Source organism: Scyliorhinus torazame, chromosome 18 (assembly GCF_047496885.1).
Source record: "Scyliorhinus torazame isolate Kashiwa2021f chromosome 18, sScyTor2.1, whole genome shotgun sequence".
NCBI lineage: Eukaryota > Metazoa > Chordata > Chondrichthyes > Carcharhiniformes > Scyliorhinidae > Scyliorhinus > Scyliorhinus torazame.
Window position 1 is genome coordinate 139,477,652 of NC_092724.1, and position 144,179 is coordinate 139,621,830.

Here is a 144,179-nt window from a genome sequence, read left to right on the forward strand (position 1 = left end):
GTGTTCATGTTCAGATGTGCTCCAGTCACAGCACGGTAGGATATAGGTTATACATGTCACCCAATGCCTAGAGCTTCAGGATGTCCCCCACAAAGGTGAAGGGAAGTCCCAAGATGGAGTACCATGGCCAATTAAAAAGAGCAGCGGTCTTTAGCAAAGGCACGGGGACAAGTAATTTAATTGCCCTCACAGGAAGGGAATGGTGTATGGCACGATAAAATCAAAGGAAAGGAAAAGGACTTCCCTTTGTAAGATCGTTTTTGTTCATTAAATAGATGGTTGCTAGAGTTTTGAGTATTATGCTGTATGGCACTTTCAAGTGAATTGTAACATTGTGGACGAGTCCAGTCATCCAGCCACACTTGGGTGATAGGAAAAAAGCAATGAGTAGAACAACAAAATCTACTCCTTTGACCTGGATCCTTGAACTAATACTATATTTAAAAATAAAGTGCAGTACAACTGCATCCCGACTCTCTCAACCCCCAACTTCTTTAATTAGACTGGTAGCATTACCGCCTAGCCATCAGTCAACCACACATGCACAATGATGCTTTACTGTCTGCATTTCACCAATCCAGGCCTCACTCTGTAACAGTTTTCAGTCCTCTGGGATTCATGCCTTGTTAAGTCTGTTTACAGGCCTCAACTGAATTTGTTTGCTCGTGATGTACCAACATAGCTTTGCACAAGGACATAGAAAATAAGAGCAGCAGGAGGCCTTCGAGCCTGCCCTGCCATTCATTATGATCATGGCTGATCATCCAACTCAATAGCCTGATCCTCCTTCCCCCCATACCCTTTGACCCCCTTCGCCCCACCATATCTAACTGCTTCTTGAAAATCCTCAACTGCTTTCTGTGGTAGTGAATTCCACAGGCATACCACTCTGAGTGAAGAAATTTCTCCTCATCCCAGTCCTAAATGGCCTATCCCATATCATCAGACTGTGACCCCTGGTCCTGGACACGCCCACCATCGGGGACATTCTTCTTGCACCTTTCGACCCTGTCTGGTCCTGTTAGAATTTTTACAGAGGTGAACACAAAATGAAAAACTGATGTTTAATAGTTGACCACAAGGATTTTGTACACAGACATAACTTCCCAGAATATTAATTTTTCACACTTCATTTTGACGTTCGATACTTGCTCACATGTTCTTCAGTTTGTTGACTTTCCTAGCTCCCCTTGTGCACTATATCTGTTTGATACCTCCTTTAGGCTCCATCTGCTCTCTTTTCTGTTATCTGTTACTTTACACTCCTGTTCCTTTATATAGTTCTCGCTTTCTATTATTACTTTCTTCCTATCCTGCCTCGATAGCTTGCTTTCAGTCATTACCTTCAGATCCTATCACCTGGCTTACTGTTTCATTATTAATATAATACACAGTTAAAGAGACGAGAACCAATCTTGTGTCAGCAAACTACCTACTGGTACAATATAAATATTAGCATTTCCCATGGCCAAGTGGGTAAAGATAGTATTACAATCAGCACTAAGTCACAGAAGGCCCATGCTTAATTCCAGGTTTGAGCTAATTTTGCACGGTTATGATTGCTGCCCGGCAGCCCATTGAGCTTTACTTTTATGTTACCCGTAATCAGATAGTTTGCCAACATTTTTACCTTCAGTGTAACTGAGTTACCAGACAGCGACCAGAACCTGGGCCACTATAATCCAGAAGAGACTGTCTTCAGAAGAAGAACAAGGGTGGTGGGCAGAAAAGAAAAATGTAAAAATATCACAATATAATTTAAAAATAAATTGTCTCATTCTATAGAAGGTCGGCTAGCGCTGCTTTTACACCGCATTCTGTGGTCTTTTTTCAGATGATGTTGAGATGAGGTCCAAAGTGCTTGCACGCCCATGGCGATTACACCACTTCTCCGTGGAACTATTAATCCAGCTAATAAAGTTGCTGTGCCATTTGGTTGTGCTAAGTGTCACCACAGTAGCATCCCGATTATTTTGAAAGTGAAAGATCAAAAGTTCACCCTTGCGTCATCCTAGTCCATTTGTTCGCGTGGCTTCATGTTACAACTTTATAACAGCTATATTACAGGATTCAGCTTGGCCAGAATAGGGTCAATAAGGGTCAATAACAAAACCCCGATCGATAAAATAAGAAATCACTTCTCTGCGATTCATAGTGTTGGATTTTATTTTAACATTTATTGTTTATTATACAGGGCACAATCTAACTGAATGAGATCAGAGTCCCGTAATGAGCGTGTTTACCCGGTGCTCACAGCGCTGAGCAACACAATGCTCTCTACCGGAACTCTCGTTATATTCGGGTCCTCAGCAGAGAACTTCCCGATGAGGCCGCACTTAGTCCCGTTTCCTGCACTCAGGAGCTCCGCTCGCCAAAACTCTTCAGTGCAGGAGAAGATCGGGCCGCCATTTTAAAATGGCAACCCGATCTCTCGACCACCCCCGCCCCCACGTGACCCCCAGCTCACCTATAAGGGAGTCCACGGGCCCTCACCTACCCCCCCCCCCCCATCTACGCATGGCACCCTCAGGCCAGATCCCTGCACGGGGAAAATGCCAGCCTCGCACCCTGACATGCCCCTGTCAGTGCCACCTGGGCACCTTGGCAGTGCCAGGGTGCCATCCAGCCCAGAAGGCAGGCACCTGGGGGCCTTCAAACCCCTGGAGACTCCCATGAATTCCATCCGTCTGGTCCCCATTTGTGGAGACCAACACTGAACTGCATTTGCCCGAGATCTCCAATGCGAGGGACTTCGATCGTACGCCTCGGGTAGATCATGGACGAGATTCAGATCCTGATGTCTTGCAAGATCGTGTTAGATCTCGGAAGGACTGGCAGGCCGGGTAGATCTCGGAAAAGGGACCTCCCGGCATCTACCGGCCGTGCTGCCTTTCGGGTGCAATGCAGCCGACAGATCGTGCCCATAGTATTTTTAACGTTTCATAATTATATGAAACAAGACAAAAGTACATCCTGACTTCTCTTGCTTCTTCTCCATACTTTGAACACCTCACAACCTTTACCCTCACCCCACAACCTCACAGAGCATCCACCTTACTGTCTTGCCACTGAATTCACCATCCTGCTGTGAATCCTCAAATCCTGAAATGAAACAGTCTTTTGTTTTGGTGATTTCAACTTCCATCAACTCAGCAACTTTCACCACAACTGCTTTCCTCGCTGTCACTATCCAAACTGATTCTGCCACCCTCCCATTCATGGACGACCCTGTTTGACCATGTTATTCCATGTGGCTTTGAGATCCTTAATGTCTGAATCCCAAACAAGGCTCTCTCCAATTGCCTCTTCTTTATTTTCCTGTGATTGCCTCCGAACCCCCAGCCTGTGTTTCTCGATGGCGTGCCATTCGCTGGCAGCGGGATTCCGTACTCGCTCCGCTTGTCATGAGATTTCCCATTGAAGCCACCCCATTCCACCGGGAAACCCGTGGGCGGGGTGCGCTGCCAGCAGGGACAGAGAATTCCAACGGCCGGAGAATTCCAGCCTACATTTCCTGGACTAATGACGTCAGTGGGAATAGAATCTCCATGTATGTAATACAAGCTCACATTACAGTCCAATATCTGAACTCAGAAATTAATATCTGAAAGGGAACCCTTTGCAGATTGAAACATGTTGCCAATCAGGAGATCGTCCTACGAGGGTAAGTAATGACTTACTTCAATATGGGTTTGCCATTGGAATTTTGTAAGTAGGGCTGAAATTAAAAGACATCACTTAATATTGCAGTTTCTGGCACAGTGGCCCTGAAAATTAATTGAAATGAACATATCAGCATAAGTGCCCACCCAGAACTCCTTGCTGAACATGGCAGACTTTCCAGGATTTAAGGGGGTGGTCTTTTTTTGTATGAATATGGAAGGTGACCATCCCACTGAGGATGTATCAACAGTGACCACCCAGTCTCAACTTAAAAGGTTCCTTTTAAAAAATTATGCCCTTCTAGGGGCTGCAGGTCTTACGCCCAGTCTATTCCTTGGACAATCCTCCACCCACATCTGTTCCTGTTGATGAGCTTTATCTGGTCTGTCGGACTTAACTTCTGCTGACCATACTCTGTGTTCCACTGAGAGCTTGGGATGTGGGAGCTCCGGCGTTCAGAGAGAACTGCGTTCTCCCCCACTCTGAACCTCACCCCCCCAATCCTGATTACTGTCTTTGTAAGGCAAATGCCCTCAGCAGGCTTTTGCTGAGATTTTGGGACAAGGCTGTGATCCAAGGTTATCAGCTTCCGGGCGAAGTTCCACTTGAAAGTGTGCTGGAACAGCCAGAGATTCTCAGGGCCAGAATCTTGCAGAGGTTTAGATACAATCTCAGCCACGTGTCAGCAGACAAACAAAAAGGATAAATCACTACTGTCAACACACAGAAGCAATCTGTTCTTCACACTTAGGTGCAGCTATTGGCAGTTATAAACTAGAGGATAGCATGCGGGCTGTACTTTAAAGCTGCCTCGAGTAAATCCACACATTTGCAACATCTTCCAACTCGGGATAAGCAAATGTAGGTTGCAATTTTAGGAAAATGCCAGAGGCATGCTGGAGCCCATGGACTATTGCCAGACTCAGCTACTCGAGGCGATGAAGAAAGTTTAAAAAAAAATTCTGCATTCCTTTTTCAGGAGCGTCTTTAGACCGAGAATGCCAGATTATGCCCATATTTGTGCCTAAAGAACCATAAAACATGTCCCAGAGTAGCCCGCAAGATAACTTCCTTTGCTCAGTTCCCAGTCTTCCGTTCTTGCTAACATTTGTGGCCACCAACAATTGCTTCATTGTGAATTGCAAAACTTTGGTTTCATTTAATTTCTCACTCGACCAACACTTGATTTCCAGGAATCGGGGCCAATATATTCATCTTCTTTGACCTTTCTGCATAGTTTAAATTCCTGATACCTTTAATGATCTCCATTGCTTGCCTCTGTACCTGCAGAATCATAACATGGTTACAGCCATTCTGCCCGACATGCCTGTAATAGGTCTCTGAAGGAATCATTCACCTAGCACTACCCCCGCCCCGCACCATGTCTTCTCAATTTCTACCTAATATTTCGACAAGATTTCTTGGAATTTCAATTGGGGCGTAAAATATTCAGTTGAGAGGCTGAATCTACTATTGCTGGATCTAAAAGCGTTATTTATATTATTTTATATGAATGTACCTCAGGTTTGATAATTATAAATATGGCATGAAAAGCAGAACTTACTGATGAAATTGAAACAAAACGTATCAGGAGGACTGGCTGAACTTCACACTTAAACAGTGGAAAACTATTTACCTTCTTGTGAAAATAGCCCTCCTTCCACTCAGCTGTGATGTACCATCAATATATAGTATAAAATCTCTTACGATATAAATCTCACAGGCACGGCGGAGGGGGGCGCGGTGGGATCTGAAATTAAACTACTGGAAACTCTCAGCAGGCCAGACAGCACCTGTGAAGAGTGAAGAAGAGTGAGCGGCTCAGGTTAAAGACCTTTCATCAGATCTGACTGGTTGTGTGTTTCCAGCATTTTCTGTTTTCACTTCATGCTTATCCAGGACAGCAAAAGAAAAATAACACCAATCTTGGAAAGCAGGGAAGCACCATTGCACATTGGTGGGGTCCACCACGGAGAGTTGCTGGCCAGGTCAGCCTGAGATCTAATGTCAATTTCCATCAGAAGGCCATATTGTCGCATACATTAATGTTTCTTTCCTCACCTGAATTTTTTGCAGGTGTATGCACATATGGATACCTGCAGCTCCCCGGTATATTATCAGAGTGACTATTCAGTGAGTTATAGTAGGGGATTGGATCATGAGATGAACATTATCCTGTCCTCACCCAGAAGCACCTTTATGCATAGTTCAACAGTTAGCAATTAGTAACTAAGACATGGTCTAATTTTCTCTCTGCTCTAGTCCAAGAGCATTAAAGGCAATCGTAATGCATTCTACGGTTTAAAATTTGTGTTTAGTATTTTACCTTTACTGCCTGTAGGGGAACATTAATAAATTCTTAATGCACATGGACGTGAAAGATACTCCAGGATGGTATGTTGCCTCCCTGGTGCCAGGGTCCAGGATGTCTCTGAATGGGCAGAAAGCATTATGAAGGGAGAGGGTGAACAGCCAGAGATCGTGGTACATATTGGTACTAACAACATAGGTGGGAAGAGTGTTGAGGTCCTGCAGCAGCAGTTTGGGGAGTTAGGTAGAAAGTTAAAAAGCAGGACCTCTAGGGTTGTAACCTCAGGAGGCCAGTGAGGCTATAAATAGGAAGATAGTACAGCTCAACACGTGGCTAAACAGCTGGTGTAGGAGGAAGTGTTTCAGGTATCTGGACCATTGGGATCTATTCCGGGGCAGGTGGGACCTGTACAAGAAGGACGGGTTGCATCTAAAGTGAAGGGACATAAATATTCTGGCCGGGAGGTTTGCCAGTGTCACCTGGGAGGATTTAAACTAGTTTGGCAGAGGGATGGGAACCAAAGCAAAGGTAATTAACTGAAGGGGAACTAGAGAGTCGGACCAGTAAGACTCAGAGGGAGAGCAGGCAGGGTGTGGTTGCTGATCAAAGAGGGTCTGGTGGACTGAAGTGCATTTATTTCAATGCGCAAAGTGTAACAGGGAAGGCAGGTGAACTTAAAGCTCGGATTAGGACTTGGAACTATGATGTTGCTGCCATTACAGAGACCTGGTTAAGGGAAGGACAGGATTGGCAGCTTAACGTTCCAGGATACAGATGTTTCAGGCGGGATTGAGGGAGATGTAAAAGGGGTGGGGGAGTTGCACTACTTGGTTAAGGAGAATATCACAGCTACACTGGAAGGACACCTCGGAGGGCTCATACAGTGAAACAATATGGGTAGAGCTCAGGAATAGAAAGAGTGTCGTCACAAAGTTGGGGGTTTACAACAGCCAGCAGGAGAGAGAGGAACAGATATGTAGGCAGATTTTGGCATGGTATAAAAGTAACATGGTTGTTGTGGTGGGTGATTTTAACTTCCCCTATATTGAATAGGACTCACTTAGCGCTAGCGGCGAGGTTGGGGCAGAGTTTGTACGGAGCATCCAGGAAGGCTTCTTGAAACAGTATGTAGGTAGTCTAACTAGGGAAGGAGGCGTACTTGACCTGGTTTTGGGGAATGAGCCTGGGCAGGTGGTCAACGTTTCAGTAGGGGAGAAGGTCGGGGACAGTAACTAAAATTCAGTAACCTTTAAGGCACTGATGATAAAGATAAGTGTAGTCCCCGGGTGAAGATGCTAAATTGGGGGAAGGCTAATTACAACAATATTAGGCAGGAACTGAAAAATGTAGATTCAGGGCAGATGTTTGAGGGCAAATCAACATCTGGCATGTGGGAGGCTTTCAAGTGTAAATTGATAGGAATTCAGGCCCGTCACGTTCCTGCAAGGATGAAGGATAAGTATGGCAAATTTCGGGAATCTTGGAGAACGAGAGATATTGTGAGCCGAGTCAAAAAGAAAAAGGAAGCATTTGTCAAGGCTGGGAACACAAAGCAAATGTGAATACAAGGAAATTAGAAAGAAATGTAAGCAAGGAGTCAGGAGGGCTAAAAGGGGTCACGAAAAGCCATTGGCCGGCAGAATTATGGAAAGTCCCAAAGCTTTTTATACATATATAAAGAGCAAGAGGGGAAAGGTGTGTAGATAGCTTGGGTCATGTTGAGATCAAAAAGGAGGAGGTATTGGGGATCTTGAAAAACATTAAGGTAGACAAGTCCCCAGAGCCTGATGGGATATACCCATGAATACTGAGAGAGGAAAGGGAGGAAATTTCTGGGGCCTTGAGAGAAATCTTTGTGTCTCACTGGCTACAGAGGAGGTCTCAGAGGATTTGAGAATAGCCAATGCTGTTCCTTTGTTGAAGAAGGGTAGCAAGGATAATCTGGTAATTACAGGCCGGCGAGCCTTCCGTCAGTGGTAGGGAAATTACTGGAGGCAGGATTTACTCCCACTTGGAAATAAGTGGACTTATTAGAGAGAGGCAACATGGTTTTGTGAAGGGGAGGTCGTGTCTCATTAACTTGATCACGTTTTTTGAGGAAGAGACAAAGATGATTGATGAGTGTAGTGTAGTGGACGTCAGTAAGCCTTCGACAAGGTCCCTCAAAGAATTTACAGTGCAGAAGGAGGACATTTGGCCCATCGAGTCTGCACCAGCCCTTAGAAAGAGCACAGCATTTAAGCCCACACTTCCAACCTATCCCCGTAACCCAGTAACCCACCTAACCTTTTTGGACACCAAGGGCAATTTAAGTCTATATGGATGTTGTTTGGTTGGAACAGCATTTCCCACATCTACATCATGTATAGCCACTTTAGTACTTCCCAATTTATCTCCACAAACTTGCCCATGTGATATCAATAACTCTTTCAGGCCAGTTCGTTTTTCCTCTGGAAGATAACTCAACAATTTATCCCAATTTTTAAGAACATCCTCATTTTCCAATTTAATTTGAGGTATGTCAAATTCACAGTCATCTGGATTTGGTTTGTCACTCTGAGTTAGAATCATTAAAACCTCCTTTTTCTCTCCTTCCCTTTCAAAGTACCTTTTAAGCATAGTCACATGACACACTCGGTGAGTCTTCCTTCAACCTGGTGTTTTTACCACATAATTCACCTCACTTAATTTCCGTTCAATCTGATATGGTCCACAAAACCTAGCTTTTAAAGGCTCACCTACCACTGGTAACAACACTAAAACTTTATCTCCACTGGCAAAACTACGAACTTTGGGTTTCTTGTCCGCGACCCGTTTCATCACATTTTGTGCAACTTTCAAATGTTGTCTGGCCAATTCACCTGCTCTATTTAATCATTCCCTAAAATTTGATACGTAATCCAATAATGTAATTTCCCATTTCTGACCCACCAATTTTTCCTTAATCAATTTAAGTGGTCCTCTTACCTCATGACCAAAAATTAGTTCAAAAGGACTAAATTTGGTTGACTCATTAGGTGCATCCCTAATTGCAAACAGTACGAATGGAATTCCTTTATCCCAATCCTCTGGATAATCTTGACAATAAGCCCTCAACATTGTCTTTAATGTCTGATGCCACCTTTCTAATGCCCCCTGCGATTTTGGATGGTACGCAGTTGATTTAAATTGTTTTATTCCGAATCTATCCATAACTTCTTTGAATAACTTTGAGGTTAAATTTGATCCTTGATCCGATTGTAATCTGTGGGTAGTCCATATCTAGTAAAGCATTTAAGTAACTCCTCCACAATCTTTTTAGCTGTAATATTACGTACTGGAATGGCCTCCGGAAACCTAGTAGACACATCCATTATAGTCAAAAGATATTGATTCCCAATTTTTGTTTTAGGAAGCGGTCCTACGCAATCAATTAGGACCCTTGTAAAAGGTTCCTCAAATGCTGGAATGGGTATTAAGGGTGCTGGTTTTATCACTGCTTGAGGTTTCCCTACCACTTGACATGTGCGACATGATTGACAAAATTTAACTACATCTTTATGTAGTCCAGGCCAATAAAAATGTTTCTGGATTTTAGCTTGAGTTCTCCTTATCCCCAAATGACCTCCCACTGGTACCTCATGTGCAACTCGCAACACCTCCTTTCTATACCCTACCAGCAATACTACTTGATGAACTTCTGCCCACTTTTCATCCGCCTGCATATGTAAAGGTCTCCATTTTCTCATCAAGACATCACTTTTACGGTAATAACATGAAATGAAATGAAATGAAAATCGCTTATTGTCGCAAGTAGGCTTCAATGAAGTTACTGTGAAAAGCCCCTAGTCGCCACATCCGGCGCCTGTTCGGGGAGGCTGGTACAGGAATTGAACCGTGCTGCTGGCCTGCCTTGGTCTGCTTTAAAAGCCAGCGATTTAGCCCAGTGAGCTAAACTCAGATTCCTCTTCTGTGTATGCTTTCTGATACATCCGTTTTATTTTTATATCTTTCTGTTGTAACTCTGCCTCTTCTTGAACTAAAAATATCCACCTCATCCTCCACCTGTTCTTGTTCTTGTTCAAGCTTCTGATCAAAAATCATTTCTGATAATTGCACTTCAACTTCATCTTCACTCTTTGATTTCTCCTCTTGTCTTAACCTGTGACTTTGCGACCTTGTTACTACACAATCTGGAAAAATCCCAGGATATTCGTCCTTCAACACTTCAGTTGTCTGATTTTCCACTGGCTTATCAACCACAGTAAGCATCACTCCCACTTGCGATCCAGCTATATCATTACCCAAGATAAACTGTATTCCTGGACAAGATAGTTTCTCTATTACTCCTACTACCCTTCACCGCTCTTTACTGGACTTTTCAACCTTACCTTATATAATGGAATGCTACTCTCTCACCCTCTATTCCACATATCACCACCTTTTCTGGCAACATTATTCCCAACCTACATAACTCCTCATCTCTTACCTTTAAAGATTGACTAACTCGCGTATCTTTTAAAATTGTGACTTCTTTACCTGCTCCTCCTGATACACATGAGTAAACTTTACCCACACAAGTAAATTCTTTAAAGACAGCTGACACTTTCTTATCAATCACCTCTTGAACAGTCTGTACAATCTTTTGCACCTCCTTCACTTCCCTTGGGCTTTCCTTTACCACACTAACAAACTCCACTGCCTTATCCTGTTTTACCACATCAACCTTCCCAGTGCTTTTCTTCAACCACCAACACTGTGACTTTACATGGCCTAGTTTATTACAGTGAAAACATTTGAAACTTTTTCATTTCTTTTCCACCCTCCTGGATTTCTTTTTTAATCTGAGGTACACTCATTATTATCTCCCATCAGATCACCTTTACTTTTACCACTTGAGTATTTCTCATGTCCCCAGTTTCTATCCCTCACAGGCTGAAACTGATGTCGGAAACCAAGATTTGAGTTATGAACTAATTCATAATCATCTGCCATTTTGGCTGCTAATCTCACAGTTTTAACCCTCTGCCCTTCCACATAAGTTCTCACTACATCAGGAATTGTATTTTTAAACTCCTCCAAAAGTATAATTTCTCTGAGAGCTTCATACGTTTGGTCTATTTTCAAAGCCTTAATCCACCTATCAAAATTACTCTGAGCCTTTCAAACTCCATGTATGTTTGACCAAATTCTTTCCTTACATTTCTAAACCTTTGTCTGTAAGCTTCAGGCACGAGTTAATATGCACCTAAGATGGATTTTTTTCACCTCATACATCCCAGAGGGAAAGAGAGGAGTTGAACGCGTGGCTACAGGGATGGTGCAGGAGGAAGGGTTTCAGATTTCTGGATAATTGGGGCTCATTCTGGGGTCGGTGGGACCTCTACAAACGGGATGGTCTACACCTGGACCAGAGGGGTACCAATATCCTGGGGGGGAAATTTGCTAATGCTCTTCGGGAGGGTTTAAACTAGTTCAGCAGAGGCTTGGGAACCTGAATTGTAGCTCCAGTATACAGGAGGTTGAGAGTAGTGAGGTCATGAGTAAGGTTTTAAAGTTGCAGGAGTGTACCGGCAGGCAGGAAGGTGGTTTAAAGTGTGTCTTCTTCAATGCCAGGAGCATCCGGAATAAGGTGGGTGAACTTGCGGCATGGGTTGGTACCTGGGACTTCCATGTTGTGGCCATTTCGGAGACATGGATAGAGCAGGGACAGGAATGTTTGTTGCAGGTGCCGGGGTTTAGATATTTAAGTAAGCTCAGGGAAGGTGGTTAAAAGAGGGGGAGTGGTGGCATTGTTAGTCAAGGACAGTATTACGGTGGCAGAAAGGACGTTTGATGAGGACTCGTCGATTGAGGTAGTATGGGCTGAGGGTAGAAACAGGAAAGTAGACGTCACCCTGTAGGGGTTTTCTATAGGCCTGCGAAAAGTTCTAGAGATGTCGAGGAAAGGATTGCAAAGATGATTCTGGATAGGAGCGAAAGCAACCAGGGTAGTTGTTATGGGGGACTTTAACTTTCATAATATTGACTGGAAACGCGATAGTTCGAGTACTTTAGGTGGGTCCGTTTTTGTCCAATGTGTGCAGGAGGGTTTCCTGACACAGTATGTAGATAGGCCAATGAGAGGCGAGGCCGTATTGGATTTGGTACTGGGTAATGAACCAGGACAGGTGTTACATTTGGAGGTAGGTGAGCACTTTGGTGATAGTGACCACAATTCGATTACGTTTACTTTAGTGATGGAAAGAGATAGGTATATACCGCAGGGCAAGAGTTATATCTGGGGGAAAGGCAATTATGATGAGATGAGGCAAGACTTAGGATGCATCAGATGGAGAGGAAAACTGCAGGGGATGGGCACAATGGAAATGTGGAGCTTGTTCAAGGAACAGCTAATGCGTATCCTTGATAAGTATGTACCTGTCAGGCAGGAAGGAAGTGGTCGAGCAAGGGAACCGTGGTTTACTAAGGCAGTCGAAACACTTGTCAAGAGGAAGAAGGAGGCTTATGTAAAGATGAGACATGACGGTTCAGTAAGGGCGCTCGAGAGTTACTAGTTAGCTAGGAAGGACCTGAAGAGAGAGCGAAGAAGAGCCAGGAGGGAACATGAGAAGTCTTTGGCAGGTAGGATCAAGGATAACCCTAAAGCTTTCTATAGATATGTCAGGAATAAAAGAATGACTAGGGTAAGAGTAGGGCCAGTCAAGGACAGTCATGGGAAGTTGTGCTTTGAGTCCGGGGAGATAGGAGAGGTGCTAAATGAATATTTTTTGTCAGTATTCACACAGGAAAAAGACAATGTTGTCGAGGAGAATACTGAGATTCAAGCTACTAGACTAGAAGGGCTTGAGTTTCATAAGGAGGAGGTGTTAACAATTCTGGAAAGGGTGAAAACAGATAAGTCCCCTGGGCTGGATGGGATTTATCCCAGGATTCTCTGGGAAGCTAGGGAGGAGATTGCTGAGCCTCTGGCTTTGATCTTTAAATCATCTTTGTCAACAGGAATAGTGCCAGAAGACTGGAGGATAGCAAATGTTGTCCCCTTGTTCAAGAAGGGGAGTCGAGACAACCCTGGTAACTATAGACCAGTGAGCCTTACTTCTGTTGTGGGCAAAATCTTGGAAAGGTTTATAAGAGATAGGGTGTATAATCATCTGGAAAGGAATAATTTGATTAGACACAGTCAACACGGTTTCGTGAAGGGTAGGTCGTGCCTTACAAACCCATTTGAGTTCTTTGAGAAGGTGACCAAACAGGTCGATGAGGGTAAAGCAGTTGATGTGGTGTATATGGATTTCAGTAAAGCGTTTGATAAGGTTCCCCACGGTAGGCGACTGCAGAAAATACGGAAGCATGGGATTCAGGGAGATTTAGCAGTTTGGATCAGAAATTGGCTAGCTGGAAGAAGACAAAGGGTGGTGGTTGATGGGAAGTGTTCAGACTGGAGTCCAGTTACTAGTGGGGTACCACAAGGATCTGTTTTGGGGCCACTGCTGTTTGTCATTTTTATAAATGACCTGGAGGAGGGCGTAGAAGGATGGGTGAGTAAATTTGCAGATGACACTAAAGTCGGTGGAGTTGTGGACAGTGCGGAAGGATGTTACAACAGAGGGACATAGATAAGCTGCAGCGCTGGGCTGAGAGGTGGCAAATGGAGTTTAATGCAGAAAAGTGTGAGATGATTCATTTTGGAAGGAATAGAGACAACCCCGGTAACTATAGGCCAGTGAGCCTTAGCTCTGTTGTGGGCAAAGTCTTGGAAAGATTTACAAGAGATAGGATGTATAATCATCTGGAAAGGAATAATTTGATTAGAGATAATCAACACGGTTTTGTGAAGGGTCGGCCTCACGAACCTTTGAGGTCTTTGAGAAGGTGACCAAACAGATGGATGAGGGTAAAGCAGTTGATGCGGTGTATATGGATTTCAGTAAAGCGTTTGATAAGGTTCCCCATGGTAGGCTACTGCAGAAAATACGGAGGCATGGGATTCAGGGTGATTTAGCAGTTTGGATCAGAAATTGGCTAGCTGGAAGAAGACAAAGGGTGGTGGTTGATGGGAAATGTTCAGACTGGAGTCCAGTTACAAGTGGTATTCCACAAGGATCTGTTTTGGGGCCACTGCAGTTTGTCATTTTTATAAATGACCTGGAGGAGGGCGTAGAAGGATGAGTAAATTTGCAGATGACACTAAAGTCAGTGGAGTTGTGGACAGTGCGGAAGGATGTTACAAGTTACAGAGGAACATAGATAAGCTGCAGCGCTCGGCTGAGAGGTGGCAAATGGAGTTTAATGCAGAAAAGTGTGAGGTGATTCATTTTGGAAGGAATAACAGGAAGACAGAGTACTGGGCTAATGGTAAGATTCTTGGCAGTGTGGATGAGCAGAGAGATCTCGGTGTCCATGTACATAGATCCCTGAAAGTTGCCACTCAGGTTGAGAGGGTTGTTAAGAAGGCGTACGGTGTGTTAGCTTTTATTGGTAGAGGGATTGAGTTTCGGAGCCATGAGGTCATGTTGCAGCTGTACAAAACTCTGGTGCGGCTGCATTTGGAGTATTGCGTGCAATTCTGGTCGCCGCATTATAGGAAGCATGTGGAAGCATTGGAAAGGGTGCAGAGGAGATTTATCAGAATGTTGCCTGGTATGGAGGGAAGATCTTATGAAGAAAGGCTGAGGGACTTGAGGCTGTTTTCGTTAGAGAGAAGAAGGATAAGAGGTGACTTAATTGAGGCATACAAGATGATCAGAGAATTGGATAGGGTAGACAGTGAGAGCCTTTTTCCTCGGATGGTGATGTCTAGCACAAGGGGACATAGCTTTAAATTGAGGGGAGATAGATATAAGACAGATGTCAGAGGTAGGTTCTTTACTCAGAGAGTAGTAAGGGTGTGGAATGCTCTGCCTGCAACAGTAGTGGACTCGCCAACACTAAGGGTATTCAAATGGTCATTGGATAGACATATGGACGATATGGGAATAGTGTAGATGGGCTTTAGAGTGGTTTCACAGGTCGGCGCAACATCAAGGGCCAAAGGGCCTGTACTGCGCTGTAATGTTCTATGTTCTATGTTCCGGTAGTGATGCAAACACTTCACTAGCCCTACCTACCAGCTTTGTTTGAATCAGTGATACCCACATGTCCTGTGGCCATTTCATATGTTTCGCTACCTTCTCAAATGAAATGAAAAAGGCTTCTACCTCCTTCTCGTCTACCTTGGTAATGCTTGGACATATTTAAATAGATCCCCACCACGCCTTCAACTATGCTGCTCTTTCTCACTATCCTCCTCACTGTCATCCAACTGTACGTTTCCCTTTATGTCTGCCAATTTTAACTGACTGTCATGTTTCATGTCCATTTTCTGAAGTTCAAACTCTCTCTCTTTATCTTTTTCCCTGATCTGTATCTCCCTTTCTTTTTCTTGTTGTTCTGCTAGGGCTATTCTTTCTTTCCTCCTTTCTTCTCTCTCCTTTTCTTTGTCCTCTCTATCTCGCTCTCTTTCTTTTTCTTTTTCCTCTCTTTCATATTCAAGCTGCTTTAATTCTTTCTCATGTTCCATTTGTTTAATTTGTAACTGAATTTTTGCCATTTCCAATGAGTCAACTGTATCTCAGGCAACTTTAAATGCTTAGCCACTGCCACAATTACCTCATCTTTTCACATTTTGTCAGGTAATGTTAACTGCAATGTTTTTGCCAAACCTAACAGTATGCTTTTAGTCTCTGTCCGTAAGGTACTGCGTGTGACCGTCTCCACCCCCAAAAACGTCTGAGCCTCTGAAAGAGCCATTGTCCACAACACACTCCCCACTTAAACTAAAATACCACACCTGAAAAGCAACCACAATATGCTCACCCCCCACTGTCTTTAAGTTCACTAAGCCAATCCAATAGATCGACTTTTATTCCCCTCGAGCCCCCAATTGTTATGGGTCAGGGTTTAGAGAACCCCAAAGAGTATCATGGTGTTCACCTGACCCACAACTTTTAATAGATTGTGATATGGGGAGCACACGGCTCACTCTACAGGTGTGGTACAGCAGAAATGGACAAGTATTTTTTTAAAGCAAAACAATATTTATTCTATGAACTCAAGTTAACCTTTCTAAAACAAACAGTGAACATCTTAGCAACCAGTAAATCAAAATACACCCCCCAAAGAATACAACACTAAGTAATCTGTATGCTGTCCTTTTCACCCAGAAGACTTAACAAACTTTTAAACAGAAGCACATCAGGGTTTACATTCAATACTGAAAACATTTATAATTCTGAATTCACCAAATGATCACGAGATAGTCCTTCATGGCAGAGAGCTCAACAATCCAGCTGCTTTGGCTGACTTCAGCTGCAACACACTGAAAAACGAAACCAAAAAGACAGACACACCCAAGCTTTTCTCAAAGTGAAACTAAAAAGCAGAACCAGAGCTCAGCTCCACCCACACTCTGACATCACTGCAGTAACATGAGCAGCTAACCATTTCTTAAAGCGACATTCTCATGACACAATCCACCTAACTGCACATCTTTGGACTATGGGAGACTGGTACAGAAGGTGAAGTCGCACGGGGTCAGAGGTGAGCTGGCAAGATGGCTACAGAACTGGCTCGGTCATAGAAGACAGAGGGTAGCAGTGGAAGAGTGTGTTTTTGAATGGACGGCTGTGACTAGTGGCGTTCCTCAGGGATCAGTGCTGGGACCGTTCCTGTTTGTAATATATATAAATGATTTGGAGGAAAATTTAACTGGTTTGATTAGTAAGTTTGCGGATGACACAAAGGTTGGTGGAATTGCAATGAGGACCGTCAAGAGGATACGACAGGATATAGATTGTTTGGAGACTTGGGCGGAGAGATGGCAGATGGAGTTTAATCCGGACAAATGTTAGGTAATACATTTTGGAAGGTCTAATACAGATGGGAAATAAACAGTAAATGGCAGAACCCTTAAGAGTATTGATAGGCAGAGTGATCTAGGTATATAGGTACACAGGTCACTGAAAGTGGCAACGCAGAGCGAGAAGGTAGTCAAGAAGGCATACAGCATGGTTGCCTTCATCGGCTGGGGCATTGAGTTTAAAAATTGGCAAGTCATGTTGCAGCTTTATAGAACCTTAGTTAGGCTACACTTGGTATATAGTGATCGATTCTGGTTGCCACAGTACCAGAAGGCTTTGGAGAGGGTACAGAAAAGATTTACCAGGAAGTTGCCTAGTATGGAGGGCATTAACTATGTGGCGAGTTTGGGGAAACTTGGTTTGTTCTCACTGAAACGACAGAGGTTGAGGGCCAACCTGATAGAAGACTACAAGATTATGAAGGGCATGGACAGAGTGGATAGTCAGAAGCTTTTTCCCAGGGTGGAAAAGTTAATTACTAAGGGGCATAGGTTTAAGGTGCTAGGGGCAAGGTTTAAAGCAGATGTACGAGGCAGGTTTTTTACACAGAGGGTGGTGAACCTGGAACTCGCTGCTGGGGGAGGTAGTGGAAGCAGATACGATAATGACTTTTAAAGGGCATCTTGACAAATACATGACTAGAATGGGAATAGAAGGATATTGTCCCCGGAATGGTATGGGGTTTTAGTTCAGACGGGCAGCACAACCAGTACAGACTTGGAGGGCTGAAGGACCTGTTCCTGTGCTGTAACTTTCTTTGTTCAATCACTGACAGTGGATATATCAACCACTTAATATGGTGCTCAACCACACAGACCAGTAATGTCAACAAGCTTGTTCCTTTTCCTTTTAGCTCTCCCCAGCAGGAGTTCCAATGATAGGACGTGTAGCGGGCTTCAGTTTTTCTGAATTATCATTCTGCTGCTGAATGACATCGCTGGCGCTCTCTGTTTTTGATGTCGTATATACTGCTAATTCCAGAGATGCTGAAAAGAGGAAAGTGGGTAATAATGGATCAATGATTTGTATCTGTTAAGAAATATATGAAGAGCACTGAGACCTTGTCAAAATGTCTCTCAGTACTCTGCACCGTGAAGCGCATGGAGACTGTAATTTAGGGCTATGATAGTTTTACACAATTCCATTGCTCTGCCAAGATCATTATAGAATCATGGAATCCCTATAGTGCAGAAGGAGGCCATTCTGCCTATTGAGTCTGCACTGACCATTTGAAAGCACACTACACAGATCCAATCCCCGCCATATCCCTGCAACCTCACCTAACCTTTGGATATTTAGGGGAAATTTAGCATGGCCAATCCACCTAACCTGTGGGACTGTAGGAGGAAACTGGAGCGCCCGGAGGAAACCCACGCACACACGGGGAGCATGTGCAAACTCCACAAAGACAGACACCCGAGGTTGGAATTGAACCGGGGTCCCTGGCTCTGTGAGGCAGCAGTGCTGACCACTGTGCCATCATGCCGCCCATGATGTTCTGCCGTAATCGAGAATCCTTCAGGTTAATTCTACAATGTTTCAACGGTCCTTGTCAAACATTAGATGTTACCTCACCTATGAATTTAGAAACATGGCCCTTCAACATTATCATGTATCTTTTTTCCCCCAAATCAACAATAGACTGGCACAGAATGTAGAATCCCTGTGATGCACTGGAAGATTGTAAGCATGTAAAGCAAAAACTGAGAAGTCCCATGAGAGGCAAAACCTAATCTAAGTTCCCAAACTGGAAATCCCTCTTTATTATTTCTAATTACTAAAATGTGGGCTTTCCCTGGTGCTATTGCCAGGGAGGAAGAGGTTACACTGTGCACACTTTGTGTGTGCTCACTTCTGTTTCTTTTTATCAAAATGACAGTGTTGTGACTGACGCACAAAGGATTAGAAAAGTACTAATTTGGCATGAAACCTGATGGCCTGGAATTTTCTTTTGATGGAGTTTGTACCCATGGCAGATAACGGATTAGTGCTGGCGTAGGTGGACTATATACAAAGACATTCTGAAAGTTATACCCTACTACATGATGGGGGGGGACCACAACTCTGGACAGGTCCTAAAGGAAAAGTCTCTGTCATCAAGCAGTCGTAACATTTGAGGAGAACAGAGTTAGGTCCCGTGCAAGACCAGTGAGCATCCTTCAAAGCGCCTTCACCCACCACTTCAAAAGTGTGACAATTGCAATCAATTCAACAAATCAAGATTTTGCTTCAATGATGAACAATTGATCTTGCATCAAAGCAATGGGGGAACCCATCAAATCCATCAGGTGGACTAATGTAATCAGAGGCTGCCTGAAGGAATTAGAGTCCAGTTATGTCAACTCTTAATAAAATATGAATTACATTTTTACAAAATTGCATTCCGTTGTCATTTTAAACTGTTCAAAATATATTGAATCTTTCTGTTCCTTCAAGGAACATCGACCTAGAAAATGAATGCTGATGTTTGATCATTTCTAGGCTCATATTCTCTATGTGTTGCCGTTTTAGTAATTGTACTAAGATAAATGGTTACAGGGTAAAATTATTAGCCAAGATATATAAATCGAGGTGATGTGAAATGGAGGGGAAGATTGAGACTGCTACTATATCAAACGTGCCACCAAATTGACCTGGAAATGCAAACATGTTTGGATAGGATGGATCTGTTTCTCACGATGAACAGGTTAGTTTGAAGAGAGGATACTGCAGTTCCAATAAGCTACCACGAGACAGCACTGAGAAATTGGCTCTTTATCAGGACAATCTTTGAACATATTGGACACTATCTTCCTAAAAGGGACCAAAGTTCCCGAGCGAGTGCATTTAGTCGCGTGTTTCCCGGCACTCGCAGTGCCGAGAGACACGTAGCTATTTAACGCGACTTGCTTTGAATAAGGGGCCTAAACGGGGAACTTGCGGCCGAGGCCGTACATCGCCCTGTTTTTATAACGGGGAACTCCGCAACCGGAACTCCCTGCTATAGCAAGAGATCTGGACGCCATTTTAAAATGGCGTCCTGATCACCGAGGCCCACAGGAAAAATGCCCGATCCCACCCCCCCCCCCGCAACCTGAATGCAACATGGGAGGGTTCCCTGCTGCCCCGCGCCCCCAACAACCTGGCTGGCAATCCCAGTCGAATTGCGTGCGTGCATAAAATGCCAACTTGACACCGTGGCAGTGCCCCTACAAACTGGCAGTGCCATCTGGGCACTTTGGCAGTACCAGGCTGGCACCCAGGTGACACTGCCAGGGTGCCCAGGAGCCACTAGCAAGGTCACGGCACCATCCTGCTCAAAGGACATGCAGCTGGGGGCCTCCCATCCCCTTGGAGACCCCCACGAGTGCCATTCCATCTGGTCCCCCTTTGTGGGGACCAGTACCAAACAACTCTCGCCCGAGGTCCCCGAGGCTAAGGGATTGAACCCAAAGTCTTGGGTATCTCAGGAATTTGCACATTCGAGTAAGGCTTATTGCCTCTCTCTAATCTGCAGAATTGTCAAAAAACGATCCTGCCCATTGTGGGCAGGATTCCCTCTGCAACATCTCGCAAGATTGCATTGAATTTCGCGAGGCATTGCGAGCCGGGCAGATCCTGGGAGTGGGTCTCCTGGCTTTCATCGGCAACGCTGCGCTGCAGTGAGCTGCTTTTCCAGTGCAGCATGGGGTGGTGATAAGCATGTGCACATCAATGTATCTGGTTATGTATCAATGTATATAGCTACATGCATATCACTGCAATGTCGTCTTTGGTTCTTTTGTTAGTGCCATTTGGTTTTTGACCCTTCTTTCAATGGGAACAGTTACTCTGTTGAGGCTCCTCACAATTCTGAACACCTCTATCAAATTTCTCTTAAACATCCCTGTTCCACAGAGAAAAGCTTTACAAACCTATCCACATAATTAAAACCTCTCATCCCTGGAACCATTCTCATGAATCAAGATAATATCGCAAGCAGCTCAGGAGCTGGAGGCAGTGGAGAAGCAGGAGCGAGGGAGAAGGCAAAACACAACCCTTTTCCAGCCTAGTTGTCCGTAATAACATCATGTTTGGCGCTGGCCTGCGTGCAACTATTATTTAAATTAGCAGGCAGCATGAGCTGTATTTGGATACCGCAAAAAAAACCAAGGTCAAATTTAAATATTCAACTTAGCAAAGACCCAAAAATCAGAATCAAAATGCTGCAGATGCTGAAAACCTGAAATTAAAGCAGAGATGACTGAATTACTCAGAAAATCAGGCAGCATTTCTAACTTTTGCCAGTTGATTTGAAATATTAGGTCAATTCCTCAAAGACATGCAGGGATAATCCAGGGAACTACAGGCCGGTGAGCCTTACTTCAGTGGTAGGGAAATTACTGGAGAGAATTCTTCAAGACAGGATCTATTCCCATTTGGAAGCAAGTGGTCGTATTAGCGAAAGGCAGCACGGTTTTGTGAAGGGGAGGTCGTGTCTCACTAACTTGATAGAGTTTTTCGAGGAGGTCACAAAGATGATTGATGAACGTAGGGCAGTGGATGTTGTCTATATGGACTTCAGTAAGGCCTTTGACAAGGTCCCTCATGGCAGACTGGTACAAAAGGCGAAGTCACACGGGATCAGAGGTGAACTGGCAAGATGGATACAGAACTGGCTAGGTCATAGAAGGCAGAGAGTAGCAATGGAAGGGTGCTTTTCTGATTGGAGGGCTGTGACTAGTGGTGTTCTGCAGGGATCAGTGCTGAGACCTTTGCTGTTCATAGTATATATAAATGATTTGGAGGAAAATGTAACTGGTCTGATTAGTAAGTTTGCGAACGACACAAAGATTGGTGGAATTGCGGATAGCGATGAGGACTGTCAGAGGATACAGCAGGATTTAGATCATTTGGCGACTTGGGCGGAGAGATGGCAGATGGAGTTTAATCCGGACAAATGTAAGGTAATGCATTTTGGAAGGTCTAATACAGGTAGGGAATATACAGTGAATGGTAGAACCTTCAGGAGTATTGACAGTCAGAGAGATCTAGGTGTACAGGTCCACAGGTCACTAAAAGGGGCAACACAGGTGGAGAAGGTAGTCAAGAAGGCATACGGCATGCTTGCCTTCATTGGCCGGGGCATTGAGTATATAAATTGGCAAGTCATGTTGCAGTTGTAGAGAACCTTAGATAGGCCACACTTGGAGTATAGTGTTCAATTCGCCACACTACCAGAAGGATGTGGAGGCTTTAGAGAGCGTGCAGAAGAGATTTACCAGGATGTTGACTGGTATGGAGGACATTAGCTATGAGGAGACGTTGAATAAACTTGGTTTGTTTTCATTGGAACAAAGGAGATTGAGGGGCGACCTGATAGAGGTCTACAAAATTATGAGGGGCATAGACAGAGTGGATAGTCAGAGCCTTTTTCCCAGGGTAGAGAGGTCAATTACTAGGGGGCATAGGTTTAAGGTGTGAGGGGCAAGGTTTAGAGGAGATGTACGAGGCAAGTTTTTTACACAGAGGATAGTGGGTGCCTGGAATTCGCTGCCGGAGGAGGTGGTGGAAGCAGGGACGATAGTGACATTTAAGGGGCATCTTGACAAATACATGAATAGGATGGGAATAGAGGGATACGGACCCTGGAAGTGTAGAAGATTTTAGTTTAGACGGGCAGCATGGTCAGCGCAGGCTTGGAGGGCCGAAGGGCCTGTTACTGTGCTGTACTTTTCTTTGTTCTTCTTTGACACAAAGGCTTGTTTTAACAAATCTTTAAAAAAAGATGTGTTAATGGTCAGCTCTCTGTGTCCGACAGTAGACTAACTGGTTATTCATTGCATTGTTGTTAGTTGGATTCTGCTATGTGAAAAATGGATTCCATATTAGAACATCAGTGCCTGCATTTCAAGTTAATTCGTTTGTACATTTTGCGCTTTGCAGTGTTGAAGCAGGTTCTGTTATCTAGTACAACATTCTATTCTATTGAAAGGATTATTTGCATTGGAGTTATTCACATTGGTATGAATTGAATAGTGCAATAATCAAAACTCTTTCGTATGGTTGAATGAATTTGAATAACTTGTAAAATATTGTCTCAAGCATATATTTTATGAGGCAGCCTAGTACAGAACTGGTCATTGGTTTCAGAAAACTGAGTCATGTTTGCACACACAATCCCCCATTTTAGGGAGGGGGAAATAACGCAAATATGGGACGGGTGAAATGAATGAATGAAATGTTGGCAAAATGTCAAAATGTATCTTTTATGACAATTATTGCGATATGATTAATATGAGTGACTGATTAACACGCCATGTAAATATCAATTATTTACATGATATTTGTCAAGCATAACCTTTGCACACCAACATTTTAAAAATCATCAGAAAGTGGTCGTTCAACCAGTTTTTTGGGAGTGAGGTTTGCGCACGTTGTGAGGCTGTCAAACATCCTAAAAAATAGGGAAAGAAAACTCTACATGTTGTTAAAATGGGATTGTATTCCTCATACTATTAGGATGTCTTGACACAGGATCATATATGTTGGCAGCCTTTACCTCTTTGCAGTATGCATTTGCAATGAATGTACCTCATATATTGAGGTAAAACATACCTTACCCATGCTTTTTGTTATCTCCAACCTTACTATTCCAATGCTCTCCTAGATCATCTCTCATCTTCCCCCCCTCCATAAATCTGAACTAATCCAAAAAATCTCTGCCTGTCACCTAACTTGCATCAGGTTCTGTTCACCCTCCATTGACTCCCACTTTAAATTACACCTTCAAGTTTTCAAATTACTTGAGAGAGGCTGACGTTTCGGCCTTTGCCTCCCTGGTAGCCCGGAGACTGATCTTATTGGCATGGAGGGACACGGAACCCCTGAAATCGGGGTATGGGTTAGTGACATGGCCGGGTTTCTCGGGCTTGAGAAGATCGAGTTCGCCCTGAGAAGATCGAGTTCGCCCTGAGAGGATCGATGCTCGGGTTTGCCCGGAGGTGGCAGCCGTTTATCGACTTCTTTGAGGAAAATTAAGCTGTCAGCAGATATAAGGGGGGGGGGGGGGATAAAAGGAAAGAGGGGGGGGGTGAAGGAAAGAGGGAGGCATGGGGGGGTTGGTTGAGATGGGAAACATTTGGTGGGGAAGGGGAACTGTGTATGTGAGCCATGTTGGCTGGGTTTGGTTGCTGGTAGGGTGGGTGTTATTTGTTCTGTTATTTGTTCCTCTTGAAAACTGTTGTTAAAATTATATATGCCTGAATAAAATATTAAAAAAACAAAACATTTCAAATCACTTCATAGCTTTGCCCCTCCCTATCTTGGTAACCACCGTCAGCCCAACAACCCTCCTAGATTTTGGCTCTCCTCCAATTCTGACCTCATACACATCCCCAATTTTAGTCACTCCACCATTGGTAGCCAAACCTTCAGTTGTCAAGGCCCTAGGTTTTGAAATTCCCTTCCTAAACTGTGCCATGTCTCTACCTCTGACTCCTCCTTTAAGATAGTTTTAAAAAACCTGCCTTTTTAACAAAGCTTTTCGTCATCAATCCTCATATCTCCTTGTGTGCCTCCGTGTCAAACTTTGCTTGATAATATTCAAATTTGAAAATTACATTAGGGGTCCTAAGGATGTTACTGGACTCTGCTCAACTTGCCTTAATGCAACTGCACCTGAAACAGTTTGGTGTTTTGGTCACTCATTTCCAGGACTAGCGGGACAGCTGGCCTATCGGGAGCAGGAATGGGACAGTGGTTTCAGTGCCACCATGTGCCCACCCATTAGAATTGGCCCCCATGAATTGCTTTGTAGCACTGGCTAATATGTTTTACAAATGCCGGTGGTTATCTGAAACAGGGCTTGGGTTCCGTATGGGCCCAGTCAACACTTTACAGCCTGAAAACTGGCAACCTCTGGGCCAAGCCCATGCCGGAGGATTTCAGATCTTGCCAGTTTCCGGAGACAAAAAATCAGAACCTGAATTCATTTAATAGGAGACTCATGAAATCAAATGAGTACGTACTTTTGTTCAGTTAAGAGGAACAAATGCGACAGGTAGAGACAGAAAATGACTTTCCAACACCAGTTCTGTTCACAACATCAATAATTTGGTACCTAAATGTAATTCATTTCACAATCTATTGCATGTTGTTAAACAATGCGCCAAACAAATGACCAAAACAGAAAAATTGATACTCAGAAAAGAAAGGGTTGGAATTTTGGAAGCATTAAAATCAATAGCATACAAGAGAAGTCATTTTTATTTTAAGTTCAAATAATGATTTATATAGGCCTGAAATGTGTTACTTAAATCATACATATAGAAATATTTTTGAGTAGAGCAGGCAGTTTATCGGTGAATGGTAGCAGATTGTTTAGTGCTACTATTATTAAACAATTAATTTAAATTGTAACTAACATAGGCTGGCTGGATTATGAGTTGGGCACTTTTGCTTAAACGCAAATGTCAGCACATTCATTTTCAATTGATTCACTTTTCCCTGAATCCCCAGAGGCAGAGTTGTAACTAATGAATGCTGTAGAGGGAGTGCAACAGAGGTTTACCAAAACCCCTATCATAGTAGCACAAGTGGATAGCACTGTGGCTTCACAGCGCCAAGGTCCCGGGTTCGATTCCCTGCTGGGTCACTGCCTGTGCGGTGTCTGCACGTTCTCCCCGTGTCTGCGTGGGTTTCCTCCGGGTGCTCCGGTTTCCTCCCACAGTCCAAAGACGTGCAGATTCGGTGGATTGGCCATGATAAATTGCCCTTAGTGACCAAAAAGGTTAGGAGGGGTTATTGGGTTACGGGGATAGGGTGGAAGTGAGGGCCTAAGTGGGTTGTTGCAGACTCGATGGGCCGAATGGCCTCCTTCTGCACTGTATGTTCTATGATGGGACTGTCCTATGGGGAGAGTTGAGGAAACTGGGCCTGTATTCTCTAGAGTTTAGAAGAATGAGAGGTAATCTCAATGAAACATACAAAATTCTTAGAGGGCATGACAGAGTAGATGTCGATAGGATGTTTTCCATTGCTGGGGGGGTTGAGAACCAGGGGACACAGACTCAGAATAAGTGGCAGACAATTTAGGATTGAGATGAGGAGGAAGTTTTTCACTCTGAGGGTAGTGAACCTTTGGAACTCTCTCCCCCAGAGGGCTGGGGAAACTCCGGCATTGAACATGTTCAAGACAGAGATGCTAGGGGTAGCACGGGAAAGTGGCATTGAGGTAGATGATCAGCCATGATCTAATTGAATGGAGGAACAGATTTGAGGGGCTGAATGGCCTACTCCTGTTCCCATGAATCATGATGGACTTTTCCAATGGAGGTTGGCTAGGCTTTTGTCTTGAGGCACCAAAGGGAAGAATTAAGAACCTTGGGGCCGGATTGACTTTCTCGGTTCTTCCTATTCATCAGAGAGGATGTTTGCTGCTCATTCTCCAAGATAAGGCAGTGCCTTCAGGAGAGAACGAAAAACAATTACTTGTCCTTCAGACCGAAGATGCTTCCATCAGAGAGTTAAAAGAGTTTCTAATTACCAGGGTATCAAGAGACAAGATTGTTCATGTTGCTAAGATTTGTTTTCTTGTCCGGTACATTTTTGAATGAACTATCTCTCGAATTGATTAGGTAATAGATGCCTGACTGTAGTAGGAAAACCAAGTAAAGAAGAGTGCAGTGTGTAAGCAAAACTAATGACATGAGACTAGGTATGAAATAATCATTAGAAACCAATCTACCAAGACTGAGCTCTATAGCATTCATTCCAGCATAGTTGAAACTTAATCTGGGCTGTTAGGAAAATAGGAATGCGGCTTGGAAATCAGAGCCTGATCACTGTTGCTTTAAATGGATTAAACACATAAAATTCACAGATCCTTAGGCAGAGATAATGCTCATTGGGCCGGAGGAGTTCCAGTAAAATATACCATGTGTTAATTGAAGAAAGACTTGAATCAGAACTATGATACCATGAAAAATATAACATGGTGATAAGTTTTAATTTAAGACAGACAAAGTAAGATATCTGCACGTCTCAGCTGTTTAGCACAGGGCTAAATCACTGGCTTTGAAAGCAGACCAAGGCAGGCCAGCAGCATGGTTCAATTCCCATAACAGCCTCCCCGAACAGGCACCGGAATGTGGTGACTAGGGGCTTTTCACAGTAACTTCATTGAAGCCTACTTGTGACAATAAGCGATTTTCATTCAGTCAAGAATGGGGAAATATCCCATTTGCAAGTTTCCGCCAGCGAATTGAAGGTGTGATGGAGTGGTCCACGGTGATTGGCTCTCAATATTTCTTGTCTCTTTCGAAGTAAACAAAACTTAGGCATCTCTTTTTAGCAAAGCAAGAAATGACATTCCACCTATTGAATAATTTTGACAAAAGTAAAGTTTTGTATTAATGCCAATTTACTTAGTAAACGTAAATGATGAGAATAATTTCACCCACGCAGTGATACAACCAAAATCATGAACTAAATTAATTCATGGGAATGAACCCAAATTCTCTGTTCTGTGCACATTCCGCATCATTTTCAGTGATTGAATCACTGCAGTGCAGAAGGAGGCCATTTGGCCAATCGAGTCTGTACCGACCCTCTAAAAGGGTACCCTACCTAGTGTCAGGCCCCCACGCTATCCCCTTAACAGTAACCCCACCTGACCTCCATCCTTTTGGGTACTAACAGGCAATTGATCATGGCTTATCCACCTAACCTGCACATCTTTGGACTGTGGGAGGAAACCGGAGCGCCCGGAGGAAACCCATGCAGACACAGGGAGAACGTGCAGACTCCACACAGTCACCCATGGTGGGAATTGAATCCACGTCCCTGGAGCTGTGAAGCAGCAGTGCTAATATCTGTGCCACTGTGCCGCCAATGTTCTACAAGATTTACTATTACACTGGCAGCTCTCCCATCTGTTAAACGGTTTTTAAATAGTAGTTCCCAAATTGTGGGTTGCGACCCCGGCCGGGGTCACAGAAACCGCAAATGTGGTCACAAGTACCCCTCTTCTGAGACTGCGCCCCATACTCATACTGAGGCCCGAGCAGTGCCTGGCCCTGCTCTTGCCAAGCTCATCCGATCCTGAACTTGACAGCGATGCCTCCATTGCTGAACTGTAGCCTGTCTAAGCCCAATCTGTTCATCCTGGTGCCATGGAATGATCTGTCCTCCAACATCACCAACCTCAAGAACCTCAGCCTGTGCTTCTGCTGTTTCCTGGCCAAGGTCCAAGAGCTGGAGTGGCTCAGATGAAGTAACGGACTGGTGAGTGCATTAAATAACAACACTTTTACAAAGAACTTAAAAAACACCAATTTTCACATTTATAAGATCTATAATACACAAACTTTAATGTTGCATTATTCCTGTTTTGTTTTTATTGGTCGATTTCAAGTGTTAAAATAGGGTCATATTGTAAAATAGTTTGGGAAGAGCTATTCGAAACCTAATCATCCATCTTCATCCATCATACAAGTACTGACAAGAGTTGCAGTACTTATATGATGTGCAATTAGTTGATCATCAGTGCATTCAGCAGTGAATCTGAGACATTTGAGAATGTTATTTACATGAGATAGTTACATGGGTAAGATGGGTATAGAGGGTTATGGGCCAAGTGCAGGCAACTGGGACTAGCTTAATGGTAAAAACTGGGCGGCATGGACTGGTTGGGCCGAAGGGCCTGTTTCCACGCTGTAAACTTCTATGATTCTATGCTCCTTGCAGGTTGAGTGCAGAACTTGATGGAACCCCAGGTCAGAAGATGAATTGGAATCGATTTGACCCCCCACCCCCACCCCTTTCTGCACTGGGCTACGATTCAGTCCTGCAGTGTTTTTCTTTCGATACAGCAGATGTTTGAATATATTTAGACAACACACTTGTCATTCACTAAGCTGCATCATTCCAGTTGGCCTTAGACAGTTTCTGCGTAAATCGGAGGCGGGGAAGTTAACTGATAGAATCCGAGACCCTCATGAGTCGGTAGAAACTTTAAATTTAAGAGTTACAGCTTAGCCCATGCAGTTAGCTAACATCTTACCCACGGTACAATTGAAACTGTTTTCCTTGCATAAAGCGGCAGTGCCCCAGAGTGTTCTTCATCAACTTAATTGGATAATATTACTTAATATTACTTAATTTTAGTCAAAACGATCAACTAATTGTATTACAACCTCTCCCCAACCCCAAAAATACAACAGCTCGTGTAAAAGGATTTAGTGACTTGTTTGCAAAAGCAGAACCGTTTGGCTTAAATACCTTCAATAGATTATCATAGAATTTACAGTGCAGAAATGCACTGATGACCGCCCTTACTCCCCACCAGTCCATTGGAGCTGTCATCCCTACCCACCACCAATGCAGAGACTCACACCTCGGTGGGCAAAAGTAGTGGACAGGCCTCTGGGGCGCCATCTGGTGAGCACCACACAGTTGCTGATGCACATTAGGTGGAGGCAGGAGACACAAGTCAGAGGTCTGCTGCAACCCAGGACCCAGCTGGGTTCCAGTCAGATGTCGAGCGTATGGAACAAGCTCGCCCAGAGCTGATGCAGTCGCAAGAGTGTGGCCATGAAATTCAGAAGGGGAAGACAGCGACATCCCAGCAGGTACATAGCCGCTTGGAAGAGTTCCAGAGGCTACGGAGACAACCGCACTAGAGAGCCTGGAGCACAATGCCAGCAGCACGAATGGTGGCGTCCAAGGCGTTGCTCAATCAGCGAAGGCCATGGCTGTGCGCCTAGACAGCATGTCCCAGTCTCAGCTGGACTTTGCCGAGGCGCTGCGGAGCATGTCCGAGTCTGAGGTGGGCATTCCCGTGGCGTTCCACAGCATGTCCCAGCCACTTGGGGACGTGTCCCAGTCTCAGCTGGACTTAGCCGGGGCAATGGGGAGCATGTCCCAGTCACAGGTGCGCATTGCCGAGGCGCTCCAGTGCATGTCCCGGTCGCTGAGACCCATGTCCCAGATGCAGGTGGCATGCTGGACCGCGGGCACTGGAACACAGGCCTTCCCAGCTCAGGGGCAATCTTTCATCAATGGCAGCTGACTCCCCCCTCCAACGAGGCCCATCCTCCCCTGGGAGCATCCCCCCCCCCCCCAAGCACCGGGGCCCCCGGAGGCCCCCGCCCCCACAAGCACCAGGTCCCCCGGGGGCTTCCCCCGAGCACCAGGGCAGCAGCCCGTGTGCTCCCAGGCTAACTGCCCATTTACCAAGATGGCTACTTACCTCCACCGGTCCCCAAAGCAGCCAGTTTGCTAGCTTCACGTTTTAAAATGGGTGTTCTAAACGGCACCCGCGTGCCTGCTCCCTGGGGAGCCAGTTAGATAACGGGAGGCCGTTAGAACGGGGGTCCTTCCCGTTAATGGGATGGAGATTGGCTTTAATTGGTGATTATTGGTTTCTCGCCACGACGCAGTGGGATCCAGATCTCGGCAATGGGAGCAGTCCAGTTAGATCGGAAACCGATTGGCGCGGTTACCGATTTCAGCCTCTCCCGCAATCTAGCCGGCTGTGCGGATTCTCGCCCTGTGCGACGTGGGGTTTACATCACGCCCTTAGTCATGCGGCCAATATGTGTTTTTATAATCAGCATTCCTCACCACAGAGGCTACATACATACATGCTAAACAGTGATACTTTGTAAAAGTTGCTATCTCTAAATTTATTTTCGGTTATCTCATTCCAATCTTATTGTTTCCATTCCGTTTACTGATATTTTTTTTTTTTATAAATATTTTATTGAAAATGTTTGGTCAACCAACACAGTACATTGTGCATCCTTTACACAATATTATAACAACACAAATAACAATGACCTATTTTATAAACAAAAAATGAATAAATAATAAATAACAAAAATGAAAACTAACCCTAATTGGCAACTGCCTTATCACAAGTAACACTCTCCAAAAATATAATTTCACAGTCCAATATATAATTATCTGTCGCAACGACCTATACATATTATACAGTATATATTAAGAACCCTGAGAGTCCTTCTGGTCCCCCCCCCCCCCCCCCGATCCTGGGCTGCTGCTGCTGCCTTCTTTTTTCCATTCCATATATCTTTCTGCGAGGTATTCGACGAACGGTTGCCACCGCCTGGTGAACCCTTGAGCCGACCCCCTTAGAACGAACTTAATCCGCTCTAGCTTTATAAACCCTGCCATGTCATTTATCCAGGTCTCCACCCCCGGGGGCTTGGCTTCTTTCCACATTAACAATATCCTGCGCCGGGCTACTAGGGACGCAAAGGCCAAAACATCGGCCTCTCTCGCCTCCTGCACTCCCGGCTCTTGTGCAACCCCAAATATAGCCAACCCCCAGCTTGGTTCGACCCGGACCCCCACTACTTTTGAAAGCACCTTTGTCACCCCCATCCAAAACCCCTGTAGTGCCGGGCATGACCAAAACATATGGGTATGATTCGCTGGGCTTCTCGAGCACCTCGCACACCTATCCTCCACCCCAAAAAATTTACTGAGCCGTGCTCCAGTCATATGCGCCCTGTGTAATACCTTAAACTGAATCAGGCTTAGCCTGGCACACGAGGACGACGAGTTTACCCTGCTTAGGGCATCTGCCCACAGCCCCTCCTCGATCTCCTCCCCCAGCTCTTCTTCCCATTTCCCTTCTAGTTCATCTACCATAGTCTCCCCTTCGTCCCTCATTTCCCTATATATATCTGACACCTTACCATCCCCCACCCATGTCTTTGAGATCACTCTGTCCTGCACCTCTTGTGTCGGGAGCTGCGGGAATTCCCTCACCTGTTGCCTCGCAAAAGCCCTCATTTGCATATACCTGAATGCATTCCCTTGGGGCAACCCATATTTCTCGGTCAGCGCTCCCAGACTCGCGAACTTCCCATCCACAAACAGATCTTTCAGTTGCGTTATTCCTGCTCTTTGCCACATTCCATAGCCCCCATCCATTCCCCCCGGGGCAAACCTATGGTTGTTTCTTATCGGGGACCCCCCCAAGGCTCCAGTCTTTCCCCTATGCCGTCTCCACTGTCCCCAAATCTTCAGTGTAGCCACCACCACCGGGCTTGTGGTGTAGTTCCTCGGTGAGAACGGCAATGGGACTGTCACCATAGCCTGTAGGCTAGTCCCCCTACAGGACGCCCTCTCTAATCTCTTCCACGCCGCTCCCTCCTCCTCTCCCATCCACTTACTCACCATTGAAATATTAGCGGCCCAATAATACTCACTTAGGCTCGGTAGTGCCAGCACCCCCCTATCCCTGCTACGCTGTAAGAATCCCTTCCTCACTCTCGGGGTCTTCCCGGCCCACACAAAACCCATGATGCTCTTTTCAATCCTTTTTAAAAAAGCCTTCGTGATCACCACCGGGAGGCACTGAAACACAAAGAGGAATCTCGGGAGGACCACCATCTTAACCGCCTGCACCCTCCCTGCCAGTGACAGGGATACCATATCCCATCTCTTGAAATCCTCCTCCATTTGTTCCACCAACCGCGTTAAATTTAACCTATGCAATGTGCCCCAATTCTTGGCTATCTGGATCCCCAGCTGACGAAAGTCCCTTGTTACCTTCCTCAACGGTAGGTCCTCTATTTCTCTACTCTGCTCCCCTGGATGCACCACAAACAACTCACTTTTCCCCATGTTCAATTTATACCCTGAAAAATCCCCAAACTCCCCAAGTATCCGCATTATTTCTGGCATCCCCTCCGCCGGGTCTGCCACGTATAGTAGCAAATCGTCCGCATACAAAGATACCCGGTGTTCTTCTCCTCCTCTAAGTACTCCCCTCCACTTCTTGGAACCCCTCAACGCTATCGCCAGGGGCTCAATCGCCAGTGCAAACAATAATGGGGACAGAGGGCATCCCTGCCTTGTCCCTCTATGGAGCTGAAAATATGCAGATCCCCGTCCATTCGTGACCACGCTCGCCATCGGGGCCCTATACAACAGCTGCACCCATCTAACATACCCCTCTCCAAAACCAAATCTCCTCAACACCTCCCACAAATAATCCCACTCCACTCTATCAAATGCTTTCTCGGCATCCATCGCCACTACTATCTCCGTTTCTCCCTCTGGTGGGGCCATCATCATTACCCCTAACAGCCTCCGTATATTCGTGTTCAGCTGTCTCCCCTTCACAAACCCAGTTTGGTCCTCGTGGACCACCCCCGGGACACATTCCTCTATTCTCATTGCCATTACCTTGGTCAGGATCTTGGCATCTACATTTAGGAGGGAAATAGGTCTATAGGACCCGCATTGTAGCGGGTCCTTTTCCTTCTTTAAGAGAAGCGATATCGTTGCTTCAGACATAGTCGGGGGCAGTTGTCCCCTTTCCTTTGCCTCATTAAAGGTCCTCGTCAATACCGGGGCGAGCAAGTCCACATATTTTCTATAGAATTCGACTGGGAATCCATCCGGTCCCGGGGCCTTTCCCGCCTGCATGCTCCTAATTCCTTTCACCACTTCTTCTACCTCGATCTGTGCTCCCAGTCCCACCCTTTCCTGCTCTTCCACCTTGGGAAATTCCAGCCGATCCAAGAAGCCCATCATTCTCTCCCTCCCATCCGGGGGTTGAGCTTCATATAATTTTTTATAAAATGTCTTGAACACTCCATTCACTCTCTCCGCTCCCCGCTCCATCTCTCCTTCCTCATCCCTCACTCCCCCTATTTCCCTCGCTGCTCCCCTTTTCCTCAATTGGTGTGCCAGCAACCTGCTCGCCTTCTCCCCATATTCGTACTGTACACCCTGTGCCTTCCTCCATTGTGCCTCTGCAGTTCCCGTAGTCAGCAAGTCAAATTCTACATGTAGCCTTTGCCTTTCCCTGTACAGTCCCTCCTCCGGTGCTTCCGCATATTGTCTGTCCACCCTCAAAAGTTCTTGCAGCAACCGCTCCCGTTCCTTACTCTCCTGCTTCCCTTTATGTGCCCTTATTGATATCAGCTCCCCTCTAACCACCGCCTTCAACGCCTCCCAGACCACTCCCACCTGGACCTCCCCATTATCATTGAGTTCCAAGTACTTTTCAATGCACCCCCTCACCCTTAGACACACCCCCTCATCTGCCATTAGTCCCATGTCCATTCTCCAGGGTGGGCGCCCTCCTGTTTCCTCCCCTATCTCCAAGTCTACCCAGTGTGGAGCGTGATCCGAAATGGCTATCGCCGTATACTCCGTTCCCCTCACCTTCGGGATCAACGCCCTTCCCAGCACAAAAAAGTCTATTCGCGAGTAGACTTTATGGACATAGGAGAAAAACGAGAACTCCTTACTCCTAGGTCTGCTAAATCTCCACGGGTCTACACCTCCCATCTGCTCCATAAAATCTTTAAGTACCTTGGCTGCTGCCGGCCTCCTTCCAGTCCTGGACTTCGACCTATCCAGCCCTGGTTCCAACACCGTATTAAAATCTCCCCCCATTATCAGCTTTCCCATCTCTAGGTCCGGAATGCGTCCTTGCATCCGCCTCATAAAATTGGCATCATCCCAGTTCGGGGCATATACGTTTACCAAAACCACCGTCTCCCCCTGTAGTTTGCCACTCACCATCACGTATCTGCCCCCGTTATCCGCCACTATAGTCTTTGCCTCGAACATTACCCGCTTCCCCACTAATATAGCCACCCCCCTGTTTTTCGCATCTAGCCCCGAATGGAACACCTGCCCCACCCATCCTTTGCGTAGCCTAACCTGGTCTATCAGTTTCAGGTGCGTTTCCTGTAACATAACCACATCTGCCTTAAGTTTCTTAAGGTGTGCGAGTACCCGTGCCCTCTTTATCGGCCCGTTCAGCCCTCTCACGTTCCACGTGATCAGCCGGGTTGGGGGGCTTCCTACCCCCCCCCTTGTCGATTAGCCATCCCCTTTTTCCAGCACCCCACCCGGTTCCCATGCAGCTGTATCTCCCCCAGGCGGTGCCCCCCCCCCCCCCCCCCCCCCGCCCATCCCCTCCCATACCAGCTCCCCCCTCTCTCCAGCAGCAGCAACCCAGTAATTCCCCCCTCCCACCCCCCCCCCCCCCCCCCGCTAGATCCCCCGCTAGCGTAATTACTCCCCCCATGTTGCTCCCAGAAGTCAGCAAACTCTGGCCAACCTCGGCTTACCCCCGTGACCTCAGCTCGCACCGTGCGATGCCCCCTCCTTCCTGCTTCGTTTACTGATATTTTAACATTTTTGTGCTACTTTACTGGTACAAGGAGTTGGTATGTACAAAAGCATTGATGTTGAAAATTCTCATATAAGTATGTTGTAAATGATCTATTAACATGTTAGTTCCTGCTCTCCGGCTTGTTGCCTCTCCTGCTCTCTGTCTCTCCGGCTCACTACCTCCCCTATTCTCCAGCTCACAGCCTCTCCCGCTAGAGAGCTTGCTGCGTCTCTTAATCTCCAGCTCACCACCTCTACTGCCCCCTGTTTCGTTGTCCTTCCTGTGGTGATATACATCACTGTAAGTACACAAAGGGTTAATGTGCATACACTACACCTAGCTAGACACTAGAGGGAACACCAGAGACATGACACACAGGCAGTCAACCAATAGCTCAGTAAGATAGGAAACGACCAATGGGCAGTCACGATACACACAGAGGTGACACTACCACAGGAGGGCATTACACCAACCCATATAAAAGGTCACATCACACATGCTCAGTCTCTTTCCAGTGGAGACAGTCAGTGAGTACAGACACAGGGTTGATTCAATATCACTCCACACGTGGATTGCAGCAATTGGTTAGTCAGTCTGGGTAGCTATAGTAGGATTAGCAGTAGTGCCGAACCCGAGTAATAGAAGTGTAAATAGTTTAATAAACGTGTTGAAGTTATCTCCACATCTGAACCTTCCTTTGTCAAGTGCACCACAAGGAAGCCGCTTATGCTACACATAGAGCATAACAAATCATGATACCAGGAATGAACTGTTTCAATCCATATAGCCATACCTCAGCGTACAGTGACAACCAGCAACGATACCCAGGCAAAATGCTCGAGATCCGGGTTCCGCAGCAGCTCCAGTGCCACGGCGATCTCCGCGAAAACTGGCGGGCTACTGCGTCTCCTAATCTCCAGCTCGCCACCTCTACTGCTCCCTGTTTCGCTGCCCCTCCCTCTCCCTCCCCCCCCCCCCCCCCCCAGTCACCCCTGCTCAAGCTCACTGACTCTCTTTCTTGCTGATCCTCCCTCTCACTGACCCTCTCGCCAAACCACCTGCTCATTGAACTTCCCTCTCCTGATCCATGCTGCGAGCGACGGCTCGCAAAATGAGTGGCGAGAGGCAGGAAGAGCAGCTTTGGGCTGCAGAGTTGCAGAAGTAATCCACAAGCTAGAGAGGCAGGGAGAGGGAAGTTTAGCAGTGAATGGGAGGATTGGTGAGATGGAAGATCGTCAGCAACCAGGAGGCTCAGGGAGCAGGAAGGTCGGCAGTAAGAGGGAGGGTCGGCAACAAACAGGAGGATCTGTGAGATAATAATAATAATCTTTATTGTCACAAGTAGGCTTACATTAACACTGTAATGAAGTTACTGTGAAAAGCCCCTAGTTGCCACATTCCAGCGCCTGTTCGGATACATAGAAGGAGAATTCAGAATGTCCAAATTACCTAACAGCACGTCTTTCGGGACTTGTGGGAGGAAACCGGAGCAACTGGAGGAAACACACACAGACACAGGGAGAACATGCAGACTCCGCACAGACAGGGCCCAAGCCAGGAATCGAACCTGGGACTCTGGCGCTGTGAAGCAACAGCGCTAACCACTGTGCTACAATGTTGCCAATGGAGGGTCGACAATGGCCAGATGGGCTGGTGAGGGACGATCAGCAGCAGCCAGAAGGTTCAGGGGGTAGGAAAGGCTGTTCTAAAATGGCACCGATCAGGTGGCTCAACCCCTATGTCAGACCTGACGCAAAACAACATTAAAATGAATCTCCCAACATGAACACTAAACCAGCCCTGTTAGCCGAACAATGTTAACAACAACTTAAAATGGGAATTCTATAGCTAAGGGCCTAGGCAGCTGAAGTCTGGCCACCAAATACTCAAGATGCCAGAATTGGTAGACTGCAGATATCTGGGTGGGTTTTGTTCTGTAAGAGATTCCAGAGATAGGGTGTGGTGAGGCCATGGAGGGACTTGAAAACAAGAATGAGAGTTTTAAAATCAAGGTGTTGCTTACTCAGCAGCTGGTGCAGGTCATTCAGCACGTAGCTGATGGTTGAATATGTCTTGGTGCGACTTCCGGTGGCGACTATGAGGGAGTAGGTCGCATACTTGGTGGCTCCCGTGCTCTGGCCGGTCTTTTGGACCTTTTCCCCCGATTTTTTCATGGTTTTGAGTCTTGACTTGGAAAGTGCCGACATTTAACTACTGGATCCACACACTGGTGCATGGAACGGAGAACCCCAAGGGACCGTAAGGGAAGAAACAGAAAGATAAGCAAGGGCTGGACAGAAGTGGCAGCTGAAGTTAACATGGCCGAGGTTCGGACCCCTGCTGCGACGGCCCAGCCATCGATGGAGGAGCTGATGCAGGTCATTCAAGAGGGCTTCGCCAGACAGAAACGAGATTGTCTCAACCCAATAAAGGAGTCGATTGATCGGATGGAACGGAGGCTGGGTGCCCAGGATCGGACGATCCAGAAGTTGGAGAAAGCGCTGGAGGACCAGGAGGAGCACCAAACGGTGGTGGAGCTGGAGGTGGGGATGCTGAAGGATCAGCAGACGAGGCTGTTAGAAAAAGTGGAAGAGCTGGAGAACAGTGCGCGCCGACAGAATTTGAGAATTGTCGGTCTCCCTGAAGGGGCTGAGGGGGCAGATGCTGGCGCGTTTGTGGCGAATATGTTCCTTGGAGCTTCTGGGAGAGGGGGCCGCTGGAGGTGGACAGGGCGTACAGGGCGACGGCGAGGAAACCACGGCCGGGGGACCCCCCCCCAAGGGCGATGGTGGTCCGGTTCCACAGGTTTCTGGACAAAGAGTGCATCCTCCAGTGGGCCAAACGTACCAGGAGCTGCAAGTGGGACCTTTAGTATACTGCGCGTCTAACAGGACCTGAGTGTGGAGGCGGCCAGAAGGAGGGCAGGCTTCAGGCAGGTGAAGGAGATCCTGTTTAAGAGGAAAGTGAAATTTGGGCTCCTCTACCCGGCGCGCCTCTGGGTCACCCATGAGAACCAGCACTTTGAATCCCCTGAAGAGGCGATGGACTTGGCCAAGAAGAAGGGTCTGGCACAGAACTGAGGACTTTTTCAGACTTAAGCGGCAGCGTTTTTCTCTTTTTTCTTTTTTGAACGATGTGTATACGGTTTGATTGTTGTCCTTTCTTTTTTATTTGTCTTTGAAGTTTGGGTGAAGTTGGGGGAGTAAAAGATATTCGGTCGTCGTTGGGGTTTGTTTTGGTGTTTTGATGGGGGTGGTTGGTGGGGGCTTTGTATGTTTTATTTTGTATTATTTTAATTTGCACTATTGAGGGGTGTGTGGTGGGGGTCTCTGTCTGCCTTGGGCTGTCTCCTATGGTAATTAGGAGATTGTTCTGTCTTGGTTTGATGAGGGAAGTGGTTTCGATGGGCGGTGGGGGAGGGGAGTTGGGAACAATAGGTGGGAGATTTTGTAGCACCGGAGGTGAGGGCCACCAGGCTAGCTAAGTGAGCTAGTTCACGGAAGCAAGGTGGGGGGGTGTATATTGGTTCAATACAGGGCAGGGGTTGGGCTATAGAGTGATGTTGCTAGGGGGAGAAGGGGGAGCTATTCTGCTGACGAGGGAGGGACTTGGATCTGGGGATGGAGAGGAGGTCGGGGGTGGGGGCTGCCTGGAGGCGGGCAGTTGGCGGCGCGACGCATGGGCAGGGGGCGGGCCCAGAAAGGGGGATGGCTGATCGGCAGGGGGGGTGCGCGGTGCCCCCCAACCAGGCTGATCACCTGGAATGTTAGAGAGCTGAATGGGCCTGTCAAGAGGGCCCGTGTGTTCGCGCACCTGAGGGCTCTGAAGGTGGACGTGGTGATGCTGCAAGTGATGCACCTGAAAGTGGCGGATCAAGGTAGGCTGAGGAAGGGTTGGGTCAGTCAGGTCTTCCATTCGGGGCTGGACACTAAGACAAGAGGGGTGGCGATTTTAATTAATTAGCGGGTGCAATTACATGCGGGCAGTATTGTTTTGGACGGGGGGGGCCGTTATGTCATGGTGAGCGGTAAGCTGGAGGGGTGGAAGGTGGTATTGGTCAACGTCTATGCGCCAAACTGGGATGATGTTGATTTCATTAGGAGGGTACTGGGGAAGATACCGGATTTGGACTTGCACAAGCTGGTGATGGGAGGGGATTTTAATACGGTTATTGACCCCGGCCTGGACCGGTCGTGCTCGAGAACGGGGAAGGTGCCAGCGATGGCAAAGGAGTTGATAGGGTTCAGGGAGCAGAAGGGGGGGGGGATCGACCCATGGAGGTTTAGAAGCCGACGGCTAAGGAATTTTCTTTCTACTCGCATGTACACAGAGTGTATTCCCGGATCAACTTTTTCATTTTGAGTAGGGATCTGCTGGCGGGGGTGGTGGACATGGGGTACTCGGCCATCACTTTCTCGGACCATGCCCCACATTGCGTGGAACTGCAGGTCAGTGAGGAGAGCTTCCAGCGGCCACAGTTGGCGGATGAGGCGGTGTGCGACAGAGTAAGGAAGTGTGTGCTGCACTACCTGCAGGTCAATAACACGGGGGAAGTCTCAGCAGTGGTGGTCTGGGAGGCACTGAAGGCAGTGGTAAGAGGGGAGTTCATTTCAATCCGAGCACATAGGGACTAGACGGATAGGGCAGAGACGGACCGACTGATCAAGGAGATCCTACGGGTAGATAGGAGATACGCGGTGACCCCAGGGGTGGAACTGTTAAGGGAGCGTCGGAGGATGCAGGCTGAGTTTGGGGTACTGTCCACGGGCAAGGCAGTGGAGCAGCTTAGAAAGGCGAGGGGGAGGCTGTATGAATATGCGGAGAAGGCCAGTAGAATGCTGGCTCAGCAGTTGAGGAAGAGAGAGGCGCCCAGGGGAATCGATAAGGTGGTTGACGGGGATGGGAACCTGGTCGGGGATTCGGCTGGACTGAATAGAGCGTTCAGGCATTTTTATAGCGGACTTTACCGCTCGGAGCCCCCCTCGGGGTCCGAGGGGATGAAACGCTTTTTGGACGGGCTGGGGTGGAGCACAGGGTATCGCTGTATGTGGATGATTTACTCCGATATGTGGCGGATCCAAGGGCAGGGATGAGGGAGATTATGACGATTCTGGGGGAATTTGGCCGGTTTTCGGGATACAAACTGAATATGACGAAGAGTGAGATGTATGTAGTCCAGGCAAGAGGTCAGGAGGGTCAGCTGGGGGAGCTACCGTTTAGGTTAGTGAACTTGTCCCGGCTGGCTGAGCAGATGAGGGGCGAGTTTCGGAGATGGGATACGCTCCTGCTATCACTGGCAGGGAGGGTGCAGACAGTTAAGATGACGATATTGCCGAGATTTTTATTTGTGTTCCAATGCTTCCCGATTTTCATACCGCGATCAACAATATCACTTTGGGCTTTGTTTGGGCGGGTAAGTCCCCACGGGTGAAAAAGGTGATGCTTGAGAGGAATCAGGGGGAGGGGGGGTTTGCCCTGCCAAATTATTATTACTGGGCGGCCAGTATTGCGATGATAAGGAAGTGGGTGGTGGGGACGGGGGGTGCTTGGGAGCGGATGGAAGCGCCCTCATGCAGGGGCACCAGCTTAGGGGCGCTGATAACGGCACCATTGCCGTTCCCGCCGGCGAGATATTCCACCAGCTCCGTGGTGGTGGCAGCCCTGAGGATCTGGGGTCAATGGAGGTGATCTGTTGGTGCAGTGAGGGCGTCAGTTTGGTCCCCAATATGTAACAACCATCGGTTCACTCCGGGAAGCTTAGACGGGGGATTTCGGGTATAGCAAAAGGCGGGGATTGAGAAGGTGGGGGACCTGTTTCTGGAAAGGAACTTTCCTAGCTTAAGGGCGCTGGAGGAGAAGTTCGGACTGACAGCAGGGAATGATTTCAGATATCTACAGGTGCAGGACTTTCTGCGCAGGCAGGTACTATCCTTCCCACTCCTGCCACGAAGAGGGAGGGTAGTGTCTAGGGGATGGGTGGGGGAGGGGAGCATCTCGGACATCTACAAAGAATTAATGGGGGCGGAGGAGATGCAGACAGAGGAGCTGAAGCGTATGTGGGAGGAGGAACTGGGGGGTGAGATGGTGGACGGCCTATGGGCGGAGGTGCTGAGCAGGGTTAATGCGACTGCTACTTGCACAAGGCTCAGCTTGATCCAGTTTAATGTGGTGCACCGGGCACACATGACAACGACCCGGATGAGTAGATTTTTTGGGGTGGAAGACAAGTGTGTCAGATGTGCGGGTGGACCAGCGAACCATGCCCATATGTTCTGGGCATGCCCAAAACTCAGGGGATATTGGCAGGGATTCGTGGATGTCATGTCCAGGGTATTGAAGACAAGGGTGGAAATGAGTCGATGGGTAGCGATCTTCAGAGTTTTGGAGGATCCGGGTGTTCAGGAGGAGGGAGAGGCAGATTCTGGCCTTTTCCTCCTTGGTAGCCCGCCGACGGATTCTACTGGCTTGGAGGGAGTCTAGGCCTCCGAAACCAGAGGCCTGGTTAACCGACATGGCGAGCTTTCTCGGCCTGGAAAAGATCAAGTTCACCTTGAGAGGGTCGGTGTCAGGGTTCGCCCAGAGGTGGCAACCATTCATTGACTTCTTCGCGGGGAATTAATCGTCAGGAGGGGGGGGGGGGGGGGGCTAGGGTAGTATAGAGTAGGGGGTTAAATAGGCGGGCCTTGGAGAGTCGGATGTCGGCGGCTGTTTTTTTTTGATTACCGTTCTTTGTACTCGATTGTTTTTTTGTACTGTGGTTGTTTGTTCTGCCAAAAATACCTGATTAAAAATTGTTTGTTAAAAAAAAAGATCATGGGCGGGATTCTCCGACCCCCCGCCGTGAATCCCGCCCCTGCCAGTTGCCGAATTCTCCGGCACCGGATATTCGGCGGGGGCGGGTATTGCGCCGCGCCGGTCGGCGGCCCCCCCCCCGGGCGATTCTCCGGCCCGCGATGGCCCGAAGTCCCGCTGCTGGAATGCCTGTCCCACCGGCGAGAATCAAACCACCTCTCTTACCGGTGGGACTAGGCGGCGCAGACGGGCTCCTGGGTCCTGGGGGGGGTGCGGGGCGATCTGGCCCCACGGGGTACCCCCACGGTGGCCTGGCCTGTGATCGGGGCCCACCGATCCGCGGGCGGGCCTGTGCCGTGGGGGCATTCTTTTCCCTTCACCATGGCCGACACGTAAGAACCCCCCCCCACGCATGCGCGGGGTTGACGTCAGCAGCCGCTGACACTCCCGCGCATGCGCGGACTTCCGCCGGCCGGCGAAGTCCTTTCGGCCCCGGCTAGCGTGGCGGCAAAGGCCTTTCCCGCCGGCCGGAGGCGCGCCAACCACTCCGGCGCGGGCCTAGCCCCTCAAGGTGAGGGCTTGGCCCCTAAAGGTGCGGAGAAATCCGCACCTTTGGGGCGGCCCGACGCCGGAGTGGTTCCCACCACTCCATCCCGCCGGGACCCCCCGCCCCGCCGGGTAGTAGAGAATCCCGGCCCATGTCTTGGTGCAAGTTAGAATATGGGCATCAGAATTCTGCACGAATCCTAAGTTTACGGAGGATACAAGATGGGAAGGCCAGTCAGAGGGTGTTTTAGAGTAGTCGAATCGAGAGGTCACAGTGGCATGAATGAGGATTTCTGCAGCAACTAAACTGAGGCAAAGGCAGAAATGGCCGATGTGGAGAGGTGGAAGTCGGCTGTCTTGGTGATGAGGGGGATGTGGAGTGGACACTCATTCACCATCTCTTAATATCCTTGCGTAACAAACATCTATCAATATCAGGTTTGAAATTTTGAATTCACCTAACCTAAATAACTTCTTGAGGGAGAGTGTTCCAATTTTCCAATATTCTTATTTACCAACTTGAATTGTTCAGGTTCACTGCAAGTGATCTTTCACGATAATCAGATGAATTTTCAGTGCAGCTTTTAGAGTCGTATCCTAGCTCTGCAGTCTGTGTGTTCATGTTCATTACTGTAATGTATTTATGGATTAGTGTATGTATGTCATAGCTGATTTTACTACAGCTATTCCATTAAGAGACTATTCGTGTACATCGGCACTCAATTCTAATGGTTCTTTATCCTGCAAACATCCGACAAATGAATGATTAAATATCTGAAATAACCTTGAGAATAAATGGTTGCAAATCATCTCGTGTATTAGCGATAACAAATATACAGCTCAAAGACCCAATCTAAAGCCATGCAGTCCCTCCTTATTACCATGAGATACCTCTGCCACAGCACAGGGCTGCGATACTTTTGTTACTGTGGCCCACTATGTGTCAGCAGCATGATCAGGGATGTGGAGGGTAGAGGAGAGAAGGAAATTCCAAAATAAAAACCATGCACAGTATTCCCAACTCATACTGTTAGATTCGAGGCTCCAGAGGAAGCTTTCATATTTTTTATTTATTTTGGACTGAAATGGTTATTCGAATGGGCCAAAAGGCATCATATGCTCTTTACTAAAATACTGGCTGAAATGCTCCGGCAGTTGGGATTTGCTTTTCCCAGCGGCAACGCATTCCCGCCTGCGGGGTTTCCCGGCGACGTGGGGTGGCTTCAATGGGAAATCCCATTGACAAGCGGCTGGGAGACAGAATCAGCACAGGGCTAAATCGCTGGCTTTGAAAGCGGACCAAGGCAGGCCAGCAGCACGGTTCAATTCCCGTAACAGCCTCCCCGAACAGGCGCCGGGATGTGGCGACTGGGGGCTTTTCACAGTAACTTCATTTGAAGCCGACTTGTGACAATAAGCGATTTACATTACATCAATGGGTTGAAAATTAGGCAGGTTCTGCAATGTGTGGGTGATCCACCCCTCCGAGTTACCACCCAGGCAGTGAGGGTGAAAATGATCCCCTTTATGTTCTTGTCATGGGATGAGTGAGTAGGCCCAAATATTATTCTCCTTGATGATCTTGTCACTTGCCAATCTGAGTTTTAACTAGATATATTCAGCAGTCAAATTGAAGTCCCTCATTTAATCCATGGACCGCACTGAATTAGCCGATAGAGCTTGCATTAATATAACGCTTTTCACGATCCTGGACACTTCACCATTTAAAACTGGCCTAAGTACTTTTTAATGACTACATTGTTGTCCTCCTGCTGCTGAATGCATGTTCAGCTGTGTATTGTTAAAAGGGGGCGTTAGCTGAAGCAGGAGTTTGAAACTGACACTGCTACAGTCAATCCAGCTTTATCTGCTCACTGGCATCATGATCTGCCTACTCTGCATATGTCCGTCACAGACTCCTCGTGCTGGCACTCCTGACCTACCCAAAATGATGCCCGGCACAACCTGCACCAGAAATGTGAATGCATGGTACAGAGCCAGAGATCACTGCACTTACATTTCCACATCATGAAACATGGATGTTTAACAACTGGAAAAATAAAGACTGTGTTTTTAAAAAATTGAACTTTAGGAAATCAGAGGACAGAAGAAAGGGAAACATTGAACTCAAAGTGAGATAGCTGGCATTATTAAACCGCAGTAACGATTCAATCCACACAATGGAATAGAACACCACTTTCTACTCCAGCCCCCCCTCTCAGAAATGGAATACGCCATTATCACAAGTACCCCAAACCACAAGCCAGGAGTGATAAAATTCATCTTTATTCAAACTGGCAGACTAAAGCATTAGCTATGATAGAGGTTAGAACCTGAAAGTACAGAAATGGAAAATGAACATTTTTACTATTTATGTCACAAGATCAGAAGGCAAGTAAATTGAAAATCTGCAGATAGATGGAAAACAGTGATATTCAGTGTGTGAAAGGCCATTTGTCTGCGACGAATGCAATAAATAGTCTTTCTCCCTCTCTCTAATCTGGAGAGTGGACTTGTATTTCTCTATTATGTCTATCATTTGTGTCCCTCTTTAAAAAGTCTGTCTTTCCCTTTGTTTTCAGATCAATGGGTGATCTCACAAGGCAGTTCAATGGTGCATGTTGATGGTTGAAGAATGACAGTAGAATGACTCAATTGCAATGAAGCTGAAAGAAACTAAATATATAGAGTATCCTTTGCAACTCAAAGTATCACCATACTACCATGAGCCTGAACACTAATACTGAATTTTATGAATGTTTAAAATATCCACGATGATTTCCTCCTTGGAGCACAAAATAGCAGGTGGTTTGGTGTTTAAATCCTTTTCAATGGCTGTTAATAGTTCGGAGCTGAAAGCAGAGTTGATATCGATATCACATTCATGGGTGCGATCAACCGGCCACGTCCCGCCGGAATCAGAGTGGGACGCGGCCAGTGAATGCCGAGAGAGACCTCTTCCGGGATTCCCGACGGGCAGTACGCCTCGCCAGATCTAACCAGATCTCACGGGATGTCGCGATCTTGGTCCCAGTGTCACACAGTGAAGTGGGTTTAAGAACCAACCTAATCGTGCTGACGGTGGATCGAACTGGCTACCAGCATCGCCCAGCCTCCCCAAGGAAATCTCAGCCAGGCGCCGTTTAGCACTGGTCCACACAAACATGGACATGCCAGAAAGGCACCTGAGGGGTCTCCCAGGCCATTGGCGGCCCCTGGATGGTCAGGGAAGTGTGGCACCCTGGCTCTCCCCTGGCACCTGAGCACCTTGGCACTGCCAGGCTGGCACATTGTCACTGCCACCCTAGCCTTGCCAAGATGCCTGGGTGGCACTGCCAGGGGCACTACAAAGATGGCAGTGCCAGGGTGCCAAGGTTCAGCTCCTGAGGGGGGCCATGGCAATGAAAGAAATCGGGAGGGAGGGCGGGTATGAGGTGTGGGGGTTGGTGAAGGGCAAGTATGAAGATGCCTCGGAAGGTTAGGAGGGTGCGTGCCCTGAAGGAGGCCCCGGAAGTGGGCATGGGGAGGCCTGAAAAGGGGGGCCCTCAATGACCACACAGCAGGGTGTCACTTGGGCGGGGGGGGAGGGGGGGAAGGGGGGGGGTGTCGTGTAATGACCATGTATGTTGGGGGTGACATTGCCCATGTATGGAGGGAGTGTGGGGAACCCTCAAGCTCACTTAGAGATCGGGACACCTTTTCAATATGGTGGCCTCTGATCTCTGAAGAATCGGTCTGGCCAACGAGCTTAGTTCCCCAGTGATAAAAATAATTCTAGGAGGCTAGCCCAGAGAGAAACTCCCCAGGGTTCGGAAAAACGTGGTTAGAATGTTGTGGGGAACTCGCTGACAGAGCCAAGAAGAAACTCCCAGCCAAACCAGCCTGAAATGTCACTTTCAAACCTTTCCGTCAAATAGAACATAGAACATAGAAAAATACAGCACAGAACAGGTCCTTCGGCCCAGATGTTGTGCCGAACCTTTAGCCTAGATTGAGAACAAATTAATCTACACCCCATCATTCTACCGTAATCCATGTACCTATCCAATAGCCGCTTGAAGGTCCCTAATGCTTCCGACTCAACTACTTCCACAGGCAGTGCATTCCATGCCCCCACTACTCTCTGGGTAAAATCTTGCCTCACAACTTGCTATAAATATGCAGTTGGTTTTACACAAAAATTTGTTTGGTGTTTGTTATCCGTTGCAAGCATGCATCATTTTGGAGACTTTCAATCTGCTTTGATAGGCATGGGAATTAAAATTTCACATAAACACAGTAACATGCAGAAACACAGAGCATATTCTGCCAAATTCTTTAATTGAGTATCTATCATGTCTCTCGTTATGAGTTAATCTTCTGCTTTTTTTCGTGTGTAAAGTGTCTTTCCCCAGGGAAAAGAACAACTGATAACTGATGAGTTGTGGGGACAGTGCAGATGGAGGAAGGTATTTTGGAGTAAGACAGGATCAATGGATTATAACCGAGAAATTGAGGCCCTGGGATAATGGCAAAGAGGATTAAACAGTAAAACTGGAGAAGGTTGTAGGTGACCGGGAAGGGGGATGGGGGGGAGAAGGAATCAGAGAACAGAGTAACTCGAGACTCCTGCAAAAAAAAGAAAGAGGACACCGCGACAACTCAACTGCAGGAAAGGCTATCATATGTCGCCTGGTTTTTCACCTGAAATACCGCACAAGAATTCCGAGGCACAGGTAGCGGGCGAGCAAAGCGGAGGGATGTATTTGAGAGACTGGGCACGCTGGTGTACAAAGGTGAACTGAAAAATGAAGAAAGGACTTTAAAGCCAACAAAGTAAGTCTGAAGAAACATATCCACTCGAATGCGAGGGAAGAGAACACACAAAAGGACCAGTGTTTCACATAAAACCCCCTTTGTTGTGCCAGCAAGCTCTGCTATTAATTACAAAGCACTGGCAGTTTATTAAAATCTCTGAGCCTATAATCCTCGGCATGAACAATTAGAGCAGACTGCATCCGAGACGAGCACTTTTTTCACAAAAAGTCGACGTGTACAAAAGCCAACCTGGAGCACGGAGTCTTCATAACATGACAATTACTTTCTGAGGTACCCTTTGAATAATTGCAATTAAAGGCTTTGTAAAGTATTGTAGATGAGCTAAGAGGTCAGGGAACCAGTTAGGCATTTAAGCTGACGTCATTGACTGCTTCTCTAGGATTTAGGTGTTTTAGCTATTTGGTCCACTTTAAAGCTCTCAGGAGCAGATCAAAAAAGTGCCTGTATTGTTTGGGGTTCTGAGCTCTCACAACACAAAAGCCATTTGAAAATCTCACAGCGAGAAGGAGACTAACCTGAACGAAAAGAAATGCCTACTAACGGAACCCACCAAGCTTTAAAGATCCAATTTGGCTTAATCAATTGTAGCAATAAGTACCTGACAGCAGAAGCTTTCGGTTTCAAAGTCAACGCGTCTGGCGTCAGCCTGAAAAAGAAGCAAATCTGGGTGCTGGAACAAGACGATGGCAACAACACTGTGGTCTTTTTCAAGAGCCACCTTGGGCGCTACCTGTTGGCTAATAAGGATGGCAACGTGTCATGTGAGGCAGAGAAACCTGACGTTGACTGCAGGTTCACGGTTATTGCACATGCCGATGGCAGATGGACTCTGCAGTCTGAACCTCACAAGCGCTACTTTGGTGGAGCTGAAGATCGTCTTTCGTGTTTCGCACAGACCATTACCGAGTCAGAACTTTGGTCCATCCACCTGGCCAGCCACCCTCAAGCCAACCTCCTGAGCATCAGCCGAAAAAGGTATGCCCACCTCTCAGTCCAAGAAGATGAGTTGTCGGCTGACAGCAACATTCCTTGGGGCGTGGATGCCCTCATCACCATGATCTATCAAGATAAGAAGTACAGCATCCAAACTTGTGACAATAGGTTTCTCAGAAACGATGGAAAGCTGATTAAGAAGCGTGATCAGGGCACTGGCTACACTTTGGAATTTAAAGCTGGGAAGATCGCCTTCAAGGATCATGAGGGAAAATACCTGAGTGCAATGGGGCCAACCGGTAGTCTAAGGTCTGGACGGAATTCGAAGCCTGGCAAAGACGACCTCTTTGATTTGGAGCAGAGTCATCCTCAGGTGGTTTTACGGGCCTCTAATGGCCGCCTGGTGTCCATTAGACAAGGTGAGGTACTTTACAGGTTTACTTAAAATACAGTTTAAAAACTAAGATTTAGAAGGGCACATTACTCTTACAATTTATTGAGACTTGTGCTGTGAACGGCCTTACTTACTAAGCACTCATTGCAGTCTAAGAGGAGTAAAATAAGAAATCCCTCCTCCTGGGAGGCAATAGAAATGTTTCTGACAACACCTCAAGGAGATGGAGTCATTTAATTTCAATTAAATAACTTAAAAGGTGATGCAATGAACTTTGCTAAATAAAATGTTACAGGCCTATGCAAGTAAACTCGTTAAATTACATTAGATACTATGGTGTTGTAACAAGTGCATGATGAGATAGCTTGGAATCCTGTATACTGGAGAATCATGGGTGTTGAATGCCCAATTCTCCAATGAAGTGGGGAAGGTGTAAAGCCGACAGTGTGTCCTCCCTTTCTAATGTTCATATACAAAAAATAGTGACTGAGACAAGGTTTTGGAGTGGGGGGGGGGATGCTAATTCCTGTGGAGACAGACCACAGCATTGGCACCTTCACGGTCACCTGGTTGTACCGGTTGTTTCAGGAAATTAACATTGTGCATAATTTAGTAAAGACTTCTGCAATGAAAATAGTGAGTCATTGAAAGCCTTGACTGCTCTCCTCTGAGCCCTAGCAGCAGGTTCCCCTCCTGAACCAACTTCAATGTTACAAAAGATTAGGCTGAAAATATATAGGAACAGCATAGGTGCTGAAATGTGACCAACTGAGACTTCTGTTCCTGCCAAATTTCCTGGGCGCAGGGGCAGTCCTCTTCGTTATTACAGCAATGGCAGGGAACCCACCTAGAGCTTTCACCACAGAAGAAAGATCAGAAAATACTATGGAGGTGTGAAAGGACAAGGATTGCTTGGGAACCTCTGGAAAATCCTATGATGCTGACCATTTGGGAAAAAAATCTCAATCTTTTCTTCAGGTCCTACTTGGTCCTCTAGTGAACTCCACTTCTGCCATTCGGGTGATAGTCTCACCAAGTGTATTTCCATCAACCCTATGCTGAATTATTCAAGGGAGCGTGGGGATTCCTGACGTAGATAGGCCTTAATCTCTGTTATGCCGATGGTCTTGTTTGAACCTCCACTTGTTCCAAATTATCCTGGAAACCACTGTGCAGGGCTTCAGCCCTCCATATCTGGGCAGCACCCTAATTTGCAGTCCTCCCTGTACATTCTCGGCTGATAGGGCTATGGATTTTTATCCTCTTTAAGGCAGTGGAAGTAACGTGGATTTAACTCTGGAATGAACTTTGTGGTATTTATCACCCAAACTATTGTCACACTGGTAGACATTCTCATCTCTTTCTAATCGCATGTCTTTGAGCTCCGACTGGTGACATTTCAGTGTAAACATGAGGCATACTGATTTAATACTCTGCCTTTGTAGTTTGGTCTAGGAGGACTGCACACTTACACATTAAACACTTGCACGCCTTGTACAATGCAATCAAATGCAAAATTAAGTTCCTTCTACTCTGGCTCAACAAAGTGCCTCAGCTCCAACTTAGCGGAACATTCCAACAGCACAAGTAGGACTTGTCTTCCAGGTTATACTGTCAGTCAGTGCCAAGTACGTTAGGGACAGTGCAGTGCTGTATTCACTTCACGGGTAGGCTTGTCGAGGCTGTCCAGATCATCTGATACAGTTCAGTGAAGTGTGCGCACAGAATAAACAGTCACTTATGTTGGAGTGAGATTCTGAAAATGCTTCCCCAAAAATATCAAACCCAGGTCCTGAGTACTGTGAGCCAGCAGTGCTAACCACTGTGCCACCGCGCTACCCGGTTTTCCCATTTTTTTTTAACCCGCTACAGACACCCACTCTCGTTCTTGCAGGTTAAAATTCACCCCCCCCCAATAGAGCGTGAAAGTAACCCTAATGATCTCGGCCAGGATAATAATAGTAATCTTTATTAGTGTCACAAGTAGGCTTACATTAACACTGCAATGCAGTTACTGTGAAAAACCCCTAGTTGCCACATTCCAGCGCCTGTTCGGATACACTGAGGAGAATTCAGAATGTCAAATTCACCTAACAAGCACGCCTTTCAGACTTGTGGGAGGAAACTGGAGCCCCCGGAGGAAACCCATGCAGACACAGGGAGAACGTGCAGACTCCGCACAGAGAGTAACCCAAGCCGGGAATTGAACCTGGGACCCTGGCGCTGTGAAGCAGCAGTGCTAATCACTGTGTTAGGGGTCGACAATTGATTTCATAATTCTGCACAAGCAAGAGAAAGTTCTGTCAGGGTCCCCACTCTGTTGCGGTAGAAAGTGCTCTGCAGTTGAAGCAGATTGTTGTGGAGAAGAAGGTGGGCTTTATTAGGGATGAAACTGTATTGCACTTAATCTGGGAGTGCTTGATGTTGATACTGGTTGCATATAACATAAAGGTAGTATGTTCTAAACAGTGACATCCACTAACTTATTGTACATATTTTTTGCATTGTTTTAACGTGGAAAGTGAATTGAACATTACCGATGGACTCTTTTGCTAACCATTTGCATTTCAAGCTGTAAGCTGTCCTGAGAACATAATCGTAGCCAGATCCAATTGTGCTCCAATTTCATAGACACAGGGAGGACAAATGTAGTATTCATACTGCCATCCTAATGAAGCCACTCCACACAGCAAACCTACTTTTTAAAAACATAGAACCATAGAATTCCTACAGTGTAGAAGGAGGCCATTCAGCCCATCGAGTCTGCACCCTACTGGACCCACTTCTCTGCCCTATCTCCGTAACCCCACCTAACCCGCATATCTTTGGACAGTGGGAGCTCTGCCCTATCTCCATAACCCCACCTAACCCGCATATCTTTGGACAGTGGGAGGAAACAGAATGATAAACTCTCCATTTAACAAATTGGTGTTCACCGCCGGTCCTGCAAATCAGATTCGTGGGGCACAGCCCTCGGTGAAAAAGATTAGTAAAATAACTCTGCAGGCAATTTGAAAAGTTAAGCGAAAGGTAAATTGGAAGAAAGCTTTCTATTAAACACAAGCTCCTTGCAGCTTCTGAGATGTTTCAACCTTAATTTTACAAGCCTGTTTTTTTAAATTGAGAAGTCGGATTGACAGTCTATAATGAGACAGTCACCTTTTATTTTCTCAAGTTCCTGAAAAGAAGCCAAAATTATTTTTTCAGAAATATTTTTTGTTATGATGTCAGCTTTTATCCATTTGCCTCTGTGCCTTTTGATGTGGCAATGTTACTGATTAAAACTTTCCATGATCTTTCAACATTGACAAATAAATCTGAACACAGGCAATGAGTGCAGCTATTCTTGGTTGCCTTCTGATTGTGGAAAATATGTCAAACTCACTGACTTGTTACGCTCTAGGTGTAACATAAGCGGCTTCCTTGTGGTGCAATTGACAAAGGAAGGTTCAGACGTGGAGATAACTTCAACACGTTTATTAAACTATTTACACTTCTATTACTCGGGTTCGACACTACTGCTAATCCTACTATAGCTACCCAGACTGACTAACCAGTTGCTGCAATCCACGTGGTGGGTGTAATATTGAATCAACCCTGTCTCTGTACTCACTGACTATCTCCACTGGAAAGAGGCAGATCATGTGTGTGGTGTCCTTTATATATGGGTTGGTGTAATGCCCCCCTGTGGTCGTGTCACCTCCTTGTGTATCGTGAATGTCTATTGGTCGTGTCCTATCTACTTGATCTAATGGTTGAGTGTGTGTGTGTGATGTCTCTTGTGCTCCCTCTAGTGTCTAGCTAGCCTACATGTATTTGCATTGATGCACATCACCACACTCACCATGAGGTTATTCCCAGAATCCATTGCCGCCATCTCTTCAACACTTCCAAACTCATAGGGCAGAATTCTCCGTTTGGGAGACAAGGGTCTCTCTTCTGGTTCGACTTTCTCACTCCTGACGTGGATCTCTTTTGGGGGGGGGGGGTGTTTGTGTGTGTGTGTGGGGGGGGGGGGGGGGAGGGAAATGCTCTCCTTATTTAGGAGTCGCTAGGAAGGTCTTTTTATTTAGGGGGTCACTGGCGGGGTTCTTTTTATTTAGAATCATAGAATTTACAGTGCAGAAGGAGGCCATTCTGCCATCGAGTCTGCACCGGCCCATAGAAAGAACATCCGACTAAAGCCCAAGCTTGCATCTCATTCCTGTAACAAAGTACCCCCACCTAACCTTTTGGACATTAAGGGACAATTTACCATGGCCAATCCACCTCGCCTGCACATCTCTGGACTGTGGGAGGAAACCAGAGACACCCTGAGGAAACTCATGCAGACACGGGGAGAAAGTGTAAATTCCGCACAGTCACCTGAGGTCAGAATTGAACCCGGGACCCTGGAGCTGTGCTAACCACTGTGCCACCATGTTGTGCCATCGCCATTTTAGGAGGTCTCTGTGGGGGGATCTCTTTATTTAGGGGGTCTCTGTGGGGGAGGAAGGGGGTGGGGTGGGGATGGAATGGGCAGGTCTTGCATTGTGAAGGGGGAGAATGGCCCTCGGATGGACGTTAGGGGCAACTCCCTTAAATAGTTGAGGCTTAGGCCCACCACAAAGTCCACCGTGTCAGGGCCACACTTGTCAGGACTAGTAGTGATTCTCGCCCATGTGATTCCCGGCCCAGAGGACCGGAGAATCACATGGGCCCGGAGAATATGACACGCGGCCCGCTAACTGGATGCTAATGGGCCTTAATCACCCCGGAGCATTGGAAACGGATCAGCGCCGGCCCGTTTTCTTCACTACGCTGGACTCTCCACCTCATCCGTAACTCTGCTACCAGCGGCACGAAGTGGAGAATTTCACCCGTAAAACGTTCTTGTAAATCTGACATCCTGTCCTCTTTCAAGAGGTTCAGCTTTTGCAGCAGTTCGACATGTCAGCCAACAGTTAAGAAAGCTTAGATATTGCCTGCAAGCAACATCTAACCATTGATTATCACATTTACCCATTCATTAACAAATCTCACCTTTCTCTTTTGGAATCTTATTATTGTTGCAGTACCCCACTAGTCATTGCCTGCCATTTGGAAAAATACCCTTTTATTCCCACTCTTTGTTTCCTGTCCACCAAACAGTTTTCTATCCATCTCAGTACACTACACTGAATCCCATGGGCTTTAGTTTTACACATTAATCTCTGATGTGGGACTGTGTTGAAAGCCTTCTAAAAGTCTAAAGAAACCATATCCACTGGCTCCCCCTCATCAACTCTACCAGTTATCCTCGAAGAATTCCAGTAGATTTGTCAAGTATGGTTTCCCTTTCGTAAATCTTTCTGTGTTGCACCATTCTACAAGTGAAGCTTGAACCTACTGCTTCCTAATTAATAATAATAATCACTTATTGTCAGAAGTACGCTTCAATGAAGTTACTGTGAAAAGCCCTAGTTGCCACATTCCGGCGCCTGTTCGGGGAGGCCGGTACGGGAATTGAACCCGCGCTGCTGGCATTGTTCTGCATTACAAGCCAGCTGTTTAGCCAACTGTGCTAAACCAGCCTCTAGAGCTGCCCATGTTACAATCTGCACAAATTCAGACGTTTAATTTCATTCTAGTTGATGGTTCCACACTTACGCAGGTCAAAAAACATTCTCCATGATTGGGCTAGATTCTCCGTTCCCCCAGCCGCGTGTTTCTTGGTGTCGCGCCTTTCACTGGTAGTGGGATTCTCTACTCCTGTCGTTTGCCAATGGGATATCCCGTTGAAACAGCCCACGTCGCCGGGAAATCTGGTGGGAGAATCCCGCCACTAGCAAACAACCGGAGAATACCACCCAAATTCACAAGTGCTCACCTGGGCCCCACAAAGAAAGATTAGGACCCGGATCAGCTGGTTTAGCACAGTGGGCTAAACAGCTGGCTTGTAATGCAGAACAAGGTCAGCAGTGCGGGTTCAATTCCTGTACCGGCCTCCCCGAACAGGCGCCGGAATGTGGCGACTAGGGGCTTTTCTCAGTAACTTAATTGAAGCCTACTTGTGACAATAAGCGATTATTATTTCTTCCGTGGACTTGACCTCCACTCCATCCACCGATCAAGTGAGAGACCCCCCCCCCCCCCCCCCCCCCACCGGGCGGTTCTGGCAGACGCTCCCGCCTTTTGCCTGGTCTCTTCAGATGGACTCTGAGCCAGGGCCATATGATTTTTCGCTGCCTCTCACTCAGATCAACTGGGAAGTTGTCCAGTGAGATTTAAATGAAGCCCAAAAATTGCAGTACCTGTGACTCATTTATACAGAAGCAAGTGAGTTTCTAACTCAAACATTGGCCCAGAGGCAAAATCAAGGTAATTGCTACTCTGTTTTCTTGCTTGTAACAAATATATAATCCAGTTTCCTTTCCTCCCATAGTTTTCCTTAATCTTCTCTAATAAATTCCTGTGTGGCACCTTGTCAAGGGCTTTATTAAATGTATTCAATATTCACTACATTTCCTTCATGTTACCTTCTCAAAGAATTAAGGTATGGCAAGTACTATCATCCTTTTTGAAATCCATGTTGGCTACATCTAACTAGTTTCTCTTTATCTCGATACACAATCATTTCATCTTTAATTAAAGACTCTGATATTTTCCCTAACACAGACTCTGACATTTTCGCTACACAGATGTTAAGCCAAGTGGCCTGTTCGTAGCTCTGTTTTATCCTTATTTTGAAACACTAGTTAGGATTCCAGCTGATGTTGCAGCTGTACAGTCAGCTCGCAGAGTGGAAACCTGGTTCAATATTCCATAACTTTTCTTTTATGTTTAGCGATGTGGATGAACAAAGTCACAGGACTGCCAATTGACTTTGAATAAAATAATAAAGCATTTATTAAATAACAGAAGTTGAACTATAATGCACTACTCCATCACCCCCACGACACCTTTGCAGGCATAATAATAACCTTTATTAGTGTCACAAGTAGGCTTACATTAAAACTGCAACAAGGTTACTGTGAAAAGCCACATTCCGGCACCTGTTCGGGTACACAGAGAGGGAATTCAGAATGTCCAAACCAACTAACAGCACGTCTTTCAGGACTTGTGGGAGGAAATCAGAGCACCCGGAGGAAACCCACGCAGACACAAGGAAAATGTGCAGATCCGCACAGACAGTGACCCAAGCCGGAATCAATCCTGGGACCCTGGTGCTGTGAAGCACCAGCCACTGTGCTACTGTGCCGCCCACTACTGTGCTGCCCGCCTGCGTATACACAGATTTATAAGGATTAATCAAGTTAAAAAATATCTTATATTTTCATGTTCTCAGTAAGTATACAGTCCATGTAAACCAATCGGGGGAATGTGGTCAGACACACCACACTCTGAAACCAAGTGGCAGGTGCCACCCAAAACAGCATGAATGGATTTCTCATCAAATCCCCCCAGATGCTTGTCACGCTATGCGTCAACTGGTCTCACTGGAACTCTGACTCCCACACGAGGGTTTCCAAACGTCACTCTCGAAAAACCCACCTTAGAATCTTCTCCCAAACAGTGCTTTCTGTCGGATGCCTTCACCAAGAATCCACTTCCAGAATTTCAATCTCTCCTTTCGGTATTCCTCTGCCTTGGATTGCCACATGCATTCAAACTTCCATACATTCTCTCAGGTACGCAGCCATGCCAACAGAACACTGCTGCTTCAGAGGCTATATTAAAAAGTCACCTTGTCCTGTTCAACTTCTTCTGGTTCCAATTGAAAGTTAAACTCGAATGTTGTTTCTAATCTAGGATGCCCCTGGTTGCTAAGCAACAACCTACTTTCCCTTCAAAACCCGTTTACTTTCACATTGTAAACTCTTTAATTACAATGCAGGCACATTATGACCAAAAAGTGACCAAAACCCACAGGCACCTTTGTTTAACATGAACTAACTAATGTTTTAACCTTCATTTCATAGAATCCCCATAGTGCAGAAGGAAGCCATTAGGCCCTTCGAGTCTGCACTGACCCTCTGGAAGAGCACCCTGCCTATGCCCAAGCCCCCCACCCTATCCCCGTAACATCACTTAACCTTTTGGATTCTATGGGGCAATTTAGCATGGTGCTTAGCCAATCCATCTAACCTGCACATGTTTGGGCTGTGGGATGAAACCGGAGCACCTGGAGGACATCTACGCAGTCATGGAGGGAATGTGCAAACCCTGCACAATCACCCAAGGGTGGAATTGAACCCAGGTCCCTGGTGTGAGGCAGAAGACCTAACCACTTTTCCACTGTGCTGCCCCATACAAAAACTCAAAATGAAACTTACTTAAAGCTATACCTTGTTTCTAATATGCACAAATACAAATATAGATGACTTCAAACCACCTCTGTTTCCTGACAAACTTGGCTGCCCCAGTTTTATAAATATCCATGCTCAACAGAGCGCTGAAATAATTTCTAGGCCTCACTAATTGACTCCCTCATCTTCCCTCAGGATCCTAAGATGTCTCACATGTCTTCCCTTAGCTTAACTATCTTATCTAAAAATTCCCTTCAACGCATCACGTTTGTCATCCCATTCTCAACCACTTCAAGAGTCACCGCCTCTCCAATCATCTTTAGCAAAGTCCAAAGTAAGTCTTAAAAACACAATCCTCCCCTCCCAGAGCATCCATTTTACTTTTAATAATTCAATTTTTACCTGTAAGGTAGCATACTGTTTCTTTGGTTCTCCTTTGAAAGAAATTCTCTTTTTCTTTCAATCTTAACTATCCTCTTAACTTATCTCCTTTAATTTCTCCATTATATATTTGTTACTATTATTCATACTGACCTCATAGGCCCTCCTCAATTTTCAATAGGTTCTAACCTTTTTACTTATCTCTGACATTTTAAAACGACGAGTGATTTCTTTCATTTATAATGGCATATCCCAATGCATAAAAATAGCCAGTTGTTGCTCTACAAATCGCTCTGCTAAGCTCTGTAACTTTGCTGTGGCAGCTCACTCTTCACCTTGTTAAGGTTTGCCCTAACCCATGTCCTGACCTTTTCCCTTTCACTAGTAATTAGCACATAAGGGTAGTGCTTTGCTTCAAATTATGCTACAATTATCTTGACAAATGATATTTTATTGAAAAGATCAACCAAACTAAGTATACATTTTTTTAAATGGAAGTCTGAGCTAAAACCAGCAAATATTGGAATACCCAATAGGCCAGATAGAATCTGTAAAATGAAACAGCAGACGGGGACAGTGCAAGAGTTTTACACTCAAAACATTGATCCATTCTCTCCTAACGTACACCGACTCTACTGTGGTGTATTCCCAGCACTTTCATTTTTTCCCCCAGGTCAACGGATATCCTTTACCTTCAATTCTAACATGAAGACGCTATAGTATATGCTGGGGAGGGCAGTGATCAACTGGGCAAACAGTGATTGTGGGCCAACAGCACCATTTTCCTCCTGGCAAGAAATATTGGCAGGGTGGGGGCTCAGTGGGGCAAGTGAAGAGTGTGGCATGGGCAAATGGGGCAACATATTGCAGCAACACGGAAATTTATTGAGCATATCCTGACAGCAGGAAGATGAATTAATCTTTCTCTGCCATAAGCCTATCCGTGTCAGTTACCAACTAGGGTGCCAAGCTGGGCACCCTGGCACTGCCAGGATAGAACTGCCATGGTGCCCAGCGATATTGCCAGGGTGCCACCCTGCCCTGTCCCTGACCACACGGCGTTCTCCAATGGCCTGGGAGGCCCACCAGGTGCTATTATGCCTGGCCCCAGGGAGTCCTGGGCGCCGGGTGAATCTGTCATCTGGGTATTTAAATGGGCCATTCGGTTAGTTTAAATATTCAGATCAGGATCTCGCCTAGTGAGGGCAAGATCGAGTCGGGTGACCCGCGATTGGCATGGTGTCCGGCACCGAGCCCCATGCGTGGGTCTCCTGTTTGCGCCCAGTGCAATAGAGTCGCTGAATTGCACCCTGAGTTGCTGAGATTTTAGTTCCAGATTCAATAATTGAATTTAAATTCCACCGTGGTGAGATTTGAACCTGTATCCCTCGAGCATTAGCCTGGATGTCCGGATTACAAATTCAGTGACATAACCACTACGCCACCATCATTGCAGTGACAGGGGGCAGGTAATAAGTGGGAAGATCTCCTCTTGGAAAGTTGTCCACCTCCCTTATATATACCTCCTACTGCTCCGAATAAACAGTCACTTTGAGCTTGAGTGAATGAATCAAATGCCGACACGATCCAGGAACTCACAGATGCAGCAAGATTGTCACAGCATGGATCACAACTGCTCTGTCATTATAATGCTCTTAAACTGCACAAAATATAAAACTGTACAGGTATAATGCACAGGAGTCCATTCGTCCTGCTGTATTGCATGTTATACAGAAAAGTTGGAAAGCATTTATCGAATACTAATTGTAATTCTCAACTTGCATATCCTCACTTCCTCTCACCAACTTTCCCTAAAATGCCTCTATTCCTCATATTCCCGTTGTTTAGCTGGGAAAGCTAATGGCATTTGGGGACTGCCGTCAAAATATTAAATGTGTTTCCTCAATCCTGAGCTCGCTGTAAGGAGTTCATTTGATAGGGGTCCTGGATGAGAGAACAGGCTAACAGCTGAATAAGCTCCCATTCCTTGTGAGTGTGATGAAGGTATATTTGAATGGACTTTTGCACTTTTTTTTCCATTTTGTTTTAAAAGATTCATGTGATGGCATGTCACAGGGATAATTCTTGTTGGTTCTTGCTTTTATGCCTTCACATTGTTCCCTTGGAGAAAGGAATGAAGCACCGGAAAGGTTTACAGACTGATTAACAGTCTTACAGGCTGTGGTAGAAACAATCCTTCTTCTGTATCCACTGTTGCAATAGTTGGTAAGATATACACTGTAAATTCTCCAGCCCAGGATTCTGGGGATCAAGTCATTTCTGGATTTTGGAACTTTCTGGACTGTAGATTGATGTCAAGATGCCTAACCACAAGTGTGTTAACCGATAAACACCATGAGCACAATTTTCCTATCCCGTTGCACGATCTCGTTGTGCTGGGAGCATCACAGTAGAAACCCGAAACAGACTTTGGCCGGGCGCAAAACTGTGCATAAGTCACCCGACCCATGGTGCCTAGCATGATCTGGCTCATTTAAATATGCATGGTTGTTTGAGGCTGCATTCTTCCGACGCCCAGGAGTCACCGGCAAAGCTTCACCAGGGCGCCAATTAGTACTGGCCTCCACAAGCGGAGACCGGACGTCATGGTCAATCCAGGTTGGTATTGCCAGGATGTCCAGATGCCAGACTGGCATTGACAGACTGCCAAGTTGGCACTGCCAAATATCGGGCCATGCCCATGAAAGGGGGGTGAACGGTATGAAGGTGGGGAGGGTGAAGGGGGGGCTATGAAGGACCGTCATAAAGGTTGGGGGGGGGGGTGTTTAGAAGAATGGCACCCCATAGATATATAAATATTTACCCGAAACACGGTGGCATAATGGTTAGCACTGCTGCCTCACGACGCCAAGGTCCCAGGATCGATCACGGCTCTGGGTCACTGTCCGTGTGGAATTTGCACATTCTCCCCGTGTTTGCGTGGGATTCACCCCCACAACCCAAAGATGTGCAGGGTAGGTGGATTGGCCACGCTGAATTGCCCCTTAATTGGAAAAAAATGAATTGGATACTCTAAATTTATAAAACAATATTTACCCAAGGCATAAAACACTGATAAAACATTCTTCTTTCCTCTTCCCATCCCTGAAGTGCGTGGGGCTGACAAAACACCGTGCTTATATTTATTTTTATTAATTTATTTTTTCAATTTAGTGGACCCAATTTTCTTTTTCCCAATTAAGGGGCGATTTAGCGTGGCCAATTCACCAATCTGCACATCTTTTTGGGTTGTGGAGGTGAGACCCACAGAGCCAAGAGGAGAATGTGCAAACTCCACGTGGACAGTGGCCTGGGGCCGGGATCGAACCTGGGTCCTCGGCGCTGTGAGGCAGTAGTGTTAACCACTGCACCTCCCTACCGCCCGAAGTACGTGTTTATATCTGCATCCAGAACTGTTTTTTTCCTGAAACTGGTCGCTAGCCTGTTGCCAATGGCTATAACTTATGGGGTGCCACTCCACAACAAGCAAGGCAGACTAGAAAACTCTCGCACTCTTTCCACCTGCCAAGATGTATTTGTTATGAACAGGGTGAGGGGCGAACTGAAACCCTTACTATCCATAATTAGTGTGTTTTGTGGAAAGGAAGGTGTGTATGTTTTTCAACCCCCTGAGTGGATGGTCATTTTTTAAATAATCAACAGCATTCCTTAATTTAATAAAGTGGATTATTTATTCACACATTCTCCCAGAAAGTTTAAATGCTTTGTGACTCACACACACTCAATAAAGATACATTTCAAGAGGATAGTGTACTTTGACGAGTTGTAAACAAAAGTTTATAGTGTACATATTTGGCTCATGTAGGGACAGCACTCTGCAGGCCCATTGCAGGCGGTTCGACTCCCAAAGGTTAGTCTAGGTGGTTCCAAGCTGGAATTATATATCAGGATTATTGCAGAATTCCTGCAAAGAGATGGGGCGAAATTCTCCCCCAACGGCGCGATGTCCGCCAACTGGCGCCCAAAACGGCGCCAATCAGACGGGCATCGCACCGCCCCAAAGGTGCGGAATGCTCCACATCTTTGGGGCCGAGCCCCAACATTTAAGGGCTAGGCCGGCGCCAGAGGGATTTCCGCCCCGCCAGATGGCGGAAACGGCCTTTGTTGCCCCGCCAGCTGCCGCGGAAATGACATCCCCGGGCGGCGCATGCGCGGGAGTGTCAGCGGCCACTGACAGTTTCCCGCACATGCGCAGTGGGGAGAGTCTCTTCCGCCTCCGCCATGGTGGAGGCCGTTGCGGAGGCGGAAGGGAAAGAGTGCCCCCACGGCACAGGCCCGCCCGCGGATCGGTGGGCCCCGATCGCGGGCCAGGCCACCGTGGGGGCACCCCCCCGGGGTCAGATCGCCCCGCGCTCCCCCCAGGACCCCGGAGCCCGCCCACGCCGCCTTGTCCCGCCGGTAAATACCTACTTTAATTTACGCCGGCGGGACAGGCAATTTCTCAGCGGGACTTCGGCCCATCCGGGCCGGAGAATTGAGCAGGGGGGCCCGCCAACCGGTGCGGCCCGATTCCCGCCCCCGCCTAATCTCCGGTACCGGAGACTTCGGCAACCGGCAGGGGCGGGATTCACGGCGGCCAACGGCCATTCTCCGACCCGCTGGGGGGTCGGAGAATGCCGCCCATGGTGTTTACCCGAAGATCTCAAAATAGTTCATTCTAGTTATTTTTATCAGGAATTCAGGAATACAGATTGAATTTGAATAAGAACCAGACTGGAAGACTTTTAAGATGTAGCAATCTCCCGGTTTAAGAAGGCTTGGGTCCTTGCTTTTTATTTGCTGCTGATGCCCTATAGCTGAAGTTTTGTATCGACTGACTAGTTTCTCTCTGGTTCTTGGAATAAAATAATTTGTGATCTGAAGTTAGTTTCACTCACACGATCAACTGCTATTGTCTACCCAGAATGGGTTGGAACTCTGAAGCCATTGCTACACAATTGGAATTAATGGTCATTCACACCTACTTATGATGAACTGGTTTCTGCAGCTCCCCTTTGTTAAATATCAGCTTAGAAATTGTGGGTTTAGGAGTATATAGATTTAAAGTTTTGAGTAAAAGCAAATGAGTTTCATCTTGGTATGCCCATAAAAGGGAGAGACACACCCACGGTTTCTCAATTAGGAACACTGAGGAGACTTGAAGCAGAAATTACAAAAGTCACCTGACTTCAATGATCTTAACCACCCATTAATGTCCACTTGTAAATAAAATACATTCCAGGAAATTATGTACATTTTTCTTTCATGTGATGTGGATATCGCATTTGTTGCCCAGTCCATAATTACCCATGAACTGAGCGTCTTGCTAGGCTAAAAGCAAATTTCTGTGGATGCTGGAATCTGATACGAAAAGAGAAAATGCTGGAAAATGTCAGCAGGTCTGGCAGCATTTGTAAGGAGAGAAAAGAGTCGTGATGACCCTTTGTCAAAGCTAAAAGGCATAGAAAACCCGGTGGTGGTGATGGCCCTCAGGGTGTGGGGACAGTGGCGGCAGCACTTGGGGCTGGCAGGGGTGTCGGTTTGGGCACCGATTTGTTGGAATCTCCGGTTTGCTCCAGGGGAGCTGGATGGGGGGTTTCAGGAGTGGCAGCGGGCGGGGACTGAGCGGTTTGGGGATCTGTTCATCGACGGCAGCTTTCTGGATAAGGTGGTGTCAAGAACAGGGGTAGGGGAGGGGAAGGTGTCGGAAATTTACAAGGAACTGCTGGACTGGGAGAGAGCCCCGATAGGAGTAGTGAAGTGCAAGTGGGAGGAAGAGTTGGGTCGGGAGCTGGAGGCTGGGCTGTGGGAGATTGCCCTGAGGCGAGTGAATGCAACCTCGTCGTGCACTAGGCTTAGCATTATTCAGTTTAAGGTGGACCACAGGGCACATTTGATGAGCAGGTTTTTTGAAGGGGTGGAGGATAGGTCTGGGCGGTGCGCAGGTTGGCCTGCGAATCATGACCACATGTTTTGGGCGTGTCCGGAGCTAGGGGGATTCTGGCAGGGGTTTGCTGATGTTATGTTGGAGGTCCTGAAGAGGAAGGTGGTCCTGGGTCCAGAATTGGTGATCTTGGGTGTGTCAGAAGACCCAGGAGTCCAGGGGGGCGAGAGAGGCTGATGTCTTGGCTTTTGCCTTCCTGGTAGCCCGAAGACGGATATTGTTAGAATGGAGGGTCTCGGGGCCCCGGAACCGGGGGGGGGGGGTGAATGACTTGGCAGAGTTTCTCAGGCTGGAAAAGATAAAAATCGCCATGAGGGGGTTTGTGGAGTGGTTTGCCTGGAGGTGGCAGCCGTTTAACAACTGCTTTGAGAAAAGTTGAGATGTCAGCAGTGAAGTGGGGGGGGGGGGGGGGGCGCGGGGGGGGGGGGGGGTTAAAAGGGGGAGGCTGGGGAGTTGGGAAATGTGGGGGCGGGTTGGTGGAGTATTTTGTTGAGTTGGTTACTTACAGCTCTGTTGGGTTGATTTGGTTTGTGATTACGTTTGTTGTGATAATATATATGCCTCAATAAAAAAATGTTCAAAACAAAAGGAATCCCAGAAACGAGCCCCCAATTTTGTTACCGACGCCAGCCCCCAACAGTGGCTAAGATGCTGGACCAAAACCACAACATTTTTTTTTTAAGTCTGTGTGGAAAGATTGATTCGCTCCAGGAATACTGCGTCAGAAATAGGGCTTGGTTAGTTTTACAAGCAAAACTTTATTAAAACAACAGAAAAACAATATTTAAACTTCTAAACTTCAAAACTAACATGAATAGCTTACACATATCTCTTAATCCTAACACACAATTTCCTATTAAACAGCACGTAAAATGAACATACAGCTCTCAACTCCACTTACACAGGCAGGCAACAATGATACTTGCATTTACAGAGCATGGGCTGGATTCTCCACACCCCAACACCAAAATTGTGGCCGGCGCGGGGGCGGAGAATCCATTTCCCCGCACGGAATCCAGACCGGCGCCGGTTCCCCGATTCTGCGGGCCCCGAAAAATGGCGTACTCAGAGCCCCTGACCGACTGAAATCCTGATGGCATGGATCTAATGTGATCCTGCTGGTTGGGATACTAGCGTGGCAGCGGCGGACTCAGTACGCGGCCGCCCTGGTCAGTGGCTGGCCGATCGGAGGGCAGGGGGGGCCTTATGCACGGCCGGCAAATGTTTGGGCGGGCGGTCAGGGTCAGGCGCACAGCCGATTGGGGGTGGTCTATTTTTAGTGTCCAACTCTGCGGTATGAGCAAGCACAGCCTCCGACCCGGGGGCCCATATCTGCAGCAAAAGCTGCTAGCTTTACGCCGGGTCTCTGCTATCCCTCTGCAGGGCTAGGAATATGTGGCCATTTCACGCCGGTTTTTCTGGCATGAAAGTTCACAGTTTTGATGATGGCGTGGAGATATAATCCCCAAAACAGAGAATCCAGGCCCATATTCCTGCTGTTAATGCAGTTCCTTCAGACTCCTTTCCGAAATCCTGTCTCTGTGCCAGCTTTTCATGACCTCTCCCCGTCACTTTCCAAATCCTTCTCCCCCACCTGTTCGAAAAGGATTCTCCGTCTAGTACCTCAAACAAAGGTTCTGTCCTAGGGAGTCCAGGCTTGAACTCATCATCATCCCTATCTCAACTTTTGATTTCCCACTCCCATTTACATAAAAGAGGCCATAAGACTCTGCAACAGGCTAATGGCTGGTCAGATTGGAGTGCCCTGGAGAACAATGTATCTTGAGTGTATCACGCTGGCTGAACAGGGGTATCCTGTTTATTCCCATTGACGAATTTAAGACAAAATGGGACAATGCAACTCAGGCCTGGTGTGGGCGTATACTTCTGACTCAGTGCTAGCAGTTTTACCCACAGTCTATTAACCCCTACATTACCCACTCCATCTTCGACTTCGATCCAATTTCCTAACATCTCGCTATTGTGATAAGCCCCACCAGCAATAATGGCCTTCATGCCCCGCGCCGGCAGGAACATGCAAACGGTTCCTTTGCATTAATTTGAATGCGATTAACAGGCTGGTAGCCAAATCTCCCCCCCCCCCCCACCCCCTCTCGTTATGCTCCACCCCTCCAAGCCGGGAGTTACACAAGTGTGATTTGGTGCAGGCATTTACAAATGGGGTCCTGGCACCATGGCCTTTGAAGGGGAGCAAGAAGGTAATGTGCCATTTTCATTGTCTTCAGAAGTATAGTCAAGGAGATGAACATGGCCATGTCCAAGCGCTGGACCACCAGGTGTTGGGACTCCTCATTGCACTTCTTAGCTGCACATCTCCACAGCAGAGTAAGCAGGGAATTAACAGAGCTAACCCCACACAAAGGACACAAACACTGGTGGGTGCTGAAACCCTCACTGGCACACAGCCCCTCACAAAGTAACAGCCTCATGAGTGAGACTATCAGCTAACCCACACAGAATCATACAGTGTAGAAGAGATCCATGAGCCCATCGAGTGCACATCGACACATGAAAAACACCTGACCTACCTACCTAAGTCCATTTACCAGCACTTGGCCCCTAACCTTGAACGTTATGACGTGCCAAGTACTCATCCAGGTAATTTTTAAAGGATGTGAGGCAACCCACCTCTACCGCCCTCCCAGGCGGTGCATTGCAGATCGTCACCACCCTCTGGGTAAAAACACTTTTCCTCATATCCCCCAAACCTTCTGCCCTCACCTTGAACTTGTGTCCCTTCATGACTGACCCTTCAACTAAGGGGAACAACTGCTCCCTATCCATCCTGTCCTTGCCCCTCAATCTTGTACACATTGATCAGATCGCCCCTCAGTCTTCTCTGCTCCAAAGAACACAACCCAAGCCTATCCAATCTCTCCTTTCTTCATAACTTAAATGTTCCATCTCAGGCAACATCCTGGTGAATCTCCTCTGCATCCCCTCGAGTGCAATCACACCCTTCCTGCAAACAGCACTCCAGCTGTGGCCTCACCAATGTTCCATATAACTCCAACATGACCTCCCTGCTTTTGTAATCTATGTCTTGATTGATAATGGCAAGTGTCTCGTATGCCTTTTTCACCACCCTATTAACCTGTCCTTCCGCCTTCAGAGATCTATGGTCAAACACACCAAGGTCCCTTTGTTCCTGAGAATTTCCTAGTGTCATGTTCGTCGCGGGATGTTTGTCGCGGGCCTGGTTTGGGGGGGGGGGGGGGGGGGGGGGGGAGCAGGGCGGGGGGGGGGGGGGGGTGAAAAAGGATGACAAATTGTACAAACCGTATAGTTGACTGTTGGGAAGCATGTTTCCTGGGATGTTTAAGTGCTGTAACATTTTGGAATCACGTTTGTAAAGTGAATCCAATAAATATCTAGAATTATAAGTCTAATGAAGTCAACTGTCCTAAAAAACCCAGATGATTCACTAATGTCCTTTAAGGATAAAATCTGCAGAACACTTCAAGTGGACACTGGTGGAATGAATCAATGGTTTTCTAAAATGTGCACTGTTGGCTAATTGAAGAAAAATAATAAAATAAAAGCTTGCATACGTATGGCACCTTTCATGACTTCTGGGTGTTGCAAAATTCTTTACAGCCACTGAAGTACTATTTTGAAGTGCAGACCCTGTTGTGATGTAGGAAATCCAGTCGCACGTTTGCACAGCAAGCTCCCATAACCAGCAGTATGATAATCACCACATAACCGTTTTTGTTTTGTGATGCTGATTGAGAGATAATTATTGACCAGGACACCGAGGATAACTCCCCTGCCCTTCTTCGAAATGATGTGGAGATGCCGGCGTTGGACTGGGTTGAGCACAGTAAGAAGTCTTACAACACCAGGTTAAAGTCCAACGGGTTTGTTTCAAATCACTAGCTTTCAGAGCACTGCTCCTTCCTCACTACTTGCCTTCAAACAACCGCGCAACCTCATACAAACCATTGTTTGCAACAAACTACCCAGCCTTCAGAACAGCGACCACGACGCCGCACAACCTTGCCATGGCAATCTCTGCAAGACGTGCCAGATCATCGACATGGATACCACCATTACACGTGAGAACACCACCCACCAGGTACGCGATATATACTCGTGTGACTCGGCCAACGTTGTCTACCTCATACGCTGTAAGAAAGGCTGTCCCGAAGCGTGGTACATTGGCGAGACCATGCAGAAGCTGTGACAGCGGATGAATGGACATCACGCGACTATCGCCAGGCAGGAATGTTCCCTTCCAGTCGGGGAACACTTCAGCAGCCGAGGGCATTCAGCCTCTGATCTTCGGGTAAGCGTTCTCCAAGGTGGCCTTCAGGAAGCGCGACAATGCTGAATCGCCGAGCAGAAAATTATAGCCAAGTACGGCCTCAACCGGGACCTTGGATTCATGTCGCATTACATTCACCTCCCACCATCTGGCCTGGGCTTGCAAAATCCTACCAACTGTCCTGGCTTGAGACAATTCACACCTTTTTAATCTGGGGTTACCCCTCTCTCTGGCTCTGTAAAGACTTAATTACCTGCAAATGCTCGCATTCAAAGCATTGTCTTGCATCTTTGACTTTGTGTATATATATGGTTCTGGAACTTACCTCTTCATTCACCTGAGGAAGGAGCAGTGCTCTAAAAGCTAGTGATTTGAAACAAACCTGTTGGACTTTAACCTGGTGTTGTAAGACTTCTTACTGTCTTCTTCAAAATAGTGTCGAGGGTCTTTGACATCGACCTGAGATGTAAGACAAAAAGAAACCTGAGAGGACAAACAGAGCCTCAGTTTAACACATCCTCCAAAAGGTGTCATTCCAAAGGTACAGCACTCCTTCCACACTGCACTGGATTGTCAGCTTTGACATTTGTGTTCAAGATCTCTGGGACGGGACCGAAGCCCGTGACTTTATGCCTTAAAAGATGAGAGCACTATCCACTGAGCCACAGCGGGTTAAGTTATGATGAATGCTGAACCATTTTGTGATCACCTAGAGCCTTTTGAGAACATGGACTCTGCCGTCCAATGTTACTGAGTGCTTTGCAAGTAAATGGCACTCCATGTTGCTGATCTTCCATATTCTGTCTGATAGCTTTTAGGGCTTTGCCAAAGAAATCACAAAAACGGATGATTAAAAAGGACTGCCTTTTCAGAAATTTATAGAGTGGCTTCTTTTTGCCTGTCTGGAAATCACCGCTAGACTTTACAGCATCCTCCTACTCTTGTCACACGCTGTAATTCATCACGATGCTAATGGCCGAGCCTTGATCTGATGCACAGAGAAACAGTTTTTAAAAAGACAATAATACCCACATGTGCTGCTGTGTGATAGTTGGAGAGCTTCACCACCTGCTTCTTCACCATAGGATGGCAATAGCTCTGTCTAATCTCCACAGATAATAAAAAATAAGTTTAAAATTCCATTGCCTTTACTTACTGAAGCAAGAAGATGATCGAGTACAAATTACTGTCAGTGATGTTCATTGTACCCATGTTTAATGCATTCATTCAATCTTCCTCTCTCCAATGTTTTAACCTGTTAACATCCCTGTTAAAACGCCAGAGACAGAAATTTGGTCTTCAGTCCATTAAATGTTTGTGATATAAATATAGTCCATTAAATGTTTGTGATATAAATATAGAGTGCCTCATATTAATCTCTATTCTAATACATTAGGATTTGTATTAAATTTCCCTTAAAGCATTGCAAAATTATGTTGGGAAGGCAGTGAAGCATGACAAAAATAAAGCACTTCTGCTTGAACATGATAAAATCCCTCCCTACAAGATACTGAAACAATTATTCTGGGAAAATATTATGAAGTAAGCTGGAAGAACCTTTTAGCAAGAGCAATCCTTTATAAAACACATCAAAATCCTCTACGATCACCTTACATTGAATAATTTAGCACCATAACTACTTGATGAAAACTGTTCACATTCCCAAAGCTCTCTTATACCCAAAGAGAATTGGCTGTGCAACTCATAGGAGCTTGAGTAGACCATTCAGCCCCCTTAATCTGTCCTGCAATTCAATTCGATCTTGGCTGATCTGTAGCTCAACTGCATTTATCTGCCTTTGCACCACATCCTATGATACCTTTCCTCACAAAACTCTACCACGCTGTCTTAAACATTACAATTGATCTAACATCCACAGCTTTTTGAGGAGAAAATTACATATTTCCACTACCTGGTGTGTGGCAATGTGTGGTCTGATTTTACTCCTTAATTTGTCTCGACCTAATTTTAGGATCAAAACCCTTCTTGAATCCCCCATAAAAGGAACTAATTTCTCCGTATTTATCCTGTCAAATCCCTTTATAATTAAAAAAAAATCTTCATTAGATCACCACTGAAACATTTAAACTCGATGCAAACAAGTTTTTTTCAATCTTTCCTCCTGATTTAACCTTTTAAATCCTGGCATAGCACTGCTGACTATACTTGATCACCAAGGCTAATACATATTTCCAGAGGGTCAATGCCCAAAATTGAACAAAGAATCCAGGGGCCTGGACAAATTCTAGACAATTGAAGAATTACTTCCTTGAGATCAAGACCAATATTCCTTTTTAATTACTTAGTGAACTTGCGTTCAGTCGTATGTACATATAGTCATACAAATTGCTTTGCTCCTGGTCCCTCGCCATTGAGAAAATATTTCAACTTGACTTTCACCAGGTTTGCCATAGTTGTTTCCATTCACCTTATGATTTACGCCATTTAAGCTCCCACCTACATGCCTCCTCATTTAGTGCTATTTGCAAACTTGGGTAAGCAACATTCTATTTCTTCATCCAAGTCATGCATATATATGGTGAAAAGTTGAGGCCCCAGTACAGAGCTTAAGGAATGACACTTGTTATATCCCACCAATTGGAATATGTTCCTTTATCCCTACTATTTGTTCCCTACCTTCAAATTAAATACCAATTCATGTCACAAGGTTAGCTCTGATTCCAGGAGTTTTCAATTTTGTTAATAATCTCTTATGCAGAATTTTAGCAAATACCTTCTCGAAGTTCAGGTAGACAACAACCAGTGGGAGAAGATGGACCTCACTTCACCAGATTCATGGGTGGAAAACCAGAGTGATGAAGCCCAATTTCAAGGGCCAACATCCTACACCTCAATGGCAATTGAAAAACATATGACCTGAAAATCAATTGGGCCAATTTTCGGATGTTCCTGGCAGCCACCTAAAGCTGACCGTAAGTTCCTTTCATATGTAAAGGAGGACCTCAATGTCTGTTTTAGGTTGCCTCACAGATGTAGGTCAGGTCATCTGGCCTACCCTGCTCAGAATTGTTCTGCGACCGCTGTGGATATAGTTGCTGCCACCAACAAAAAGGTAAGCTTTTTAAAGCAAATTGTGAAAAGAAAACCTCTCTGCGGAAATAGAAAGAAGAACACCTCTTGATAGTTGCAACCTAGAGGAGCATTCTTGGCAGCTAATTGTTGACCCAAAGCTGCATATTACTTCAGCTTCATAATACGCTGGTTTGGGTGGTCTCTTTTGATTTAGGTTACTCCTTATCATTAACCACAATAGTTACAAAAGTAACTGTTATGATTCTTGAAACTTAACAGCGAGGTGTTGTTGCATGGTCAAGGTCACTTGCTTCTGCTGTTCAAGGGGCTTAGAACTGTGTTTGCAAATTTGCTGAATGTGTAAGTTTGAATACTGGAAAAGCTGTCAGCCGCACACATGGTAAGCTCTGTCGGCACTCAACCAGAATCGCCACAGGTATAAAGCCAGGATTTAGTTCAGGATGGGAGGAGAAGATGAGGGGGGAGCAGATTTAGTTAATCACTACAATAGCTTGTCCCGCCCTAACTGCTCTATCAACGTCTTCCTGAATCTGAGTATCTTGAGTGACGGCTTATATTCTCCACCTTGTTTCAAATGGCAAGCAAGCTTGCGATGGGTTTAGCAGTAAATCACTTGTTACTCATGAATTATGATGTCTTCCTCATCCGTAAGGACATAGTTAGCCCCCCCCCCCCCATTCTCAATCTTCTGTACAATCAATGTGTCTTCCCTCTCCCCTCCCCGCAAAATAATTACTTTGTGATGTGCACCCGGTATCTGTTCACCTGGAGATTATCAGGTTTATTTTTTTTTGCAGTCATTCTTTCTGTTCCTGCATTCTCTGCAGTCTTAGCTGTGCAACGGTTATGGTTTATTTTCATTACAAATGCGTACTGGGTTTTTCCTGCTACACGGTGGAAGCGGAAATTAGCTTTCAGATGAGCTGGCCCATGATTATTTTTGAGATTACTAGCCTAAAAGGCTTTCCAGCAATACGCTGATTTATAGGCCAACTATTTCCATTCTGCCCCCTATAAGAAGGTAGATAATCTATTCCCATGACGAAGTTGATTATAATTTTGCACTGCACATCAGATTCTGTTTAAAGGTAATGGGCTTACAGACATTGGCACGCATATGTTAAAAGAATGAGACGGCATCCTGCTAATAGTATTAATGCAAGGATTAACAACTCTTTATCTCATAAACTATTCACAGCATCTCTGCTTAACCCTTAGAAGTCTGGCAAAAGAAAAATGACCACTGAATCTATCATTTAAAAAAAATTTAGAGTACCTTATTTTTTTTTCCAATTAGGGGCAATTTAGCATGGCCAATCCACATAACCTGCACATCTTTGGGTTGTGGGGGTGAAACCCACGCAGACACGGGGAGAATGTGCATACACCCCACGGACAGTGACCCAGGGCCGAGATTCGAACCCTGGTCCCAGTGCTAACCACTGCGCCACCGTGCTGCCCCACTGAATCTCTCATAACCAACCATCGTTATTGTAGTATAGGGCACAATTTTGCCACTGTGTTGCGCCTGGGGCCCATCTTGTTGTGCCGGGAGCATCGTGGGAGAGGCTCAAATTGGGCTTCACACCAGATGCGAGTCACTGACCCATGGTGCCCGGCGTGATCTGGATCACAGCCTAATCATATTTGAATGATTCATTAGGCTAATTTAAATATGCACAGCCTGTTTGAGGCTGTATTCTACCGGCGCCCAGGAGTCACCAGCCACACGAGAGGAGCTTCACCCAGGTGCTGATTAGTACTGGTAGAGGAGACTCGGCGTGATGGTTACTTTGGGGGATCTCTGAGGCCATTGGAGCCCCCCTGGATGGTCGGAGACAGGGAAGGACAATGTCCTGGCTGTTCCCTGGCACCCTGGCAGTGCCAACATGGCACTGACGGAATGCTAGGTTGGCACAGCCAGGGTGTCTGGGGCACTGCCCAGGTGCCAGGCTAGCAGTGCCAGGGTGCCAGGCTGACACTGCCAAGGGTCGGGGTCTGAGGGGGGCCATGCCCATGAAAGGGGGGTGGTGAAGGGGGGTATGAAGGGCATCATGAAGACCGGGGGAATGAAGGGGGGTGTCCTGAAAGGGAGGGACTGAAAAGGGTGGCCCTAAAGGTGGGGGGCCCTCAGCGACCTTGTAGTGGGGTGTGCTCACTTGGCGTGGGGATAATGCCCATGTCTGCAGGGGGTCGCATTGTCCATTTGTCGGGAAGGTGTGGGGACCCTCAAGCTCACTGAGAGATAGAGAACATATAACATAGAACATAGAAAATACAGCACAGAACAGGCCCTTCGGCCCACGATGTTGTGCCGAACCTTTGTCCTAGATTAATCATAGATTATCATTGAATTTACAGTGCAGAAGGAGGCCATTCGGCCCTTTGAGTCTGCACCAGCTCTTGGAAAGAGCACCCTACCCAAACTCAACACCTCCACCCAACACCAAGGGCAATTTGGACATTAAGGGCAATTTATCATTGGCCAATTCACCTAACCCGCACATCTTTGGACTGTGGGAGGAAACCGGAGCACCCGGAGGAAACCCACGCAGACACGGGGAGGACGTGCAGACTCCGCACAGACAATGACCCAAGCTGGAATCGAACCTGGGACCATGGATCTGTGAAGCAATTGTGCTATCCACAGTGCTACCGTGCTGCCCTTAAGAACAAATAAATCTACACTATATCATTTTCCCGTAATCCATGTACCTATCCAACAGCTGCTTGAAGGTCCCTAATGTTTCCAACTCAACTACTTCCACAGGCAGTGCATTCCATGCCCCCACTACTCTCTGGGTAAAGAACCTACGGTGCTCCGATCTCTGAGGAGCCGGTTTTGCCAGGGGGTTCAGCTCCCCACGGCTGAATGAATTTCGACATGAGAAACTCCCCACGCTCCAAAAATATGACTAAGGGCACAATTCACTAGCTGCATCCCACCGGAATTGGCACAGGACCCAGCCGGTAGATCCCAGAAGAGGCCACCCCTGGGATTCCCGTCGGCCGTTACGCTTCGTGAGATCTAACCAGATCTCGCAAGACATCACGATCTGGATCCCGCCCACATTTGACGGGACCCAGTCTTGCTCAGGTAAGTGAGTTTAAAAAACTACTTAACAATGCGGACACCGGAGGCCCGAGGCCAGGGCACCATGTAGGGAGGGTGCTCCACGTCAAATGGCTCCCACCTAGGAAGAAGAAAGAAGGTTGAAGCCTGGTCCCAGGTGAATGCAGAGGAGAAAGAAAGAAGATTTAAGGAAGTTTGGTGAAAGTTTTTTTTGGGGGTTTTTATTTCTCTCTTCCCCCCTTTTTTTGTCAAAAAAGAAGAATGTCAGATTGATGAAGGGCAGGAGGGTGAAGGGGGAGAGAGGAGAAAAGAAAGAAGATAAAAAACAATAAGCCGCTAAAGGATGCGAAGAGCAGCGTTGAAGAAAGGAGGAAACACGGGTTCGCCGCCGAAGGAGAAGACGAGCAAAAGCAAAAGTGTTGACAGGATGGCGGACGCCGAACTGCAAGGCGGGGCCGCACTACTTACGGTGGAGAAGATGACCGAGGTGATGGCATGGAGCTGGAAAAACATTTGGTGAGGCACATGGAGGCCTTGAGGAAAGAGATGGCGGTCGTGTTGAGGTCATTGGTGGAGGAGGCAATCGGCCCGATGAGGGTGGAGGTGGCAAAGGTATTGGCCGAGGTGAGAGAGCAGGGCGAGCAGATGAAGGAGGTGGAGGAGGCCATGACACGACTCAGCGACCAGGTCAACTCGATGGGGGACGGGCTGCGGAGGGTGGTGGAGGTTAACAGAGGACTCCGAGCAAAGCTGGAAGACTTTGAAAACCGCTCAAGGCACAATTTGAGAATTGTGGGCTTGCCCGAAGGGACAGAGGGCCCAAGGCCAATGCAATATTTCGCTAAGAAGTTGGCGGAGCTGATGGGGGAGGGTGAGAGCCCCACCCTGAACGAGCTAGACCGAGCTCATCGGTCATTAAGGCCGAAGCCCAAAGTGAACGAGCCGCCAAGGGCAGTAATTATCTGCTTCCATAAGTTTTGCATGAAGGAGAAAGTATTAAGCTGGGCGAAGCAGGAACGTGAGGTGCTGTGGGATGGTACGGCGGTTCGGATCTACCAGGACTGGACGGTGGAGTTGGCAAAAAGACGAGCGGCGTTTGGGCGATTGAAGGCGGCTTTGTACAAGAAGGGAGTGCGATTTGATGTGGTGTACCCGGCGAAGTTGAGAGTAACATATAACGCCAAAGACTTTTATTTTGAGACAGCGGAGGCGGCTGAGGCGTTCGTGAGAGCAGAAGGCTTTGGACAGACGTGAAGAGCGGAACTGGAAGCGAGACTGTGGACTGTGTTGGAGCGGCTGGAAAATGTACAAATGTTACAACTTTCTTTTTACTGATTTGTATTGAAATTTACTTCTCTTTGCATTGTTACAGAGTTCAAGTTAATGGCGTTCTGTGTTGCGACGGTTAAATGTTATGTTAGTGAATTGTAGGGGTTGGATTGTTGGGTTTGTTTTGGTGTTTCTTTCTCTGGGACTGGGCGGAAGGGGGCGAGAGGTATTGGGGGGGGGAGCCACCCGCGCTAGCTAACTAAAGTCAGTTAGTGAACGGGGGTGAGGTGAGAGGAGGACTGCGAACGTTGGAGCCTGGATAGCAGGCTTCAATGGGCCTACGAGACGAGCAAGAGGGGGTGGAGGGATGGATGTTGGGGGATGTTTTTGTAGGGGGGTTCTTGGGAGGGGGAGAAGGGGTTCGCTGTTAACAATGGACAGGGGCGGGTCAAGCTTATGGGGCAGGGCCCGGTGGTATGGTGATGGTGGATAAGAAAGGTGGGGGGGGGGGGGTGAGAGACCCCCAGTAAGGATAATCACGTGGAACGTGAGAGGGCTAGGAGATCCGGTCAAAAGGTCAAGGGTGCTTGCACATCTTAAAAGCTTGAAAGCCGATGTAGCAATGCTGCAGGAGACTCACTTGAGGGTGAAGGACCAGGTGAGACTTAAAAAGGGCTGGGTTAGCCAAGTGTTTCACTCCGGATTTGATGGAAGGGCTCGAGGGGTAGCGGTGCTGGTCAGCAAAAGGGTACGCTTCCAGATGGAGAAGGTGGTGGCAGAACAGGGGGGTAGATATGTGATTGTGACAGGGGCACTGGAGGGGAGATAAGTGGCGCTGTTAAGTGTATACGGTCCCAATTGGGACGATGTCGGATTCGCGAGGAAGGTGTTTGGAGCTATTCCCGACTTGGACACGCATGAGCTGATTGAGGGGGGGGGATGGAACTTGGTGCAGGAGCCAAGGTTGGACAGATCACGGCCGCACTCGCTGGTCCCATCAGGGGGGGGCGAAGGCGCTGGCTGGGCGAATGGTGGAAATGGGAGGGGTGGAGCCTTCGACGTTCCTGCACCCAAGGGAACGGGAGTATTTCGTTTTTCTCAGCGGTCCATAAGGTATACTCGCGGATCGACTTTTTTGTGGTGGGGAATGTCATGATATTCAAACATACATCATAACACATACATAATGATAGACAGACCAATGGACCAATTAGCACACATAACACGACAGCCAATCACAGACAAGAGCAGACACAGTATAAGATAAGAAACACAACACTTCCTGGGCAGTCCATCTGGAGACAGCACAGGGCCAGGACCTCATTAGCAAGACACTCACACAGTCACAACGTGCTGAGTACCAAGTCAGATGTATAAATAGTTGGTTGGAATAAAACTGCGTTGTACCAATCGCAACTGTGTTGGTTCGTCTGTACCTCAGAGCACCCAAACCCCAGGGAAGACTTTGCTGGCTGGAGTCAAGGGGTCGGAATACTCTGCAATTGCAGTGTCAGATCACGCTCCACATTGGGTGGATATGGTGCTGGAGAAGGGGGCAGTGCAGAGACCGGGTTGGAAACTGGATGTGGGGCTTTTGGGGAACCAAGTATTCTTTGAGAAAATTGAAAAGGTAATTAAGGAATATGTAGGTTTCAATTGTACGGGTGAGGTGTCGAAGGCAGTCGTCCAAGAGGCTCTAAAGGCTGTGGTGAGCGGTGAGGTCAATTTGTTTAAGGCCAGGGTGGATAAAGAGAAGAGGTTGGAGCGGCAGAGGGTAATAGATGAGATGTTGGAGATAGATAGGAGGTATGCAGAGGATGGGGACCCGGTGAAGCTAGAAAAGAGGAAGGAACTACAGGCGAGCTTCGACCGACTGTCCACCAGGAAGACGGTGCGCCAACTGAGACGAGCAAGAGGTGCAGTTTATGAACATGGAGATAAGGCGGGGGTAGGTTAGCAGGTCAGCTCCGGAGGGAGGCAGCGGCAAGGGAAATTCTTCAGGTGAAGGATAGGGCAGGGAAGTTGGTGGTGGCCCCAGTGCTGATTAACAAGGTTTTTGAGGAGTTTTATGAGAGGTTGTACAAGCCAGAGCCACTCGGGGGAGACCGTGAGATGCAGGAATTTCTAGATGGGTTGGAGTACCCGAGGCTAGGGGAGGGGGACAGGGCTACATTAGAAGGAGCAATAGTGGAGCAGGAGATAAAGGCTGCGATTGGGAGGATGCAGTCGGGGAAGGTGGCAGGGCCGGATGGGTTTCCGGTGGAATATTATTACAAAAAATTTAACGATAGGTTGGCACCCCTGATGGTGGGGATGTTTGAGGAGGCGATAGGGAAGGGGGTGTTGCCGCAAACCTTAGGGCAGGCATCGATTTCCCTGTTACTAAAAAAAGATAAGGATCCGACGGAGTGTGGGTCGTATCGGCCCATATCGCTTCTGAATGTGGACGTAAAAGTGTTGGCGAAGGTACTGGTGGGTAGGCTGGAGGAGTGCCTCGCGAAGGTGATAGGGGAGGATCAGACGGGGTTCGTGAAAGGGAGGCAGCTGTTTTCGAACATTAGGAGGGTTTTGAACGTTGTTATGGCACCGGCGGAAAGAAAGGAAACAGGGGTAGTTGTGGCATTGGACGCCAAGAAAGCGTTTGATCGGGTAGATTGGGGGTACCTGATGGCAGTGCTGGAGTGGTTTGGGATTGGACCAAGGTTTGTGAACTGGGTAAAGCTATTATATAAGGAACCGAAGGTGAGTGTCTTCACAAATAATATCAGTTCGAGGTACTTTTCTCTCCACCGTGGGACGAGACAAGGATGTCCTATGTCCCCCCTGCTGTTTGTACTTGCGATTGAGTCGTTGGCCATCGCATTGAGATGTTTGGGAGCATGGAAAGGAATAGTGCGGTGGGGCACAGAGCATAGGGTGTCCTTATATGCCGACGACTTGCTGCTGTATGTATCGGAGCCGAGTGCGTCGATAGGAGGAATATTGGAGCTACTGCGGGTATTTGGGTCTTTCTCGGGGTACAAGTTGAACCTGGACAAGAGTGAGTACTTTGTGATGTCTCGGCCGGGGGTGGGGGCAGTGGTGGGGGGGCTGCCATTCCGTAGAGCAGGGACTCATTTTAGGTGTCTGGGGGTGCAGGTTGCCCGGGAGTGGGGGAGGCTTCGCAGGTACAACATCACTAGTTTGGTGGGGAGAGTGAAAGCCAATCTGGCAAGGTGGGACGGTCTTCCTCTGTCACTGGCAGGTCGGGTACAGGCGGTTAAAATGAACGTGTTGCCGCAATTCCTGTTTATTTTTCAATGCCTACCGATTTTCCTGCCAAAGTCTTTTTTCAGGGAGATTGAGGGAAGGAGTACCTCATTCATATGGGGAGGGAAGGTGGCTAGAGTGAGAAAGGTGCTGCTACAGAGGGGAAGGCAGGCAGGGGGTTTGGGTCTCCCGAATCTGTTGTCCTACTACTGGGCGGCGAATGTGGAGAAAGTGCGGAGCTGGGTCAGAGGGGTTGATTCTCAGTGGCTCAGAATGGAGGAGAGTTTGTGCAGGGGGTCGGGGCTGAAGGCACTTGCAACAGCGCCGCTCCCGATAGCTCCGAGGAAATATTCAGGGAGTCCGGTAATAATAGCTTCATTGAAAATCTGGAGGCAGTTTCGCCAACACTTCGGGTTGGGTTTAGGGTCAAGGGAAATGCCGATTCGGGGGAACCACAGATTTGAACCAGGGAGGTGGGATGGAAGTTTTCGGAAGTGGGAAGAGAAGGGGATTAAGACGCTAAAAGATTTGTTTCTTCGGGGTCGGTTTGCAGGATTGAGGGAGCGGGAAGCGAAGTATGGGCTAGAGCAGGGAGAAGTGTTTAGGTACATGCAAGTTTGGGATTTTGCCAGGAAGGAGATACAGGGCTTCCCAGAGGAACCGGCCTCCACATTGCTGGAGGAGGTGTTGACGACAAGGGGACTGGAGAAGGGGGCAGTATCAGCGGTGTACGGAGCTATTCTGGAAGAGGATAAGGCACCACTGGAAGGGATCAAAGCAAAGTGGGAGGAAGAGCTGGGAGAGGTTATAGCGGAGGGGGTCTGGTGTGAGGTACTCCGGAGAGTGAATGCCTCCACCTCATGTGCGAGGTTGGGGCTGATACAGCTGAAGGTGGTATATAGAGCGCACCTCACGAGGGCGAGGATGAGCCGATTTTTTGAAGGAGTAGAGGATGTGTGTGAGCATTGCGGGGCGGGGGGGGGGGGGGGCGCGAATCACGTTCATATGTTTTGGTCCTGTCCAAAGCTAGGGGAGTACTGGAAGGAGGTGTTTAGGGTAATTTCCAAGGTGGTGCATGTGAAACTGGACCTGGGTCCCCAGGAGGCCATTTTCGGGGTGTCGGACCAGCCAGGGTTGGAAACGGGAGCGGAGGCAGATATCATAGCCTTCGCCTCGTTGATCGCCCGAAGGCGGATCCTGCTGGGATGGAGAGCAGCCTCTCCACCTAGTGCCCTGGCATGGCGGGGGGACCTGTTGGAATACTTGACCCTTGAGAAGGTTAAGTTTGAACTGAGGGGCAGGTCGGAGGGGTTCTACAAGTCATGGGCACTATTTATTCTGCACTTTCAAGAACTGGATAACATCGAACATTAGTTCGGGGGTGGGGGGGGGGGTGGTTGGGGGGGGGGGGGGGGTTGGGGGAGGGGGGCTGTGTAGATTAAGGGTGACTACGGGTAAATCCTGATTCCTTTCTGTCATTTGTTTATGTAAACATGCGGGCTGATGTTTGGGAGTTGGTGGACGGATGGGATCGTTGTTATTATGGGGATTGACATATCTTGCTGATTATTGTTTATTGTTGATGGGTGTAAATGTGGGAGAAAATGTGAAAAAGGAGGAGAAAAAAAAAACGAAAAAGAGAAAAAAAAACCAATGCGGACACCGGATCGAACATCCACCCCGCATCTAGCGACCTCGCTGAGGGCCGCAGCCGGGCGTAGATTAGTACCCCACAAATGGGGACCAGATGAAATGGCACTTAGCGAGGTCTCCCTGTCGATCGGATTCCCCTGGATTGTTGGTCTCCTGGCTAGGCTGGCACCCCCGCACTGCTGGTGTCACTCAGGCACCATGGCATTGCCAGCCTGTTACTCTTGTGCCCAGGTGGCACTGCCAGGCTGGCAGAAGCACTGCCAGGGTACCAGGCTGGCAGTGCCAAGGTGCCATGCTGGCATTTTGCCCATGCCGGGGATTGGGCCTTGGGGTGCCCTGCCGGAATGTGGTGGGATGCGGGGGAGCTCGAGAACCCAAACCGGTGAGTTGGGGCATTGGGGGGGTCTGGGAGCCGCCGGAGCTCCCCAGTGCAGGATATGCGGCTAAGTGCGGCCATGGCATGGCATTCCCTGCCCGGGGAAAAAAAACAGAGTGTCGTTTGATAGCGGGGTCAGCGCCAGCAACAACTCCTCAATTCCCATCCAGGACACTCTTTATTTTCATCGTTAAATCACGCCCTAGGTGTGAGTGATTTCAGGTCTGGATCGCACCCAAACAGTCGGCAGGAAACACCCTATCAAACTCCCCCAACATGATTGTCATTTGCTTGGAGAATTGCACCCATAGTCAAAGACTTGTGAAGACGGAATACTCTAAAATAAAACAAAATATACATGAGAGAATTTAAATGGTAAATACTGAGAAGTGATTTTGAAGCATGTACATATAGGTTAAAGATCTACATGTAAGTTAAAGAGGGCAGCACGGTAGCACAGTGGTTAGCACTGTTGCTTCACAGCTCCAGGGTCCCAGGTTTGATTCCCGGCTTGGGTCACTGTCTGTGCGGAGTCTGCACGTTCTCCCCGTGTCTGCGTGGGTTTCCTCCGGGTGCTCCGGTTTTCTCCCACAGTCCAAAGATGTGCAGGTTAGGCGGATTGGCCATGATAAATTGCCCTTAGTGTCCAAAAAGGTTAGATGGGGTTACTGGGTTACGGGGATAGGGTGGAGGTGTGGGCTTGTGTGGGGTGCTCTTTCCGAAGGCCGGTCCAGACTCGATGGGCCAAATGGCCTCATTCTGCACTGTAAATTCTCTGATTCTATGATTCAGATATTTAAGAGGGACAAAGTGCTTGGAATAATCTACAAGGCAAAAAAAAAAGATTGGGTTTACTTACAATTCTGTCAGGTCTCAAAATGAGAAAAGGCTTGCATTTATATAGTGCCTCGCACAACCCCCTGACAGCCCAAAGTGCTTTACGGTCAGTGAAGTGATTTTTGAAATGTTATTGTTGTAGTGCTGGAAAAGTGATGGTTAATTGATGCACAGTAACCTCCCACAGACAGCAATGTGATAATGACTAAAAAATCTATATTTTGTGATGTTGATCAGGTGATAAACATTGGCCAGGACACCAAGGGTAAATCCTTGATCTTCTTCAAAATAATGCCACGGATGCTTTTGCATCCATTTGTGGGGGAAGAATGAGCCTTAGTTTAACAGCTCATCCAAATGACAGCACATCTGAGAGAGCAGCCCTCCTTCAGTCCTGCCGTACGGTATCAGCCTGGGTTGTTATGCTCAAGTCCTGAAATGGGACATGAACCCACAACCTCTGATTCAGACATCAGAGTGAGAGCAATGGTTCCACAGCTGAATTAAAGAGAAGTCAAGTTGGATTTCCCTCCATTTCAGTCCCCTCTCCAGGTGGGGAAGATCAATAGGAGACTTCTGCGCCACCCAGATCCTGACCCTAGCCAATTTAACTGGGCCCGGCCTTATTAAAGAGGCAGGGTGGGGTACCAGCAGCATCCATACTCAGCAGTGGGAATCTGTCACTCAACAGGTGAAAATTGCAATGATATTGTAGCAGGACAACCAACCACGTCAGCAACCAACAGTTAACATTAAAGAGTGCGCGAGTCCTTTGATTAAAATAAATCTCAGGCAAATGGCTTGGAACTACAAATATTATATTGTTTTGTAGGTGCATTGCTATCAAATATAGGTATCAATTTTACAAGTTTGCACTGCCGACAGCATGGAGGGGCTAATTCAAGCATGCACTGCAAACAATAAATCAGATAATGGCTTCAATCTTGGGTTTGTGCCATCCCTGGGCAAGGCCTTCAAGAGGCAACGCAAACTCTTAAAGTTACCAACACTCAGTTTCCTCATGATAATCTCGACAAGCAGATGAAGGCTGATACTTTCCAATAGCCATGACCCAGCCCTATTCAGTCAGTCTCTCTTGTGTTTTGTGAATTATGTGATGGAATGATTGGTGCAGCAACAGCTAACCCTCCCCGGAACCAATGTTTCTCAGACTGGTCCCTTTCATTGTTTTCCCCGATTCCATTTCCAACAAATTACATTTGAGGAAAGAGCAGGGAAAAATTAGTAATTATTATTAGCACTGGCCTGCCATTTCCACAACACTTTATTGTGTTTTAAGATGACAGTTTACTGCAAATATCATGGCACAGTGCACACACACACCCAGTCACAAGCACACACATGCACACAAAACACCCCCAGTCACAAATGTACACATACATCTCCGCCCTGACACTGATGCACACACACCCGGATGCATATACAGACACAAACCCAGACACATACATATGTACCCAGGCACAAACGCGCACACACACACCCAGACACAAACACACACATAAACCCTCCCAGACACAAATGAATACATACATACACCTATCCACCCAGACACAAATGCACACACACATCCAGATGCAAACACACATACACGCACATAGACACAAACGCACTCACATTCACAACACACCTGGACACAAACACACACAGATACAAACACACATACCCAGTTGCAAACACACACTCACACAGATATGCATGCTCAACCAGACACAAACACACTCACACACACACAGATGCAAACACACACAGACACAAACACACGCACACCTAAATACAAACACACTCACATACGTAGACACAAATGCACACACACACACAGACACACACACTGAAATAGAAAGACACACACACACACCCATGCACACACATACTCATCCAGACACAAACACACCCACCTAGACACAAACACACACACCTAGACACAAACACACACACCTAGACACAAACACACACACCTAGACACAAACACATGCACACTTAGATACAAAGACACACACACACTCATCCAGACACAAAGACACACACACCTAGACACAAACACACACACCTAGACACAAACACACACATCTAGACACAAGCACATGCAGAGGCACACACCCAGTCGCAAACATACACATAACCTAGACAGAAACACACGCACACTTAGAAATAAACACACACACTCATCCAGACACAAATACACTCAGACACCTAGACACACCCAGACAAAAACATACACACTTAGACACAAACACATACGCACACACACATAAGGAGGTAAACACGCTCACACAGATGCAAACACACACACACACACTTAGACACAATGATAATGGTAAAGTGGGGGATTATGCGTAGTTATGAGGTTACAGATTGTGGCTGGGTATAATTCTGCTGTTGCTGAAGGCCCAAAGCACCTCTTGGGTGCCCCCAGTCTTGAGTTGCCAGATTTGTTCTGAATATGTCCCATTTAGCAGGATGGTAGTGCCACACAACATGATGAAGGGTATCCTTAAGGTGAAGCTGGAACTTCACCTCCACAAGGATTGTGCGGTGTCATTCCTACCGATACTGTCACGGACAGATGCATCTGCGGCAGGCAGTATGTTTTTCCCTCTTGTTAGTCCCCTCACCACCTGCCGCAGACCCAGTCTAGCAGTTATGTCCTTTAGGACTCAGCCAGCTTGCCAGTAGTTTTGCTACTGAGTCACTCTTGGTGATGGAGATTGAGGTCCCATACGCAGAGTAAATTCAGTGCCCTTGCCACCCCCAGAGCTTCCTCCAAGTGGTGTTCAACATGGAGGAGAACTGATTCATCAGCTGACGGTGGATGGTCCGTGGTAATCAGCAGGAGGTTTTCTTGCCCAAGTTTGACCTGCAGCCATGAGACTTGGTGGGGTCCAAAGTCGATGTTGCGGACTCCCAGGGCAACTTTCTCCTAAGTGTATACCACTGTGCCTCCACCTCTGCTGTGATAGTGGTGCCTGGGACGTTATTTGTAAGGTATGATTCCCTGAGTATGACTATGTCCAGCTATTGCTTGACTAGTCTGTGAGATAGCGCTCCCAATTTTGGCACTAGCCCCCAGATGATAATAAGGAGGATTTTGCAGAATCGACCGGGCTAGATTTGCTATTGTTGTTCCCAGTGCCTAGGTCGATGCTAGGTAGTCCGACCGGTTTCTTTTTTTAAGTGACTTTGTGTTGATACTACTGAGTTACTTGTTCGGCCATTTAAGAGTCAACCACATTGCTGTGGGTCTGGAATCATATGTAGGCCAGACCAGGACAGTGTTGCAGATTTCCTTCCCGAAAGGGCATTGGTGAACCAGTTTTTTTTTCCACTAATCGACAATGGTTTCATTGTCATCCAGATATTTATTGAACTCAATTTCCACCATCTGCCGTGGCAGGATTTGAACCCAGGTCCCCAGAGTATTACCCTGGGTCTGTGGATCACCAGTGTGGTGACAATACCACTATGCCACCGCCTCCTGCAGCAAACACCACCTCCCCTGTGGCATTACTGAGCCCAAGAGCTCTGATTGGCCAGCAGCTCTCAAGAGGTGAGACTTCCACTCCAGGGTCATGATTCCAGGGGAAGGCCTGCAGCTGACCTCGCCACTGCCTGATTGGCGTGGTTCAGCCAGCTTTCCCGGAAAGATGCAGTGAATGTCTCTCGCCGGCTCTCCATGCAAGAACCCCCATCTCTCAACAAGGTTCTGAAGCCTGTGGATTAGGACTTGTAGCTCCTGCCTTCTGATTTAGAGGTAAGGATGGTACCATTGAATCAGCACAGGTGAGAGGAGCGGCATCGCATTGCCCACTCCTTATCCTCTCCGATCAATATTCAGTTCGAGTGAAGTTGATGTATCTAAAGATACATTGGAGTCATCCAGACTCAAAATGTTAGCTCTATTCTCTCGCCACAGATGCAGTCAGACCTGCTGAGATTTCCCAGCATTTTCTGTTTTTGTTAATGTATCTGTGGTAATACCAGGTATTGCAGTACCTGAGAGGTGAATGACCATTGGCTAGACCGCGGGGTCTACCATTGGATAATGTACATAGCCCCGCCCTGAGAGGCGGGGTATAAGAACCGATGCCGTCCCAGCAGCCTTCACTTCTGTAACATCGCTGCTGGGTACAGTTCTATCTGATTAAAGCTGAATCAATATGACTCCTCGTGGTCTCGAGAGGATTGATTGTCCATCAGTATCTAAATCCCAGGTGCAGAGTATACTGAGTGGCCAATCTGAAAGTGCCGGCTTTATGGGGTGGAGTTTTATAGTCCCTCACTCAGGGGTGATTTTTCAGTCCCGCTGGTCAATGGACATCTGAACGGCTCGCCGCATTTTCTGGCACTGCCCCCATCTTGATGGGGTCAAGAGATTCTGCCCATGCTACCGTCCTTTGTGAATGCCCACTGTCCTGTGTTTCTATTTTAAATAATCACTTCTTTACAAAAGGCTTCACTCAGTCTCTGCGGATTAACAATCTCTTTCCATTTACCCGAAACCATCCGGTTTGCTGATTTTACACCCCCCCCTCCCCCCTCCACCTATCACAATCTAAGCTAATGCTTTAAGTAATTTGTTAAACTGATGAGTGCAGTACAACAAATCACAAATTCAACAGCAGATGAATAACGATGAACACTTTTGCTAATGTATAGTCACAATATATCACCGATTGAAAACGCATCAAAATGTATTCCACTTGACTATTATTGGAGCAAGTTGCTTTGCTCCTGATCCTGTAACCTAAAGCTTCAACTAGAAATAGATAAGTGTGTTTTAACAAACGGTACAACAAAATTCATTTCATTATTTAATCTTTGCTACATGCATTGATATTTCTGTATCAAAGTAAATAATGTTGATTTTCGTGACAGATATTTCTGGCATCGAGCTAAGAGTAAATATTAAGAGGTTCCTCCCATATCCCCGCTCCATCAGTTTCTATCCATTATTGTTACAGAGGTAGAAGTAAATAATCTTGGTGGCACGCAAGGATACTGATTTGAAACTCAGCTCTGGTCCAGCAAGATATCGAAGTGAAGTTATACACTCTCTTGCACATCCTTATTGACCAGCTGGTGAGGCAGAAAGAATCATTAGGAAGAGTACAGAGTCCTCCATGAGGCCGGAAGTGACAACTTCAGTCATCGCAATGCTCAGAATATAATAATAATCTTTATTAGTGTCACAAGCAGGCTCACATTAACACTGCAAAGAAGTTACTGTGAAAAGCCCCTAGTCGTCACACCCTGGCGCCTGTCTGGGTACACAGAGGGAGAATTCAGAATGTCCAATTCACCTAACAAGCACGTCTTTCGTGACATGTGGGAGGAAACCGGAGCACCTAGAGGAAACCCACACAGACACGGGAAGAACGTGCAGACTCCGCAGACAGTGACCCAAGCCGGGAATCGAACCGGGGTTCCTGGCGCTCTACAGCAACAGTGCTAACTACTGTGCTACTGTGCGGCCCATGCCTTGGCTCATCCGTGACACAGGCCCCAAGAGTTCGTCAGATGTGACTATGCAGGACCAGGAAGAAACGGCTGTGTTGGAGATGTGCCAAATACATTCAATGGGTGGGAATGGTTAATACCAATAATCTCAATCCTTTAGATGAAAATGTCTATAGATTTCCTGTGTTGGTGCCGGAGCTGAAAGTGGAGGCTTTGATGGAAAGAAGTTGGAGGAGCCAGTTTTCCACTGAAAAAAGGAGTTTGGGATTGTCTCTGCCCTCCAGTGGAGCAGTAGGAAGGTTTGGTTTTGGAAGGGAGAGATGATATTCCTTGGGACGATCAAACGAAATCTGTCACTGGATGGCAAGGTGGTTTTGCATATACAACACTCAGATTTGTGGTTGCAAAGTTGGAAACTGCCTTAACAGTTGGGGAGATGGACTGTGCACTTTGCTACCGAACCCTGGCCAGTGCGCAGTTAATTCCAGCCCCACATACCCTGGAGCCACAACGCAAGTGAATTTATCAATAATCTTATACATTAAAAAATCCCGAGGTCTTTGGTCCTTTGCTGCACAATAATTACAGTCACCAGGTTTGTAAGTCGAAACACAATTACTGTTTATTGATAACCAGATTAATGGTGAAATATGTAGCAGACACAGTTGGCTAAATATTAATATGTACTCAACTCCTACTGTAACTTGGTGCCCCATTCTCTCTACTCTCACACACACGACAGACAAACACAGAGGGGTGGAAAGGGGTAAAAATAATAAGGATGAGGGTCAAAATATAAGAGACTTTGCTTCAAATGGTGATACCCAGCATGCTTTCTTCACAGTATGCTTATGGATTAATGTCTCTGGTTTACAGCCTGCAATGATCTTCCTTCCAGTTTAGCAATATTACTGCTCCTACTGGAAAGGCCCCTTGCTTCGTATAAATCATTGCTTCCAGGCCCCTCTGCCTTTTCTGGAGAAAGAATTTGTCGGTTCATATCAGCCTGTTCTGCAGAGAAAGTTATCAGATTACGAACATTTCCTGCACAGCCTGTGATGGTTCTCCTGTCCACGCGTTCGCCAGTTCAGGAACACAATCTTTCTGGGGAAAACCGGAGAAGAACAAAAGTGGGTTTTCCCTCTAAGCTGCCAAAACAAAACTGAAAGCTCCTTAGGTCTCTGAACCATTTCAGTGGGATCAGATCCAATTATCGCCTGTTACCATCAGCCAATTCATTGGCCATCAGCCAAATCAATCAACCCGAGTCCCAGCCAATCTCTGTCATTGGCGCCGGTCCACAATTTAAATCGGCACAGCCTTTTGGAACCTTCTGTTTGAATTAAAATGGCAGGCTGCTTTAAAGGCACATGTCCATAAATCATCCGAGGATCAAAAATGTAATGGCAAAAATAACAGAAAGGGGGAAACAAGGGAATGGACAGGGAATAAACAAGAAGGACCCATACAACAGTTTGACTGGGACAAGGTCAATATATTGTAACAATTAACAACATCAATGGTCACTGGGGTTTCATCACAAGTGGAAGACACAGAAGGGGGAATTAGAAACTGTAGTCATGAGGGAGCTGGCCAGAAATTTTCTCAGCAGCAGATTCAGTGAATGAAGCTTGGCTTCATCATTACTCCAGACCAGTCTTTTTCAATCATTTTTTCCTGGCTTGAGACAATTCAACGTCTTTAACCTGTGATTATCCCTCTCTCCAGTCGCACCGCCTGGACCTGTAAAGATCTAATTACCTGCAAAGGCTCACATTCAAAGTATAGTCTTGAATCATTGACTTTGTCTATATATGTATTTGTGGAACTCACCTCTTCACTTGCCTGATGAAGGAGCTGCACTCCAAAAGCTAGTGATTCGAAATAAACCTGTTGGACTTTAACCTGGTGTTGTAAGACTTCTTACTATGCCCACCCCAGTCCAACGCCGGCATCAATCTGCATGTAGATTGAAATGACACGTAATTATCACTATACCTTTTTCACAAACTACCATTATTTCTTCCTGTGCGCCCAACCTACAGCGTGGTTACTGTTGGAGGTGTAAAAATCACTCACACAAGTGGTTTCTTACCTTTACTATTTCAAATCTCTACGAAAACAGATTGTACATCTTAATCTTCAGAACAAAGGTCATTTCACTCTATTGTGCCAATGTCACTTTTTATTAATAGGGCAACCCTCCACCTTTTACGCTCTTTCTGTCCTTCGTGAATGTCATCAATCGTTGAATATTCAGGTCCATTCTTTGTCCCTCCTGGCCCACCCCTATCAGTGCCAACCTGGCACCCAGGCACACTGGCAGTAGCAGCAGGGCACCCTTATAGTGCCACAGTGCCAGACTGGCAGTGCCAAGGGGCCCAGGTGCCAGGGGGTGCCAGGGTATCACTGTTCCCTGTCCCCAACCACCCGGGAGTCTCTTAATGCCCTGGCAGACCCTCAAAGTGGTGCCATGCCTGGTCCATGTTTCTAGAAACCAGTGCTATACGGCACCCATTCGAGGTCTCGCTGGTGCGTCCGTTGACTCCTGGGTGAATGCAATATCCAGGTATTTAAATGAGCCTAATGGCTCATTTAAATATGCTGATCTCAATCACACCCAGCGAGGGAGAGATCCAGATCGTGCCGGGCGAGTGAGTCGGGTTACTCACGATCGGCCCGGTGTCTGTATCGAAGCCCGATTTGGGACTCTCGTTCACCCATTACACCTTTCTCCGTGCCAGCCACAACGTGGTGACGGAATTGCGCCCATTGTGTGGAAACGTTTTTTCTCACATCACATTTGCTTCTTTTATAAACCACCTTAAATCTGTGCCCTCTCGTTCTTGATTCTTTTGCAAGCCAGGACAGTTTCTCCTTATCAGTTCTGTCCACCTCCGCATGATTTTGAACATCTGTATCAAATCTCCTCTCAGCCCTCTTCGCTCCAAGGAGAACAGCCCCAACCTCTCCATTCTATCCTCATAACAGGTTTCTCATCCTTGGGACCATTCTTGTAAACCTCTTCTCCACTCTCTCCAATGCGTTAACATCCTGTCTAAAGTGTGCCGCCCAGAACTATACACAATACTCCAGTTGAGGTCTAATTAGTGTTTTGTATATGTTCAGGATGATTTCCTTGCTTTTTTAATTACATTCCTCTATGGGGAGTAAGTTATGAGTTCACAACCAATTCAGTAATCTCCGCCCTCCAACCTCACTGCATTTCGTGGGGTGGAGGGTGTTATATTACTTGAAGTAATATATGTTACTCATTTGTTTATGCCGAGAAGTTCTTAACTTTGATGATGATGAATACTCAAAGTCGTCCAGTGATATCAAATAATTTATTGAGTAACTAATCAATTAACTTGTGATTCTTTAATACTTTTACCAGCTATTAAATTAGACAAGATGGAATTAGATTAAACTATGAATATTATGCTTACACTCTGAGCTAACCCTACACTTCTGTTCTCCAGTCAGAACACATCCGAAAAGAGCGGGAAAACAGATTGAGCTTGTATTTATACTCCCTGGTAGTGTTGCCTACTAGTGCTCTTCTGACTGTACTGACTACACATTCACCCTTTATGTCTATGCATATACAGAGATCACTACAGAGGGGATCATGTAAAATTTGAGGGGTGGCCCCAGCCCACCACCTTTCACCATCGCCAAGCTGTCTCCTAATAATACAGTAGGTGGGCTCACCCACCATTGCAAAAATAATAATTAACAGTCATTTGAGCTTGTCACCAAGCCAACTAACCCTAATATTTTACGGCCCACACCATAATATGGTTGGCACACGAGCGGGCAGGTTGTTTTTTAAACACAGTATGAAAATGTGGGAAGGAAGAAGGTGGAACGTCGTTTTGCAGGGTGGGGGTGCCTGTGCAAATTGGGTCACCCCTCCTAAGATGTTACCCCCTCCCCCCTCCCACTTTATTCCTTTCTGTCTGGCTTCCAAAACCCACGCTCTCAAAGCCTTCAACCCTTCTTTGATTTCTTGCCAGCCTAAAAGCAAGGAGCTTACCTGGCTCTAGGATCCAAGAAAGTTCTACATGGGCCTGCTTGCAGTTCCAGCAGTGCCCACTACTCAGTTCTGATGACGCTGGGACTGCAAGAGGTGCTGGACAATCAAATCGTCTGGCAGCTCTTGAAGGCAGGTCTTCCTCGTACTGAGCGCAGAAGTCCAATCCTCAGTCATAGCCCACTGGCAGTGCCTATGGGGAGGGTTTTTTCAGGTGCCTCAGCTGCTAGTCAACTCTTGCACTGGTGAACAATATATCCCACCCCATACCTTGTGAATTCCAGCCCCTGCAGACTACACCCTGTCTGATCCCAATGAGCATTGTCATGGGAGATCAATTCGTAATATTTGAATATCTTGTGTCCTTATTTCAGAAAACCTATGCTGCGTTCAGCATGTTGAAACAAACACCTTCCACCTTCCACCTTAAAAACAACCAACAAATCTCACCTTGTCATAGTTGTAAAATAAGCCACTTTTTGCGCACGTGTTGAGGGGAGTTTGTTTCATATTATTCCCCAATATCAGAAGTTGGACAGAGATTGGTCTTACTCACCTGACCCTTGCTTGTAACAATGCCAGGGAATTCCTAATGTCAATCTGATAGACAGGGAAACAATTCTCTCACAAACTTATTTCCTAGTAATACATGTTCTGAGAAGGTCCATTTCATCTGTGGACCCTAGGGATTGCTGTGTTATGCTGCTTCGGATAACACAAGCTGCTACTTAATGCAGTCTTAACTAAAGGATGCTCCAGACTCTGAAATGAGTTCAACGTGTTTATTGAACTATTAACACAGTTCTCAAATGAGTTTGACTCTCTGCTAAACTAACTGTAGTAACTCAGTCTAACTGTAGCAGCTTGCTCTAAGCCATGTGCTGGGGTGCGATGCTGCTGATCAACCCTGTCTAACTCTCTAGATGTCTGTCTGTGGAAAGAGGCAGGGTGTGAGTGCCTCATCCCTTTTATAGTGTTTACGTCATGCCCCCTTGTGGTGATGCCACCTCTGATTATCCTGACTGCCCATTGGTTGTGTTCTACTCTGAGTGTTTATTGGTTGCATGTTTGCATATCATGACAGAGATGTCACTTGAATACTGGACAGACTGTAGTCATACTGGTATCTGTTTAACATTTGTTTATTAGTACTACACCTAAACAGGTTACAGAGTAGGCATATTGTTCCTGAGCATGGTGCCCCAATCTCTCAGAGTCTAACACATAACAGGCTAATGTCACTGGACACCATCATTTATTATTATTATTCCATCAAGGGATGTGGTTGGCGCTGACTAGGCCAGTATTCATTGCCCATCCCTAATTGCCCTTGAAGAGGTGGTGGTGAGTAGCCTTCTTGAACCGGTTGCCGTCCATGAGTTGTCGGTACGTCCACAGTGCTGTTAGAGAGGGAGTTCCAGGATTCTGACCCAGTGACAGTGAAGGCACGGCGATATATTTCCAAGTCAGGATAGTGAGTGGCTTGGAGGGGAACTTCCAGGTGGTGGGGTTCCCAGGTATTTGCTGTCCTTGTCCTTCTAGATGGTAGTGGTGGTGGGTTTGGAAGGTGCTGTATTCCATTATTCGCAAGGACACACAATTTGAGCTGGCACACCTTTGCCAGTGTTTATGCTCCAAATGATCCTCTTTCAACTTCATTTTAACTCACCCTTTCAACGCACGCTTCTATTCCTGTTTCCCTCAGTTTCTCCTTAAATGCATCTCCATTTTTTCTAGTTTTGATCACACAACACTGAATAACTGAAACCGAGTAGGTGCCCAGGGAGAAATTAGACATTTCTCCGTAAGTAATATGTAGAAAATTGTGACCAGATCATTAATTGAATCCAATTGTGTTTTCTTGGTCAGGTGTGAATATCTCAGCCAATCAGGATGAAGAAACAAATCAGGAAACATATCAAATGGAAATTGACAAAGAAACAAAGAAATGCATCTTACGTACACACACGGGGAACTTCTGGACATTGGTGACTCATGGAGGGATCCAATCCACAGCTTCTGAAATGCAAGTTGCCCTAGTCATTCAAAACATAACCTTTTCATTGTAAAGCTAGACTGGTCACTATTTTACTGTCATGTCAGCTAACAAACCCAGTTGAGGGTGTCTTTCCCTACATACATACCAGCCATTTACTTATCAAAGCCCGTGGAGGTGGCACGGTGACGCAGTGGTTAGCACTGCTGCCTCACAGTGCCGAGGACCCGGGTTCGATCCCAGCCCCGGGTCACTGTCCGTGTGGAGTTTGCACATTCTCCCTGTGTCTGTGTGGGTCCCACCCCCACAACCCAATGATGTGTGGGATAGGTAGATTGGCCATGCTAAATTGCCCCTTAATTGGAAAAGAAAGGATTGGGCACTTTAAATTTAAAAAAAAAAAATTTCAAAGCCCGTTGATGGTGTCTGTCCCTACATACATACCAGTCATTTACTTATTAGCCCAAATACTGACTCTCAAAGCCAAGTCAGTAGTTTTCTGGATATTTACTGGGAAGCCTGTGTTTCAACACTCTTTGTTGTCACCAGAGTTTTCACTGATCCCAGTGAGCACTGCAACAGGAGATCGATATTAGTAATATTGAAAACCCTTTGTTCAGAAAGCTGAAATTGCATTCAGCATGTTGAAACAAGTATCTTCCACCTTTAAAACAGCCAACAAATTTCACCGCAGCCATAGGTTTTAAAAAAAAAACCTTTTAGAGACATTTGGCCCGGACAAGTTCCCAGTAGGAGATCTGCTCTGGGGAGGGAGGGAGGTCTGATTGGGATGAGGGGACTACAGAATGGTGGGATCGGGGGTGGTCTGATAAAGAGGAGCTTGAGGAGCAGGAAGGGGGCACTCCCCCTCCTCCTGGTACACAAGCAGAGCTCCAAAGTACCTTCTCCTCAAAACTGCCCTTGTCTTCCTTCATTTACATATTTAAAATATCAACTCACTTCCTGGGAATTGGTTACCTATCCCGTTCCCCAGTCAGGCCTGGAAGGTGGTAGATTGGAGTCGGCTTTCTGACACATTGGGAATTTTTTCCGATTTAAACCGCACCATCCCAAACACACACAATCACACAAATCCCAAACACTGCCATATGATCAAGTAGCTTCACTTTAAAGAGGTGTTTGAAATTAGGTTAAAAAATGGCAAATAGTTGAGGAAAATGAGTCAAGAGGGCAGGACTGTAGTGATTAAATAATCAGCCTTCACAGATGCAGCAGACATAGAGGGGACCAAGAAATAATCTGAAGTCAGAGGTGGGGAGTGCAAGTAGGGTCATATAGGTGAAGAAGCTTAACTCCAATACAGTGGAGTTAGGGTGAAGATCAGAGAAATGAGTTTGCTGCAATGCAGATAGAGCTCAGCAAAGACCGGACAGATAATATACAGGAGTCTGCACAGTACAAGATATGGGCCATGGAATCCGGGTGCAACTTTGTGTTTGGGAAGAGGGTAGAAAGTGAGGCTGGTAAGAGAGAGATTGAGAAATCAACCCTAAACTTAATGAAGGTTTAAATTCAGGTTAATAATGTGGAGGACAGTGGACCAAACCATATTCACAACCAATTTCACAACCTCAATGCCCATGGAAATAAAAATTGAAGAGACATATAACAGACACATACTGACCATTTGTCTCTATAACCTAAGATCTAAATTGTGTGAATGATATGACAACATTTTATGGTGTGTAAATGTTATTTCCATAGTCACTGTTCATTTTGTCATTTCATTTCCAATATCTCCCCAATGAAATGTTACCAACAGCTCTTCAATATCATGCTATCACCACTCCCATTACTTCACCAGGATCATGTTGCTGGATTTTGATTGTGTTATGTTTATGACATGTGTAACACTATGTACAACTGGTAAAAAGTGAGTTTTGTAATCTATACCTCCCCTAATTGTAATGAATACCATCAACGCACACAAATTAAATTCACAGAAGCGACATACATCTCACACACACCGGGACCCTTTCTCTGCAAACAAAAGGAATATGTAGCTTTTTTGAATTGCCCGGGAATTTGGGAAGCCTGTAGTTCCTGTTTGGTTTCTCCATGGCAATGCCTCAGCCAATCAGTTCCGACTGCCAACCAATCAGCACCCTTCTCTCCCATTGTATAAACTGTTGTGATCGTTTGAAATTTGGTGTTCTTGTTTTTGTCCTGATGAGTGTAAGATGAAAAGCTTCGATGTCATGGCTCTTTTCAGCAATATTGAAGATTTGTACTACCAAGCAGCTGTTTACACACCAAAGTGGTATACATTGCAGCTTTGGTGTCCAGGTTTAAGGCAATTGCCTGGACAGGAACTAGTGAGAGATGATTGCTGGGATGATGACCAGTTTTCTGAACAGATTTTTCCTTTTACTAATCCAGAGATGCCAACTGTATGTTTGAAATCGAATGGCGTGAACGAAGAATAGCAATCAAGGCTAACAATGGCAAATACATTTGTACAAAGAAAAATGGGCAGCTTGCATCAGTGAGTGATTCAGCAGGTAAATTAATATAGAGTCAAAGAGGCTTTAAAAATATGAGATATAGTGATGGGTTTAATTCTGTTATTTTCGGTAACTACTATCTATCAATTCTAATTCTCAGCATTGCCTCTGGTATTATACCAGTAATTAACAGGGATATTGTTTTTGTGTTACAAAGGTTATCACTTGAAACAGGTTAATTTCCTCATTCAAATGATGGGTAAGAAATTCATGAATATGCGAACATATTGGGACAATTGCAATTTCAAAGGAAAAAAAGCACAAGATTTAATGAGAAGCTTCAATAAGGATCCCAATCAAATTTAAGTTCACTAATTCGTCCCTTGTTCCAAGGACAAAAAGCTGCATATTATTCACAATCTTGGAATCTAGAAGAAATAGTTTCCTGGTTGGTGACCAAGGTACAGTGATCACATCTAACCTGCATGTATTTATTAGCTATTCCTATAACGATCACGATTATTGAATCGTATGAGTAAATGGCTGCTGTTAATTTAGTTTCAAAATCATCACTTTGAATTTCTTATTCAAAGCAATGAAGCCAAGAATCTCATTAACCTAAATGTTTTAGGGAATGACATACTTTACCACATCCCATTTAACTCTCGAATTGTTCATTAAGATGCAAATGAAAGGAACAAGAAATATAAGCGGGTTATTTGTACAATACATTGATATACAAGTTACTTACATTAAATTTATACAATATAAACATCGTTGGATGTTTCGCTGTGGGATATAGGAAAATACATTCAGACGGACTTTGATTACTAAAGGTCCTTTCTAAATCTTGTGTTTGAAAAGCTGTGGCTTGAAATTGCACTGTGCGATATTAGTAACAAATATGTTTGCACATTCATATGGGTTTCTTGCCTGGTATTTTAATAAAGACAAGAGACAATTTTAACGCCTTTGCTGAAATACGAAACTGAGGAATTTCAAACAATTGTTAATAATAAACAGCACCAACTGGCATCCTTTACATTCCTACTAGGATGCTAAAATTGATCTATGATGAAAGGATCAAAGGTAAGATAAATCCCCGCAGAATAATTGATTGTATGTCATTACAGCTGAAGCTGTGATCAAAATCAAGGTAATGTTTCTATCTTGATGTTGCTTCAGGTGAAGATGAAGAGTTTACATTGAGACTCATTAATAGGCCTATCCTGGTACTACGAGGAGACCATGGGTTCGTCAGTTACCACAAAAGCTCAAGCACACTTGATGCCAATCGGTCAGTTTATGATGTCTTTCAACTCGTTTTTGAAAATGGAGCCTATCATATTAAAGGTGAGTGGCTGGACCCTAAGGGACACTTGCACAGATCATTTACAGATAGTTCTGTATTAAAGTATTGCGATAACTTATTTTTCTAGGAGCCTCTGGGCCCTTTGGTCTGGCTTCAAGAGCAATTGTTACAACGTGCTTCAATTGCTAAAGTGGTTCGGAGGAATTTCACCAACCCTCAGATAAGTTGTTGAGTAGGACATCTCATTGCCCTAAAGCATCTCACCTAAACAAAGATAAAATGGCTCAGTGTATTTCACTTTATCTGTGAAACTTAAAGGGCATTATGTCTTGGTTCCGTCAAGATCCTTAGTGACTCACTTCAAAATGACTTTCCAGGGGCGCTTGAAGAATCCTACTTCAGACAACCTCAATGCCATTGCAACATTATTGCTTTAACATTATTAACATGAACAACATTCTCACTATCCCCTCTCCTCACTCAAGCCCTTGAATTTGGAAGCTTAGGTGGTCTGGAGGTTATAGGACCCTCCCACATCTTTGTTATTCTATTGGGAGAGTGGTTCTGGTTCTGGTTCCTGATGTTGGCTTGGAGGCTGGACTGGTATTTGGATACGGTTTCATCCATTTCTTCCATGAATTAACGTTAAACCAAGTCTGGTTGGTCTGGCTGGTTTGGCCGCGTATGTTTCTTGTTATTCTTGAGTGGGTGGGCGAAAATGGTGTCTGTCTGCTGGCCTTTTCTTCTTCATTTTTCATTTGGGCCTACAGTAAGCTCTCTGAGGCTGAGGAAGAGCATTCCTGTGGCAAAACATAGATTGAGTGGCATGGTCATTTCTGTTTTTAGCTGTTGATGGTGCGAGACTGCTATGAGGTTCCAGCATCCCTTGTGATTCTGGCATAGTGCACAGTGGTGGGCATATTTATCATCATCATAGTTGAAGGTAGAGGCTCCTCAGACTGTTGATCCTTCTCTGGTGCCACTTCCACCAAAGGTGCTATGGTAATCTCATGTGCAGTAGTTTGGTCTAATCTTTAGGAACTTTCCAGGACCTGGAATGATGATGGACCATCCTGTATTCTTTAGTGTTTGAGGATTCAGGACTGCTGCCCTGGCCAACTATCGACTGTGATAATCTTGATATTTTCTGCCATCTCTGCTCAGAAGAGAGAAAGGCTGATTCCGGACATCATACTTCAGGTCAAAGATCTGTTTGTCATCAGTACATCGATCTTTCCTGTGAGGCTTCTTCGCATCTGGCAACGTATCCCTGCTGGGTAGACTTTGGGCAGCAAGGTAGCATAATGAAATGAAATGAAAATCGCTTATTGTCACAAGGAGGCTTCAAATGAAGTTACTGTGAAAAGCCCCTAGTCGCCACATTCCGGCGCCTGTTCAGGGAGGCTGTTATGGGGATTGAACCGTGCTGCTGGCCTGCTATCAAAGCCAGCGATTTAGCCCTGTGCTAAACAGCATAAGTGGATAGCACCGTGGCTTCAAAGCGCCAGGGTCCCAGGTTCGATTCCCCACTGGGTCACTGTCTGTGCGGAGTCTGCACGTTCTCCCCGTGTCTGCATGGGTTTCCTCCGGGTGCTCCGGTTTCCTCCCACAGTCCAAAGACGTGCAGGTTAGGTGGATTGGAAAGCTAAATTGCCCCTAGTGTCCAAAAAAGGTTAAATGGCGTAATTGAGTTAGGGGATAGGGTGGAAGTGAGGGCTTAAGTGGATCGGTGCAGACACGATGGGCCGAGTGGCCTCCTTCTGCACTGTATGTTCTATGGGTGGTTCAAGAATTGTTTTCTTTGACTTGGGTGGTCCCTGTGGTTTTGTGACCTGATATTGAAGACTGAGGTTTGGGTTCCACTCCAGGTAGTGTTCTCCCCCTTAGGATGGCCATGTGTTGTTCGCGTAGCTCAGGTAATCTAACCAGCTGGATTTCTTTGTCAAGAGTTAGATCATCTTTAGCTTGTAAGAGGTCAGAGATTGAATCGTCTGCAAAACCCACCATGGTTCTCTTTCGGATGAGCTCACACTATAAATTGCCACATTTACATCCCTCGATCAGCTTGTGGAGATTATTTATGAAGGAATCAACAGATTCCCCAGGCAGCTGGAGTTCCTTATCAAATTCGGCTCGCTCCAATATTTTGTTGGACCTCAGGTTGAAATATACATCGAAAGATTTTAAAACATCAAATTTGACAGATCACTCATCGATAGCTTGTCATTCAATAATGTAATCTGCAATTGCCCCAAGTGCATAAAGAAGCGTACTGACTTGTTTTGCTGCGGATTCTTTATTTATATCTGTAGCAATACTGTATCTTGCAAATCGTTTTCTCAAAAGACTCCAATCTGAGACTGGTCTGGGCCATGGAGTGAATCCCGGTGGAGCTGAAAGCATGAAATTGTGATCAATTTTGAAGATTTTTAAAAGGGTGGGTACCGTTGTAGAATTATCGGCTTCCAAGATGGCATGTCTGTTCACGACTGAACAACGAATCTTCCCGTGCTTGCCATTTTTTTCACGGGCTCTCCAAAATGTTTCTGCCTGAAGAAAAAAGGCCTACATTGCCTGCCAACTTAATGTAATCAGCAGTGGAGCATTGCAAGTCGGGCGCATAGAAAAGAACTGCAGGCTTTCTGCTTAGGAAATTGGATGGTCGTAAGGTACCTGAAGTAGACTAAAATTGATGATTAATGATTCTTTTCTTTGACAACTGCAGGAGCCACGTGTTGCGACTTGGGAGAAGGAATAGCAATGGGTGTCTTTCAAACGGTCCCTCTGGCCAGGTTTCTCCCGGCTGACTGGCCTGAATTTTGTGCTTTGTGTGCTCTGCTTGCTAATGCTGGGCTTGCAAGGGAGATTCATTGGAGTAAAACTTCTACCTTTTCACTTGCATGTTCTCTTTTTGGAGAGCTTTCTTTCTGATGAATTTGCTGCGTTTCTGCAGCTTCAGTTGAGAATCCATTGAAGGTGTCCTTTTTCTTAATTTTTCTGCATTCTTGTGAGGATAAGAGTTTTCAACCCAGATACTGCCACCATGTTTCAAACACAATGAACTATTCTTGAGTATATTAACAGCAAACCATAGAATCCCTACCGTGCAGTAGGAGGCCATTTGGCCCATCGAGTCTACACCAACGCTCCAAAAGAGCACCTCAATGACTATCGTCCAGTGGCCCTGACTTCAGTCGTAATGACGTGATTCGAGAGGTTGGACATGAAGCGCATCAACTCCATACTTCCAGAACGCCTTGGTCCACTGCAATTCGCATACCGCCGCAACCGGTCCACAGTGGACACCATCTCCCTTGCCATACACTCCTCCCTAGAGCATCTCAACAACAAGGACTCCTACATCAGACTCCTATTTATTGACTACAGCTCCGCTTTCAACACCATAATCCCAGCCAAGCTCATATCAAAGTTCCAAAACCTCAGACTTGGCTCGTCACTCTGCAACTGGATCCTTGACTTTCTGACCCACAGACCACAATCAGTAAGAATAAACAACAACTCCTCCACAATATCAAAAGTGTCAAACTTTTCGGAAGGACAGAGTGGATGGTAAGGGAGGTGGTGTAGCTCTGTTATTTAAGGATGACATCCGGGCAACAGTAAGGGATGACATCGGTGCTATGGAGGATAAGGTTGAATCCATTTGGGTGGAAATCAGGAATAGTAAGGCGAAAAAGTCACTGATAGGAGTAATCTATAGGCCACCAAATAGTAACATTATGGTGGGGCAGGCAATAAACAAAGAAATAACAGATGCATGCAGAAATGGTACAGCAGTTATCATGGGGGATTTTAATCTACATGTTGATTGGTTTAACCAGGTCGGTCAAGGCAGCCTTGAGAAGGAGGTTATAGAATGAATCCGCGATAGTTTCCTAGAACAGTATGTAATGGAACCTACGAGGGAACAAGCGGTCCTAGATCTGGTCCTGTGTAATGAGACAGGATTGATTCATGATCTCATAGTTAGGTATCCTCTCGGAAGGAGCGATCACAATATGGTGGAATTTAAAATACAGATGGAGGGTGAAAAGGTAAAATCAAGCACTAGTGTTTTGTGCTTAAACAAAGGAGATTACAATGGGATGAGAGAAGAACTAGCTAAGGTAGACTGGGAGCAAAGACTTTATGGTGAAACAGTTGAGGAACAGTGGAGAACCTTCCAAGTGATTTTTCACAGTGCTCAGCAAAGGTTTATACCAACAAAAAGGAAGGACGGTAAAAAGAGGGAAAATCGACCGTTATCTAAGGAAATAAGGGAGCGTATCAAATTGAAGGAAAAAACATACAAAGTAGCAAAGATTAGTGGGAGGCTAGAGGACTGGGAAATCTATAGGGGGCAACAGAAAGCTACTAAAAAAGCTATAAAGAAGAGTAAGATAGATTACGAGAGTAAACTTGCTCAGAATATAAAAACAGATAGTAAAAGTTTCTACAAATACATAAAACAAAAAAGAGTGGCTAAGGTAAATATTGGTCCTTTAGAGGATGAGAAGGGAGATTTAATAATGGGAGATGAGGAAATGGCTGAGGAACTGAACAGGTTTTTTGGGTCGGTCTTCACAGTGGAAGACACAAATAACATGCCAGTGACTGATGGAAATGAGGCTATGACAGGTGAGGACCTTGAGAGGATTGTTATCACCAAGGAGGTAGTGATGGGCAAGCTAATGGGGCTAAAGGTAGACAAGTCTCCTGGACCTGATGGAATGCATCCCAGAGTGCTAAAAGAGATGGCTAGGGAAATTGCAAATGCACTAATGATAATTTACCAAAATTCACTAGACTCTGGGGTGGACCCGGCAGATTGGAAATTAGCAAACGTGACACCACTGTTTAAAAAAGGAGGTAGGCAGAAAGCGGGTAATTATAGGCCAGTGAGCTTAACTTCGGTAGTAGGGAAGATGCTGGAATCTATCATCAAGGAAGAAATAGCGAGGCATCTGGATGGAAATTGTCCCATTGGACAGACGCAGTATGGGTTCATAAAGGGCAGGTCGTGCCTAACTAATTTAGTGGAAGTTTTTGAGGACATTAACAGTGCGGTAGATAACGGGGAGCCAATGGATGTGGTATGTCTGGATTTCCAGAAAGCCTTTGACAAGGTGCCACACAAAAGGTTGTTGCATAAGATAAAGATGCATGGCATTAAGGGGAAAGTAGTAGCATGGATAGAGGATTGGTTAATTAATAGAAAGCAAAGAGTGGGGATTAATGGGTGTTTCTCTGGTTGGCAATCAGTAGCTAGTGGTGTCCCTCAGGGATCAGTGTTGGGCCCACAACTGTTCACAATTTACATAGATGATTTGGAGTTGGGGACCAAGGGCAATGTGTCCAAGTTTGCAGACGACACTAAGATAAGTGGTAAAGCAAAAAGTGCAGAAGATACTGGAAGTCTGCAGAGGGATTTGGATAGGCTAAGTGAATGGGCTAGGGTCTGGCAGATGGAATACAATGTTGACAAATGTGAGGTTATCCATTTTGGTAGGAATAACAGCAAAAGGGATTATTATTTAAATGATAAAATATTAAAACATGCTGCTGTGCAGAGAGACCTGGGTGTGCTAGTGCATGAGTCGCAAAAAGTTGGTTTTCAGGTGCAACAGGTGATTAAGAAGGCAAATGGAATTTTGCCCTTCATTGCTAGAGGGATGGAGTTTAAGACTAGGGAGGTTCTGCTGCAATTGTATAAGGTGTTAGTGAGGCCACACCTGGAGTATTGTGTTCAGTTTTGGTCTCCTTACTTGAGAAAGGACGTACTGGCACTGGAGGGTGTGCAGAGGAGATTCACTAGGTTAATCCCAGAGTTGAAGGGGTTGGATTATGAGGAGAGGTTGAGTAGACTGGGACTGTACTCGTTGGAATTTAGAAGGATGAGGGGGGATCTTATAGAAACATATAAGATTATGAAGGGAATAGATAGGATAGATGCGGGCAGGTTGTTTCCACTGGCGGGTGAAAGCAGAACTAGGGGGCATAGCCTCAAAATAAGGGGAAGTAGATTTAGGACTGAGTTTAGGAGGAACTTCTTCACCCAAAGGGTTGTGAATCTATGGAATTCCTTGCCCAGTGAAGCAGAAAAGGCTCCTTCATTAAATGTTTTTAAGATAAAGATAGATAGTTTTTTGAAGTATAAAGGGATTAAGGGTTATGGTGTTCGGGCCGGAAAGTGGAGCTGTGTCCACAAAAGATCAGCCATGATCTCATTGAATGGTGGAGCAGGCTCGAGGGGCCAGATGGCCTACTCCTGCTCCTAGTTCTTATGTTCTTATGTTCTAATAGCCTCAATACCGGGGCCCCGCAATACTGCGTACTTAGCCCCCTACTATACTCCCTGTACACACACGACTGCGTGGCTAAATTTGCTTCCAACTCCATCCACAAGTTTGCTGATGATACGACCATAGTGGGCCGGATCTCGAATAACGACGAGTCAGAATACAGGCGGGAGATAGAAAGCCTAGTGGAGTGGTGCAGCGACAACAATCTCTCCCTCAATGCCAGCAAAACTAAAGAGCTAGTCATTGACTTCAGGAAGCAAAGCACTGTACACACCCCTGTCAGCATCAACAGGGCCAAGGTGGAGATGGTTAGCAGCTTCAAATTCCTCGGGGTACACATCACCAAAAATCGATGCTACTACCAAGAAAACACAACAGCGCTTATACTTCCTCAGGAAATTAAGGAAATTCGGCATGTCCACATTAACCCTTACCAGCTTTTACAGATGCACCATAGAAAGCATCCTATCTGGCTGCATCACAGCCTGGTATGGCAACTGCTCGGCCCAAGACTACAAGAAACTTCAGAGAGTCGTGAACACAGCCCAGACCATCACATGAAGCTGCCTCCCAACCATTGACTCCATCTACACCTCCCGCTGCCTCGGGAAAGCGGGCGGCATAATCAAAGACCCCGCCAACCCTTCTTACTCACTCTTCCTACTACTTCCATTGGGCAGGAGATATAAAAGTCTGAGAATACGTGTGAACAGACTCAAAAACAGCTTCTTCCCCACCGTTACCATACTTCTAAACGACCGAAGAATCGCCGCAACCGTGCCACGACTCCCCGACACCGGCGCGCGATTCTCCGAGGTGCGGAGAATCGGCGGCATTTACGCCGGCGCGTTTGACGCGCTGCCGGGGGAGGGGGGCTCTGTCCCCGGGGGGGGCCTCCAATGGGGTCTAGCCCATGATTGGGGCCCACCGATCGGCGGGCCAGCCTCTCTCCCCCCCCCCGGGCCTACTTTTCTGCGCGGCCGGCCCCTGAACACCGACGCCATGTTGAGTCGGGGCCGGCGCGCGTAAGAAGTCCCCCGCGCATGCGCAGGTTGGCACAGCCCAACTGCGCATGCGTGGGTTGGCGAGGTGCCCATTTGGCACCGGGAAGGGAGGCTGGAGCGGCGTGAACCGCTCCAGCACCGTGCTGGCCCCCTATGGGGGCCAGAATCGGTCGTCCCCCTGCCCGTTTCGTACCATCGTGAAACGCGACGGCGTTCACGACTGCGCGAACACTTGGGCTCCATTTGTATTTTCTTTTTATTTTATTTTATTTTCATGTACGAATGATCTGTTGAGTTTCTCGGAGAAAAATACATTTTGTCATAATATACACCAGTATATCATGGTGCAGACACACACTGATGGACACACAGTGGGACCAATCAACACACACAACACCGTAGCCAATCACCAGTGAGAGCACACGCACTATAAAGACAGGGGGCATCAGAGTTCCCACTCATTCGAGTTGCAGCTAGCTAGGAGGACAGAGCTCACAGCCTGTTACACAGACATTCACCATGTTCTGAGTGCATCGACTGGTTAGGACAAGGCAAAGGCCTTTAGTTAAAGCTAGTATCGTATTAACCCACAGTCTAAGTAAGTTTAAACAGTTAATGATTCAATAAAATATTGTTGCACTATTTCAAGTGTTAGTGACCTGTATGTGATCCAGAACACCCAACACATCATGATACCAGGAGTGGTGGGATATGAGCACTTCTTAGACCTACCTGTAAGTGATCTGCCTTCCGCCAGCATTCCGTCATCCTGCGACATGGACAACATCAGCCCGCCGCCGCCGCTCCGCATCGCCGGCAACCTCGGGGCCAACTGGAAGATTTTCAAACAGCGCTTCCAGCTCTTCCTCAAAGCCACGGACAGGGAGGGTGCCTCGGACACCAGAAAGATTGCTCGTCTCCTCTCCACGGCCGGGGACCACGCCATCCACATTTTCAACTCTCTCACCTTTGCAGATGATGAAGACAAGACGAAGTTCAAGACGGTCCTCCTCAAGTTTGACACTCACTGCAGCGTAGGTGTGAATACAAGTTTCGGACGCAACGTGTTCCAGCAGCATTTGCAGGGTAAGGATGAACCTTTCCAATCCTTTCTTACGCACCTCCGCATCCTTGCGCAATCTTGCAGCTACGGGCCCACCTCCGACTCCATGATACGCGACCAGATCGTTTTCGGTGCTCAGTCGGACCCCCTACGTCAGCAGCTCCTCAAAGTAAAGCAACTCACCCTAGCGACCGCCATCGAGACCCGTGTCTTACATGAAAACGCCCCGAGATGGTATTCCCGTATACAAGTGGCTGAAACGGCCTCAGCCTGGATGAGGGCGGCCATTTCGCGCGTTTTTCTCAGACTCCTGTGCTTGTACGCACCAAACGAGGGGACAGCGACGTTGAGGAACGTAATGCGCAGGCGCGCACCATGCACGACCGCACTGCGCATGCGCAGTGGTGCAGCGAACGCGCTGACGTCACAACGTGAGGCAACTGTGGCTCCGCCCATTTAAAGCAGCAATGCCCCGCAAAATCTCGACAATGTCTACGATGTGGAAGACCCGGCCACTATGCTGCCTGCTGTCGAGCAGCTCAGCCTGCCAACTCATATCGCTTCAGCCAGCCTCGCAGGAATGTTCGGGCAATTCAACCCACCGTCACCGAGTCCGATGCGAACCTCCCACACAGCAGTGACACCGAGGACCCAAAGGCGCCTTTTCGAGTCGGTGCTGTAACGAAAAACAGGCTGTCCCCGAAGCAAAGACACCAGCCGCTGTCGGTATACAGCATCAATCCAAACGATGAGTGGTGTGCCACCCTGACGGTCAACCAGTCCCAAATACGATTCCGCCTGGACACTGGTGCCTCTGCCAATCTCATGGCGTGGTCTGCTTTCCAAAGCCTTCGTGTCAAACCAGCCATCCTTCCATCGGCCTGCCAGCTATTGGACTACAATGGCAACATCATTCCTGCTACCGGCTCGTGCCAACTTGAAGTGACGCACAAGTCACGGAAAGCCATCCTTCCTTTCCAGATCATGGGCTCCTCGAAGGACTCCCTGCTTGGCGTACAGGCATGCAAGCTGTTGAACCTCGTTCAATGATTTCACCCTCTCTCTCCTGATGAAATGCCCGCCTTCCAGGACGCTGACTTCAGGGCGCAACTCGACGCCATCATCGACCAGCACCGCGACGTCTTCAATGGCATGGGCACGCTCCCATAGACTTACAACATCCTACTCAAACAGAACGCCATGCCTTTGGTGCATGCACCTCGCAGAGTCCCAGCACCCCTCAAGGACCGCCTCAAGCAGCAGCTGCAGGACCTCCAAGATCAAGGAGTGATCTCCAGAGTTACAGAACCAACCGACTGGGTCAGTTCCATGGTATGCGTAAAAAAGCCTCTGGCGAGCTGAGTATTTGCATTGATCCCAAGGATCTGAATCGCAATATCATGAGGGAGCATTATCCAATTCCCAAGCGCGAAGAGATCACATGTGAGATGGCTCGCGCCAAGCTCTTCACCAAATTTGACGCTTCGAAAGGATTCTGGCAAATCCAGCTCGACAAATCCAGCAGGAAACTGTGTACCTTCAACACCCCCTTTGGCAGATATTGTTACAACAGGATGCTGTTTGGGATCATATCGGCTTCAGAAGTGTTCCACAGGATCATGGAACAAATGATGGAAGGCATTGAAGGTGTTCGCGTCGATGACGACAACATAATCATTTGGTCCTCCACCCCGCTGGAGCATGTCAGTCGCCTCCGCGCGTGTTCAAACGCATACGTGAGCATGGCCTTCGCCTCAACAGAGCCAAATGCTCTTTTGGTCAGACGGAACTCAAGTTCCTTGGAGACCACATCTCCCAGTTGGGTGTGCGGCCGGATGTGGACAAGGTGGCTGCTATCACAGCCATGAAAATGCCAGAGGACAAGAAGGCGGTCCTCCGATTTCTGGGCATGGTCAACTTCCTAGGGAGGTTCATCCCTAACCTCACCTCTCATACCACGGCTCTCAGGAACCTGGTCAGGAAGACGACAGACTTCCAATGGCTTCTGCCCACGAGCAGGCACGAAAGAGACAAAATTTCGACCGATGCCAGCAAATCTGGCATTGGGGCAGTGCTCCTGCAACGCGATGAGGCCTCATCATGGGCCCCCGTTGCATATGCGTCACGTGCCATGATCACCATGGAACAGCGCTACGCGCAGATAGAAAAGGAGTGCCTGGGCCTTTAGACCGGTGTCGTCAAGTTTCATGATTATGTGTACTGCCTTCCCCAATTCATCGTCGAGACCGACCATCGCCCGCTGGTCAATATAATACAGAAAGACTTGAACGACATGACGCCTCGTCTCCAGCGTATTCTTCTCAAGCTCCGGCGATATGACTTCCAGCTGGCATACACCCCGGGCAAAGACCTAATCATCGCCGACCCTCTCTCCAGGGCAGTCAACATTCCGTGTGACCCAGCGGGATTCGTCTGCCAGGTTGACGCCCATGTGGCCTTTGTGGCCTCCAATCTACCTGCCACGGATGAACGCATCGTCCAAATTCACCGCAAGACAGCGGCTGACCCTTTGCTACAGTGTGTCATGCGCCACCTAACAGAAGGGTGGCTCAAGGGCCAATGTCCGCAGTTCTACAACATCAGAGATGATCTGGCGGTCGTCGATGGTTTTCTCCTGAAACTGGACTGCATTGTCATCCCGCACAGTATGCGCCAGCTCGTCTTGGAACAGCTACACGAGGGCCATCTTGGCGTGGAGAAGTGCCGCCGACGGGCCCGAGAGGCAGTGTACTGGCCCGGCATCAATGACGACATCGCCAACACAGTTCTCAACTGCCCCACTTGTCAGCGCTTCCAGACGGCCCAACCACGTGAGACCCTACAGCCCCATGAGTTGGTCATGTCCCCTTGGTCCAAGGTCAGCATCAACCTGTTCCACGCGCTGGGCAGGGACTATGTCCTGATTGTAAACTATTTTTCAAACTACCCGGAGGTGGTACGTTTACACAACATCACATCATCTGCTGTCATCCGTGCCTGTAAGGACACCTTTGCCCGACACGGCATCCCACTCACTGTGATGGCGGAAAATGGCCCCTGCTTCGCAAGCCAGGAATGGTCCAACTTTGCCAGGAGGTACAACTTTGTGCATGTGACATCCAGTCCCCTGTACCCCCAATCCAACGGCAAAGCGGAGAAGGGCGTCCACATAGTCAAGCGGCTCCACTGCAAGGCTGCCGATGCTGGATCCAATTTCTACCTCGCCCTGCTGGCCTATCACTTGTGTCCCCTGTCACTGGCCTGTCGCCAGCCCAGCTGCTCATGGGTCGCACCCTGAGGACGACGGTGCCGTCGATTCATGTCCCAGACCTTGACCACGTTCCGGTCCTTCAACGAATGCAACTGTCTCGTGCACAGCGCAAGGCGGCTCATGACTCCCGTGCAGCTGATCTCCCTGCTCTGGCTCCAGATGACAACGTCCGCATCCATCTTCTGGATGGTGGCTGGTCTGCATCCGCTTTGGTTCTTCGACAGGTGGCTCCCCACTCGTTCCTGGTTCATCTACCGGATGGCTCCATTCTGCACCGCAATCAACGTGCCCTTTGTCTCGTTCCGCGCTCGCTACGTGATCCTCCACCATTGCCACGCCCTCCTGTTGACCCTGACCTGGACTATGCATCCTCCTCACTCTGACGCAGTCCAGCCCGCTCCTCAGCCGGCGGCTCCCAACCCACCCTTGAGGCGGTCAACCAGAATTCATCGCCCACCTCGGAGAGTTAATTTGTGAACTTTGTGGACTTATGGACATTCTGATTTGTTCTGTTCTTCCATTTAATCGTTCAAGTGGTTTGTATATAGTGTTCATCTTGTTATTCTTGTGACACACTGTTTTTCTGCACCAGGCACCTTCCCATGTAAATAGCTTAGTTTTTATGTACATAGTCCTGTAAATATTTCACACACACGTAGTCAGGAACATTCACCATACACTATTTATTGCCACGCAGGTACATTTTTTACAAAAGGGGGGATGTCATAATATACACCAGTATATCATGGTGCAGACACACACTGATGGACACACAGTGGGACCAATCAACACACACATCACCGCAGCCAATGACCAGTGAGATCACACGCACTATAAAGACGTGGGGCATCAGAGTTCCCGCCCATTCGAGTTGCAGCTAGCTTGGAGGACAGAGCTCACAGCCTGCAACACAGACATTCACCATGTGCTGAGTGCATCGACTGGTTAGGACAAGGCAAAGGTTAAAGCTAGTATTGCATTAACCCACAGTCTAAGTAAGTTTAAACAGTTAATGATTCAATAAAATAGTGTTGCACTATTTCAAGTGTTGGTGACCTGTATGTGATCCAGAACACCCAACACATCTCTTTTCACTGTACCTCGGTACACGTGACAATAAACTAATCCAGTCTAATCCAATCATCTAGGCCCACTCCCCTGCCCTATCCCCGTAACCCTGTAATTGCACCTAACCCGTGGATATGAAGAGGCAATTTAGCATTGCCAATCCATCTGGCCTGCACATTTTTGGATTTGGGAGGAAACCGGTGCACCCGGAAGAAACCCTCGCAGTCATGGGGAGAATGTGTGAACTCCACATAGACAGTTACTCAAGACTGGAATCAGACCCTGGTCCCTGGCTCTGTGAGACAGCAGTGCTAACCACAGTAAGTCTTGATTAATAACTCGTAACTATACACATATATATAGTTGAGGTTACAGGTATGGAGCTGACTCCATCCTCGGTCCTTACACACGGCTGTCCAATTCTCGACTGACCCTGGCTCCGGGCCATGTGCTTTCTTGTGTGGGTGGTACTGCACTTAGTCCCACATTGACCCTGTAAATACCAGAACCTATTATTACAATGTTCTCCCACTTTAAACTTGAGTCATAATGCAATTGTAACAAAAGTCTGTGTCGTGAATTGGCTGGATGTCAGTGCAAAACTATCCCAAAGTGCAATGAGCTGACTATGTTTAATTTTATGGACACAAGCAATTTAAATAGCTTGTATATACCACAACCACCATTTTGGTCTTACACCGACAATCAACTTAAATTATTGCAGAACACCTGTCTAACACCTCCAGTTTAAAGGAATGCGGTACTTTCTAGTTAAGCGATTGAGCGTGTATGTATATTTAAAAGTTCAAAACACATTTCTAATAATTTCAAGCCCTTTGAATGAGCCATCAATCCATCTGTCAGCTTGGATGGGTGGTAAAGATCCCATGGCATTGTTTTGCAGAAGATCTGGGAGTTATCCCTAGTGTCCTGTTTCTTACTCAATCAACATTACAAAAAAAAAACATGACCTGGCTATTATCACGTTGCTTTTTCTGGGAGTTTGATGTGTGCAAAATTAGTTGCTGCCTTTCCGACATTACAACAGTGACTACATTTTAAAAGTACCTCATTGGCTGTAAAAAAAATTTTGAGTCACGCCATGTTTGTGAAAAGAGCTAAATGGGTGGAAGTCTTTCTCTTTTCCCAGCATTCTGTCTTTTCCATGGGAAAAGTGATGAATGTCTTAACTCTTGTAAACATCCATCACTTACTTGCTACATTTAATTGATTTAATAATGGATTAGAAGAATTCAGTGGTGTAAACTTTCAGTGCAATAGTGATCTTCATGTCTGCAAGTTGACCTTAATGAGATGAGATAGCTAGATGCCAGTCGCTTCAGTGTAGTGGTGGCACCTCAGAAAAGGCGGAACCACTAGTTTACAAGTCTTTGGAATAGGAGGGGTGCATATTTACCGTATAAGACATCACACTTTCACCCTTGAGTCAGAACGTTGCCCGGTTCAGCCCCCTGTCCAGGACTTGAGCATGCTATCTGGCCAACAGTACATTACTATGGGAGTGCTGCACTGACTGAAGTGCTGATTCAGAGGAGACATCAAACAGAGTCCAAAGAATCATAGAATTTACAGTGCAGAAGGAGGCCATTTGGCCCATCGCGTCTGCACCGGCCCTTGGAAAGAGCACCCTACTTAAACCCATGCTTCCACCCTATCCTCATAACCCAGTAACCCCACCGAACCATTTGGACATGAAGGGGCAATTTAGCATGGCCAATCCACCTAACCTGCACATTAGGTACTCTAAATTTATAAAAAAACAAACAAAAACAAAAAAGACTTTGGAGCACCTGGAGGAAGCCCATGCAAACACAAGGAGAAAGTGCAAACCCCACACAGACAGTCACCCGAGGCCGGAATTGAACCCAGTTCCCAGGACCCTGGTGCTAACAGTGTGTCATGATGTGGGCTTTAACTTAGAGCAAGTTAGTTTCTCACCTGCCTATTGCAGTAGGAGGTCGGGGCGATTTAAACCACCAGGTTTCATTCCAATGCTGGGAGTGAAGTTGTGCAGAGCAACAATCAGCAGAAAAGCATTGAACGAACCCTCCAGGTTCCAGAAAATGGTGGGGAAGGGATCTTAGGAGTACCTCGTGGGAGGGAAAGTGAGGGGACTAGGGCATGGGAGGTCATGACGTACCTGTGGGTCATGGAGGAGCACTCCAGTGGCAGCTTTCCTGCTCAGACACCGGTTAAAATGTAATCAGGCTGCTTTTTGCATAGCTTTATGAGGCCCCCATTTGTTGGTTACAATTCAAAATGGTGCAAAAGGATTGCGTTATGAGAGAGTAAGGACATTGCCCTGTTTCAATTGCCCACTCACCTGCTTTCCACTTGGTGAGTCGGGTTAAAATCAATCCCCATCTGTTCACCATTTCATGTAGATGTATAAGATCTTATGGCACTCTTTAACAAATTGCAACAAGCTTTCCTGGGGTGCAGTTCAACCTGCAATCCTTAACCAACAATGGATCAATTATTCACATATCTCATTGGGCTTGTCAAACTTCACTGTGTACAAATTGGCTGCCACATCTACCTGCAGAACAATTATGGCCACACTTCGGAACAAAAAAGAAATTCATTGCATAGGAATTACTTCGCAACATCTTGAGGATATGATAAGATTCTATACAAATGTGAGTTCTTCCTTCCTGACAGAATTTGAAAAGCTTGCTGCCATCACTTAACTTTGTGCATTCATTGTAAATACACAATACACTGGCATTACCGTGGGGATTTCATGCCTAACGTAGTCTCCCATCCAAATGAGATGTTATAAACTTGAGACTGGGAGGATGATGAAAAGCTGAAATAAGCTGCTGCAAATTCTATAAAACAATGCACATTGTGCAATTCATGAAGTGTTCTACCCTTGATTAATTAGGGCGCTGCATTTACGAAGCATGATGGTACTCAGAGATCATTCATGTTACTTCGTAATTCAAAACGGCTGCATAACTTTCAAAATCTTGAAAAGCCACAAATTTTTAATAAAGTCTCTAGCCACGAATGCAGTAAAAGATTATCCAGCAATATATGACCAAATACAGCAATGAAATCATTAATGTGTATACTCACATCCCAACGTGAACTATCTAGGCCAGATTAAGATAGAGGTATAAATTTTTATACTTACATAATAATAATTTTTATTGTCACAAGTAGGCTTACATTAACGCTGCAATGAAGTTACTGTGAAAAGCCCCTCGTCGCCACACTCCGGCGCCTGTTCGGGTACACTGAGGGAGAATTCAGAATGTCCAAATTACCTAACAGCACGTCTTTCGGGACTTGTGGGAGGAAACCAGAGCACCCAGAGGAAACCCACGCAGACACTGGGTGAGCGTGCAGACTCCACACAGGCAGTGACCCAAGCCAGTATTCGAACCTGGGACTCTGACGCTGTGAAGCAACAGTGCTAACCACTGTGCTACCGTGCCGCCACATATATAAATGTGTATTTATAAAAATAAGTATATCTATATTTAATAGAGATTAAAAATCCAATTAGTATTAGCCTTAGTATCTCAAGAGGATTGGCTGGACCCAATAGTCCAGAGAACATGAGTTCAATTCCCATCATGGCAGTTTGAGAATTTGGATTCTGTTTAAAGAATATATCTGGTATCAGTAACAAATGACCATAATAAAGCTGTTGGATCATCATCAAAACTCCATGTGGTTCAGTGATGCCTTTGGGGACGGAAACCCGCTGTTCTTGCCCCGTGTGGCATCATGCCAGTCCCACACCGAGGTGGTTGCCCCCTAACTGATTTTAGAGCAATTTAAGGTGAGCCGCCACCACATTCTCAAGGCAACTTGATGTTGGGATTGTCAGCGATGCCCACATCACGAGATTTGGTAATTTTTAAAAAAAATCATCTAAGGATTCTATTAGGGTGGCAAAGGAATGGAGAAGTGTAGGCATCCATGGTACTAAGCAGATGCATTAATCGTAAAGGAAATAAACCTGGAGAAAGATTAAACTGCAAATGCAGGCTGCTACCAGAACATTTGTAAGGAAATAATTCATGATGAAGAGCAATGTTGTCCAGTAAACTAGAAAATGAAGCCTGATCACATAGTGAAGGGATGACTTTGTGTGGCTCTTTATAATTTGATTTAATGGACGCTAGCTCTGTACCCTCATATCCCTGAGCGCGTATGTTCTTTCTTCACAGGCTCTGGTGGCAAGTTCTGGTACATATCCAGCACCGGGACAATCTGTACTGACGGTGTCATTCCCGAAGACTTTTACCTAGAGTTCCGAGATCATGGTCGACTGGCTATCAAAGGAAAGAACAAAAAATATCTGCGAGGAAACCAAGCAGGCACACTAAGGGCAGATGCAGATGAAGTGGATAGTTCAACACTATGGGAATATTAAAGGATAGCAGCAGCCTCGGGCTGATCTCCAGCTGTATTCCTTATCTACAATCTGAAGGACATGTGGAGCAAAATTTGAGGACTACCTGCAGAGATTAATATTAAAATGTTAATTCATGCCCTTTGATAAGAATCCAGCAACTCAACTTGTAACCAAAATAGGTGCCGCTTTAAACCTCATGCTATAAATGTTTGGACCTTTGATGAGATACTGATTTGCTGATACAGTTGTGACCCCTGTCTCATTCAAAGTGGTATATCATATTTTTAATGTCTTGTGAGCTTTATTTTCTGTTATTTAATACAGGATAGGATGTTTTTCAAACTCACACCAGTTAGGTGCTAACTGACTGTTTTGTAGTTATCAGAAGGATTTGAGCTAGTTTTATTTGACCCCTGGTTATCTTGTTGCACCAGCATTACGCAGGAGTGGGAATATTGGAAACAGGTTCTATAAAATCCAGTTGGTAATACACTGTAACCAACAGAGGAAGTGGTGGCGTAGTGGTATTGTCATTGGACTAATAATCCAGAGACCCAGGATAATTCTCTGGGGACTCAGGTTCGAATCCCACCACAGCAGTTGGTGAAATTTGAATTCAATAAAAATCTGGAATTAAAGGTCTAACGGTGACTGTGAAATCAATGAAATCAATAAAGCTAGTTGGTTCAGGAATGTGTGTGGTAGTATGTATCAGGGGTCATGTGGGACTGGAAGCCCTAATGTCATTGGCTGACAGATCCCGGGTCCTGGTTGGCCGTGGACCTCTAGCTCCGCCCTGAAGGCGGAGTATAAGAAGCCGGAGTCCTCCCCCGCAGGCCAGTCTACTACCGAGCTGCGGGGGAACAGACACGCTTAATAAAGCCTCATCGACTTCACTCTATTCGTCTCTCGGAGTCTTTGTGCGCTACAATTTATTAAGCGTGCCTAAAAAGGACTATGGAGCTCAGGATCATCCCGGAATGCCTGAGGATCAGCCCCCACGCAGTGAACGCGGCAGCAGCTTTCAAGCATTGTTGTTTCGAGGTCTACCTCAGAACGGCCACCGGCCGGGTCACAGAAGACCAAAAACTACAGGTCCTGCACTCGAGGTTAAGCACGGAGATTTTCTCTTTCATCGAAGACGCAGAGGATTTCCAGACGGCGTTCGCAGCACTGAAAAGTCTCTATGTCCGCCCAGTAAACCAGATCTACGCTCGCTATCAACTCGCAACGAGACGGCAAAGTCCCGGAGAATCGATAGATGAATTCTACGGCGCTACTAATTTTGGGACGAGCCTGCAGCTGCCCTTCGGTGAACGCAAATGAACACACGGACATGTTAATGCGCGATGCTTTTGTGGCAGGTATGAACTCCTCCCAAATCCGCCAAAGACTTCTAGAAAAAGAGTCGCTAGGACTCTCAGAGGCACGGGCCCTAGCAACCTCCCTAGGCGTGGCCGCGCGTAATACCCGCGCCTACGGCCCCGACCGCGCGGCAGCCCATTGGGCTCCGTACGTACCCGTCGCGACAAACCCACCCCCCCCGGACACCCCACAGGCTTGCATGGTCCAAACGCCACGTCGCACCAGGGGCACCCGCTGCTATTTCTGCGGCCAGGCGAAACACCCCCGGCAGCGCTGCCCGGCCCGCGCAGCAATCTGCAAGAGCTGCGGGAAAAAGGGCCATTTCGCGGTTGTGTGCCGGTCCCGCGAGGTCGCCACTGTCCTGGGAGAACAGGGAGCCCTGCACGCCGCTTACGCTCCCCAACCCCCCCAGCGCCCCATGTACGACCCGCAGGCGCAGCTACTCTGGGTCCCGACTACCGCGGTCCCGGGAGAACAGGGAGCCCTGCACGCTGCTTACGCCCCCTAAACCACCCCCCTCGCGCCCCACGTATGACCCGCCGGCGCTACCAATTTGGGTCCCGACCACCGCTGTCCCCAGAGATGAGGGAGCCCCGCGCGTTCCTAACGCTCCCCAACCCCCCCAGCGCCCCATGTGCGACCCGCAGACGCCGCCATTTTGGGTCCCGGCCACCACGAGGGGAGGAAGGGCGCCGCCATCTTGGACCACCCCAGACCTGTACGACGCATGGGGGCGGCCATTTTGTCCACCCCCGCCGCCATCTTGTGACCCCCCAGCCACGTGCGATGTATGGGGGCAGCCATTTTGTTCATCCCCGACGCCATCTTGGGCGGCAACAACGGACCCCAGTGTCGACGGCTCCACGGGGTTCGAGGAAGACGCTCCACTACTACAACCACGTCTCACTTCAATAACGCCTCGACCAAGCTCGGCCCCGGACACTCCAGACGACAACGACAACGGTGCTAATAAACGGGCACGAGACACCATGCCTAGTCGACTCCGGGAGCACGGAGAGCTTTATCCACCCCGACACGGTAAGACGCTGTTCCTTGACCACCTATCCCAGCGCACAAAAGATTTCCCTAGTTGCAGGATCCCACTCCGTACAGATCAAAGGTTTCTGCATAGTTACCCTAACGGTGCAGGGGAGGGAGTTCAAAAACTACAAGCTATACGTCCTTCCCCAACTCTGCGCCCCCACATTACTGGGATTAGACTTCCAGTGCAATCTACAGAGCCTTACGTTCAAATTCGGCGGCCCAATACCCCCACTCACTATCTGCGGCCTCGCAACCCTCAAGGTGCAACCCCCGTCCTTGTTTGCGAACCTCACCCCGGATTGCAAACCCGTCGCCACTAGGAGCAGACGGTACAGCGCCCAGGACCGGACCTTCATTCGGTCCGAAGTCCAGCGGCTACTAAAAGAAGGCATAATCCAGGCCAGCAATAGTCCCTGGAGAGCACAGGTGGTAGTAGTGAAGACAGGGGAGAAGCAAAGGATGGTCATAGACTATAGCCAGACCATCAACAGGTACACACAACTAGACGCATACCCTCTCCCCCGCATATCCGACATGGTCAATCGGATTGCCCAATATAAAGTCTTCTCCCCCGTGGACCTCAAGTCCGCCTACCATCAGCTCCCCATCCGCCCAAGTGACCGCAAGTACACAGCCTTCGAGGCAGACGGGCGATTATACCATTTCCTAAGGGTCCCATTTGGCGTCACAAACGGGGTCTCGGTCTTCCAACGAGAGATGGACCGAATGGTTGATCAACACGGGTTGCGGGCCACGTTCCCGTATCTCGACAATGTAACCATCTGCGGCCACGACCAGCAGGACCACGACGCCAACCTCCAAAAATTCCTCCAGACCGCTAAAGCCTTGAACCTCACGTACAACGAGGACAAGTGCGTTTTTAGCACCAACCGGCTAGCCATCCTGGGCTACGTAGTGCGCAATGGGATAATAGGCCCTGATCCCGAACGTATGCGCATGGAATTTCCCCTCCCGCACTGCTCAAAAGCCCTGAAACGCTGCTTGGGGTTCTTTTCATACTACGCCCAGTGGGTCCCCCAGTACGCAGACAAGGCCCGCCCTCTAATACAGACCACGACCTTCCCCCTGTCGACAGAGGCTTGCCAGGCCTTCAGCCGCATCAAAGCGGATATCGCAAAGGCCACGATGCGCGCCATCGACGAGTCCCTCCCCTTCCAGGTCGAGAGTGACGCCTCCGACATAGCTCTAGCGGCCACCCTTAACCAAGCGGGCAGACCCGTGGCCTTTTTCTCCCGAACCCTCCACGCTTCAGAAATCCGCCACTCCTCAGTGGAAAAGGAAGCCCAAGCCATAGTGGAAGCTGTGCGACATTGGAGGCATTACCTGGCCGGCAGGAGATTCACTCTCCTCACCGACCAACGGTCGGTAGCCTTCATGTTCGATAATGCACTGCGGGGCAAAATCAAAAACGACAAGATCTTAAGGTGGAGGATCGAGCTCTCCACCTTCAACTACGAGATCTTGTATCGTCCCGGAAAGCTGAACGAGCCGTCCGATGCCCTATCCCGCGGCACATGTGCCAACGCACAAATTAAATGCCTCCAAACCCTCCACGAGGACCTCTGCCACCCGGGGGTCACTCGGTTTTTCCACTTTATCAAGTCCCGCAACCTCCCATACTCTTTAGAGGAGGTCCGTACAGTCACAAGGAACTGCCACATCTGCGCAGAATGCAAACCGCATTTTTTAAGGCCGGATGGTGCGCACCTGATTAAGGCTTCCCGCCCCTTTGAACGCCTTAGTCTGGATTTCAAAGGGCCCCTCCCCTCCACCGACCGCAACACATACTTCCTTAATGTGGTGGACGAGTACTCTCGCTTCCCATTCGCCATCCCCTGCTCTGACATGACCGCGGCCACAGTCACTAAAGCCCTGAACACCATCTTCACACTGTTCGGTTGCCCCGCATACGTCCACAGCGACAGGGGGTCCTCTTTCATGAGTGACGAGCTGCCCAAGTTCCTGCTCAGCAAGGGCATAGCCTCAAGCAGGATGACCAGCTACAACCCCCGGGGGAACGGGCAAGAAGAGAGGGAGAACGGCACAGTCTGGAAGACCGTCCTACTGGCCCTACGGTCCAGGGACCTCCCAGTTTCACGGTGTCAGGAGGTCCTCCCGGACGCTCTCCACTCCATCTGGTCGCTATTGTGTACGAGCACTAATCAAACGCCTCATGAGCGTCTCCTTGTCTTCCCTAGGAAGTCCTCCTCTGGAACGTCGCTGCCGACCTGGCTGGCGGCCCCAGGACCCATCTTGCTCCGAAAGCATGTGCAGGCACACAAGGCGGACCCGTTGGTCGAAAGGGTTCACCTCCTCCACGCGAACCCGCAGTACGCTTACGTGGAGTACCCCGACGGCCGACAGGACACGGTCTCCCTGCGAGATCTGGCGCCCGCCGGCAACACACACACCCCCCGACACCATTCACCCAACCCCCCCCCCCTTCCTGCCACCGCCGCACCCCGCGACCGCCCCCTTCCCAGGAGGATCGGTCCCCCTCCCCCCGGGCCCGACCAAGAATAAAGCCCAAGCTGAAACCGTAAGGCTCCCGGAGACGACAACACCAGAACAAACACCACCACCACCACCGGGGCCGAGGCGATCGACACGGACGACCAGACCGCCCGACCGACTCGTGGCGTCGATCTAAATCAATATATGGACTTTTCACAAGAACATTTTGCTTTTTCTCCCGATACCTTCTGTAAATAGTTGAAACAGGACAAAATTGTACATACTGTATTGCCATATGAATGTTTTCCTCCCAGGACCAGCCCTGTAAACCCTTACCACCATGCGAAGCATCACCCCGCCGGGTTCATTTTTGACAAGGGGTGAATGTGGTAGTATGTATTAGGGGTCATGTGGGACTGGAAGCCCTAATGTCATTGGCTGACAGATCCCGGGTCCTGGTTGGCCGTTGACCTCTAGCTCTGCCCTGAAGGCGGAGTATAAGAAGCCGGAGTCCTCCCCCGCAGGCCAGTCTACTACCGAGCTGCGGGGGAACAGACACGCTTAATAAAGCCTCATCGACTTCACTCTATTCGTCTCTCGGAGTCTTTGTGCGCTACAATGATCTTCAGGGAAGGAAATCTGCCATCCTTATCTGGTCTGGCCTGTATGTGACTCCAGGCCCACAGTAATGTGGTTGACTCTTAAACGCATTCTGAAAGTTGAGGGGCAATTCAGGACACCCACCATCTCTTGAATTTAAAAACATTAATGATGATGGTACATAGATCAAATCCACGACAAATAGAATCAGAATTGTCTCAAAGGTGTGCTTTTCATAGAAACATACATTTACTGCACTCAGCTATGGAGGCAGAATTAGTTTGCAACAAGGAACTCAGTCAGGATTCCCAATACCAATCTTGATCATTATCCTGCGCTGGAGTCTGCATATGTGTGGATCTCAAGCTCACAGTGAAGCATCGCTCATAGTCACACGGGATAAAACGGCAACTTCAGTCAGGTACTGAGAGATTGCCAGTGCGAATACTACCAACATTAAGAATCCCTATTTTCAGAAAAGCAGTGAACAAAATGGAAGAAAACTAGCAGGAGGTGAAAAAAGAACCTGGAGCTCCTGGGATTAACCCAAACCCTAATCAGAAATAGATTAAATGCCGTGTACCTAGCGCATATTTCTGGCATGTCTCGTGCTCACTTCCTACAACTTGGTCGCATTTTGTTGAAAACGTCACTATTGCTAGGAAACACGTTGTCCTGTAATCATTAGGAGCAATGCCATGGGAGATTACTCAGTGTTACGAGCATTGCCAGGGGAGATTACTAAGTGTTGGGACAACTCAGAGACTCCTTTGATTATACTAAGCAAGTTTGTCTGTTTACCACTTCGCATATACATTTCTGTGCACAAAAGATTTTTGTATATTTGCATCAGTAATTGGGTATGTGGATTGTTCACATCGCAAATCTAGCTTGATATGCTTTGTGTTTCAAATAACCATTTGTATCTGTATTATCTGGTTAACTGCTTTTATCCTGGTGAATTTTAATGTAAATTATTGCACGCTATTGTTGAAATCTAGGCACTATCCTGGTTAATAGTGATTGAGTACAATGCCATCCTGTGCAACGTTCCCTTATTAATTTTGGGATGTTACTGCTTCAATTTTTGGAACACAAAAACCAAATCATCAAAACAGTAAATTTATAACCATATTTATCATAAAATAGTAACAAATGAGAGGACTGAAGTTTTAATAAGGGGATTGTCCGGATCATTTTAAACGAGTTAACAACATAAACTAAAGGTAGGTTCAATGTGATGTTCCAGCTTATCACACTTGTTTATGGCTCCTTCCAGCTGCATGGACATCTTCAAGATCAGGCAATGGGCAGTAGATAGATGCACCAAGAAGTAGTTCATGAAGACCATTTCATCATATCTGGAGGTCCAGGTGACCACATGGGCCATTCATTTGGCCTTGGACTTCGGAGTACCTGCAAGGTGGAAGAATTGCTGTGTCCACTGATGGTATGTTCACTGAGACAAGCACCTGGATCCCTTTCTCTTGAGAAATGCAACTCAAGGACAACTTTAAGGACATGGCAATTCTTCCATAAAACCATAGAATTCCTTCAGTGCAGAAGGAGGGCCATTCAGCCCATCGAATCTGCACCAAACCTCTAAAAGAAGCCCAAACCACCCCCCAATTCGCCCTATCCCCAAACCCCGATAGCCCCGCCTAACCTGTATATCTTTGGACACTAAGGGGCAATTTAGCATGGCCTATCCACCTAACCTGCACATCTTTGAATGGTGGGAGTAAACCGGAGCACCCGGAGGAAACCCACGCAGACATGGGGAGAATGTCCAAACTCCACGCAGTCACCCAAGGCTAGAATTGAACCCAGGGACTCTGGCGCTGTGAGGTAGCAGTGCTAACCATTGTGCCTCCGTGTCTCTAATTAGCAGCTCCACTCTGGATTAGGATACCCTCAAATGACGAATGGAACAACTTTTGTATCCTCCACTTCTTGAATCAGCACCTCCACTGCTGCATCTGAAAGCCTGGGAGCTGATCCTAAACCCTGCTCCATAATTGCTCCAAGAAGTGGAATGAAATGGCTTCTGCTCTCAAGCTTTTAATCACCAAGGACAACATTAGAGGTCACATGATTATGGCAAGCCTATGGCCACATTGCACAAAGGCACTTCTCCAAACATCTCCCTGTACATTAAAATACCAATCTGCATCTACTATAATTTACAGCTGCAAGTCAGGCACAAGCATGGTCTACAATGAAAATAATCATGCACTTACAAAAAACTGGTCATTCTAGTCTGATCCAACTTCATTTGTCCCAACACATATATTGCACACATAATCCTTAAAGCAGTCCGGGCTTCTAATGGTACATGTGTGGGTTGATGTTGGTCATTTGGCAAGTGTTGGCTCGCTCCTGGGGTGACGTTGCCTCTCCAAGGGATTTTAATGCTGTGGTGAGTGTTGTTGCTCTGGTAATTGTTGCTGTTGACCTTTATTGGGGAATGGTTAACCTCTGGAATGGATATTTGCTCCGTTACTTGTGGGGTGGGTGAATTCACATCTTCCTTATCTGCTGTGAGGAAGCAGCTTCTCCAGTTGTACACATATGTCTGCATTTACTGTACTGGATCTGCTCATTCACTTCACTGTATATGATCGAGGTGACGATTGCTTTACACAAGTTCCAAATTGCCAAGTGGGCTGACGTTTGTTGAGTGTGTTGAATGTTTGCACTCCAGCCAGCTCTCCAACTCTCAGCTCTGACAATGATTTAACAAACGGCAATTTGCCCACTTTGATTTTGTCACTCCCTCCTGTTACTCCTTCTGGCTTTAGTGGTGTTTTAGCTATTGGGAGAATAGTTTGGATGCAGCGTGACATTAGTTGCTGGACTGGACTACTTCCTATGTCTTCAGTAAGTGTGTTTCTCCACTCTAAGATTGCCTTACACAGACCTGTACTGGGCCTACCCAATTTTTTGCTGATCCCTTTGACAATTTTCACTGCTACCTCAGCCTTTCCATTGGACTGGGGAAAGTGTGGAGATCATGGGAGGGATTCTCCGGTCTCCGACGCTGAAATCGCGTTCGTTGATGGGCCGGGGAATCCCGGTTTGCACCGAAAAAAGGGCCGGCGGTGCTTTTGCGATGCCCCGCCCCCTCAGAACCGTTTCCTGCCATCCTTTCATCACCACTTCCTGCAGCACTTGCCGAGTTGCATCCTGCGCAGTTTACCTGATCTGAGTAAAACTCTTGTTAGATTCCGGGTGTGATTCTCCCAGCCGCGGGTTTCCCGGTGGTGGGAGGCAGTGCACCATTCGCTAAGCTGAGGTTCTCTGCTCCCACCACTGTTAATGGGAATTCCCATTGAAGCCATGCCACAAAACTTGGAAACCCACAGGAGGGGATGCACTGCCGGTGAAACCAGAGAATCCCGCCGCCAGCGAACGGCTGGAGAATTCCGGCCTCAATGTCACAGCTTGTTTGAAGACTTGCAGTGTAAATTGTGCCTTTACCTTTCATTGAATCTGGAAGATCTCACACTCTGAACCAACATCAGCTTCCTTCAAACGCCGCTCCCGGGATCTACCCGGCTTGCAACACCTCATCTCGCGAGACGTTGCAAGGTGAATCCCGCCCACAATGGGGGGATAACTTTTTAGCAAAGCTGCATATTAGACCGAGGCAATAAGCTTTACTCTAATGTACCGATGCCCAAGGTATCTGAGGCTTTGGGATTCAATCGCTTCACTTCGGGGACCTCGGCAAGCACCATTTGGTACAGGGCCCCATAAACGAGGACCAGGTGGAATGGCACTCGTGGGAGGTTTCCAAGGGGATCGGAGGTCCACAGTTGCATGCCCTTTGGGCAGGGTGGTGCCCTTGCACCTCTGGTGCCTCCTGGGTACCCTGGCAATGCCAGCCTACCACCCTGGCAGTGTCCAGGTGGCAGTGCCAGCCATCAGGGGCACTGCCAAGGTGCCAAGCTAGCATGTTTTGCTCATGCATGTTCGGGCAAGGGTTGCCTGGTGTGGGGAGGGGGGAGGCGGGGGACACTACCATGTTGCGTTCGAGCTGTGAGGGAGGTCAGGGATTCTTTTGGGGGCCTCGGAGATCCCTCGCTACCTACCGGCGTTAACACTTTCACATAAAAGCATCTTTTTAATGCCATTTGGGGACTCAAATGATGAATGCATAGGAAAACAATGTGATAGTAGATTTTGAAATTATACGGCCAAAGCATTTTCTTAGAGTTCCTGCACCTCAAAGTTTCCCACCACGCCACTACCTATGGGTGTCGAAGGTTTCCAGTACATTTTTCAAAAAGCGCCTCTTCTACAGTAAAGCCAGTCTAAACAATACACTGGGCATACAAATCTAACGTAAGTCACAACAACGACTCGCACCATCCCCAAAGAGCAGACATCAATGCAGCAGCAGCATTTCAATCAATAATCTCGATGAGCACATCTCCCGAGGATGGTTTCCTGCAAAAAGTGGCTGCCGGATGTAGTGGCTGGGCAGCAGCATCACAAGTGATGTGTATTGCCTCACCTTGTGGATGTGAAATTATAAACTACACACTGGGAAAGTGTTGTAAGGGGCAACAAAAGGAGTCCAAACCGAGTTGTAAAGAAAATCAAAACTTATATTTTATTTAACACGTTAAACTATTATGTACAGCTCCAGTTGTTCCCTACTGGGCGGCATGGTAGCACAGTGGTTAGCACTGTTGCTTCACAGCTGCAGGACCCCAGGTTCGATTCCCGGCTTGGGTCACTGTCTGTGTGGAGTCTGCATGTTCTCCCCGTGTCTGCGTGGGTTTCCTCCGGGTGCTCCGGTTTCCTCCCACAAGTCCCGAAAGATTTGCTGTTAGGTAATTGGGACATTCTGAATTCTCCCTCTGTGGACCGGAACAGGCGCTGGAGTGCGGCGACTCTCCTGCCAGCTCTATGGCCGGTTGCTTGAAGTCTGAAAGGGTGCGGATTCCCGGGCTGCCAGCACACTCTCTCTTGTTATGGGCAATCTTGTCTTGCAGGACGATAGAAGGATTGACTGTGATAAAATTGGGTGTTTTGAGTTGTTCAGACGCAGTACTGCCTATTGTAGCTGCTGATTGCCTCCCCAGTAAGTGATTGAGAAGCTCTTTGCCCAGAAGCTAATATTAAACGGTGATCTTAAAGTGTCTGGCACACATTCATGCTGATGTCCCATCTGCTGGTCATGTGTGACAGTGAGTAGGCTGTGCACTTACCCTGGCAGAGCGCGCAGATCATTCATCCATTTCTAACACAGAAAGAATCCCATAGGCATGAACTCCCCACCCCAGAGTCTTCCTCCTTGGCTGCATGGTCAGGTGGAAGGACCTCCTGCTCCCACCCCTTGGAAGGAGAGCCTCCCTTTCCTCGGTGGTTTGGAGGAGAATCTCCATGAAGGACTCGCTGAAAGATGGGGATGGAGTTTGCTACTGGTTCAGGGCATTAATGTACATTTTAATCTGGGGCAGCTGGCCTGCAGAGAATGAATGACTGCCTGGGCGCCATTTAAATATGGCACCATAAGCTTCAAACCCATGTGGTAACTGGGGGGGGTGGGTGAGATCGAGAAAGTAAAGATTTTGTCTCGCCAACCTCCTCCTCTGGAAGCACCGAGGATCAGAGAGACTTTGGTGTGCATGTCCACAGTTCCCTTAAGGTAGCAGGGCAGGTAGATACAGTGGTTAAGAAGGCATATGGTATAATTACCATGATTAGCCAACGACATTGAGGTTATGCTGGAACTGTATAAAATGCTGGTTAGGCCACAGCTAGAGTATTGTGTGCAGTTCTGGAAACTACATTATAGAAAGGATGTGATAGCCACTGGAAAGGGTGCAGAGGAGATTAACCAGGATGTTGCCTGGGCCGGAGAATTTTAGTTATGAAGAGAGATTGGATAGACTGGAGTTGTTTTCCTTGGTGGAGAGGAGACTGAAGGGAGACCTGATTGAAATGTATATAATTATGAGGGGAATAAATGGAAAAAACTTTTCCCCTTGGTGAAAAGATCAATGACCAGAGGGTGTGGATTTAAAGTAAGGTGCATGAGATTTGGCCGGGATGTGAGGACAAACCTTTTCACCCAGAGGGTGGTGGGTGTCTGTAACCCACTGCCTGAAAGGGTGGTGCAGGCAGAGGCTCTCGTAACACTTAACAAGTATTTTGCTGTGTACTTACGATGCCAAGACAGACAAGGCAATGGGTCAGGAGCTGGAAAATGCGATTGGAATATTTAGGTGGTTGTTTTTGACTGGCGCAGACACGACGGGCCTTTTCTGTGCGTGTAGGCCTCTCTGACTCCACTTTTTAAAGGAAGTGATAACCCAAGCAGGCTGTAGTAAGCTCTCTGACGTGGTGAACCTCAACTTCCGAAAGGGTTTTTGGCAAAGCTTCCCCTGAAAATCTATGAATTAAATCGAAAGTTGTGGGGATCCAGGGTAAACCCCGGGACTGGGTGAGAAATTGGATGGGCGTGGCGATCATCGAGGACGCTTCACAAGTGGAATTTCCCTTTCACCGCACAGGCAAGATAACTAATATCTACTTTGTATTTCCCCTCACATTCCAGAAATGTAGAAAACTCCGGCTAAAGCCGAAGGATGCATTGATACATGGGTGCATTTGGAATGCTGTTGGACGGTCTGAGAACACTTCGTATTTGAGGGTGAAAATTGATTGATTAAAACATTGTTTGAACACATTATTATTGTTAATACCACAGATATTGCATTGCCACTGTCACAGATAGTTCACTCGGCACTTACACAGCTGCCTCCTCCGGTTCCGTTGTTCTTCCTGGTTTTGTATCATTTGGCAAATTTGATCACTTTGCTTTGAGTTTCTGAATCAAGCTTATGTATGTAAATTAGAAACTATAGTGGCACAAACACCCAGTCCTGAGGGATGCCATACAATGCCCTCCTCCACTCAGGCATAAATATTCTAACAGGTTGGGCGAAATTCTCCCCCAACGGCACGATGTCCGCCGACTGGCGCCAAAAACGGCACCAATCAGACGGGCATCGCGCCGGCCCAAAGGTGCGGAATGCTCCGCATCTTTGGGGCCGAGCCCCAACATTGAGGGGCTAGGCCGACGCCGGAGGGATTTCCGCCCCGCCAGCTGGCGGAAATGGCGTTTGTTGCCCCGCCAGCTGGCGCGGAAATGGCGTTTGTTGCCCCGCCAGCTGGCGTGGAAATGCGGCGCATGCAGGGGAGCGTCAGCGGCCGCCGACAGTTTCCCGCGCAGGCGCAGTGGGGAGAGTCTCTTCCGCCTCCGCCATGGTGGAGGCCGTGGTGGCGGCGGAAGGGAAAGAGTGCCCCCACGGCACAGGGCCGCCCGCGGATCGGTGGGCCCCGATCGCGGGCCAGGCCACCTTGGGGGCAGCCCCCGGGGTCAGATCACCCCGCGCCCCCCCCAGGACCCCGGAGCCCGCCCACGCCACCTGGTCCCGCCGGTAAATACCAGCTTTGATTTACGCCGGCGGGACAGGCAATTTCTGGGTGGGACTTCGGCCCATCCGGGCCGGAGAATTGAGCGGGGGATCCCGCCAACCGGCGCAGCCCGATTCCCGCCGCCGCCCAATCTCCGGTACCGGAGACTTCGGCGGGGGCGGGATTCACGGCGGCCAACGGCCATTCTCCGACCCGGCGGGTGGTCGGAGAATGAGGCCCGTTATTCCCTACCTTTTCAGCCCATTACTTATCCATTCCCATATTTTATTCCAATTGCCACAGTTTTAATTTTAACTAATGTCCTTTTGGAAGTCTGAATCCACCTAGGGTGACTGTTATGAAGCCATGCTTCATTAAGAAATGTCTATGAATTTGATGGCAGAAAACCATTAAGTTTTAAACGACTGCGACAGCAAGCCGTTAAGATGACCTCCGAGAGTCAGAACTCCGGAATGTTCTTAACCCTCTGTTGGGTGCCTTTCCTAAATGGATTTGGTGAGGCAAAACCAACCGTGAAATTCACACCTTTTGTCATCAATGTCCTCTCAGTCTTACTGGGCTTGATTTTCCCATCCTGTTGCACCTGGCGCTGTTCCCGTTGCGCCGGGTGCATCGTGGGAGAATCCCAATTCTAGCTTCTTGCTGGGCGCTGGATGGCCCATCTGACCCGGGGCACCCAGCGAGGGCGAGTTCCAGATAATCATATTCAAATGAGGCCTTAGGCTCATCTAAATATGCGTGGCCAGTTTGAGGCCGCATGCACCTGGCATCCGGGACCCACCGGCCGCACGGGCGAGGCCTCACCAGGCACCCATTAGTACTGGTCTTCACAAGCAGAGACGAGGCATGATGTCCACTCTCGTGGTCTCGGAGGCCATTGGAGCCCCCTGAGTGGTCAGGGACAGGGCAGGGCAGTGAAGCAGATGAACAATGAAGCAGAGTCCTGTGTTGAGCACGTTAAGCCGGGTGTTTCCCAGCGCCAAGAAAAACCCTGCTATTAAATGGAACTCTGTTTCATTCCGGGCCTCGGCGAGGAACATCCAGCCGAGGCCACACTCATCCCATTTTCTTCACTAGCAAGCTCTGCTCGCCAGTGCAGGAAGAGATCGGTGATCTCTAGATCCCCCACCGCGGCCTCCTGACCCATCCCCAACACTGCAACGCATTTATAACAGGGTCATCAAGCTCCCCGGACCCCACCTCATAAGATCATCAAGCTCCCCAGACTCCACCCTGTGCCCGATCTCTGAAGTGGGCGAAATGCCACCCGGATAACTTGGCACTACCAGACTGTCAGTGCCAGGGTGCCCGGGTGATATGAGGGGTGCAAGGGTACCATCCTGCCCAGACCCCAACCACTCAGGGATCACCTGGAAGACTCCCCCCCCCTAGTGCCAGTACACCTGGTCCACGTTTGTGGAGACCACTGCTAAACGGCGCTCAGCTGGGGTCTCCTCAGCGAGGGAATTCCATCCCGGGCGCTGGTTAGCTCCGGCGAGTGCATATTCAAGTGTGCCTGACTGCATACTTAAATATGCAAATTTAAGTCCAGCCCATCGTGGGCGGTATCCAGATCGCGATGTCTCATGAGATCCCGTTAGATGTCGCGAGGTGTGGTGAGCCAGGTAAATCTCGCGAGAGGACTCTCGCAAGATCTACCGGCCACGGTGCATCCCAAATCGGGCGCAATGCGGCCATTAGATTTTGCCCAGAGATTCTAAAGAACTCAACCCAGCAGCCGCTGTCTCCAGAACAGATAAATCGTCCATCTACATCTTTAAACCAACCTAATGCCAAAACCAGAATGGACACCGAGCTCAGCCTGGATCCACTCAATTCATCAATCTACCGGAGCTGGATTACCTCAACACGAAAGTTGGAGTGTTTATATAATTTTTCTTAGACCAGGTTAAGAACAATAAAAGCTATACTTTTTTCTTTTATAATAGGACTCAAGAAAACCTGTCTGTTTGTGCCTTTTATAGCCACAGCGCATAAACAATTAAACACTCACTGAATTGGAAAGTATATGCTTTTGTTAAAAAAAACCTGTTGCACTCAATGTGGACTGTGGAAAGAGGGACAATCCATCCACCCCTCCTTCACTGATCATAACCATGACCCTTACCCAAAGAGGTTGAAGCAGTTCATCACATTGACTAATATTCACTCAATCATTTTGTTGACAGTCACCAGATTTACTGATGATATTTGATGCTATTATTTTATGCAGAATAGTAATATTTGTCTGTACGCAATCCATTTCCTTTTTCAAAGGTGTAAACTACATTCCCACCTTGTTCCAATTTGCCGGTAGCTCCCCGCTAGTCAGTGATCCCATCAATGACTTTCAACGGGCCGTATCTTCCGCTGGTGCGGCGAGTGAGTCATATTGCCCTTCCGCTCGAAATTACTTCCCAGGAAATCCTGGTGATCCTATCTCACCCAACCTTTTGACTCAGGCTGCGTGTAATCCGGCAATGCAGCACACTCCTGGGGCCTACCATCGAGGGCCGCTCAGTTAAGTAGGTGCAGGTTAGTAAACCCTTATGTACGGCACTAGTTGCTGTAAGCCCGGAAAGGTCAGCACTTGGGCCTGGCCAGTGGTGGCACAGAGACAGTCGTCAGTCCAGGGAATGCGTGTCGGTCCTAGCCAGGGGACGGGAATAGGGCCTGCACACCATGGTAGAGGGGGAGAAGGGAAGTTGGCAGTCAGAAGTCAGGTCTTGTGGGGGAGAGGTTAATTAATACATACATCATGGGATGGTTATAGTCCCGTGGGGAGTGGTGGTATTTGGGGCCTGGAATGGTGTCCATGCCGGGTCGAAGTCCCATGGGAGAGGCGAGTTCCCATGGGTGAAGAGTCCTGCAGGGGTGGAAAGTTCCAATGGGGGGTGGGGGGTGGGGGCTGGAGAGAGTCCCGCAGGGGTGGGGAGTTCCCATGGGAACTTATCTTAGAGGTACCCACTCACCCAATTACACTGCCCAAGAGCTCGGAGGTTGGGGCCCACGTCTCACCAATATTTCCCGAAGCGTATTTCAACCGTCTGGAGTAAATACCATCCATCACTGGCAGCTTGTTTGTTCTGAATCTGCTTAGTCTGTTTCAGACTTCCATCTTGTTTCTTTCATTGGTAATGACTTTACTTTGTTTATCTCTATTTGGAGGAGATGGAGAAAATGATAATTCGATATATTTACTGTTCTTTGTCTTCACCGTCCATTTCAATCCTCTTTTCATCTTTGAGAGCTTTTACTGTAACAGTGCTGACATTTTGTTACACTCTTCTGTTAAATCTCTGCGACCAGTTATTTCTCTAGGTCTCTCTTTGGCTTTTGGATCAATCTTTAATGCCTTTCCGCATTTCCAGTGATGATTCCAATGAACCAATGGGCTGTTTCCTTCGCTATATTACCATTAATTTTTGGCCACATGTATTCAGAATGAGTCGGCTTATCCTGTGAAGAAAGATTGAAGAAGTTGGGTCTGTACCCATTGGATGAAGGAGAGTTGATCTCATTGAAACTTGAAAGATCCTGAGGGGACTTGATAGGGTGGACACCTCCAAGGCCTCCACTCATGTGGGAGACTAGAACTAGGAGACACAGTTTAAGAATAAAACGTCTCCCTTCTAAGACTGAGATGAGAAGAATTTTTGTCTCTCAGAGAGTCTGTGGAATGCGCTTCCCCAGAAAGCAATGGAGGCTGGATTATTTAATTTATTTAAGGCAGAGGTGGATATTTTTGTTAGACGAGGAAGCGAAGGGTTACGAGGGACAGATAGGAAAGTGGAGTTGAGACCACAACCAGGGGCTGGTTTAGCACAGGGCTAAATCGCTGGCTTTTAACGCAGACCAAGGCAGGCCAGCAGCACGGTTCAATTCCCATACCAGCCTCCCCAAACAGGCGCCGGAATGTGGTGACTAGGGGCTTTTCACAGTAACTTCATTTGAAGCCTACTTGTGACAATAAGCGATTTTCAATTCATTTCAGGTCAGCCATGATCTTATTGAATGGCAGAGCAGACGCAAAGGGCCGAATGGCCTACTCCTGCCTATGTTCTAAATCCTATGTTCGTAGGAGAGTTCCACTGTCATTAAACAACCTTGACCTCCAAACATCAATCTGGTTAATTGATTACCACACTGATTACCACACGCTTTGCATTCAAATGTGATTTGATAGGAAATAATGGTCTGGGTGTTGTTATAGGCGGTGAGGCAAGGGCTTTTGTCACTGACTGTGACGAATTTAGCAATCCCTCAGTTAAGAGTTTCAGATCAAGCCCTGTTCAGCGGTATAGCAATTAATGGCAGAATTCTGGGGATTCGCAGCGTGGAGTTGGACTGATGCCATCAGGCAGTCCAAACAACCCATCACATTAATGGATTTTCACAGACTTGCAAACAGGAAACTAATGGCATTAAAATAAAACATTCAAAAAAAAAATTACTTGGCCAAATTAAAGATTGGCAGATACTTGTGGGGTGTAAGTAGGAGGTATTATGACAAAAACATCGGTTGAAGTTCTCATTGATGTAAATGATTGTTAGATTGGTGGGGAGGGTGTTAAGGGGGTGGAGTGGTGGGGGATGGGGAAGCCCACAGTACAACCTGTTTTGCAGCATTGAGTGATGGACTGATGGACCTTTGACATCTTCCCAACCCATGATCACAACTATCACATTTTCTCCATCTCCTCCAAATAGAGATAAACAAAGTAAAGTCATTACCAATGAAAGAAACAAGATGGAAGTCTTAAACAGACTAAGGACAGCAGATGCATGGGAACATGGCACAGTGGTTAGCACGGTTGTCTCACAGCGCCAGGGACCTGGGTTCAATTCCGGCATTGGGTGACTGCCTGTGTGGAGATTGCACATTCTCCCTGTGTCTGTCTGGGTTTCCTCCGGTTGCTCCAGTTTCCTCCCACAGTACAAAGAAATGCAGGTTAGGCGGATTGGCCGTAATAAATTGCCCCTTATTGTGCAGGTTAGGTGGGATGTGGGGATGGGGCAGGGGAGTGGGCCTAGGTAGGGTGCTCCTTCAGAGGGTTGGTGTTGACTCGATGGACCGAATGGCCTCCTTCTGCACCGTCGGAATTCTAACACCAGCACCTTCAAGTTTCCCTTCAAGCCGCACACCATACTGACTTGGAAATATATCACTGTTCCTTCACTGTCGCTGGGTCAAAGTCCTGGAACTCCCTCCCTATCAGCACTGTGGGTGTACCTACACCACAAGGACTTGCAGTGGTTTCAGAAGGCAGCTCAGCACGACCTTCTCAAGGGCAATTAGAGATAGCAATAAACGCTGGCCTAAAATCAGGATTTCTGCACTGAACTGCATATGCTCAATGCCCTGAAGTTGCAGTCAGTTTCAGAGTGGCAATGACATCCAGTGCTGTACATGACCTGCCCATACACATATCCAATGAATTTGACATTAACCTCCCATTTATGAAGCTCAGCCAGATATACAGAGTCGTCTGTAGGTGCAATCTATCGACTGAATTGCGCCCGAAAGATACCATGGCGCGGCCGGTAGATGCCGGGAGATCCCTCTTCCCTCTTCCGGGACCTGCCCGGCTTGGCTCCTTCCGAGATCTAATCCGAACCCGCAAGACATTGCGAGCTGAACCCCGTCCATTACAGACCGGATCATTAGTTGCAAATCTGCATATCAGAGTCTGACAGCTAGCCTCACTCTAATATGCTCTCCCATGATCTACCAGAGACGTTGGGATCTAAGCCCTTCGCCTCGGAGATCTCGGGCGAGCGCCGCTCAGTACTGGTCTCCACTAACGGGGACCAGTGGAGGAGATGGGACTAAGTCCGGGTTCGTCGGGGTGTTCCCTGCCGAGGTCTCGATTAGGTCGTGCTCTATATTTTCCTCTAAATTGACTGCGACCAGAATCCTCACAAAACTGCAGCAGTGATCAGTGTAAATAGTGCATCACTTACTACTTCACCTCGCCAGAAATCAGTGCATCTGGTATGTTTTGTGAGAAGCTTTACATAATGCCCTTCTTTTAGTTATTCACCACTTGTTGTCACTTGTTGGCTGGTTTAAGTCAAAAGTCGCAATGCAACAATTCTCTGTGGTCCCTTGTTGTTGGATTTGGCAGATTGTTTGCATACTTTTCTCTCAGATTGACTGGATTCATTGAACAGGAACAAATAGTCTGCAAGCAAAGTCCAAATAAGGAAAACTGCTTCTGTAGTTTGTACAATCACAGAGCGAGTTAATTGGGTTGCACATTCATACGAAATCTTGAATCCAATTCATATGTTGGACATCTGTTGAAGGGTCACAAAGATTAATAAAGTTATTACTAACTGTGGCATATCCGCACCAAATGTCACACTGTGAGACTTCTATTTAAATCATTTACAGTAGAAATGTACGGTGTGCAGGATTGGCGCTGTGGTGGGCACAAGAGTTCTTGGAATGCCCCAGACAAAATGTATTGATTTCTGCTCTACTCTCTGGAGTCAAGCAAAGGTCAGATGCTTCAATAGAGGATGGGGAGAGGGGGCTGGGGGGGTGGGGTGGATGTGCAGTGTTGACATTAAATAACGAAAGTAGCAGGAATCCATAATAACAACCACCACTTGCCTCCACCCAACTTGCAAACAGAACAACAATGGCACAAATCGGCAGCAGCTGGTCACACGCTATCATCCCGAGGGGAACGCTGCAGAACGCTGATAAGAAAATCAGCAAAAGGCGCGGCGAGGAGGGTGGCAGATGATTTCAGACTGGGCACAAGCAGGATAGCGGAATGGGCAAACGAGTGGCAGATGCAATTTAACATGGAGATATTTGTGGGAATAAACATGGGCTGTATCAAAGGAAATAACAATATGGACTGAATTGAAAAGCACTGACGGAGAAATGGAGAGTGCTGGGCATTATTCCTTGAAGACAAGCCACGGGAGGGGAATCCATTAAAAAAAAGCTAAATAGCACAATGGGCTTGACAAATAGGTGCAGAGTGTACAGGAATGAAGAACTACGGTCAGTTTGTGCACAGTAATAATTGGACTCTCATTAAACTTTTTGAAAATATATTTTTATTAGCTTTTTCAAAATTATATACATTGCCGTTCGTTTTCGTTTATTGTACAGTACACAAAGGCTTCTTCTTAGGTTTTTCTATTTACAGTCGGTCGCCATCTGGCTCAGTGTACAATCCTCCCTACCCTCCCCCACCCAGCTCCCCTCTCGCTGACCCCCCCTCCCCCACCCACCTCCCTTGATGCCCTCCCTTTTTATAATTGTTTTAAAATACAGTTTTGTCCAAGTTATGGATACCGGTATATACCTTACAAAGCAAAACACATATGCTCCAGGAAATATATCCAGACCTCCTTCGGAGGGGTCTTTTCTCCCCTCTCTTCTTTCCTTTTTACCAATCATCTAACTGGGCCATTGCTCGTTTCGCCTTCCCATTTTTCTCTGCGTTCTCTCACCATGCTGTGGTTGCTGCCACTGTTGTCTTCCCCTGTGCTCTCCCCCACCCCTCCATTTTTGTTTTCCTTATCTGTTCCCCCTTCTGACTCCCCTTTTTTGTTCTCCCCTATCCCTCCTTCCCTCCCTTCCCCCCTTCTTCACTGCAGCCCCCCATTCTCTCTTGCTGGGGTTTGCTACCTCACCTTGCTTCCCCCCGCCCCACCCCTGGTCCTCCCTCACTTTCCACCTTCTATCGTGTCCTGTTTTTTTTCCCTGGCTACTGGCTATTTATTTATTTACGTGTTGGCCACAAACAGATCTCGGAACAGTTGGGCGAATGGCTCCCACGTTTTGTGGAAGCCCTCTTCCGACCCACAGATGGCGAATTTGATTTTCTCCATTTGGAGAAATTCCGATAGGTTCGTTAAACTTTTGTATGCAGAATGATATTGAAGTCATACAAAGCTTGCAAAATTTATTATCCCGCATGATGTCAGGATGAGAGCACACATCCTTGTAGGAGACTATTTCCATTGGAGCAGAGAAAGTCTAGAGATGATTTAATGGCGTTTTTTTTTAATGATAAAAGATTTTTAAAAGTTTGAATTGAAAAAGACTTTGGCTGGGGAATCAGGGATGAGGAGTCGTCGATTTAAAAGCATCACTATGAGAGTGAGAGAAAAGGTTTAGGAGAGATTTATTTTGGCCACCTTGCATTGAGTCTGAAACCATTGTGCCTTTTGTTTAATTAGAAGATTTGCAAACACTTGAAGGAGAAGGAGTTACGGGATGAAAGGCGGAAGAAAGTGAGGCAGTATTTTTGGATTGCTGCAGCAAAGATCAGCATAAATCCAATAGCCAGAGGCTTAGCGACCCTGATTTCGGAAGGAAATGGGGCTCCCGAGTCTACACTTGCCAGTAACGATTTTACTGAAGATGATCTCCTAATTGGCTGGCTCCAGGCTTGGCATCCAATGAAGGGCGACAGGCGAGCTCCTGCTGCTACTGGTCCAATACAAGGTCTGGCAAATGTAGAGCCGCAGCGGCTCAACCTGGATAGGCAGCTCAGGGAGGCGGGAAGAGTAAAATTAAAAATGAGAGATTCCGAGTGGGAAGGCCTTCTGGATTGAGGCCACTGGGTCAGCCTTTCCTACTCGTGGGCCCCTCTTTGGGGCATGGAGCATCCATCTCTGATGCCCCTGTGTGGCTGTGGGCAGATTTCCTACATGAATCTCACAGCCTCCACACACTTTGGGAGGGCCCCTCCGCCTTTGGTAAAACACCAGTAGGCCAGGAAGATCCCACCTAGTAGGGGCTTTAATAAATTTAATTGGCAGCTTACCTCATGAGCGGGAGCCATCCCAACATGGCTCGCCATTCTTCGATTGGTTTCCTCCAGACCTCCCAGCCCCACATTCTGGGGTCAAGAAAATCCTGCTCAGAGGACTAAATAACCGTAGCTACCTTCATGATGTATAAGCTGCACAATTATATGTCTTAATGTGCTTATGTAATTATAAAGAAATATAGTGCCTGTCAAACGTAGATATTTCCGATTTTGATCTCGCATATGGCACTGGCAAATGCTTGTTTACACCAAAGGCTTATCTCCATTAATGTAGTTGCCACTGGAGATGTACAGTACCTTAAATGGAGAATAATCAGAAGTGACAGTTTCCTGTTTTTAAACATTCTTCATACCAGGTCTGAGAGCTTCTGTATGTGTTTCAGCATCAGATCCACAAATAGATGCAATATAAAAGTTGATATAAATGAGAAGGAAGCTTAACATAGAAGCAGATATACAATAGAAGCTTGGATTAATACAGAGGCTGGCGTGATATGGATCAGGTGTAATGCAAAATCAGGCATAAACGTGGAGAGGGTCATGGGAGAAAAAAGATTCTCTTCGGTTATGCCAAGCTTTAGTTCAAAGAATCATAGAATTTACAGTGCAGAAGGAAGCCATTCGGCCTATCGAGTCTGCACCGGCCCATGGAAAGAGCACCCTACCCAAACCCACAACTCCACCCTATCCCCCCCCCCCCCCCCCATCATCTAACCTTTTTTTGAGCACTAAGGGGCAATTTAACACATCCAATCCACCTAACCTGCACATCTTTGGACTGTGGGAGGAAACCGGTGCAGCCGGAGGAAACCCACGCAGACACGGGGAGAACATGCAGACTCCGCACAGACAGTGACCCAAGCCGGGAATTGAACCTGGGACCCTGTTGCTGTGAAGCAACTATGCTAACCACTGTGCTACCGTGCTGCCCTTAAAGTTCTGAGTTTAGTTCTGAGGAAAATCTCAAGGATCTGAGGCTCCTTCGAGTGGAATAAAGTAGTTTGAGAAATGTGAAAGAGGTGTTCAAAATTTCAGAATATTTTAATGCTATAGCCTGGGAAAGTCTATTCCCACTGGTCAACGAGTTAGGAATCAGAAACTTAAAATCATCATCATTAGAATAAAGGGAGAGGTTAAAGTAATTTATTTACACAGAGGCCAGTTAACACCCTATCAAAAGCAACAGTGGATGCAGAAGCTACCATTGTTAAAAAGGAAATAGATATTCAAAATTTTGAAATTTTAAAGATTATGAGAGGAAAACATGGGAATGCAATTAGGTGAAAAGGGCTAGCAAGGCGCGATGGACCAAGTGGCCTCCTTCTGTGCTGCATATCGAGCAGTCAAATGAACCCAAAAAACAGAACTATTTTCCTTCACTCTCCTAAATATGTTTCCAGGAACCTAAGAGTTAAACTGGGAACCTGTGCAACAGTGCATAAGCTTGAGGTCGAGGCCATGGCACAAATGCAAACGTTTTCTTTATTTGTATTTTGTGAAGAGTTTTACTTTCCTAGAACACGTGTGTGTTCCATTATGAGATCTGTTTTACACTTCTTTTTCCAAATATAATCAGTGGGAATGCTGGAACATGCCCAAAGCCACACCGACTGCTGTATTGATGGTCACACCTCAATCCTGATGACCCAACCATCGCAAGAGGTCTGTCAGCAGTTAAACCACTCTTAACCCAAAGAATTGTACATATGTCAGTGTGACGTATGGGCAGCTGCTGCATGCGCTTCAAAAAAAAATCACATTAAAAGGAAGTTACTCAGCGAGGATGGCCTCATTCAATTAAAACATTTTCAGCTTCTTACAGTGAGACTTTGAGGAGAATGTTGCAGATAGATGTGGAGCTAAATTTGATTCCATGTGCATACTGTTCTTTCACAGTTTAACTCTTGCCGTCTCCATTTTCTGGAGCAGTTTCTGTAGTTGCGTAAGCCCTCCCTTTTCCACTTTCATTACTTCCTTCTCCTGAAGAAACGGACCTATGTTGCTGTATGGACACCACACCTTGCCCTACTGAAGGCACTAACACCTACCAGGATATGGTTTCACCTGCCCCTTACCGGTGTCCATTCGCCATATGTGGGCCCGGTTGGTGAGTACCAGTATCCTGTTCAGCTCTTGAAGGCATCATTCCAAGTCTGACGCTGCCCTCACCACTCCTCATACCCACCTTGTCCAGCAAGTATCACGCGAGAACAATCAGCGGGATCCCAGGGAACTTTTTCCTTTTAATGCCCAAAGGCACTAAGACTGATTCTTACACCCAGCTGAAGTCTTAGCTGACATCAAATTAATAAAGTGGCCCAGTGCACATATCAAAATCATGGCTAATTGAAAGCTGAAAATGAAGTACGAAAGCCCCATGGACAATCCTGTGTGCAATATAGTCCCAAGGGATGATCAAAGGAGGGACCTGTTCTGAGGTAACTATCAAATTCTATGGAACAACAACCCAATATATTTTTATTCTTTCACAGGATGTGGTTGCTGACTAGGCCAGCATTTAATTCCCATCCCTAATTTCCCTTGGGAAGGGCTGCGCTGAGTTAGTACTTCAGAAGACCTAATGAAGTCAAATCTCAACAAATCATTCTCAAATGGCAGGCAACAACTGCAAACTAAACTAATAATAGTAATAAGAATCTTTATTAGTGTCAGAACTGTCATGATATGCAGACACACACATAATGATATACAGACAAGCAGCTAATGGACACAGAGAACAGGGCATGACCAATAAGCAGGCAGAAGACTCAGGGGTGGGATCTGACTATAAAAGACGTGAGGCACTCATACTCCGCCCCTTTCCACTGATGAACATCTAGAGAGTCAGTCAAGGGTGTTGTTACAATCTCACACCTCCACCACGTGGCTAAGAGCTAGTCTGGTTCAGTCAGACAGAGTAAGTTAGCAGAGAGTCGAACTCACAGAGAACTGTGCTAACTGTGCTATTAGTTCAATAAACCTGATTGAACTAACTTCAAGGTCTGGAGTATCTTTCTGATCTAAGCTGCATCCAGTTGCAGCCAGTGTTAGATCAGTGTACCTAACACGACAAGAAGTAGGCTTGCATTAGCACTGCAATGAAGTTACTGTGAAAATCCCCTAATCTCCACACTCCAGCACCTGTTCGGGTACGCTGAGGGAGAATTCAGAATGTCCATTTCACCGAACAGCACTTCTTTCGGGACTTGTGGGAGGAAACCGGAGCACCCGGTGGAAACCCACGCAGACACAGCACAGACAGTGACCCATGCCAGTATCAAACCCGGGTCCCTGGCGCTGTGAAGCAACAGTGCTAACCACTGTATTATCGTGCATTCTCTAAGGCCCGCTATCATGAAACCCCGGTTTACAAAAAAAGTCTTCCTGGGCTGGCTGACCTTAGTAAACCTCAGTACTTTCTGGTTACTGCTGGCCTGCACAGTAAGATCCAGCAGCATAAACCCAGTACTACGCAATAAGGAGGGTTTATATAACAATGTAATGCTATGGACACATTACTGGGACATACGTAACACACTTCAGATCCATTTTCACAAGTAGTTGGATGAGACCATGATACATCCAAAAATATTCTGAAAAGTTGCTGAGTTGCCAAGACAGATGGGCAGGCTGGCAGACTGAAAGTACAAGGCTGTCATTATCATACTGCTTCCAGCGGCAGTGGTGTGATAAAAGATTACAATGTGGGAGGTTTGTGCCTTTAAAGCAGTTATCCTTATCTCTGGCAGCAGCAATCCCCAAAATATGTTTCAATAAGATTGCAGTTGAGCAATTGGTACTTTTTCCAAGTTCCATTACCTAATAGGAATTTCAGAGACTGCCGCGCCTGGTTTAGTTATCAATTAATGCTAACCTAAAGTCACTGCCTGCGCCTTGTTGCTTTGTTGTTGGCTCGTCTAGCACAGTGGCCTAAAGGGCACATGCGAATGCAATGTTAATTGATATGACTTGGCTTACCCTGAGTCATCTGATCTGCTGATTGAGTGTTGCACTGCGAAAGAAAGGATATTCATTGTGACTGCGCTGAGTTAAGGATCCATTCACCTGAGTTCAACATGGTGTTGTTTACACATTATTTCTTCGTTAGCCAAAATAAAATTGTTTAAAATATTTCAGTGTGTTTAAAAATATAAGCGAGGTAAGCCCAAATGGCAGCAAGCCTGATAATTCTGTGTTCAGAGTTAGAGTGGTTTTTTTTGGCTACTGCATACGTACCGTGTACATTTCCTTGGCCGCAGAAAAACACTTTTCACTGTACTTCGGTACATAAATAAATCAAAAAAATCAAAATCAAAAAAACTCACATGAGATATTTTAGACTTTTCTAATAAAATGAAAGATTAAAATTGTCTGTTTGTTACACCAGACACAATGAAGTTGAAATTCATGTGTACTAGTGCTCCGAGACATGTCCGATGTAAAGCAAATCCCAGCACAAGAATCAAGGAAACTTTGGAGCATGCATGTTACACAGGCATTTACGCTGTTGCAGAATCTCCTCACTTCTCAATGCAAAGATGTGTCCCCCAGTGTAAAGTGCTGAACACTCAAAATTTCCTGCAATTACCCTGGTTCTAAACAGGTGGAATTAACAGCAGAATGTTATGAGAAGCAGGAAACTAAACCATTTTTTTCTACTTATCCTTACTGGGGGGAGGTGTTGTGATGCTGTGGGTAGTGTCCCTGCCTCTGAACCAGAGGTTGCAGGTTTAGGACTTGATGGCCATGGAAGGTGCGTTCACAATTTGCCCAGAAAGGTGGAGTATCAACCTGTAAAATCCTTCCAACACGTCAATGGCAGGTGGTAAGAGTGGGGGAGGCTCCTGGTCACCCATCCTTGATGCAGAGTGCCCCCCTCTCAAGCTATAAGCCTCTGGGTGACAGGCTGGTGACTTGTTCCAGGTAAAACTAGCTATGGAAGCAGATGGAAGTCTACCTTGTCCAGTACCAGGTGTGGGAAGAGAAACAGCAATCCTCAGAAATCTGCTCGTAATTTCTGTTTATTAGAACTGAATTTAAAAAAAAAAATTTAGAGTACCCAATTAATTTTTTCCAATTAAGGGGCAATTTATTGTGGCCAATCCACCTACCCTGCACATCTTTGGGTTGTGGGGTCAAAACCCACGCAAACACGGGGAGAATGTGCAAACTCCACACAGACAGTGACCCAGACCCTGGATCGAACCTGGGGCCTCAGCGCCGTGAGGCAACAGGGCTAACCCACTGTGTCACCGTGCTGCCCTTGAACTGAATTTTAATGGCATCAGTATAAGTCACATTAAAATTGGAAGGTTTTCCATGATTACAGGTTGTTAAACATGCTCAGTTCTGCCCTGGGTGTAATCAGTAGGCTTGGCAAATTCTGCTCATAGCTGCATTAGTTTTCCAAGTGACGTTCTGGTTCAAGTCATGCTCAAACCTATTTGCATAATTACACAGAACAGTGTCCACCAACCAGGACTGCAACATTTCAGAAAGTGATAGTTTATTTCTCCTCCCTTACATAAAAACAATTCTTTTGTTTGTCAGTAGTAACCTGGTGACGTTTTGCTATTACAGCTGAAAGTTTATTTTCTTTATCCGTTTATGGGATGTGGGCGTCACTGGCTAGGCCAGCATTTATTGCCCAACCCTGAGGGTATTTAAGAGTTAATCACAATGCTGTGGATCTGGAGTCACATGTAGGTAAGGAAGATAGATTTCCTTAGTTTTTACGACAATGGTTTAATGCTCGTCATTAGACTTTTAATTCCAGATGTTCTGTTGAATTCAAATTCCACCATCTGCCCTGGTGGGATTCGAACCCAGGTTCCCACAGCATTACCGTTGGTCTCTAGATTACTAGTCCAGCGACAATACCCCTCAACGGGTTTATCGCAATAAATAAGCATTTTTAAGGAGCCTCTTGCCCACTCCTGTGAGTAACCTGCTTTTAAATAATTGAAAGTAGCATTGAAAAAAACAATACAGAAGCATTCACTGGTTTCATTTTAATGCCTTAGTCAGTTTCTTAGCTTTTAAACATTTTTTCATAATTAAAAACTTTTAAATCGTGTCTTTTAGCACACCAAAAAAGAGCTTTCATTTTAACATTATCTTCAAAGGGCCACAGATGGTGCAATTATTGAAAAGTCACAATTCATTCATAGAACGATACAGCGCAGTACAGGCCCTTCGGCCCTCGATGTTGCACCGAAACAAAAGCCATCTAACCTACACTATGCCATTATCATCCATATGCTTATCCAATAAACTTTTAAATGCCCTCAATGTTGGCGAGTTCACTACTGTTGCCGGTAGGGCATTCCACGGCCTCACCACTCTTTGCGTAAAGAACCTACCTCTGACCTCTGTTCTATATCTATTACCCCTCAGTTTAAAGCTATGTCCCCTCGTGCCAGCCATTTCCATCCGCGGGAGAAGGCTCTCACTATCCACCCTATCTAACCCCCTGATCATTTTGTATACCTCTATTAAGTCTCCTCTTAACCTTCTTCTCTCCAACAAAAACAACCTCAAGTCCAACAGCCTTTCCTCATAAGATTTTCCCTCCATACCAGGCAACATCCTGGTAAATCTCCTCTGCACCCGCTCCAAAGCCTCCACGTCCTTCCTATAATGCGGTGACCAGAACTGTACGCAATACTCCAAATGCGGCCGTACCAGAGTTTTGTACAGTTGCAACATGACCTCCTGACTCCGGAACTCAATCCCTCTACCAATAAAGGCCAACACTCCATAGGCCTTCTTCACAACCCTATCAACCTGGGTGGCAACTTTCAGGGATCTATGTACATGGACACCTAGATCCCTCTGCTCATCCACACTTCCAAGAACTTTACCATTAGCCAAATATTCCGCATTCCTGTTATTCCTTCCAAAGTGAATCACCTCACACTTCTCTACATTAAACTCCATTTGCCACCTCTCTGCCCAGCTCTGCAGCTTATCTATGTCCCTCTGTAACCTGCTATTTCCTTCCTCACTGTCGACAACACCACCAACTTTAGTGTCGTCTGCAAATTTACTCACCCACCCTTCTGCGCCTTCCTCTAGGTCATTGATAAAAATGACAAACACCAACGGCCCCAGAACAGATCCTTGTGGTACGCCACTTGTAACTGAACGCCATTCTGAACATTTCCCATCAACCACCACCCTCTGTCTTCTTTCAGCTAGCCAATTTCTGATCCATATCTCTAAATCACCCTCAATCCCCAGCCTCCGTATTTTCTGCAATAGCCTACTGTGGGGAACCTTATCAAACGCTTTACTGAAATCCATATACACCACATCAACTGCTCTACCCTCGTCTACCTGTTCAGTCACCGTCTCAAAGAACTCGACAAGGTTTGTGAGGCATGACCTACCCTTTACAAAGCCATGCTGACTATCCCTGATCATATTATTCCTATCTAGATGATTATAAATCTTGTCTCTTATAATCCCCTCCAAGACTTTACCCACTACAGACGTGAGGCTCACCGGTCTATAGTTGCCGGGGTTGTCTCTGCTCCCCTTTTTGAACAACGGTACCACATTTGCTAACCTCCAGTGCTCTGGCACTATTCCTGTAGCCAATGATGACATAAAAAACAGAGCCAAAGGTCCAGCAATCTCTTCCCTGGCCTCCCAGAGAACCCTAGGATAAATCCCATCAGGTCCCGGGGACTTATCTATTTTCAGCCTGTCCAGAATTGCCAACACCTCTTCCCTACGTACCTCAATGCCATCTATTCTAATAGCCTGGGTCTCAGCATTCTCCTCCACAACATTATCTTTTTCCTGAGTGAATACTGACGAAAAATATTCATTTAGTATCTCGCCTATCTCTTCAGACTCCACACACAACTTCCCATCCCTGTCCTTGACTGGTCCTACTCTTACCCTAGTCATTCGCTTATTCCTGACATACCTATAGAAAGCTTTTGGGGTTTTCCTTGATCCTACCTGCCAAATACTCCTCATGTCCCCTCCTTGCTCGTCTTAGCTCTCTCTTTAGATCCTTCCTCGCTACCTTGTAACTATCCATCGCCCCAACTGAAACTTCACACCTCATCTTCACATAGGCCTCCTTCCTCCTCTTAACAAGAGATTCCGCTTCTTTGGTAAACCACGGTTCCCTCACTCTAAGCCTTCCTCCCTGCCTGACCGGTACGTACTTATCAAGAACACGCAGTAGCTGATCCTTGAACAAGCTCCACTTATCCAGTGTGCCCAACACTTGCAGTCTACTGCTCCAACCTATCCCCCCCAAGTCACGTGTAATGGCATCATAATTGCCCTTCCCCCAGCTATAACTCTTGCCCTGCGGTGTGTACTTATCCCTTTCCATCACTAGCGTAAACGTCACCGAATTGTGGTCACTGTCCCCAAAGTGCTCTCCTACCTCCAAATCCAACACCTGGCCAGGTTCATTACCCAAAACCAAATCCAACGTGGCCTCGCCTCTTGTTGGCCTGTCAACATTTTGTGTCAGGAAACCCTCCTGCACACACTGTACAAAAAAACGACCCATCTAATGTACTCGAACTATATCTTTTCCAGTCAATATTTGGAAAGTTAAAGTCTCCCATAATAACTACCCTGTTACTTTCGCTCTTATCCAGGATCATCCTCGCCATCCTTTCCTTTACATCCTTCATCATTCGATCTGGGGGAAGGGATACTTTAATGAGCAGAAACTATTTCCTGCAGGATGTTTTTCAAAAGCGTGCAAAAGATCGCTGCAACCTGATTTGCACTGGATACAACATACACTGCAAATTCCTCAACCTTTTGCCTTAGTTGGGCCGATTTTGGATAAATTGCACTGAAACAACCAGTGGAACATTGCCCCCTGAGTCTAATATGCATGAATGATAATTAAATGTCTTCAATATTTTGGGAGGGATTTACGGGATGTTCACGCCAGCAGGAAATTCTGGTCCCACATTGGCGCACGGGTTTCCCGGCGACAAGGAGTGCTGTCAACGGGAAATCCCATTGACAATGGCAGGGTCAGTAGATCCCGCTGCCGGGCCGTCTCCGCCGCTGAAAAACACGCGGCGGGGTGGTCGGTAAATTCCGCCAATTACTTTCAGGCCTAAAAAAAAGCAATTGTTTAGGTTCATTTTTATGCTTGGGCATATGAAATTTGGGTGTAAATAGGCATTGACAAAATAGATGCACAAAT

At 47.0% G+C, this 144,179-nt stretch overlaps 1 protein-coding gene across 1 annotated transcript; it reads left to right on the forward strand.

Moving 5' to 3' along the window:
• Positions 1–46,957: 46,957 nt before the first annotated feature.
• On the forward strand, positions 46,958–113,933 carry fscn2b (fascin actin-bundling protein 2b, retinal). The gene is made up of 5 exons (XM_072483471.1): positions 46,958–48,489; positions 92,236–92,392; positions 94,763–94,884; positions 96,013–96,180; positions 113,053–113,933. Exons 1-5 carry the CDS (start codon positions 47,667–47,669, stop codon positions 113,256–113,258), a joined length of 1,476 nt encoding a protein of 491 aa, XP_072339572.1. The 5' UTR covers positions 46,958–47,666; the 3' UTR covers positions 113,259–113,933.
• The last annotated feature ends 30,246 nt before the right edge of the window (positions 113,934–144,179 follow it).

Coding starts and splice junctions, on each gene's coding strand:
- fscn2b (XM_072483471.1), top strand. CDS start 47,667: ATGCCTACTAACGGAACCCACCAAGCTTTAAAGATCCAATTTGGCTTA. Junction 48,490..92,235: donor CCTGGTGTCCATTAGACAAG/GTGAGGTACTTT, acceptor TTTCTTGGTCAG/GTGTGAATATCTCAGCCAAT. Junction 92,393..94,762: donor CAATCCACAGCTTCTGAAAT/GCAAGTTGCCCT, acceptor TTACTAATCCAG/AGATGCCAACTGTATGTTTG.